A 120,210-nucleotide genomic window follows, 5' to 3' on the forward strand; every position below is an offset into this window, starting at 1 on the left:
CGTACAGCATGTAACACCTTGTAGCCTGTGCTCTTAAGACCTGGCCTCTGTGTGAATTAAGCTTCACAGCTCACTGCCTTCACCCACCACCTCCCCACCTTTCAGCCTCCACCCTCACTCCAAGAGACCCAAAGTTGCTACTTCATCTGCACAGGACCTCTGGGAGCCAGCCTGGAGGGAACGGGGAGTAGAGCAGCTCAGCCAAGGTCAGACCTGCTGGCTGCCGGGTGATGCTGATTCCTTGTCTCTGGCTTTGGCTTGGGTCCACAGCTCGGTTCGTGCAGAAAGATATTTGAGAATTGCAAAGGCCAGGAGGCAGGAGACCTCAGCTCAAGATCTGGCTTTGTTCTACAGCACTCCATCATGTGACCCTTCTCTAGGTCTCTGTCAAATGAGAAAATGAACTAGATAAGTGGTCTACAAGCAGTGTTCCCAGAACCTCCAATGTCTCAAGAATTACACTGGTTGGAGGAAGGAAGAGTCTCCCCAACTTCAGTCATTGGTAATCATCATCATCATCATCACCACCACCATCACCATCATCACCATCATCACCACCATATCATCATCATCACCATCATCATGGCAGACACTCACTGCTCCAGGGGTTATCTTAAGGCTTTAGATGCAGTAACTCATTTAGTAGTCACAATATTCCTATAAGATGGGTTTTAACTGTTACGCCCATCTTCAGATGAGGAAACTGAGGAGCTGAACAGTTAAGTGACTTGCTCCGGGTCACACAGCTAGTAAGTGACGGAGCAAGGACTTAAACCTTGTAGTCTGGCTCTACAGTACACCTACGTAACCACACCATTCCCATTTTATCTAACTACCTGCCTCTCCATTCATCCACCCATCCGAGTTCCACACAAGAGTCTATTTGATAAAGAAGGATTCTTCTGAAAAATTATTAAAAATGATAAAGAGGTGAAAACTACTAAATATTGCCATTCAAACTGGAGAAGCCCCAGGGGGTGGGGTGCTAGGATTGCTTCCCACTTCCTGGGTCATTCTCAGAGCAGCTTCTGTGGGTGGGGCGGGGGGGGGGTTGGTGAGGAAAAGTTGGCAGCAATCAGAAAAAGAGAATATTTCAAAACAATTTGTCAAATGTGACACCCACAGCTTCTGCGGAGACGATGCCATGTGAGAAAGTCAGGCAGTTTGGATGTGGCTTCCTCCCTCCTCCCTCTCTCTCATCTCTCCCTATTCCTGGAAAGGCAGAGCTGGAAGGGGTTAAAAGGGATTGGCTGGTATAATGAGACTTCAGAGGGCTGAACTTGACCCATGGGAGACAGGTCAAGGGAGGCAGATCACAGCTCAACGTAAGCAGAATCTTCCTAGCCATGCTGTCATCCTGAAATTAGACAACCATCTTGTGATGCAGGGACTTGCTTGTCCTGGGAAATCTGGGGCAGAGCCTGGTGATTACGGACGACACGGTGGGATGCTTGCGTTTGGGGGGGAGGGTGTCCTCAGGTAGGTAAGCGCCCAGGCCGTTCTTTCTCCTGGATCCAGTGATTCCACCTCCACCCCGACTCCACAGAGGGACTCCTGAGGTCTGGAGAAAAACAGACCTTGGCCCCAGCTCACGGGCTTGTCAGGGGCAAAGAGGAAGGATTCGAACCAGTAACCAGGGTTCTCAGACCTGTGGCTCCAGCTGGAAGCTTCTCAAATGTTCTCAATGACACCGCACAGCACTCCCTCAAAGAAGGACAGTTCTCTCCATGCCCTTCTCACTCCAGGGCTTTCTGGAGCATCTCTATGCATCTGCCGTGGAGGCTTATGACCTTCTCCAAATTCAAGGCAGGCCTTTTGTTGGGGCTGGAGATGGGGGGGCAATGGCGGAGGGGTGTTCCCACCTTCAGCTGGGCCCACAGGTTCTGTTTGGATCTGGACTTCCCCTAAAACAACGTATTCACCACTTTCCTGTTCACACAGGACATTCACAGATGGCAGCTCGGGGGACAGCGCTACTGACCCCTTCACAGACGGGGCCGGGGATGCGCAGGGAGAGCTACCGTGACTCCAGGGACACCTTTACCACTCCTGCTCCAGGACAGGCAGCGTTCTGTCTACAGCAGGTATCGTGTAGCCACAGCATCCGCACGAGGTCCACCGTACGGGTGAAGGAACGCAGACTCAGAGAAGGTGAGTCATTTCCCCAAGGTCTTATGGGTGGAAGGGGCAGAGTGAGGGTTCAAACCCACAACTGCCTTTTCCAGAATCCAGGTTCTTTTTCCATTCCTAAATCCAGAGGCGCCCCAAGGAAATGGTATCTTGGGAGGATGGGTGTGCGGCTCTCTTCAAGCCAGAAAGCTTGGGATGCCTTCGGAATGGCCCGGAACCTGGCAGGACTGGCCTGATCCATCGGGGGGCAATTAGGGTGACTAGGGCTTCCCCAGCTCAAACCCCGACTGCAGGATGACCTCGGAGGCTCCTTCTGAGGCCCATGCCATGAACTGCACACCCTCAACGGAACTTCACTCTGTGAGACACAGAAACGCCACCTCCTGGGCTGCATTTGAAAGAAGCCCTGTCTGAGGAGACCCAGGGCAGCCTGGCCTGAGGGAGGTCTCGGGCTCTGGCATCTACTAGCCTTGGGAAAGCCACATTATTCCCGTGTGCCCCTGCACCCTTTTCTGTAAAATCGGGTTAATACAAATACTCCATGGGCTTTTTGTGAGGACTAAATGACACTGTGTATCTGTGAAAGTACTTTGTACATGGTATAGCATTACTATATTTATTACTGTATTATATAAGCTTTATTAAAATAAAGCTGATTTTATTGGACACGTGTTCTGTGCCAGACATGGTTCTAAGTGCTTTAACGCTTCACCTCATTTAAGCACACATACAAGTATAAGGGCATTGCTGACCATCCCCTAAAGTATTCTTTCCACGTCCTATCAGGATGTCCGAATATGTGGTGCAGAGGAAAAGGAGGAGGGGCTTAGAATAGGAGACCTGCGTTCCAGTCCTGGTTCTGCCATCATTGGCTGTGTAATGTCAGGAAAGCTACTCACCCTCTCTGAGCCTCACTTGCCACATCTGAAAAATAGACTTGTCTTGCTAACCACTCGCTGAGAATCAAATAAAATGAATACGTGTGATTGTACATCTCATGCACTATTTATCCTTACAATATTCTTACAACCTATGATGGGGATTCAGTTATTATTCCCATTTTACAGTTAAGAAAACCCAGGCCCAGAGAGTGAAATACAAATTCTGGCTAGGACTATCATCACGGTTATTATATAATAAGGCAAACCCCTGTGAAAACAGACCCAAAAGGTCACTGGAAGAGGCTGTGTTTGCTTTACTTCCTTGTAGGCTGATAGCCTGATTTATTTCCAGTCCGGGCAACAAAATACATAAGAAGCATGTGTGAGCCCGAGTTCTGGTTTGTACGGAGCCCAGAGGCAGAGGGTTGGACGAAATGCTCCCAAATGCCCTCTCTAATTATCTGGCATCCATTGAATCTCGTGGGCTGGAGCAGACACCGCCACTGTTTCTTCCCCAGCCCCACCTGCCCATCTGGCGAGCTGTCCAGTCAGAGCTGTGTGTGAAATCTGTGGGTCTTCTGTGCTGAAGTGAGAGGATTCCCACCCCACTCATCCCCCACCGTGCGAGGCATCGTGTGGACAGAGGTGGCAGCACCTTCTGATCTTGTCAGGTCGTTGAGGGAGAAGAAAGGCACAAATTCACACCCTGGGCCAGAAAAACTGAATCCCTTGCTGTCCATTGGGCATCAAAGCCCTCATCAGTATTCCTTCCGCTCTTACCAAGTTACCCTAGAATTATGATTTACCAACATATATGTCATAGCTAAGAGGGAAGTCTTAAAACCTCACCTCCTTCAGGAAGTCTTCCTGAACTGATCTCAATGTTGAAACATTTTATTGTTGATTATGCATACACGTAGAAAAGTACATACACACACCACACACACACACAATTTAACCAAGTGTCCTACCATGTCATTTTAAAAGAGACATCGGAGGGACTTCCCTGGCGGTCCAGTGGTTAAGACTCTGTGCTTCCACTGCAGGGGGTGCGGGTTCGATCCCTGGTCGGGGAACTAAGATCCTACATGCTGCACGGCATGGCCAAAATATAAAATAAGTAAGAAAACAAAAGAGACATCGGAGGCTCCAGGGGGTAAAGTGCCATTTTCTGAGGCTGAATTCTTCCCTTCGACTAAGCATAACTGCTCGCTGTGTCCTCTCTCACCGCTCCCAACCACTACCTTATTCTTCCACTGAACACATATCTGGAATATTGGCCCAAGGCCCTGGGATGAGGGCAGATCAGGCGTGGGGTGGGTGCCCAGATTTATAAGGCACTAATTCTTGCCCTTGAGGAGTTTGCAGTCTAGGAGGAGAAGACAACTACATGGATAACCAGATAACAGAGAGAGTGGCTAAGGTCAGAGAGAGGGAGACGTCAAGGTGCTATGAGAATCCAAAGGAAGAAGAGGATGGAAGATGCTCACGGTGTGAGTGGTATTCATACTGAATCTTGATGGGATGGGATCTGGACGTGCAGGGATTCAGAATGAGGAAGAGCACTTTACACAAAACAGAAAATACCAGGAAGATGGACTTCCCTGGCGGTCCAGTGGTTAGGACTCCGTGCTTTCACTGCCAACTGCCCAGGTTCAATGCCTGGTCGGGGAACTAAGATCCTGCAAGCCGCGTGGTGCGGCAAAAAAAAAAAAAAAAGTGTCCTGAAAGGGGAAGAGTAATCTCTTCCTCCCTTCCCAGCCATCCTCAGAGGGTGGATTGAGGATGACATGATAATGAACATGAAGGTGTCTTGTGAACTGGAAAGGCATTCCCTTTACTGCCCTCCAGCCCAGGAGCTCTCCACCTTAAGGTGCATCAGAATCACCTGGGGTGCTCGTTAAACATGTAGTTTTTGGCTTCCAGCCATAAAAAAATTGGCCAGAAGCCAAGAACTGGGGCTGCATTTGCCCTTCTTCTATCAACGGCTAGAAAATTGTTATATTCCAGTATACACATATATTTAAAAACCAATTTTCAGACATTGGAAAACTAGCTGCACAGGGCTATGGTTCCTGAGAAAAGGAATGCAAACTAGGTGAGCCCCGATCGCCCTGCCTTGCCGCCTGGGAGGGACTTTCAAGATTGCTATGCAGGGAGGGGGACCAAAGCAGAGCATGACAATCTCTCTGAGTTGAGGTCACAGACACTGGAGCTTGGGGAGGCTGAGGTGGCCGGAATTTACAGGGCAGAGTTAGAGAAGAAGGAGTTATATGAAGAAAGAGCTCCAGGAATCCGCAGAGAGCCCCCTTGAGTCTGTTGCTAAACACTGAACTGTACACATCCAGGGTAAAACTCTACAAGACTCAGCACATAATGACGGGGTTTAAGCTGAACAATTCTCAGGGCTCACACAGGCTGGAAGAGATTAGAGCTCTGACCAGCCAGATTGAAGAGACCTTGATGGTGTCCGATCAGATGACAGAGTGATCGCACCATAGCAGTAGGGATAGATTAGCCCTAGAATGATTACTCTAGACTGGCCCTTCAAAAAAGCTTAAAAACTAGTCTTGAAAGGACCAAGTGGATCCACAGGTAACTTAACTACTTGCAAAAACAAAGCCCAACACTCTTTAAAGGAAAACAACAAAATCCAGCACTCAACAAAGTCACATTCAGAATGTCCCGCATAGCATAAAACAATTACTAGATATGTGAAGAAGCAGGAAAATGAGACCCAAACTAGGAGAAAAACATAAACATAATGAGGTGAGAAATGTAAGACATAAAAAAAGAACTAAGTGGAACTTCTAGGGGTGAAACTATCCTCACAAAGCTCAGAGGGAAAAAAAGACTGGGAAAAAAAAAAAAAAAAAGAATAGAGACTCAGTGACCTGTGGAATAATATCAATCAGTTTGGATAGTTTCTGTTGCTATATCTTTAAGTTTATTGATTTTTAAAATTCTGTAGTGTTTATCTGCTTTAATACCACCCAGTAAAACTTTCATTTTAGATACTGTATTTTCACCACTAAATGCTATCTATAAGAAAAAAGACTTTAAATTTAAAGACACAGATAAATTTAAAGGATGGGAAAAAATGTAACATGCTGTATTAGTTTTCTGTGGCTGCCATAACAAATGATCACAAATGTAGTGGTTTAAGCCATTCAAATGTATTATCTTACAGTTCTGTAAGTTAGAAATCCAACATGGGTCTCCCTGGGCTAAAATCAAGGCATCGGCAGGGCTGCATTCCTTTCTGAAAGCTCTAGGGGAAAATCAGTTACTTTGCCTTTTCTAGAGATGACCCACATTCCTTGGCTCATGGCCTCTTCCTCCATCTTCAAAGCAAATAAAGTAGGTCTAGTTCTTCTCACATCACACTACTCTGACCATTCTTTTGTTGTCATGTCTCCATGTGCCTACAGCCAGGAAAGGCTCTCTGCCTTTAAGGAATCAGGTGGTTAGATTTGGCACACCTGGATAATCCATGACAATCTTCCCATCTCAAGGTATTAATTTTAATGGCATCTGCAAAGTCCCTTTTGCCATGTAAGGTAACATATTCATAGGTTCCCAGGGGTAGGATATGAACATTTTGGGGAGCTATTAGTCTGCCTATCACACATGCAAACATTAACAATGAGAAAGCTGGAGTGGCTACCAGACACTTGCACATGAAACGTTCATCAAAACAGGCTGTAGCCTGGACCATATAAAAGGCCCAGAAGTTTCAATAAATGTAAAAGAGATTGAACTCACACAGAGTATGTTCTCTGACCACAAAGGAATTAAATTAGAAACCAGTAATGGAAACATTTGGAAGTAACGAGGGAAATTACAAAATATTTTGCACTGAGTGAAAATGAAAACAAAATTTGTGGGATTCAGCAAAAACAGTGGTGGGTGGGAACTTTAGAGCTTTAAGTGCTTATATTAAAAAAGGAGAAAGGTCCAAAGTCAATAATCAAAGCTTCTGGGACTTCCCTGGTGGTGCAGTGGTTAAGAATCCGCCCGCCAATGCAGGGGACACGGGTTGGAGCCCTGGTCCAGGAAGATCCCACATGCCGTGGAGCAACTAAGCTCGTGTGCCACAACTACTGAGCCTGTGCTCTAGAGCCTGTGAGCCACAACTACTGAGCCCGTGTGCCACAACTACTGAAGCCAGTGCGCCTAGAGCCCGTGCTCTGCAACAAGAGAAACCACTGCAATGAGAAGCCCACGCACCGCAACGAAGAGTAGCCCCCGCTCGCCGCAGCTAGAGAAAGCCCGTGTGCAGCCATGAAGACCCAACACAGCCAAAAATAAATAAATATATAAAATTTTAAAAAGATTAAAAAAAAAGGCTAATAGGAAAATATTATAAACAACTTCATGCCAATAAGTTTGACTCTTCAGATGAAATGGACACGTTCTTAAAAGACACTTATATCTACTTCCTATTGCTGCTGTTTACCACAAAGATGGTGACTTTTTTTTTTGGTCGCGCCGCACGGCTTGCAGGATCTTAGTTCCCCAGGGACTGAACCCAGGCCCACAGCAGTGAAAGTGCCAAGTCCTAACCACTAGACCACCAGGGAATTCCCCCATTTAAAACAACACAAATTTACCATCCATCTTAGAGTTCCGGAAGCCAAAAGTCCAAAATGCATCTCACCTCGCTAGAGCCAAGGTATTGGCAGGATTGCATTCCTTCTGAAGGCTCTGGAGAATTTGTTTCCCTCCCTTTTCCAGCTTCTGCATTCCTTGCCTTCTGGCTTCCAGACAGCAATTGCCTCACTGTGACCTCTGCTTCTGTTGTCACATCTCCTCTCTGACACTCTTGCCTCCCTCTTACAAAGACTCTTGTGATTACACTGGACCCATCAGATAATCCAGAATAATCTTCCCAATTCAAGATCCTTAACTTTACCGCATACTTAAAGTTGCTTTTGCCATATAAGTTAACATATTCACAGGTTTTGGCGATTAAGACAAAGGCATCATTGGGAGGTCATTCTGCCTACCAGAGACACAAATTGCCAAAATGGATACACAAAGAAAGAGAATGTTGAATAGCCCCGTATCTACTAAAGAACTTGAATTTGTGGTTTAAAATCTTCCCATAAAGAAACCTCCAGGCTGGGATGGCTTCAGTGGTGAATTATGTCAAACATTTAAGGAAGAAATGGAACTTGACTCATCATACCAAACACAAAAATTAACCTGAAATGGATCATAGGCCTAAACGTAAAAGCATAAACAATAAAACTTCTAGAAGAACACATAGAATATGTTTTTGGCCTTGGGACAGGCAAAGAATTTTTGATAGGACACAAAAAGCATGAACTATAAAAGAAAGAAAGAAATTTTTCTTCATCAAAATAAAAACCTCATCAAAAGGCAATGTTAAGAAAACAAAGGTAAGCCACAGACTGGAGAAAATATTTGCAATGCATACATCTGGCCAAGACTACTTTCCATAATAAATAAAGAACTCTTACAACTCAAAAATAAGACAAACAATTCACTAGAAACAGTGGGTAAAGAAGATAATGGCCAAATGGCCAAAAGCACATGAGAAGATACTCAACAGCATTAGTCAATAGGGAAATACTTACTAAAGCCATATTAATATACTCCTGATTGATAAAGTAAAAAAAAAAGGCTAAAAATACCAAGCGTTAGCAAGGATGTGAAACATCTGAACCTCTCACATACTGCTGGTCAGAATAAAAAATTGTACAACCACTTTGGAAAACAATCTGACAGTTTCTTTTTTTTTTTTATAAATTTATTTATTTATTTATTTATTTTTGGTTGTGTTGGGTCTTCGTTTCTGTGCGAGGACTTTCTCTAGTTGCGGCGAGCGGGGGCCACTCTTCATCGCGGTGCGCGGGCCTCTCACTATCGCGGCCTCTCTTATTGTGGAGCACAGGCTCCAGACGCGCAGGCTCAGTAGTTGTGGCTCACGGGCCCAGTTGCTCCGTGGCATGTGGGATCTTCCCAGACCAGGGCTCGAACCCGTGTCCCCTGCATTGGCAGGCGGATTCTCAACCACTGCACCACCAGGGAAGCCCTGACAGTTTCTTACTAAGTTAAATATATATATATTTAGTATATGACTTGGCAACTCCAATTCTAGATTTTTCCTTCTGATAAGACACATGTAACATAAAACATGAAACATATAAAAACATATGTCTACACAAAGACTTGTCCTTTAATGATCATAGCAGCTTTACTCAAGATAACCAAAACCTGGAAACAACTAAAATGTCCATTAATAGGTGAGTAGAAAAATTATGGTATACCCATACCATAGAAGACTACTCAGAAATAAAAAGGAACAAACTATTGATACCTATAAGAGAATAGATGAACCTCAAAAGTATTATGCTGTGGGAAAAAAAAGGAGACACAAAAGAGTATATACTCTATGATTGCCATTTACATGAAATTCTAGAACAGGCAAAACTAATCTGTCTTGACAGAAAGCCGATCAGTGGTTGACCGGGGATGAGGGTGACGGCAATTGACTGCAAAGGGGCATGAGGTAGTAACCTCATTTTTTGCAGTGATGGAAATTTTGATTAAATGGTGTATATATTTGTCAAAATTCATTGAACTGTGCACTCAAAGTGGGTACATACTATTACATGTGAGTTGTAACCCAATAAAGCTTTCTTTAAATGAAACAAAAAAAGTTAAAAATATGAAAACACTTGGGCCCCATTCCAAGTGATTCCAACACAGCAGGACTAATAAGAGGCCCAGAAATCTGCATTTTAAACAAGCTCCATAGAGAATTATGCTGCAGGCTGTTTCGCTTATAGAAATAGTATTGGTTTCTATGAACACCCAACTCTTATTTAGACAACAAATCAACTAGGCAAGCAAAGAAAATTCAGAAGAAAAGTGCTTGAGTTTTTGTGGGCCCTCATTCCACCCCTCAACCTCCATTCCTCAGCTGGAATACTGGTCACTACCAAAGCATCCTCCTGGAAGCTGGCTCAGCTGTGGCTAAGCTTCCTTCATGCATTCTTTACAAAAGGAAGTCTGCTAGGAAAATGAATGGGAGGAAAGCAAAATAAAAACACAAGTGCAGAGAAACCAATGTATTTATTTGCAGAGCACAGATCCTTTCCCATAATGTCACTCAAGTCTGGCACCAGATGGGCTTGGCTGGCCCAGCTCACGGGACACGTGGTACCAACAGATATGCCTACTCTGGGGGGGGGGGGGGAAGAGCAGGTCCATAGGGAGGCTGGTGGCCCACCTGTGTGCAAGATACAACAGTACAACAGATATGCTAAGGGTACTCATAGCCCAGAGGAAAGGGTCATTTTTTTGCCAGACTGCATTGAACGGAGGTGCTCTATTTCCATTCCTTAGTCTTTTCCTGCTGCCTGACATAGCTCCCCTACCTTCCTCTGTTCTGCTTGAAGCACTTCCCATCCTTCAAGGCCCAGCTTGACTAAGACCTCCTCCTTATCAGATCACCATAGTCAAACACAACTTCCCACTCCCCTGAACTCCTATGGCACTTGGCTTGAAGAGCTCTTACAGAAATTTTGATTGGTATTTTAGATATCCATGTGCATGCTGTATATACTCTACTAGGTTGTAATCTTGATTATAGAAACTATAACTTATGGTCCATGCTAGGGCTAGACTACATCGTTCCTAGTACGTTACTTAGCACTTAGTGTTTTATGTACATGTATTGTAGAAAGTAATGAATGATTCAGTCCATGTGGATTCCTCTCTCTGAGCTTTTGCTTATGCTGTTCCCCCTTTCTAGAAAATCCTTCCCACTCCAAGTGTTATTCCCTCCAAGGAGCCTTCCCAAATCCCCAAGCTGTTGGGCTCCTATAGCCCTCTGGGCAATCTCTATCTTATCACTTACAACTACCGCCTTATATTGAAATTAAATATTTATTACCTGTTTCTCCTACTTAATCATAAGCTTCAAGAAGCCAGAGCCCGTCCTAGTCATCCTTATCTTACCACCACCTAGCACAGTGTTCGGTGTAGTATGCATTTCATAAATATTTTTCAAACAGAATGCTCTCTTAAGAAGTTTCTGGAAGCATTAGCCCTATGACACAGAGGGCCCGGTTTTTTTAGTCTGTGTTCCCATTAGAGTGGCCAAAACTGTCCTGAGGTCCATTCCCAGAGAAAAGCCAGCGTAAACAGCCTTCCCACCCTAACTTTCTCCTTGGCTGGAGAAGTAGGACCAGACGTTCTCTGGGGTCCCTCACTGTCCTCGGATCCTCCCGATTCAGGGAATCCCCCAGCAGGACAGACTGCCGAGCGTGCGGCCTCTCCTCAGAAGGGCTTTAAGGTGGACCCCCGTCCTCTGGGATGACTGCACATAGGAAAAAGAACCCGTGACCTTTCAGACCACCTCTTTTTAATACACTTCGCTCTCCTTTCACCACCTTTCCTTTCTCCGCGTCCTCGTTCTCCCAGCCGCTCTCTCCTCCTCCTCTGTCCTCATCTGCTTCTCCTCTCCTACGGGTCCCACCGCACTTTCCCGGTGCCGCCGCTTTCTCCTGGCCGGCTTTCCCTTTCTCGCCAGATCCCCTTCATCCATCCCGGGTCCCTTCGTTTATCCTGCTCCTCTGCCAGCCCTGCAGGAAGCCGAGACTCCTCACGAAGCTTAGAGGTGGGAGGTGGGGGGGGGGGGAGGGGTGGGCCCTGGCGCCGCGGTCCCGCCCCTCGTGCGTGTGTGAATGTCCGTGTGGCGGTGACGCGGCGCCGGCGGAGAGGGAGGCGAGCGGATCGCCGGGGCTGCTCGGCTCCTGCGCGCCCTCGCGCTCCCCGCCGCCCGCCCAGGCGCAGGCAGGGCGCAGGCGGCGGCGGGCGGCATGGAGAGCTTGCTGGAGAACCCGGTGCGCGCCGTGCTCTACCTCAAGGAGCTCACGGCCATCGTGCAGAACCAGCAGAGCCTCATCCACACCCAGCGCCAGCGCATCGACGAGCTGGAGCGGCGGCTGGACGAGCTAAGCGCCGAGAACCGCAGCCTGTGGGAGCACCAGCAGCTGCTGCAAGCCCTGCCTCCGCCCGGGCTCGTCCCCCCGTCGCCAGCCCCGCTGTCGGCCACCGCGGCCACCGCCGCCGCCGCCGCCGGGGCCCAGGAACAGCCCCAAGACCACGGACAGCTCCCGCCCACCGCGCCCGAGAAGCCCCCGCTTCAGCACCACGGACAGCTCCTGGCGCAGCCCCAGCCGGGCCCCAGCCGCAGGGCTCACGCACCCCAGCCGCCCCACCAGCACCCGGCGGGGCCCGGGGCCGTCGCCGACAAGGAGAAGGAGCGTCCCCCGAGTTGTTGCGCCGCTGCTGGAACCCTCCTTCAGCACAAATCCCCCGCCGCCCTCGGCAAGGGCGTCCTGAGCAGGAGACCCGAGTGAGTGGGGAAGGCGGCACGGGGACCAACGTGCCGGGAGGAAGGGAAGCAAATGGGCGTGAGGAGGGGACAAGGGGGAAGTGGGGTGCACCTGAGACTGAAGGACTAGGGCCTTCAGTGTGCTTGCGGGGAGAAGTGTGTCAAGGAGGTTTGGGGGAAAGGAGGGAATGATATCAGTGTTTGAGAGGGCTTGGGAGGTGTTGGAACAAACGGGAGTATCCCAACCATCACTGGGGGCAAAGGAGGAAAGAAATGAGGGTTATTGGAAACTGGCAGATTTTAAAGGGGACAAGACTGGGGGGCAGATTAAACTGAAGAAAAGAGAACAGTTGAAGAATCTTTTCAAGTTAGGAAAAATCTGGATGGGAGTTTGGGTAGTAAAATTATTCGAATGGAGAGTGAGCTATGAAAAAGACGGAGGCTTGGCAAAGAGAAATGTTGAGAGCTTGAAAAAGGGCAGGGTCCAGGAACCGTAGATCTGGGGTCTGAGGGGATTCAGAAGGCAGAGCACAAGGCTGAGAGGCAGGATGATGTGAGAAGGCAGGGGGGCTGGAGACAGAGGAAGAGGAAGGGTGGGAGAAAGCGTTTCCCAGAGGAACGAGGTGGCTCTTTAACTGATGCAGTGGGAGCCCAAGCCAGGAGTGGCTCATTTGGGGAAGCTTACTCTGCTCTGACCTGAGTGGGCACCTTTCTTCTGAATGCCCACAGACCCAGAGGGGTGCAAGGTAACAACCCACCAGGCCCATAGAGGATCCCTTTACAGTGTCTGGATTCAGTCTGGTTATAGCTTTTTCCTCTGACTCAAGGAGGATTTCTGTGCAGGATGCTAGCAATCGTGGAAAGGGGATAATGATGAGAGAGACAGTTGGCTTACGGAGATGGTATTTGGATGGAATTCCTGTTTAAATCTCTGTCGTGGCTGGTGACTGCAAACCTTGCTTCCCCCTGGTTATTTGGTGATGACTGGAATCCCATGTTAGGTCCAGAGAGAAATATGCTCATTAGCCCCTGATGAGAAACTCTAGGACTTCAAGCTCTTTCTTTATGCCCAATGTCCATGAACTAGAGATATGGGAAGAAGAAATAAAAGAGGATTGGAATATTCTCTCCTCTGTATTGGAAAGGCTGTGACCACGTCAGCTTCCCTTCTCTGATTAGACAGGTGATGGAAGAACACCTCACGGGAAATCAGAACCTAGTCAGCACCTGACCCTGACGATGGGGATGCTAAGGGAGTTGGGGGCGGGGGTGGGAAGGGTGGAGAGCCAAGAATCATCTTCAGCAGCCTTGGCGTGCTTTAGTCTAGGGCTACTTGTGAAGAATTGATGTAGACTCATTTTCTCCTCACATCTACTGCAGAGTTAGACAAGTTGGGTCAGGACACAGGGTAGATTTGACCAGAACTTTTGGTCCTTAGGCAGAAGACCCAGGATGATCCCGCAGCATTTGATGCAAGTCCCAAGAAGATGTGGTTTTCCTTCCTACCTTCCTCAGTGGCCCATTTGCCCTTCCTTCAGTTTAACGGTTTTCTTTCCTTATCTGGCAGAAAAAGCAGAAAGTCAGTTTTCCCTCAGTGCCCATGGCTCAGCAAGAGGCAAAAGGCAAAAGGCAAAAAAAGAAAAAGAAAAAAAAATCCAAGATACTATGTGGCTTTTTCCCCAAATATGGGCAGCTATCCCATTCCATTTCCCGGGGGGCAGCCACAGCTTCCTGGGAATTGTGGTTCTTCACCTGATTCCGCTCCTCATGCCCCCTGGTGTCTCCCTCCTCTTCCACCACATGCCCACACTCTTTGCATCCCTTCAGGGGACTGTGTGGGCAAGACCGGTTGAGGAAAGATCATTTTTCTTGGATAAGGACTTTGCTGTGGCCCCCAAGGTGGCTTAAAGAGCCCAAACTCTCCTGCTCAGGTGCTCTTGCTGGGAATCCAGGGATTTTAGGAATCACCTGGATTCCTACCCATCCTCACATGTCAAAACTGGAGAGAAACCGTCGTGTCCTCATCTCTCCTTCTCCCTTGTCCTGCTTTTGCTTCCCAAGGGAGCAGAACAAAAATAAGTAGTTGAAATGGCGGAAGAGAGTGGAAGTTTTGGAAATCTTTCACTCGGGAAGTTGTGCCAGGGACCGAGAGGTTAAAACCAGCAGTAACTCCTTCCTTTCTCCAGATCCTCCAGCTTTTCCCCCCTGCTCCCCAAGCCTGGACACCCAGAGATTTAGAGAGCTCAGACATGCATGCCTCCTCCCTCTTCCTGCAGCTCCCTCCCCGCTCGCATGGGAAATCACGGACATCTAGGCGGACTGAATGCCCTTTGGATCACCCATTTCTTCCAACTGTTTTGCTTAACTTCAATCCAAGTTTCCCACCCCCCGCAGAATCTCAGGAAGGAATCATCTTTGCTGACTACATGTTTAGCCCCACCCTGCTCTCCACCCACGACCCCAATTTTGCATGTCTTGTCCTCCTCTGCCCAGCCTCTCAGTGGTGTAGGGCTAGATGCAGGCGGCCGGCAGGGGCACCTCTCCATGGATCCGGTGACATGGGGAGAGGGAGAGCTGAGCCAGCAGCCCTCTCCCTGGGGCCTCTCCTGGGGATCTCCCTGATGAATCAGTTCTCTACTGGGCATGCTGACGTAGGAGGAAGAGCCGGCGGAGAGGGTCCCTGGGTCATAATTTTGCTGAAATCCGTTCTCATTTCTTACTTCCTCTTCTCTGGACTCATTAGGCTGAGAATGCAGCTCTGGTGAGGTTGCTGAGGGGTGGGTGAGGGCTACCGGGGCCAGGCAGCGTGAGGTGCATTATCTCACTGCACAGCTTATCTCTTAGCCCCAGAACTCATCTTCCTCCCCAAATCCAGGAGAGGCAGGAGCCCTGGGGACCCTGGGGCTGGGAAATAATAGACTGTTGAATTGTCATCAGATCTGCATTAACATGCAACCTGGCCTCTCTCCCTCCTTCAGCTGAGGGAGCTACGAAGGTGATGGCCTTGGAGGTCGGGCCAAGGAAGCAACAACGTGGGTGTGGGTGAGCTCAAAGACATCACGGAAGAACGACACCCGAGGGGTTAAAATTCTTTTTCTGCTGCTTCCTGGCTCTTGCTAAACTCCAGCCCCCACTGCCTTTGCCTCTTAATGAGAGCAGCAATCTAGCTTCCTCCTCTTTATTTTTTTAATCAAGGCTCACAGCATCTACAGAATTGATTATCCCTTTCCTGGCTGGAGCCAGAGCCTCAGCTTGACCTGGCAAAATCCCCTCCACATCATGGAAGCACATGACCCGACCTGAAGCTCCTGGCTTCAGTGTGGCCACAACTTCTCTGTCTGAGCACATGTTGGTCCACCCACCCAGCCGTGCACTTAGAGCCAGTGGATCCTAGGGTTTGCCCAAGTCCCCAAGCCCACGGGCAGAGGATTATTGGAGGGTGGCAAAGATTCTTGCCTTATGATTCAAATTCAGCACCTACCCTGGGCTCCCTACCTCCAAGGGACCATGAAGTCCGAATAGCTCCTGTGTTCTCCTCTTCCTCCCTTGTCTTTTTTTATACCCCTCTTCCTCCCTACTTTTCCCCCTTGTCCTTTTCCTTTCTTTGCTCTTACCCTTCTTCCCTCCTCTCAAATATGTTCCGTCTCCTGTATTTTCTTCCTTCCATCCTTTGCTTCCATTTAAGCTGCGTAGGGAAGTCTCCTCCTCTCTGCTCCCATCCTAAGCATAAACTAAATCTTGAGTCATCTTCTGAGCACCACGGTCTCATGCTACCTGGAGGCCGGGGCACAGCTGGAAGACCACTGGAGGCGCTCTTTAGCCTGTTGTCTGAGATGCTGATGGGAGCCGGCATCTCTGCTCCTGCCGCGTCAGGGTTGTCTGCCTGGAGGTGGCAGACAGCCAAGACTGGCCCCTCCTGGGAGCTAGTAAGAGAGTATGACAGTCTGTCTGTCAGTCAACTCTACTGTATCAAGCATCCGGTCCGTTCAAAATCCTGCACTCTGTGCTGCGAAAAGACAGGAAAGACGCCGACAGTCCTTGCTCAACACACTCGAGACACAGATCTAGAAACATCTAAATACGTGGAAGCAGACTGCAGGTGCCCAGAGCCATCCTCTATCAGGACAGAATGGGGTTAAGAGGGTGAGCGTACAAAGCATGTTCAGAGCCCAGAGAGAAGGTTTCCTTGGTTGGCGTCAAGGGCTTATGACAGGAATAGCGAGAGCCAAGGAGAGTTGGAAGGGGGACGGAGCCAGGAGGAGTCGATCCACAGAGATGTCTGTGCTACACGTGCTTACCATCCCACCCTCTGACCTACAGCCCCTGCCCCCATCATCCCTCCCCCGAGCAGGCTAAACCCATCAACGTGGGAAGGAGATCTCGGTGCCCGGGGTCCTTTCTGCCTTGCGGCCAAAAGCCCTTCTTGCTGAGGAAGCAACGTTACCACCTTGCTCCCTGGCCCTCTGTCCTCCGTCTCTTTCCTATCTCAGCGAGGAGAGAACTTCTGGCTGCTCACCTGGAAAAGGGGGCCGAACGAAGGCTCACTGAGAAGAGGGCGTTGGGTGTCTTTTGCTCACTCAGCAGCTGGTACGGAGCAGGCACTTGTGACGATCTGCTGTCCCCTGCCTCTCCGAGGGCCTGGACCACCGTTCTTCCCTCCCTCTCATCCAAAAAGAAACCAGTCACCCCGGTCTCAGGAAAACCCAACGGCCTCCCTGCTGCTCAGCAGCCCGCGTGCCTTGCTCCACTGCCATCTCCTTCCTACCCGGACCCCTTCCTGGACCCACACAGGCAACACCAGAGGCCCTTGCACAGGCATTTGGCGCGTCTTCCTCTTGGCCTGAAACCCAGCGGGAGGAGCAGCAGTTGGTCCTGCTGATTCAGCAAATATCTATGCGGCCTGAGTTTCAAAGGTCACTTATGAAAAACGGCAGATGGGGGTCAGGTCTGGGGCGGAGAGTGAATGAAAGGGAGGGTGACATGAAAAAGTGGGGAGAGCCAGGACAAGCAGCTGGACCCTGGTCTGGAAAGAGGCTTGGATCTTAGATTGAAGTCCCACGTAAGGGGTTTCTTAGTAAGAGGTCCTGGGGATGCTTTCATTGCACCTGGCAGATCCCCAAATGCAAGGCCATCTGGCAGGACCTCCGAGGCTTGGGCCACTGCAGCGCCTTCCTCCTCTGCTTCTGGAAAAGCACAAAGCGCGGGTTCCCACACAGGCTGCAAAGGGTTTTTTGTTTTCATGCGGGCTTTGGAGGTAGGCATACCTGGGTATGAATCCTGCTCTACCACCTACCAGCTGGGATACCTTACATTCACGGTGTACCTTCTTTGAGCCTTGGTTTTTTCATTTATGATATGAAGAATAATATCTACTTTAAAGGGTGGTTGTTAAATTTTAAAATTAGATAGTTTTTTTTTTTTTACTGTTTCAGGCACAAAGTAAGTGCTCAATATATTGTAACATTTCTACGGATAAAGAAACCAGGGCCCAAGGCTCATCCAGAGTTAGACCATAGCTATCGAGGAGAATCCAGGTTCAGGATTCCTTCAGGAATTCTTCCAGGCCACCTTTCTACAGTGACCTTTCCTCAACCACTCCCCTACCTCTGGAGAGTGTGCACCCAAGCTATTCCAGATATGTGAATGGGCGCTTGCCTTAAAATGCAGCTAGGCAGGACAAATCACCATCCCTTAGTGATCTACAATGAGGTCTCACAACTGTATAGCTGGGAAATGCTTCCTTAAGCCCAACCTAAATTTCTTCGGTTGCATTTTCAGATTGTTTGCACTTGTCTTAAGGACACTGAAGGGATCTGAGCTACCACCCAACACCCCATGGGGATGAGAATGACCTCATCCATTTTCTAAATGGGGAAACTACAGTCTCATCTAGTACGCAGACGTGACAAGGACAAAAGTGGAGAGTGGGGGACTGGAGTCTGAGCCAGGAGATTGCCTCCCCTTTGCTGGAATGAAAGCTGAATCCATTGCTCCAAATTCTTCCATCCCGGGAATGGAAGGGAGAAGGCAGAACCGCACTTTGCAGGACTCTGAGGTCAGAAAGCGAGACAGAACAGCAGGGAGGGGCCGAGAAACGGGGAGGCCTGACCCGACGTGGGGTTCTGGTGGAGGCTGGGGGGGAGGGTGGCCGGAGGGGGACTCTGCTTTTTCTGGTCAAGCCCAGAGGGTAAAGGAGTTTCTTCTCGTAAGGACCCTGTTAGATGCAATACCTTCTAGAAAACACAAAACAAATGGAAAAGAAAAGGTGGCAAGGTGGTCATGGCTGTGTGTGTGTGTGTGTGTGTGTGTGTGTGTGTGTGTGTGTGTTGAGGCACGGCGTGGGGCAAAGGCTGTCGTGCTGTTGCTGTTTGGAATATCCCATCTGGAGGGTTATGTAACTCTGCGATGCTGATGCCCGGGCTGTGCTGAGCGCTCCCTTTCCTCGCCAGCTGGGGCCCAGGCTCTGTGAACAGGGGGCCTGCAGGCCTGTCCAAGTCCAGAGAAGTGCCCCGCTGCCCCACACCCTCACGCTGTATGGTGGCAGGTCATTTCCTCCGGGCCACAGCTGCAGGGGCTGGAGGGCCTTAGGAGCCGGACCAGGGTCCCCCAGCCCCTCTGGGGAGTCAGGTGAATATCAGAGCTGGAAAGGTCCTGTTAGGTCATTTGGACCGAAATTCTCATTTGGCAAATGAGAAAACTATGGCCCGAGACAGAAGTGACTAGTGCTTCCAAACTGGTTAGTGGCCGAACTAGGTTTAGAACTCAGCTTCTCTAAACTCTTCATCCAGTACTCTCATCAATATAGTTAGGGACCAAGAGGACCAGTCAGGACTGCTCCGTGGGTGTGCATGGCCAGACTTACCGCGAGTTATGGGGGCTTCAGGCATTCCACGGAGGTCTCTCTGCCTTCCAGAATATCTCGCCTATGCCAGCAATTCCACAAGTAGAGATTCCTTTGGGTACTTCAAGGTTATCCCCCTTGTTAAAATGCAAATTCTCCTAGGACAGAAGAAAAACAACACATTTGGCTCTATTAGACTGTTGCACTTCAGCATGAAAGCGTTTATCTGAGCAGTTTCTGAAGGGCGGGTTTGATAAGGGAGGAGGATGCCTAGCGGCCAGGGCAGGAGGCTCATAAGGCATTGAAGGGCTCATGGGGGACGCTGTTGAGAGTCTAAATGGTCTTCACCTCCACTGTATTTTGCAGAGAATTAGCACTGCCTTGCCTGGGCCTGGTAAGCAAAGGGCAGGGACCCAGGGCACTCACTCCCACACCGGCTTGTCTTGGAAAAGTAATTATCTGGGCTGGAGACGGAATACTTCCCCAAGGAGCTTCACGTGTAAAAGTCATAACGCAGGAATTGAAGGAGCATCCTGGTGCTTGGTAAGCACTTTTGATCCTTTCTAGGCTCTTAAAATAATTTTTTGGATGGCAAAATTTCACACAGCTCTATTGGGGTTTGTCATGGTGGGGATGAATAGTATGGGGGATGGAGGCCAGCTCAACACCTAGTAGGTGTGTGATGTGTAATGCTAGAAGGAATAAACTCTCAGTGCGCAGGGCGCAGGCGGGCCCGTCCACCCTTGAGTGGAGGGAGGGGGTGTGGAGTCAGGGCTGCAGAAGGTCTCAGCTGGAGGGAGCCCACCAGCGGGTGGGCTGTGCCCTGGCCCACGAGCACAGTTTCTGCAGCTGAACACCCGGGAGATGCTGGATCAGAGGCTTAGCTCTTAAGACCATCCGGGGAGTGAGGGGGACCTGGATGCCCCTCGCAGCTAACAGATCCCACCTCAATTCTACCCGTGAGTATGGAGAGCACTCCTCCCGCTCTGCCCCCAGCCTCTGCCCAGTCCAGTCTTCAGCCTGGGAAGCTGCATTAAGAATGAAGCATGAGGGACCTCCCTGGCGGTCCAGTGGTTAAGACTCCGCACTTCCACTGCACGAGGTGCAGGTTCGATCCCTGGCTGGGGAACGAAGATCCCGCATGCCGTGGCACAGCCAAACAAAAGAATGAAGCATGAGAAAGCCCTTGGAGTGTTTCACCTCAGACACCCACACACACAGCCCGTCAGCAGGTTGAACCAGAAATGGGAAATGGGCCTATGAGGATGGGAGGGAAAGGAAGCCGGAATCGTGGCCATGTCTCCAGGTAGAAAGAGACAAAGGAGAGCTGGATTCTGGGGTCCCACTCTGGCCTGGGAGAAGCAACAGGAAGCAGCATCCGGCTCCAGGCCTCTCCTCTTTCTCTGCCAGGCAGTGGTGTCAGCTCTGGTCAGGGAGACGTTAGGACCCTGCCGGGAGGTGAGTGGATGTGAGTCTGGCGTGGCTGCGTTTGTGGGACTGAGGGGGCGCGTCTGAGCGTGGGTGAGTATTTTCCTGACTTGGGCTGGGGGAAAGGGGTGAGGACCCCACCACACAGCACGGGCCTTCTCCCTGTCTCCCCTCCCCCAGGGCTCATCACCCTGTCAGGATTCTGGGTTCATTCTCCTTTTCTCTGCGTGCTTGTTTCTCTCTTCTGGCCAGCCAGTTCCTCCCGTCTATAAAATGGGGCGAGTCTACGGTGCCTCCACGCCCCGTTTTCTACCCCTCACTCTGCCTCGAGCGTGAAGGAGACCTGGCCTCTGGAGGCTGTGAGCTCTTGGGAAAAAGGCTGCCCGGACGGTGGGCGGCGTAGGGGCGAGACATCTGGGGGTCTAGTGACGCACTGTGTTTGGAAGCTCAGGTACCAGCAGCAGCAAGACGCATGCCAAGCTGCAGCGTGACCTTCCCTGCACCTGACTTGGCCTAGCTGTGGCCAGGGACAGGCGCCCATGACCTCTCTAGGCTGGACAAGTCAGGTCAAACCAGCTGTCCCCCTGCCTCCAATCAGGAATGCACTCCCCATCCCAGCAGAAAGGCAAGGGAATTCCACCATTTCTTCTGTGATAAATGATTCCAAACTACCACAATTTGCATTCAACACATCAATCCAACACAATGATTATTTAAAACAGCAACAGCAACAAAAACTCTGCAGAGCAGTTGGGAATCTCTTGCCTATGTCTAGTTTCAGCGTTTCCAGTGCACAGCCTGGTCTTTACAAACGGAGATGCCCTGGTGCTTCCAAACCGGCTGGTTGGGCATCTTGGACATTCCCGAAGCTACTCAACTCGTAAGAGCCCGTGGGGGTGGGCCAAAGGAAATTCCAGAGGCAGGTGAAGGCAACGCGCTGCACAGCACTGGATCGGGGTGGGGAGGGAGCCCAGAAGCCAGGACTCCCGAGTTCGATTGCTGTGCCCACCCTCACAGACCCCAAGTGTGAGTTTGCAGCAAACCGCTCCCCCTTCGCTGGGCCTTGGTGTCCCCTCTGCCCAACGGGGACAATCAGTCTTTGCCCACCTTTGGGCCCCTCTCTGCCCTCAGTTCACTGAGTCTGTGGCAAAGCAGGGCTGTTCAGAGGCTGCTGCAGCAGAAAGCACTTACCTTAGATGGGCAAAGTGACTTCCAAATGGTAAGAGCCTTAGGAAGGGAGCTCAGAATCCACTCTCCATTTCGAGAAAACAAAGGAGACAGACCCTGGGGCCGGGTGTAGGGCGGCCAGGCCCCGCAGGTCGGGGAGGGCGGGGTGAATTCTGCCGGGGCTTCCAGCTCCAGACTCCCAGGAATTTCCACGGGGCCCCCTCTGGACATTCGCGCGTCAACAGCTGGAGGGGAGCGCTAAGGATGCAGCCCCCTCCTTCCCCTCCCCCCGACTCGCCCGGAGCCTGGGGAAGCCCTTCCGCGGGCGGCGCATCCCAGGGGCTCCGCGGGGGCGGACCCGCCGAGCCGGGCTCGCGGCTGCGTGGGCGGCCTGGCGAGCGGCCGGCGGGCGGCGCAGAATCTACCCGCCCACGCGCCCCTCGGCGCTTCCCAGCGGGGGCGGCAGAGCCAGCCCCCATCCCGGCGCCCGGAAGCCGCGCGCCCGGCGCCCATCCCGGCGTGGCGGCTGCTGAGTCACGCGCCCGGGAAGCGCGGCCGCTGCCCCCCATCCCCCCACTGCGCGCCCGGGCCCCGTGGGGCTGGGGAGGGGCGCGTCTCGCGGGTCCGCTGCTCCCCTCCCCCCACCCCCGCGGCCCTCCCCCCTAGCCTGGCGAGCCGCCCGCCCACGTCGTCTGGGAGCATCCCAGCCGCGCGCCTCCCGGGGGAGGAGCTTCCGGGCTGCTACCCCGCCCCGGACCCGACAGGCCGGGCCGCTGCCCGAGGGTGCGGGCGCTCCGGGCGGGACGTGCGCTGCTGTCCCGGCCTCCGTGGGCCACTGCCCGGGCTGGGGGGGGAGGGCCATCGCCTTCCTGGGGGAAGCCGCGGGGGCGGCTCAGAGGTTCGGGATCAGGGTGGTGTCACGGAGGTCCGGTTCTACCGAGCATCCACCTCCCTAGCCTTCCTTGTACCCGAGTCACCTTGGCCAGAGAATCCCAGCTCCGGCTTAGCCTTCCATATCTATATTTGTATTTTGTACAAATACAAGTCTTCGAGTTCTGGCCCAGCCTGTGATAACCATAGCAGTTCAGAAGGTGGCCTCGGGTTTGAACCCTGACTCGGTCATGTACTAACCGTGATCCTCAGCAATGACAGCCTTGGCTTCCTTGTCCGTAAAATGGGGCTAGGATTAGTGATAACCTCCCAGGACCGCTGTGAAAATTCAGAGTTGATGCCAATAAAGCACCGAGCAACCCAGGCGCCTGGCGCAGTGGGAACTCGAAGGACAGCAGTTATTTGGGGACCCCTCTGGCAGGAACTGGGCCAGAAAGTGATTTTTGAAGGTAGAGGCTTCCCGAGGGCTCCGAACAGGGCTCCTCCTTCCCTCCCTGACAGCTTCTCGAATATTTGAAGACAGTCAGTCCCCCTCCCTGGCCTTCTGGACCGCTCCCTCCAGCCGCCTCCTTTTCTTTCTCCTTTTCTTTCCGGTGAGCACACTGCCGCCTACACTTTCTGCTCAACGTGGGTCTGGGGGTGTCTCTGCCCACCTGGTCACTGGCTTCTAGCTCCCAGAACACAGGAGCTGGAGACAGCCCTGTGGCCCAGGAGGTGTGGCCCGGCCAGCGGGGGCAAGGGGAGTCCCTCCCTCCCCCTTCCCCCCTCCCCCCTCCCCCCAACCTTGCAGGTTCTGGACCCTGCCTGGCTCTGGATGGCACCTAGGAACCCACTGGCTTTCTCGGCCCCGGGCCACACAGATGGGACCTGTCAAACGAGGTCAATGAAAGTCCCTGGGCTCTCTCTGCTGTCCTTCCACTTCTGGCCACCTGTACTTCTCTGCAAGTGGCTTTCATTTTAACACCCAAAGAGCTGAACTTTTCACATGGCTCTGTTGGTTTTCATTTTGTTAATCTGGTTGTGTTCTTTTTAAAAGTTAATTTACTCTTTTCAAACAGGTAATACTTCAACATAGTCCAAAATTTGGAAGATGCAAGTGTTTTCAGTGAAAAGTGTCTCCCCGCCCTTGTTTCCCACCCACTCGCCCCCAACCCTACCCCCATCCGCTGTCCCCAGCAACTACTGTTAGAAATTTCTTGTGCATCCTTCCAGGGATAGTCTATGTATATTCAAGCAAGTATATATATATATACACATACTTGTTTAGATATGTGTATGTTTCTTTTTACACAAATGGTAGTATACTATATGCTATTCTGCACCTTGTGTTTTTTTTCCCCCCTAATAATAATCTGTCCTGGTGATCGTTCCATATTCAGTATAAAAAGAGCTGTCTCATTCCTTTCAATAGCTGTAAAGTATTCCATTGTGTGGCTGTGAATCTAGGTCCTTTCTTCTCATCTGCTGAGCGTGTAGAAGGCAAGCTCTGGGTAGCCTGCCTCTGTGTAATCATTTGGGGTGGGCTTTTCTGAGGGTGGGGTGGGTGGTGGATAGGTAGGCAGACATTATCCAGGGGCTCCATTTGAACTTGGCCCTCCAGCTGCGGACCTGCTGCTGGAGCCTCCTACAGACATTGGTAAATTGCAGTAGAAATAAGATTAAGGGAGCGGGCTTCCCTACCTGAAAACGCTTCAGCACTCTTCCAGCTTGGAAGAGTTGTCTGCAGTCCTCAGGGCTGGGGGAGCTCCCAGGATATTATAATCTGGTTCAAAATGAGCTGAAAGTGAGTCCTACAGCCCCACCTCCTTCAGGAAGTCTTCCTTAACTGATCTAATAAACGGAGTTTCTCATCGCCTCTTCCCCTACTTCCCACCCCGGGCTGAGCACACCCCAGTCCTTGCTAACGATGAAATTAATTCTTCATTCCTGTGGCTTAAAAGTGCTTGTTTTCTTCTCACCATAAGTATATGCTCATGGCATCTGTATTCTTTCTTTCACTTAACAAATATTTATCGATTATCTGCTGTGTGACAGTTACTGTGCCAGGTACCAGGGTACAGCAGTGAGCAAAAAACCCCACATCCCTTCAGGAAGCTTATAGACAAAAAATAAAGAAGTTTAAGAATGAAAACATAGAGTACGTCTGATGGGATAAGTGCTCTGGGGAGAAATAAAACAGAGCAAGGGGGCCTGGGAATAAAGGGATTTGCAATTTCAGACAGGGTGCCCTGGGCAGGCCTCCTGGAGAGCTAAGAGAGCACCTGAGAAATGCCCTGGAGGAGGGGTTCTGTGCCATCTGGGGGAGGAGCTTTCCTGGCCGAGGCAGGCGCAGCACAGAGGTGAGTGAGGGAGCCTGTCTAGTTGTTCAGGTAAGACAGGGGCAGAGGGAGTGCAGGGAGAGTGATCGGAGGTCAGAGACTTTGGTGGGTGGAGGGAGGGTGGGAGGGTGCAGGGCTGCAGCAGATCTTGTAAGAGGTTCTCACCTGGTATTTCCAAATCCACCAGGCAGTGTTTGGAAATGCGTGGGGACATTTTAGCTGTCGCAGTGGCTGGCAGGGTTAAGGGGGGGAAAGCATTGCTCTGCTGGCATTTAGTGGGCAAAGGCTACAGCAAACACCCTTTAGTGCTCAGGACCATCCCCACAAGGAAGAATCTTCCTGCCCCAAATGCCAGCGTTTCTTGTTGAGAAACACTGATAGGACCTTGGAACCTATTGTGAAGAGTTTGGCTTCCACATTAAGAAAAACTGGGAGCCAGTGGATGGTTTTAAGCAGAGAATGCTTCAAAGGGACCTCGGCTGCTGGGTTGAGCTTGGGTTGAGAATAGACTTGAGGAAGAAGCAAGCCAGCCGGCAGCAGGGAGATAAGGTAGGAAGTGGTTGCGAAGTCCAGGTACGAGACGGAAGTAGCTTGGACTAGAGGCCATGGCAGCAAGTGGGGATAAGCAATCAAACCACAGGACTTCCTGCGGGATTAACGTGGGTATGAGAGGAAGGGGAGTTGAGGATGAGTGCAAGAGTTTGGACTGAAGTTACTGGAAGGATGAGACAGGGACATCGGAGGGGGTCGAGTTTTAGCCACGCTAAGTTGGGGATGCCTGTGAGATGTGCACTGGAGAGGATTGGCAGGCCTTTGGATGGACTGGAGATAAAAATCTGGGAGGGCTTTTAAAGCCTCAAGGCTGGATGACACCACCACCGAGTGAGAAAAGAAGACCACAGAGGGCCGGTATGGAGCCTTGGAGCGCGCCGGTGGCAAGAGGTGGGGATGGGAGCTGAGACACAGAGCCAAAGAGGAAGCGGCAGAACAGCTTGAGAAGCACGTGGTGTCCCAGCGAAGAGGGGTCTCAGTGAGGACGGCGGGAGCAGAGTCACCTCCCGGAGGGGGTGAGCAGGGAGGAGAGTCCATTGTGCAGCGCGGAGGTCATTGGTGCCCTGAAAAGCACAGCTTGGGTAGAGCAAGGGGCAGGGCGGAAGCTTGATTGGTTTGGGTTTAAAAGAGAAGGGAAAAGAGATTTAGACAAATCAACCCAGGGTAAAGTGTGGACCTTGACTAGGCCCTAATTCAGATGAAGCAACTGTAACGAGACATGTTTAAGGCCATCAGGGAAATTTGAACACAGATATTGGAAATACTGTTACTTTAGTTAGCTATAATAATGATACTGTGATATCTTTTCAAAGTTCTTACCTGTTTAGACATACATTCTGGGTGAAATGGTATTATTTCCGGGGTACGCTTTAAAATACTCCAGCAAAAAAGATGGGGGTAGAAGACTGGCAGAAATGTATGTTTGAAATTTCTCTAAAAGGAGTTTAGGGCTTCCCTGGTGGCGCAGTGGTTGAGAATCTGCCTGCCAATGCAGGGGACACGGGGTCGAGCCCTGGTCTGGGAAGATCCCACATGCCGTGGAGCAACTAGGCCCGTGAGCCACAATTACTGAGCCTGCGCGTCTGGAGCCTGTGCTCCGCAACAAGAGAGGCCGCGATAGTGAGAGGCCCGCGCACCGTGATGAAGAGTGGCCCCCGCTTGCCGCAACCAGAGAAAGCCCTCGCACAGAAACGAAGACCCAACACAGCCAAAAAAAATAAATAAATAAATTTAAAAGGAAGTTTAGAAGATGACAGAATGGGAGGGACTGCAGAAAGTGAGTATAGAAAACTCTTCGGTGAATTTTGCTAGAAAGAAGAGTAAAGAAATGGGGTGGTTCCTGGAGGGGGAAGAGGGTTCAAGACAGAAGATTGTTCTTGAAGGTGGGAGGAACGGTGGCATGTTTGTCTCAGCCAACTGCGGGGACGGGCCGTCCACAGGAGAGGCCCGACGCTGGACACGGCAGGGAGGCTAAGGAACACGGCCTCACTGCCTGGAGGAAAGGGATAATAATTTAATGAAAGCTAATTTTTTATCTTGCACTCACTGTGGGCTGGGCATTGTGTTAAGTGCCTTACAAACTTTATCTCAATATATGTCTCAATAACTTCTTTTTTTAAAAATTTTTATTGGAGTATAGTTGCTTTACAATATTGTGTTAGTTTATACTGTACAGCAAAGGGAATCAGTTCTACGTATACATAGATCCCCTCTTTTTTGGATTTCCTTCTTGTTTAGGTCACCACAGAGCACTAAGTAGAGTTCCCTGTGCTATACTGTAGGTTCTCATTAGTTATCCGTTTTATACATAGTACCAATAGATATATGTCAATCCCAATCTCCCAACTCATCCCACCCTGCCCCTTTCCCCCTTGGTATTCATGTGTTTGTTCTCTATGTCTGTGTCTCTATTTCTGCTTTGTAAATAAGATCGTCTATACCAATTTTTCAGATTCCACATACATGCGTTAATATACGATATTTGTTTTTCTCTTTCTGACTTACTTCACTCTGTACGACACTCTGTCTCAATAACGTCTACAGTTGGGGGGGAGGCACAAGAGGGTCAGGAACCGCCGCCGCCCCCCACCTCGTTCAAGCAACCACCATGAGGCAGCGTCCAGATTCAAACCCGGGGGTGTGATTCTGGGGTCATTGCTCGCAGCCTCTCTCCTCCTGCAGATGACTGCAGGAACGATTGCAGGAACATGCATCCAAATGGCCTCCGCCCTGGAGACTGTCGTTCAGGAGGAGGTTAGGGGAAGGAGGGCAGCCAAGTCTACTCTAAAGGAAGCTCTCAGGGTTCCGATGCAGCTCCCCACTCAAGAACCATCAGAATAGATCAGCCTGAATCGGCTAGCTGGGGGCTGGGAAAAAATGAAAATATCTTGAACTGATGAGCTGAGCTGTACGGGAGAAAGGAATGTGGAGAGAGGGAAGCTGAGCGTATTATTGTTATTTAGGGATGGAAATTTTATTTAGGCTCCTTAAGGGCTGGAGTCCTATCTGTACCTCCATTTAACAAGTAGTTATTGAGCACCTACTGCATGTCAGGCTCTGCTGTAGGTGCTGGGGATTCACAGCGAACAAGTCAGACAGAGACTCGGCCATCATGGAGCTCATGTTCGAGAGGAGAAGACAGATGTTAAACCAGGAAAGTAACTCATGGATATATACACTCATAAGGACTACAAGGAAAAATAAGGGGGTGACTGGGAAGAGGGAGTTTGATAGGCAAGACCTCACTTAGGTGGTGACATTTGAGCAGAGAAATAAAGTGAAGGACAGAGTCATGGGAAGACCTGAGGGGAAAACATTCTGTGCAAATGCCCTGGGGCTGGAAGAAACACATGTTCAAAGAATAGAAGGGAAAGGTGGAGAGAGAGAGAGAAAGAGAGAGAGAGATAGGGTTGGAGGGGTCCTCCAGAGGGGTTTGTGGGGTGGAAGTTGTTTGGGTGGCGGTTTTGAGCAGGGAGCAATGTGATCCACCCCTGCAGGAAAGTCAGGGGGCTCAAGGGGCAGAAAAGGGAGAGCAGCTTGCAGAGAGAGCCCCGCAGTGCAACCCGCAGCCATTTTTTTTTTTTTTAAAGGGAACGCTATTCATTTATTTATTTATTTTGGCTGTCTTGGGTCTTCGTTTCTGTGCGAGGGCTTTCTCCAGTTGCGGCGAGCGGGAGCCACTCTTCATCGCGGTGCACGGGCCTCTCACTATCGCGGCCTCTCTTGTTGCGGAGCACAGGCTCCAGACGCGCAGGCTCAGTAGGTGTGGCTCACGGCCTCTCTTGTTGCGGAGCACAGGCTCCAGACGCGCAGGCTCAGTAGGTGTGGCTCACGGGCCTAGTTGCTCCGCGGCATGTGGGATCTTCCCAGACCAGGGCTCGACCCCGTGTCCCCTGCATTGGCAGGCAGATTCTCAACCACTGCGCCACCAGGGAAGCCCAACCCGCAGCCATTTGATCTTTACTCATTTATGCAGTCTTTCTTTCAACATCCACGTACTAATTTCTGCTGTGGGCTAGGCATTTATGTACGTCTTCTAATCTCATTTTCTCCATACAATCCTAATGGGAAGGTATTATTATCCCCATTTCACAGATGTGATAACTGAGGCCCAGAAAGGTTAAGGTGACCCACCGAGGTCACACAGCTACAGTGGTGTCTTCAAGATTCACCCACAAGCTTTAGCCTCGTACACCCTGACGTAGCTATCCCCACCCTAGGGGAGTCCCCTGCGTTGGGGAAGTGCCTCCCAAGTCAAGGCCTGATTGGGAACTTGGCTCAGTGTTCAGGGACACAGAGGCTGGTGGCCCCACATGACACATCCATGTGACAGTTGTTCATGCTGCTGAGCTTGGCCTTTGGCCCACTCATCTCTGTCTTGCCGTGAGGACTGGGCTAGAGGACAGGCAGAGTGTCACCCACGTGCAGCCATGGATGGATGATTTGTAAGTCCCCACAGGACATCGTATCCCTCCATGGCCCACGTGGTCAGGAGGGTTCAAGGAGGGTTCATGTAAGGGACGAAACATCCCTGGTCTCAGTCCTCTGCGTGTGTGTGTGTGTGTGTGCGTGCACGTGTGCGTGCACCTGCAGGGTTGCATGTGAAAATATGTATATGTGCGTGTGTGTGTCTACACAGCGAAGAGTGAGTGCATGTGCACACACATGTGTGTGCAGGATTGTGCGTGCATAGGTTTGGGGTGTCCACAGCCACACCAGTGGGGAGGCAGGGATCGAATGCCGCTGTTCCCAAACCTACAGCTTGCGGGCTCTTCGGGAACCGAGCTACCCTCTGCAGTTGGAGAAGGGGCCTCGGTGGATTCTGCCCCAGAGCATCCGTGGCTTCCTGGCTGCTCCGTGGGGCGTACTCCTAGGATGAGAGGAACTTGGCTCAGTGCTGGTTCCACCCCTAACCAGCTGTGTGACCTTGGGAAAAACCAGATCACTTCTCTGTTCCTTATCTGCAAACGGGAATAACTAGATCTAACCCATGTACAAAGATTAAAAGATGTGTGAGAAGATGCTGTATAAACAGTGAGGTGGTGGACTGAAGGGAAGAGACGGCAGCCTTGTGTGTCCAGCACAGTGCCAAGCGTGATAAGGAACACACTGGCCACAAAAGCAAAAAGAAACAAGTGGGAGGCTATCAAACTAAAAAGCTTCTGCAGGGCTTCCCTGGTGACACAGTGGTTGAGAGTCTGCCTGCCAATGCAGGGGACACGGGTTCGAGCCCTGGTCTGGGAAGATCCCACATGCCGCGGAGAAACTAGGCCCGTGAGCCACAATTGCTGAGTCTGCGTGTCTAGAGCCTGTGCTCCGCAGCAGGAGAGGCCGCGATAATGAGAGGCCCGCGCACCGCGATGAAGAGTGGCCCCCACTTGCCGCAACTAGAGAGAAAGCCCTCGCACAGAAACGAAGACCCAACACAGCCATAAATAAATAAATTAATTAAATTAAATAAATATAAAAAAAAAAGCTTCTGCAGAGCATGGAAACCATCAACAAAATGAAAAGGCAACATTCCGAATGGGAGAAAATATTTGCAAATCATATACTGATAAGAGGTTAATATTCAAAATATGTAAAGAACTCATACAACCCAATAGCAAAAAATAAACAATCTGATTAAAAAATGGGCAGAAGGGGCTTCCCTGGTGGTCCAGTGCTAAAGAATTCGCCTTCCAATGCAGGGGATGCGGGTTTGACCCCTGGTCGGGGAACTAAGATCCCACATGCTGTGGGGCAACTAAGCCCACCTGACACAACTACTGAGCTCGCGCGCCTCAACTAGAGAGGCTGCGTGCCGCAAACTACAGAGCCCACGCACTCTGGAACCCGCGTGCCACAACTAGAGAGAAGCCCGCACGCCGCGATGAAGAGCCCACGCACCACAATGATAAAATGATCCTGCGTGCCTCAGCGAAGATCCCGGGTGCCGCAACTAAGACCCGATGCACCAAAAGAAAAAAAAAAAGGGCAGAAGACCTGAATAGACATTTTCCCAAAGAAGACAAACTGACCAATAGACACATGAGAAGATGCTCAACATCACTGATCATCAGGGAAATGCAAATCAAAACCACAATGAGATGCCACCTCACACCTGTTAAAATGGTCTTCATCAAAAGGACAAGAAATAAGTACTGGTGAGGGTGTGGAGAAAAGGGAACCCTTGTGCACTGTTGGTGGGTATGTAAATTGGTGCAGCCACTATGGAGAACAGTACGGAGGTTCCTCAGAAAATTAAAGATACAGCTACCATATGATCGAGTAATTCCACTTTGGAGTATTTATCCAAAGGAAGCGAAAACAGGATCTGGAAGAGATATCTGCCCTCCCATGTTCATTGCAGCACTATTTACAATAGCCAAGTTATGGAAACAACCTAAACGCCCATCAATGGATGAATGGATAAAGAAGATGTGAGATATATATATATTCCACACAGTGGAATATTATTCAGCCATGAGAAAGAAGGAAATCCTGCCTTTTGTGACAACATGGACAGACTTGAGGGCATTTTGCTAATGAAATAAGCCAGACAGAGAAAGACAAATACTGCATGGTATTACTTGTATGTGACTCTTAAAAAGAAAAAAAAGTCAAACTCATAGAAACAGAATGTAGAAAAGTGGTTGCCAGGGACTGGGGGTGGGATGGGAGAAATAGTGAGAGGCTGGTGAAAGGGTACAAACTTTCAGCTGTGAGATGAATAAGGTCTGAGGAGCTGATGTAAGGCATAGTTGATAACGCTGTGTTGCATAACTGGAAAAAAAAAAAGAAGAATGCACTAGACCCAGGCAGACTCTGCCCTCAGCCCAGCAAACATCGAACAGGTAATCAGTGGCCAGCCCGGTGCATGTGATGGGGATGCGGACACCCAAGATGTGGCGTTTGCTGTTTGATTGGGAAATAGAGCATCTCGTTCAAGAATGGAGTGACCTCTAGTTACTAGGACGGTGGGCTGTGAGCTGAACATTTTCTCGTTTAGCTAATTGTAAAGGCACTCAGGCTTCCTGTTCGGTCCACCGCATGCCCCAGCCTCTGCTGTGGCAGCAATATACCCTGGGGCTGGGCCCAGGCCTCTGCCTTACCTGTGAAATGGAGGGCAGCATCTCTGCCTCTCCAGTCCGTCGTGTTGTGTGTGTGGCCGTGGGTTCCTGGCAGGCAGTGTGGACACGATGCGTAGACAGACAGGCAGGCCGTTGTGGAGCGTCCGCTGTCTTCTGGGCTCCATGGGCGACTCTGAGTGAGGACGAGAGACGGTTTTCCTGTTGGGGATGGGATGCCTTGATGCCCTCTTCAGGAAATGTGAAAAGGAGACGGGGTCGCTGTTTGTAGTTTGAATTGGGTGGAAAATTTGGAAAACCCACACGTAAGTGAGTCCAAGCCGCTTCCTCTCTCTCCGCAGAGGCCCCTCGTCTGTGCCATGTGAGTAAGGGCCGTGAGAGTGTCCACCTGGCAGGGGTACTGGGTGTGGAAGAGCTGTAGTCATTCCACTGAAATCAGATTCAGAGACTGGTCTCTCCCTGCAGCGGCTTGCAGCCTAGTGAGGAGGGAAACGCCCACAGTCCACAGGTGAGAGCTGGTAGGAACCAAGACCTGGTGTCTGAAAAACCACCCCGGGTTGGAAAGCAGCAACAGCATCTGTCCGCGCAGAAATCGCTTGCCGGGGCGGCTCTTCTGTGCATCGCGGTGGTTGGCCGGGCCTGACTGCACCGGAAAGTTCACTTTCAGGATGCTCACAAGCACTGCCTGGCCAGCTGCTATTGGCGTTGGCCCCTTTCCTCTCCACGGATTCCTCCCCGCAGGGTTCCTCCGATCACCACGAAAACCACCGGGCAGACCACTTCCCCGGAAGCCAGCGGCTGGGGTGTTTCAAGAAGGAAGGTTGGGCTGGGAAAAGTTGAGTCAATGAGGAACTGAGAAGGTCCCGCTGGATTGGCAACCGGATCGCTGGGGGACACCCTGGGGGGCTCCCTGGGGAAAGCTCTGTTAGGGCTCCGGGGAGGAGCCGCGTCCCAGCAGGTTGGCAGGAGATCAAGGTGAAAGGAAGCACCTGCAAGCAGAAGGTGGGGGGGAGGCAGTTGTAGAGAAAAATAGTGTTTCTAGGATGAGAGATTTGATGAGCAAAAGCCTGTGCCAGTGACAGCATTGAAGACCAGCGGGGGAGGACAGGGCCGGATGATGGGGCTTGGAGAGGAGGGCGCACCCCTCTCCTGAGATGGAAGGGAGAGAGGCAAGGGTGGCAGAAGGGGGATATTAATAACAGCTGACACAGGGACTTCCCTGGCGGTCCAGTGGATAAGATTCCACGCTCCCAATGCAGGGGGCCCGGGTTCGATCCCTGGTCAGGGAACTAGATCCCACATGCATGCCGAAACTAAGAGTCCGCATGCCACAACTAAAAAGGATCCCGCATGCCACAACTAAAAAGGATCCTGCATGCCACAACTAAAAAGGATCCCGCATGCCACAACTAAAAAGGATCCCGCATGCCACAACTAAAAAGGATCCTGCACGCCGCAACTAAGACCCGGCACAACCAAAATAAATAAGTATTTTTAAAAAAGGAAAAAAAAACAGCTGACACTTATTAAGCACTTACTGTGTGCCAAGTTCTATTGTAAGTTCTTTGCATGTCTTAACTCATTTCACCCTCAAAACGCTTTAGAGAAGTTCTATTGTTAACCCCATTTATAGATGAGGAAACCAAGGCAAGGCTGTACCGAGGAGTTAGGCAGGATGACGCAAGGAGTCTGGCTCCAGGCAGTGAGAAAAGGAGGGCCGGGGTGGGCCACCGCTGGGAGGGCGGCCAGCAGCTCCTCTCCAAGACCACTGCAATCGATTGGAGAGATGGAGCAGCCTTAGTAATCAATCGCAGGAGGCGGGCTTTTGCTTAGAAGAATACTTTCCCAGTTGTTGTTTTTTTAATAAATTTATTTATTTTTGGCTGCATTAGGTCTTCGTTGCTGTGCGCGGGCTTTCTCTAGTTGCGGTGAGCGGGGGCTACTCTTTGTTGTGGTGCGCGGGCTTCTCATTGCGGTGGCTTCTCTTGTTGCAGAGCACAGGCTCTAGGCACAACTACAGGCTTCAGTGGTTGTGGCTCGTGGGCTCAGCAGTTGTGATGCATGGGCTTAGTTGCTCCGGCATGTGGGATCTTCCCGGACCAGGGCTCAAACCCGTGTCCCCTGCATTGGCAGGCGGGTTCTTAACCACTGCACCACCAGGGAAGTCCCTCCCACTTGTTTTTTAAAACAAGGAAACTTATTCCCCCAGCCCCCAAATCAAACCCAATGGGTGTCTCTAACACATAATCAGACCAAATCGGACCTGCACTGGTTGAAGTGGAAGGTCCATGCCCTGCCTTCTCCACTTGCCTCCTGACCTCAGGGTGGGCCCTGGGGCAGCTGGTGGGGCTCCTCAGGGCACAGGAGAGAAGCACAGCGTTTCCGCAAGACCAGACTCGTCCATATGAACGTTCAAAGAGCCAGCAGCGTGTTTTCAGGGGAAACCTCTCTGAAAAGGAGAGGCAGGCAGCTCTTTTCCCAGACTCTGTAACCCCTATTCCTTGGCGGTGGGGATGTGGACTTGATGACCTTTAAAGCTCCCCCAAAGGAGACTGAGCAGACAAGGAAGGAGAAGCAAAGCCTGGTGAGAGGGACGCCCATCCGAGCTTTCAGCCTTCGTCAGGCTCGGGACAGAACACTGGAGCCCGCGGGCCTACCGGACCAGGGTGACATTTCTGTAGCTTTTTGCCCCTGGCTGCTGGGACATCCATCATCACTTGCCTTATTAAGACCTTTCCAAAGCTTTCTGAGGAGGACTGTGCAGTTGCAGATGGCACCAAGGGGCAAAGGAAGCCCACCCCTTCCTCTGCGCCCTGGAGCCTACAGGAGGAGCGGGGCCGGGAGGAGGGAGGGGGGATGGCGCCTGGTAGGTCTCTGATGGCAGCAGAGCTGCGGCTGCGGAGTCCCTCGTTGGCTCAGACTGATATCAGTAATAGTCATTATAAGATTGTGCATCTGTGCAGGGCTTATTAGGTTTCTCCCAAGGCAGTTTCACATTCAAAGTCTTACCAAATCCCCATAACTCAGTGAGATAAACAGGACAGGGATAAGAGCCTTGTTTACAGCGACTTGACCTTCCCCAGGGCCAGCGGTGTGGAGAGGGGGCTGGGTCTCCATCACCAGCTCCACACTGTTGCTTCTGCCCTTCCTGGAGCCCTCAGCCCCAGGCCTGGGGCCAGCATTTCCCCAGCTCACCCACCCCACCCCCAACTTTGTCATTGTCCTGCTTTCTGGCCTCCTGGACTCCTTTGGCTCAGTTACGAGCCATCTGGTCTCTGAAAATCCAAGCTAGCAGTTGAAGGGAAGAAAAGGAAAAAGTTGGTGTTTTTTCCTGCTGCTTGGAGGGGGGTTAATAATTAGGTGATGGGGGGCAATGGGAGGAGGGAAGTTAGAAATTATTCTCAAGACTCTTGATGAAGTATGAAGAAGTGAGAAGAGGGAGAAAATATTTTGGTCTTACAAAAATCAGCCATATTAAGGTGCAATTACACACTAAAATTCTCCCATTTTAAGCGTGTAGTTTGATGATTTTTGTCAAATGTCTATAGTTGTATAGCTACTTCTCAAGCTATGGAACATTTCCATCACCCCGATGACCCCTCGTTCCCTTTTCACTTTAATCTCTCCCCTCCCGTATCACTGAAACTGATCTGCTTTCTGTCACTATCGTTTTGCCTTTTCTAGAGTCTCATACAAATGGAATCATACATTGTGTGGACTTTTGTGTCTAGTATCCTTCACTTAATATAAGGCTTTTTTGAAATTCATCCACGTTGGTACATATGTGAGTAAGCTTGTTCCTTTTCATTGCTGAACGGTATTCCATTGTATGGATATACTACAATTTGTTTATCCATGGATATTTAGGGTTGCTGGGTTGTTTTTTTTTAACATGAATCTTTAATTTTTTTGTAATAACTGTCTCTACATGTTTTTAGAACACATGGTCCATATGTGTGCATGATACATCATTTACTCAATTTACTGACAATGCTTGGTGTGCATATATATTTGTGCCCTCCTTGAATTAACTCTGGGCCAACTCCATCCCACTCCTACTCCTCTGGCCGGGCACAGACGCTCACAAAGTGGGAACCACTCTTTTTTTTTTGGCCGCACTTCATGGCATGTGGGATCCCAGTTCACTGACCAGGGATCGAACCCACGCCCCCTGCATTGGAAGCAAGTAGTCTTAACCACTGGACCACCAGGGAAGTCCTGGGAACCACTAATTTTAGTCACACAACTCAAGAAATGAATATTCAAACCCAAACACTTACATGGATGTATAACTTTTTTTTTTTTTAATTTTATTTATTATTTTTGGCTTCATTGCTGGGCACAGGCTTTCTTTAGTTGCGGCGAGCGGGGGCTACTCTTCGTTGCGGTGTGCGGGCTTCTCATTGTGGTGGCTTCTCTTGTTGCAGAGCATGGGCTCTAGGCACACAGGCTTCAGTAGTTGTGGCTCGTAGGCTCAGCAGTTGTGACACATGGGCTTAGTTGCTCCGCGACATGTGGGGTCTTCCTGGACCAGGGATTGAACCTGTGGCCCCTGCATTGGCAGGCAGATTCTTAACCACTGCGCCACCAAGGAAGTCCCGGATGTTTAACTTTTTTACTGTATTTTATTTTATCGTGGTACGAACACTTAATACAAGATCCACCCTCAACAGATTTTTGGGTGTACAATGTAACTGTAGGCACAGTGTTGTACAGCAGGTCTCTAGGACGTATTCATCTTGCGTGATTGGAACTTTATGCCTGTTGACTAGCAATTTCCCATTTCCCTCTCCCCTCCCCCATCCCTGGTAACCACCATTCTGTTCTCTGATTCTGTGGGTTTGACTGTTTTAGGTTCCTTATTTATTTATTTATTTATTTATGGCTGTGTTGGGTCTTAGTTCCTGTGTGAAGGCTTTCTCCAGTTGTGGCAAGCGGGGGCCACTCTTCATCGCGGTGCGCGGGCCTCTCACTATCGCGGCCTCTCTTGTTGTGGAGCACAGGCTCCAGACGCGCAGGCTCAGTAGTTGTGGCTCACGGGCCTAGTTTCTCCGCGGCATGTGGGATCTTCCCAGACCAGGGCTCGAACCCGTGTCCCCTGCATTGGCAGGCAGATTCTCAACCACTGCGCCACCAGGGAAGCCCTCTTTTTATTTTGATGAAGTCTAATTCATCCATTTTTTTCTTTTATGGTTTGTGCTTTTTGTGTCATATCTAGGAAATCTCTGTGTCCTCTAAGTCACAGATTTTCTCCTATGTTTTCTTTGAGAAGTTTTATACTTTCATCTGTTATTTTAGGTCTATGATCTATTTTGTATTAATTTTTATATATGGTGCAAGTTATGAATTGAAGTCCATTTTTTGCATATGGATATTCAATTGTTTCAGCACCATCTGTTAAAAAAATTAGTATCCCTCATTGAATTATCTTGGTACTTTTACCACAAATCAATTTACCAAGAATGAACTGATGTTTGAATCTATTTCTAGCCTCTCTGTTTGGTTCAATCAATCTGTATGTCTCTCCTTATGCCAACATCAGATTCTCTTAATTTGGGCAGCTTTATTTTAAGTCTTGAAAGCACACAGTGTACGTCCTGTAACTTGTTCTTGTTTCTCAGAGTTGTGACTATTCAGCCTCTCCCACCCCCCCACGAATAGGAGTGACTTCTGAGAAAATAAGGTCATCTTTTCCTCCTATTACCATGTTTAGATAGAGAAGGCTTCCTGGAGGAGGTGATAAAGTTAAGAAAAGGGGGAGGTGGGAGGAGCCCAGTCTCCAGGCTCTACCGACACTGGTGACGGTGGCACCAGGACGGGTCGGGGCGAGGACGGTGCTGGGAATGATTTTATGATTTCTCCCTTTTCCTGAAGCTCAAGACTGCTCTGTCGGAGAGGTTCCCTGGCTGTCTCCTTCCAGAGGCTGGGGGTTAGAGCTGCTGTCTTCAGCTTGGTGAAGGGGAGGGGGTCCTCCTTCAAAGCTGTCCCACTGGGATCCTGGCTTTTCCTCCTCAGTTCTCCTGCTGGGCGTCCCCTCCTCCATCCTCCGCCACTTCACCCACTGCATCACCGCATGCCTCATCAGTTCCTCTCAACTACTCAGCTGTGTTGATGGCCAAGCAGTGGAATCCTGAATCTCAAACTAAATAGAGACGTGGGAAACTGTAGGTGCACAGCCTCCCGTGGCTCGGAGCCTGGCCTGGCTACAACCTCATTAGCTCCCGGCAGCTCTCGGTGCTTCTTCTCCCTCCAGCCAGCTGGCCTCTGAGGTCTCTGCCCTTCCCCAGGCAGCACCACCCCTCTCTTCTCCGCTTCCTGGCTCTTTCAGAGTAAGAAATGGGGTCCTCTTCCAGATGAACCCCAGCTTCTCCTCTTCCTTCAGGCCCACACTGACTCCTTGGAAGATCCTTAACCCCCATCTTGCTTGGGTGATGCCCTGAAATGCCCCAATGGCCTGCTCCTCTCATCCCCTGAGAACTCCATGCTCCTTCCCAGCCCAGCCTGGCAGCAAGACCAGGGATAAGCCACACACTGAAACCCTCATTCTGGGTCCGGACTGCCCCGCTCTAGGCTCACCACATCCACCCACAATCCAGCCACCCCATCAGCACTCATCAACTTGGGGCACCTGGGATCACTAAAGCCAGGGAGGACTGAGTTCTGCCTAAAGTCAGGGGCCCTGGGATTACGAACCCGAGAAATAAGCTTTCAGCCTGGATACCATACACCTCCTCCTTTGGAATTCCAAGGGCCCAGGACTGAGAATGGGTTGTGTTCTTTTTTTCAGAGGGGCCCCCTTCCATTGCCAACTTACTGGGGCCTCTCTGTTCCAGATCTCCGAGGGCCACCGCCTTGGGCTGCGAACTGCACAGACCGCGAGGTGAATGATGCAGCGTGGCAGCTCCGGGAAGGCCCCTCCCGGGCTCCTGCTCTGGGCCGGGTTGGGGGCTGTAGGATTCCAAGGTCTGGCTCACGTTCCTGGTGCACCTTGAAGGGTCCCCCTCACCCCAAAACGCAGCGGTTGCACTCAGGCCTGTGAGCACAGGCTTTCCTCCTCTCTTTACTTCCCCAGCAGCAAGGGGACACAGGCCTGCCTCCTAGGTCCTCCACCTAAATGCCCCGCATCTTCGGGGTTTGGTCCACCTGCTGAGCCTCAGTTTCCACCACAATGAAATGGGGATGCAGGGACGTTGCAGGTTGCCATCTGCCCTGTTTGATGAATTAGGTGCCAAGGGCTGAGGTCTGAGAAGCAGGTCTGAGAGCAGCAGGTTCTCGCTACGTGGAGGGGACGTTTTCTGCCCCCTGGTGCTCACAAAATGCAGCACTGGCTGACTTCAGGCATGCAGAGAGCGCCCTCAGTGGAAGAAGAATTCTTCCTTCCTTTCTGTCATTTGAGCTGATGAAATTAAAGGCTGGGTCAGAAAAGTGAATGAATAAAACGTTCGCTCGTATGACCCTTACCTTTATGATGTGCTTGTACATTCACTGTTGTATCTGCTCCCCTAAAAACCCTGCCAAGTGAAGGATTTACTATTATCCTAGTTTTACTGGTGAGAAAACTGAGGCTTCGGGAGATAAAGGACCTGACGAACCTACACAGGGGTTGTGATCCGCTTGTGGAGAGCTGATGAACCCAGCACAGATCCCAGCACCTTATCGGGGCTGGGTTGGGGGCAAGGCCTCAGGCCAGCTGTCCTGGGTTCTGTGGACAGGCTGTGATGGGTGGTGCCGCCCCGGGGACGCTGTCTCGTCCCTTCTGTCCCCCACTTCCCTTCTCAGCCTCTGGTGCCCAGTGGTCTGGTGCCTCTGGTATGGGGGCAGTGCTCCCAGGGAAGGTGGGAAGAGAGGGAGGCAGAGAGGAGGGGCTGTGACCTGCAGGCCAGGGATTCAGGGATCAGCTCAAGCGCGGTGGCAGGACAAGCCTCGGACTTGGGCAGCGATGGACAAACCAGGCGACGATCCCCCGGCCCATGTTCTCATTACGGCTGGAAAAAGTTCCGGCTTCAACCAAGCAGGAACTCCATCGTTGGTTGACGTGTATGCCCTCTCTGCGGGTGGACTCCCTGAGGCGTGGGATGCTCCTTTGCACGCTCACGCACTGAGCACCAGCAGGGTGTACCCGGCACCGGGCTGAGCACCGGGGACTCCCGTCCAGGGCATGGGGCCTGGGCGTGAGTGTCCACTGGCCATGAACCTTACAAAGTAGAGTAATGGGCACAATCCTTGAGACCTGCCTGCCTGGGCTTTAGGCTCTCCTGCTAACTAGCTGTGTGACCTTGGGCAAGTCACTTACATCCTCTGAGCGTTGGTTTTCTCATTTGTATAAAAGAGGATGATAACACAGACCATAACGAGTTGTCATGAGAAACGAGGCATGTGTTGAACGCGTGAGAGTTCATCTGTGGTTCACAGACTCCCTGGGCCTCTGCTTCCTCATTTGGAGACTGAGGAAGAAGGTTTGTTGGATGCTGTTTTGTGAGTTTTAACAAATTAACACATGGAAAGTGCTTAGAACAGTACGTGCCACATAGTAAACACTATAAAGTGCTGAAATACGATTATTAGTATTTTGCTGCCCCGGTTTTGTCATCTATCATCTGTCTGTTTATCCGTCTATCTATCCATCCATCCATCTATCTATATCTATCCGTCCATCCATCTGTCTATATTTATCTATCTATCTATCCATCCATCCATCTATCTCTATCTATCTATCTATCTCTAGCCCTTATTTGTACTTTACTAGCTTTTCCACTAATATCCTCTTTCTGTCCCAGGATCCCACCAAGGGCACCACATGGCAGTTAGTTATCACGTCTTAGTTTTCTCTGGTCTGTGACAGTTTCTGTCTCTTTGTGGATTTCAAGACCTTGACAGTTTTGAGGAGGACTGGTCAGATATTTTGTAGAATGTCCTCGATTTGGGTTTGTCTGACGCTCTCCCACGTTTGGACTGGGTTATAGGTTTGGGGGAAGGATACCACAGAGGTGACGTGCCTTCCCATCACTTCTCCACTTTTTTCTTCCAATTTTATCTCTAACGGGAATGAATTCTTGGGGTTCCTCTGTGTGGGTTCTCCTCTGAGGTGGAGGGAAGGGAAGTCTGGGGCTGACTTAAGCTAAGACCTGCCCAGATCAGGCACTTGGATGGTGACCTTGGGCAGGGCAGGGGGCCAGGGTGGTCGGAGGTGGGTAGCATGAAATTAATCCCAGAAGGAGGCACCGAGGGGGGTGTCTATTGGGAAGCCCCTGGCCCAGGCTGAGAAGGCCCATGGGCAGGAGGTGGATAGAGAGGAAACGGGGGAGGGGCTGAAGGCAAACTCTTCCTCCCAGCTGGACTGTCCTGAGGGACCCCATCAGTAGGAACCCCAAAAGAGACTGCGACCCCCCAATACACTGCCAGCCCGAGCCTGAGGTGCGGAAGGACTTGGAGACATCCAGGCTTATGTCTCCCATTGCACGTGCCAACACAGCCACGTCTGGGGACCTGGGAGGACCACGTGGAGCCTGCCTCAATGCTGCTCAGGGGAGCGGCTCCCAGCCCTGGGAGGTTGATCAGAACAGAGCCCTTTCGGGTCTGACTTTCTCTGACTCCATGATGGTGACTGCTTGCCAAAGGGGAGAAGGCAGGAGGTCAGCATAACTTTATCCAAAAGTAATTTCAGGGGAGTTCCCTGGCGGTCCAGTGGTTAGGACTCGGTGCTCTCACTGCCAGGGCCCGGGTTCAATCCCTGGTTGGGGAACTAAGATTCCACAAGTCGCACAGCACAGCCAAAAAAACAAAAACAAAACAACAACAACAAAAATAATTTCAGTGTTAAGTCTCAAGGTGGCTCAAGACAGGTATTAGAATCCCAGCCTCGTAACAACGGAAGGACCTTGGAAATTGTGTAGTCGAATGGCTCTCAATTCTGGCTGCCCTTAGAAAATCACCTGGGAGCTTATAAAATGTCCTGCTGCCCCTGACCCAGGCCAGCCCAAGTGAATCCGTAGTTTAAAAAATCTCCTGGAGAGATTAGTAAGCAGCTGGGGCTGGGAACCACTCCTGTGGTTCATTAGTAAATAAGCTGAAACCCAGGAAAGGTGAACCAGGTATCGCAACCCGAGCCACCTGTAGCGGTGGCCCCAGAACCCGGATCTCCACCTTCCAGTCGGCTTTTTCATGCACATCAGACAAATCTCTCATCAAGCCGGCAACTCTAAAGCCTCTATGAGTGCTTTGCATCTTTGCATATGATTAGCTTAAAAATGTTCACTGCATGTAATTCTGCATCTTGGATAAATAGACCTAGTTCTGCCTCTCTGGTCTTAGTGGGGGACCTTAGTGGGGGAAAGGGTTATAGAGGGCTAACCGTGATAATGACAAAAGATACAGCCAAGTAAATGTTACGTCACATGGAGGAGCCTACTACAGGGATCGGGGCGCAGAAGCAGAAGAGGTCAGGGGGCTGCAAACAGGAGGCAGTGTTTGCACTGACTCAGTCCGCACGGCCTCCCCTGGGTAGTGTTTGGGACCTTGGTGTTACCCAGGGGCAAGGTGTTGGGGCAGGAGCGCCTTGGGGTCAGAGGGCACTGACCTTCTTCCTCTGCTCTGCCCTCAGGAATGAGACCGTGCTGCACCAGTTCTGCTGCCCAGCCGCCGACGCCGAGCAGAAGCCCGCCTGCTCCGACCTGGCCTCCCAAAGGTGGGAATAATTGCCGGACGGTCCTCCCTTCCCCACCCCCACTGTCCTTCCCCCTCCAAGCAGAGCGCACACCAGGACCCTACTCGGCCTCTTCCTCCCAAGTCGCGTGGTTTTTTTGTTTGTTTTTACCTCCTCCCTCATAGTTCCATCTCTCCGTCCTTCCTCTGGACCCCAGACGAGCAATTCCCAATTTTTAGGTCATGATACCCTGCTGTGCTAATCCCAAACCTATGCTCCTTCCCACTAAGCAGCCTGTAAAAAATTTACCTTTTTAAACGTCAGGGGAAATTAGCTTGATTATATCTATATGTCTCACGTGGTGGGTTGTCTGGCACCCGAAGGTGCCCCATCAATAATAGTACCCATCCTGCCTCTCATATCCAAGATTTGCATTTTTCTCTTTAATCTTTCTCCTTCCACAAAGGAGCCAAGGTAACTTTGATTTGAAGGTTTGTCATGCTCCGCTGGGTTTGCCTACCACCTGGGTAGGGAGGGGGCCCACTGAGAAGTCAGGTCTGGAGTCCTGCCCCAGGTTCTCCTCCCTGCCCTGTTCTGCGTCATTCGCCCACCCTCTCTTTTCCCCGCAGGCTCTCTCCATCGCTTTCGTTCTTCCCCTCCCCTCCATCATCCACCCCCTCTGACCCTCCACCTCTCCTCCTCCCCCGCATCAGCGTCCTCTCCCCCCGTCTCGACCTGGAGCTGCCCCCTCTGTACTGGTCACACTTTGTTCTCTCCTCTTTCCCTCAAGTTTTCCATCTCAGTTCAGTGCATTTCTCTTTTCTTTGCTTGTTCTTTACTTCCCTGAGGGTCAGGATACTCGGATTCCAGCCTGAAACGTACCCCCTCTGCAGTCTCCTCTTGTTGGAATGAACTTGGGCAAGTTCCTGGATTCCCCTGGACCCCACTTTCCCCATCTGTACGATGAAGGGGCTGGTCTATGTAGGGAGCAGCACGACTTCCCATCTCACCGAGGCTTCTGGGCTGCTCAGAGCCTGGACGGGCTTTAGGACCCGTCTCACGGGAGGGCAGCAGGAGGTCCAGAGCCGCGAGCACCCTGGCCCAGACCTGCTGCACTAAGGGCCACCTCCAGGTTTAAGCCTCAGTGATTCCGTGATCCCTTCATTCCTTGGGAAGTAACTGGGCAGTCGTCAGAGATGGTAGCTGGTGGGCTTGGGGATGGAAAACCTCCCCCGAAAGGTGTTACTGCTTGTTTTCCCTCAAAGGGAGTCCGAGCGGGTTGGGAGAGGCAGGACTCTGGGGAGGGAATGGTGGGAGGGATGTTGTGCCCAACATCCCTGTTCCCAGCCTTGTCCGTGACCTTCCCAGCCCCTCCCTTCCCTGTGACCAGGTGTCCCGCCCCCAGAGAGCATACCCAATCCCTCCCCCCACCACGCCCCGAGTTACTGTAAGGAGGTGCCGAGGTCAGAGGCCTTGTGTGCTGTGAGAGCACACGGTGCTGGGTCACCAGGACCTCAGGGCCACGCGCGGAGACCCTGGGCTGGGCTCTGAGACAAGCCTGGGTTCCCACCGGCTCAGCAGGGCTCCGGCCGAGATGGCCTCCTCTGGGGTTTCCAGGGATAAGCCAGGTGGTCTCTACAGGGGGCCCAGTAAGGGCTCCACACCATCAGTCAGAGCTCAGGGTCAGGGTCTTTGGTGTGTGAGCGCAGGGCTGGCCACCTCGCTCCTCTGCAGCTGGCCGACAGTGACCCAGGTCAGCAGAGCCTGAGGTGCCACGCCCTCCCTGTCCCCACCCAAGCTGTGGGGCTGAGCAAGAGTCCCCTTCCTGAGCCGCTGGCCTCATCCCCGGCGGGTGGCGGCCCATCATCCCTAGCGCCTCTGATCAGACGCACAAAGACGAGCTGCTGCAGCCTGAGGGAAACCCTCGGCCCAGGGGAGACCCGGGGGTCCAGGAGAGACCCTTGCCCCTCCCAAAGCCTCAGTCCTGGGTGTGTGTGTGGGAGGGGCTAGGACGGCCTTCCCCAGCTACCCAAAGGGCAGCCCTGGGGGATGGGGTCAGGAGAAACTCTGTCTTGGGACACGGAGCCTGGGGGGAGCGATGCTGCCAGAAGTGGGAAGACTGGGAGGCCGAGGGATGGGCACAGTGGCCAAGGGACGGGGTGCAGTGGCGTGGTTATGGGGTTGGCAAGGTCTCTGAGGCTGGACCACCCGTGCATCGCCCCGAGCACACAACCCATGCTTCCCAGGTGACAGGCCCTCGGGTGGGAGCAGCCTCCAGGGACCGTGAGTGGAGTGCATGCCTCCCACCTCCCCACCCCCCCACCCCCCCCCCGCTGCCACTAATGACAGAGCTTTATTCCGGGCGACTGAATAGGCCAGTAATCACAGCCCTGCTTTCCATCCACGGGCTCTCCTCCCTCTGGGGCTCTCAGTGACGTAGGGAACAGTGACCCTGGAGCTGGCCGCTGCGTCCTGCATCTAGAGAAATAGTGGCCCATTTGTCCCCGTGGGTGGCAGCGGGGCCCGAGCGGAGGAAGACTGGCTTCTGTTAGAGTAATGCCAGGAGGTGGCGGGGGAGGAGGGGTCAGGAGGGTGGCCACTGGGCAGGAAACAGAGCCACCCCCAGCCCTGGGGAGGGGGAGGGTCTGGGGGGCACGCTGCGTGTTGGGTCCTTCCGCTAGGATGGAAGAGGCACTAATATTACGGACCATGCCAGGGGCGTGGCACTAAGCCCTCAGTACTTGATCTCGCTTCATTCCGTGTGACAGCGCTATGGCCATTTGCAGATAAGGACTGGGGGGTGGAGAGAAGTTTGGGGTCTTGACAGAGGGACCCCTGCCAACTAGTTTTGGAGCCGGAAAGTCAGCCCAGGCCGAACTCCGACACGCAGCCGCTTTCCACGGAGCTGCCGCTAGGATTTTCTTTAGGAGCATAGGAGGAATCCTTCCAGCCGTTCCATTTGATCCTAAATAACATCTATTTTCTCTGATTATAAGTTATACTTGCTAGTTGTTGGAAATGTGGAAAATGCAGAAGTATAAAGAAGAAAATAAAAATGTAAGGCAGTCATATAGAATGAACCGCTGTTAATATATTAGTGTGCAACCTGCCAGGGTTTATTTTTCTAGGCTGGGTTTTACATTTTCCCCTCAGGAAAGAAAACACGATTTTGTAGCCTGCCCTTCCCACGCAGGGCACCGCAGCCAAGGAGAGCCTGCCGCCCTGACCACTCCCTCCTGGTGCCCCTGCCCCCATCACCTACCAACCAGCCAGGCGGGGGGCCCTGCTTGGGACCCCTGAGGAGGGGACACCCAGCCAGGAGCAGTGTTGCAGGGAGAGCCCTGCGTCAGTATCCACCCCATCTTGATTCTCCCCAGCGGCCTGAGGCCTGATCAATGGACCAGCCAGAGTTTACTCAGGGATCACAGAGCAATTAAATTCTCAAATCGATACAGTTTAGGCTTCAAACAGCTGGGCTCCGGGGCCACTGAGTCCTGTGCCGGCTGCATTAGTCGCATCCAGGCTCCAAGGCTGCTGGGAACCCTGCCCCACCCCCCGTGGAAGTGGGGAGGGTCATTCTGGGGCTGCAGAACTGCATGCTCTTCCCCAGAGAAGCAGAGAAAGGCCTCAGCTTCCCTCGTGGCCCTGGGTGGAGGCAGGGCAGGGGTGGAAGCAGGCCCACCCGGCCTGCCGGGCCCCCAATCTCTGGGGTCCTTGCATCTTCACGCCAGGAGGACCACGGGCAGCAGAAAGGCCAGGGGGGAGCTGTCCGGTCTCCGAGGAGACCGGAGATTCGTTTCCAGAGGTCTTTGCAGGGGTTGGGGTCCTGCACCCTGAGCCAGGGCTGTGAAGACCCCCAGGGTGCGCTGCCCTGGAGTGGAGCCCAGGAGAGAGCCCTGGGGGTTGAGGACCACCGTCCATGGTGGGCGCGGCAACCTGCCTTCAGTGCAGAGCAGCGGACGTGGGGAGAGGCTGCTCCTCCTTCTTTGGGCTTTGTGAGCAGATGTGCTCCCTGTCCTCTGAGGGTCCCCATGTCGTCACAGCAGAGTCCAGCTTGGCTGGCTCCATACCAGAGTGTGACCTCAACGGAGGTGGCAGAGGAATTTGGTCCTGGAGCTAGGGAAGTCTGTCCCCTGTCACTTTACCCCTCTGTGCTCTTTGCCCCACCTGTGTCTTCCCTGCCAGACCCTGGAGACACAAAAGACAAAACAGATGCTGTCTGGGTGGGGACGTCCCCCTAACTCAACGGGCAGCAGGAAAGCTCTGTCCTGAGCTGCTGTCTGCCGTTCTGCTCTGTGGGACGTGGGACTCATGTCTGGAACAATCTCCTGTGTGCTTTCCTCCCAGGCCTGGCCATCCTCTGAGATGGTCTCTCCCAGGACCTAGGTGGTCACCAGAGGTACTCAGGAAACGCACCTGCCCAGGGGGCGGTGCCTGGGCCGCCATGTGAGCCAGCCCAGGCTGGGCCTGCCTCCAGACAGCCCGCTTCCTGTCAGCAGCGTGTTTGGAGCAGGTTAGAGAATCCCTCCTCCCTCGGTGTTTCTATTATGTGTCCCTGCACCCACGAAAGGGAAGGAGAATGCTAGCTGTCATGTGCTGAGCTCTTGCTGTGTGCAATAGATACGGGTATTATTTAATTCTCACTGAAAACTCATAAAATGTTGTTACTCCATGTTACACACAAGGAAGCTGAGGCTCAGAGGTGATGAATGACGTCCACGGGCCGTAAACCTGGAAAATGGCACAGCTGGGACTTGAACCGCATCTGTTACGGCTTCTATCACTGTAGACAAAAGAAGGGAGGGGTTCGCTGGCGCAGGAAGTGAAGTGTGGCCACCACCCTGCACAGCCCCTCCCGGAGAACCTGGCTCGTGGTCCAGGGACCGAGAAGTCGGGGCCTTTCCCTGCCACCCCGCTCCCAGCAGGAGACTCAGGCAGCCTTAGGTAAACACGTTAGCACAACCAGACTGAACAGAGAAATGACCAAGAGAGCATTTTTAGAGGAGAAAAGCTCTAGGCTTTATTATTTAAAGAAATAAACATGGGAGCTCCCTGGTGGTTTAGTGGTTAGGATTCTGGGCTCTCACTGCCGTGGCCCGGGTGCAGTCCCTGGTCGGGGAACTGAGATCCCACAAGCCGCGTGGCATGGCCAAAAAAAAAAAAAAAAAAAAGAGAGAGAGAGAAATAAACATAACTAAGATAATACTTCCAGAATAACAAAGTGAAAGCTACCACAAGGATGGGCATTTATTAATGCAGAGTTTTGTCCAGTTTGGGGGGGAAACAAATTCTTGTTCCATTTGCTGAAAACTTCTTGTTTGAATCTTTTGGATATTCTTTTTTCATTCCCAGAAAGTGTGGCCTCTCTTTGCAGGCCTAGAGATTCTTCTAACCTCACTGTTTCCTGAGCTGTCTTGTTTTCTCCTCTGAAAGGTCACCTTTACCTGTTCATTTATCTTGTAACCGATAACACAACTATGAAAATGACATAATTCCAATAAGCGTTTCTGATGGATGGAAACAGAAAGAGTTTTAAATGCGTTTCCTCAGACCCCAAATGAGGAAATAATCTTAGTCTATAGCAGGAGGGATTGCATGAGATCAGGCATTCTTCAAGAATTTACTGCCTTTGAGAGGCATTGGAATGGTTTAAGAAAGGAGATTTTTAGAGATTACTTTTGTGACGATTAAAAAACAAAACAAAACAGGAAAGACAGCTGTTGGCGAAGGAAGACGTGTTTTTCTGTCTGGAGCCGGGAGAAGTGTGGCGGAGCACAGAGAAGGGGTCCGTGGACTTGGAACCACAGGCCGTCAAGGCGGCAGAGAACCAGGAAGCCTTGGCCCTTTACTGCCCAGACAGGAGACCCAGGAGAGGAAGTGCCTCACCCCAGGTCTCCCGCTGCTGATGCTGGTGTCATGCAGAACAGGGTGGGCTCAGGCCACCCGACAGCGCTGGTGCCCGCCCCCCCCCCAACTGCTCCAGGCCTCAGTGTCCTCAGCTATCACACAGGGGGTGACCGGTCTAATCCCCGAGGCCCCCCAGAGTGATCCTATAGGAAGGCAAGGAGCTGCCTTGGCCGGAGGAGGCATCCACATCCGGCCAAGGGACCAGGAGCATTTGCAAAGCAGGATAAAGCAAAGTGGTGTGACCTGAACAGGAGCGCCTGGGCGGAGGCTCGTGGGGAGGAAGCCCTGGAACCTGAGTCAGAGGAGCGCTGGGAGGATGGCTGGCCACGGGGTTTCTTTCTCCATTTCACTTACTGTGAAAACACAAAAGGCGGTTTTAAAGGAGACCAGCCTCACCTCACAAGCATGACCCCACAGCCCTCGCATGACCACCTGTCTCGTTTCTGTCCCCGTCGCCTCCCCAGGGTGCGGCCTGGGAGCTGGGCTGGGCCCCTGGGAAGGAGGGAGCGTTCGGTGGCAAGCCAGCCTCAGCCTCAGCTAACTGTGTGCAGCGTCTGCCAGGTGACAGGCTCCTTCCCACCCTCCACTCCACCGGTCCTCCCCACAAACCTTCAAAGGCACGAGGGCGAGAATCCCTGTGTCCAGTTTTCAGCCGAGGAAATGCTCAGGGAAGGGCAGCAACTTGCTCAGGTTCTGGAGGTGAAGACAGAGCCCGTACAGACAGAGGAGCGGCGGGGCGCCTCTTTCTTGTTACTGTTTGACGGGTCAGGCCTGGGCCCGCCACCCACCGCAGGCTGGCGGGAACTGGTGTGGGCACTGGGTTCTAAGTCTAGGCTGCAGTCTTGCAGGTTTGGAGAATCCATTAGGCGTCCCTGTGGTTCTTGGATTCCAGGGGGACTGACTCACCAGAAACAAATTCATGAGAGACTGATGTATCATATTAGTATGAATTTACTAATTCGTAATAAGAAATGACTCTGGTAAACAGGAGACTCTTAATTACTGACCAATGAAGAACTCTACAATACAAGGGAATACAAAGAATTCCCTTTCTTCTCTGAGGGCAGAGAGATGAGCACCAGATTCTTGTGGATTCCCTTCTAGGTCGGAAAGGAGGAGGGTGAGGAGGTGGGATAGGAGTGCCCTGGGCTGGAAGGTGAGCTCAGGAAGACTTCAAGGAAGCACGAGGATGTGGAGCAGCTGAGAGCACAGACAGAGTAACTCAAATCCAGGTTCACGTCCTGGCTTGGCCACTTACAAACTCTGTGACCTTGGTGCAATTACTGAAGCTTTCGAATCCGCGATGTTCTTTTCTGTCCAATGGGGACAACAGTAGCACTTAGCTCTTAGGGTGGTTGGGGGGATTCAACAACATGACGTGTGCAAAGGTGTCTGGTATATAGTAGGCACTCAATAAATGCTAGCTGGATTTTTCAAGAGCAGAGAGGGAGAAATCAGTTAAGATCTAGGAGTCCCAGGAGAAGGGGTCTAGAAACTCGGGTGTGACTGAGAAATACTTAGAAAGAGTGGGCCGACTCCTTCTGGGGATGGGGTCCCAGCAGGAGCCCCTAGTATGGCAAGCAGGAGGGGACCCACTACCCTGCATCTTGCTCAGGGTCGTTGAGCTGTGCCCTTCAGGGAGAGGGTCCAGTCCCTCCTTTGGACGGCAGGCGATGGGCATGGGAGAGGGGGCCGCTTTCAGATGTTTCTACTCAAGCCTAGCCCGTGACACACAGAGTTGGCTGGAGAGAGAACGAGAGAGAGAAGCAGGGCGGGGTGGGGGGGGGGTGACTCAAGAACTGAGGGCCCAATTTGGGGAAGAGATCAAAGAAGCTAAGAGCCCCGATGAATGACAATCAAGCAGGGCCAACAGGCCCGGAGAGGAGATTTTCTAGACGTCAGGGCAGGGGAGGAAATTATTTAACCCAGCACTGGGCTGTCAGTGCAGCGAGGATGCGATTAAGGGCAGAGACACTTTATCAGGAGCATCTTCTAGCCAGCCGACAGTTTGGCTTCCTCTTAAGAGGAAGAGACAGCTTAGCCCCCGCAGGGAAAGGTTTATGGCCTGGCACTGACCCCTGCCCTGCCTGGAAGGGGGTGGCTCCCCACGCTGGGAGCTCTGGAGCTTCTCCCCAAAGCCATTGTTTCCTGCATTGCTGGCCCTTCCTCCCAAACACTTTTGGAGATGACCCGTGAAACCCACAGGCATGTGTGAAATTGCCTGGCCATTCTGATACTGTGAGCTTGGAGTGGTTTCTACTGCAGCATGAAAGATTGAAGTTAGACATTAGGAAGGACTTCCAGGAGGAAAGGTGAAGATAAGGAAGGTGACCATAAAGAAACAGGCAAGGAATCTTGCTCCATAGTAACCTGACAGATGTCTAGAGCAATGTCCTACCCTGCTGGCGATTCTGCCATTTCCATCTCTAGTGTCACAAGACTCCTGGTTTTTGGCAAGCACACACCTGACTGCCACAGGCACCTGTAGGCCATCAGAGACCTTTCCCCTGATGTGGGGTGGAATGGGAGGAGGTGGGAGGATAGCCTTCCCTGAAAATGGCTCAGGACCAAGGAAACGTAGCAAACATCTCTGCTGGGTGAGGTAGGGCTGGTTTGGGTGGACCTGGAGGAGGGAAATGGAGAGACGTGGTCTCATGCCCCGCCTCTGGGATGGGCTGTCCGCACATGGTTTGTGTGGGCCACCATCACAGGGCTCTCGGAGGGATCCAAGAAGGACCAGACGAGGTCTTTGCTCTCTAGGGAGAGCACAAGAGCCCAGAAGCCAGGGAAGCACAACAGGCCCAGATTAGGGGAGGAAACCTGCATTTACCGAGCATCAAATAGGTGGCAGAGGCTTTATGGTCATTGTTTTATTAACTCTCCCAGCAACATAGGTATCCCCACCTTACATAGGACGAAACGAGCTCAGAGGAGTTAAGGAACTAGCCCAGCTCCACACAGCTAGTAAGAGGTGGGATTTTAACCACAGCCGTCTGTCTGGTTCTTTTTTTTTTTTTTTAATAAATTAATTATTAAAAATTAAATTATTATTACAAATTTATTTTATTTATTTTGGGCTGCATTGGGTCTTCGTTGCTGTGCACGGGCTTTCTCTAGTTGCATCGAGCTGGGCTACTCTTAATTGCGGCGTGCAGGCTTCTCATTGCAGTGGCTTCTCTTGTTGTGGAGCACGGGCTGTAGGCACGTGGGCTTCAGTAGTTGCAGCACGTGGGCTCAGTAGTTGTGGCTCGCAGGCTCTAGAGCGCAGGCTCAGTAGTTGTGGCACACAGGCTTAGGTGCTCCGCGGCATGTGGGATCTTCCCGGACCAGGGCTCGAACCTGTGACCCCTGCATTGGCAGGCGGATTCTTAACCACTGCGCCACCAGGGAAGCCCCGTCTGCCTGCTTCTAACTGTCGTATTCGTTATACTCTGCTGCCTCCCGCCCGCAGAACCTCCTGATAAGGTTCATCTCTCTAACTCATCACCTCTAACACAGAGCTTCAGCAATCACACCCTATGGAAAAGTCCAATACTTCTCCGTATAAAGAACTCTAGACAAGACAGTAAGATCCTGAAAGTTGATAGTTCAGGGTAAAGGGCTCTTCTTTATTCTGAAATCACATCCTTCCTGCTTTTCATGTTCTTTTATAATTTTATAGGGAAACTGAAAGGTGCTTTTGCTTTTTTTAAAAAATAAATTTATTTATTTATTTTTGGCTGCATTGGGTCTTCGTTGTGGTGCGCAAGCTTCTCATTGTCATGGCTTCTCTTGTTGCGGAGCACGGGCTCTAGGCGTGTGGGCTTCAGTAGTTGTGGCTCGCGGGCTCTAGAGCGCAGGCTCAGTAGTTGTGGCGCACAGGGTTGGTTGCTCCACGGCATGTGGGATCTTCCTAGGCCAGGGCTCGAACCCGTGTCCCCTGCATTGGCAGGCGGATTCGTAACCACTGCACCACCAGGGAAGCTGGTGCTTTTGCTTTTTATCTTCTTATTTGACAAAATAACATGTTGGAAATCCTGAAAAGGAAAATGATGGTTGCTACTTATATAGGGCTTACAGCATCTCACATACATTGGTACTGCGATCCTTTCCTAGAGAGGAAAGTAAGGCCCAAGGAGGTTAGGAGACTTGCCCAAGGCCACACGCAGGTGCATGGCACAGCCCAGCCGCCTGGCGCCGGGTCTGCGTTTGTAACTTCTACCGTGCTGTGCTGAACTATGAGTTGGCCGACACTGCCTCATGTGCTCCCTCCTCTCAGGGACCCCAAAGGCACTCACACCCTTGACCTGGCTGCCAGCGGCTGACAGGCTGATGCTTCTCCCGAGTCCACCTCTCCCAGCCTCACCTGGCATTTCCATGGGCTATTTCCAGGCACTTCTGCATCGCTCCGGACGGTCCCCATGGTGCCTTTGGAAATCGTTACCCATCCGGCCACACGGGGCCAGAAGCAGGGCTCCTTAGGGAGCAAGTCCATTTTCTCACTCGAAAGCCCTCCTTGCTGCAGTAACGGGCACAGCCCGGCTGCGTCAGAGCCCTGCCATCTTTCCAGTCCGGCCTGGAGCTGGGGGCTGGGAACCGTCCCCCGGGAGGGCCTCCTGCCCCTTCCTGGGCTCTGCTAGACCGTGAGAGCTCCCGAGCCGCACCCCCCAGCACGAGGCGCACTTGGCAGTGCCCCTGCCCAGCAGCCAATGCCGCTTATGCAACATGACAAGGAGGAGATTCGCCCCTAAGGAGAAGCTGGGGATGATAAACACAAATCCAGGACAGGCATTCCTCCGAGGAGAGAAGGAAGAATCCACGGGTATGGACGGGCTGTTTCTTGAGCTGGGTGTAAGCGAAGATTTTTCTCTGAACCTCGCATACACGTTATTCATATTTGCACATATCAGATAGTTCATAACAAAAGGAAAGCGTGGACTAAAAGCCAGAGTTCACTAGGCTGTAACTATTCAGTGCAGCTGTGAGGTGACCGTGGGGTGTGTCAGGGACAGATTACAGGCCATACTTCCGCAGCTTCATCCTCAGGGTGGGTGAGATGGGAATGTGGGCAGACACGGGAGGTAAGAAAGCCCGAGGTGTATTCAGGGGCTCAGAGGTGCGTGCGCTTGTGAGCTGTGTGCCGTGCGTCAGGCAGCGAGCGGGGAGGGCGTCCTTAGAGCCTGATTTTGCTTCTAGATCCACGTCTACTGGGAGGAAATCAAACGCTCAAAAATATTAGGCTTCCAGGGGCAATAAGATGGCGTTAGTCCGTGTGGCCCAGCTTGTGAGTCCGTGAGGGAGGCGTCCTGAGGAAGCTTCTAGGTGAGGCCCCCCTGCTGCTGGCGTCCTGCCGAGGAGTGGGCTACGCAGGGGCCGTCTCCACGTTGGACTCTGGGGCCCCACCGTGAGTGGGCCTGGGTCTGGGGAGGGCACAGGCCCGGAGGACGACTGTGATGTCTTCAACAAGAAACCCCCCCAGACAAACCCACCCAGTCAGTACCTTCTGGGGCAGCTGTGCAACCAAAGCCCGGAGTCTCCACGGAGCCGACGGGAGAGACAGTAACTCACTCTCTCGGGGCCCTTGGGATGTGTCACAGCCGATGAAGGCAGGGCGGCCTCCGCAAGCAGACAGCAGGGAAGACACAGCCGCCCTCCTCCAGGGCATTCTATCGTGAACCCTGGCTTCCAGCTTGGATGGCGCGGGGTCAGGGAGGTGAAGACACAGCCGCCCTCCTCCAGGGCATTCTATCGTGAACCCTGGCTTCCAGCTTGGATGGCGCGGGGTCAGGGAGGTGAAGACACAGCCGCCCTCCTCCAGGGCATTCTATTGTGAAACCTGGCTTCCAGCTTGGATGGCGCGGGGTCAGGGAGGTGAAGACACAGCCGCCCTCCTCCAGGGCATTCTATCGTGAACCCTGGCTTCCAGCTTGGATGGCGCGGGGTCAGGGAGGTGAGGGAGGCGGGAAGGATTCGCTGTGCCCCTGGGTGTGGTGTGAACGGGAAGGTGCAGGGCGGCCGGCACTTCCTAGCCTGTGCTTGGAATCAGCACCGAGTGAACTTTTCTTACGCTGGCCCTCTGTTCACTGCAACCTCTCCCCGGTACCATCTGGGACACCCAAGGACACTTGGCTCCCCTTGCTTGGCCTTTATTCTGACCACCTGAGATCACTTCATCGATTCAGGAGTGGGAGAGACGGGAGTGTTTTAGTAAAGGCTGAAAAATCTTGAGATGTGAGGCTTTTTGTTAGCTTTTGTCTGGAAAATGTCTAGTTTCTTTGTCCCAGAAGAGCTTTAAGAAAGGCTGGCAGAGACCGAGATAATTTAGTGCAATTGGTCAGGCCCTCTGGGGGAATCTTGTAGCCCAAGGAGTCCTCCAGCCTTCAAAACACTCCTGGTTGGGTCTCCGGTAATTGCTGCTCTGGCCTTTGCAGGGAGGGGAAAGCAGCCCTCCCTCCCCGCCCATCACCCCCACCAACAAGCCGCAGGGGCTGGGCCTCCAGGCTCCTCCTCATCCCTTTCTCTGCCTTCGTGCCAGGACCTGGGTGCCCCCTCCCCTGAAGTCTTCCCCTCCCCAGGCATAGCACCCCCCTCCCTGGCCCTCACAGGCTCTGCAGTAGCTCCTGTCCCCTCAACTCCTAGCAGCGGGCAGCGTCTGCCTGGGAGCCCGGGGAGGACACCGATGCCGGGACCGGCTCCCTGGCAGGGGCTGCACAGCTGCCCTCCCTTCTCCCTCATCCTTCTGAGGGACGTATTTTCCACGGTGGCCAGCACACCAGCCTAGGAGGTCACTTCATCTTCATCACTCTCTTGGAAAGGAGATATTCACACCCTCATTTTGCAAATGAGAAAACTGAGGTGCAGAAAAGTTGAATGTTTCGCTCGAAATCACCTGACTAGTGAGTCATAGGACAGGGGCTCCCTCCACTCAAGCTCTCTTACCCGTGAGCGAGGATCCGTCGGTATTGAGGGGAACAGTGACCGGTGTCTGAAAGCCCTGTGGTGTGCGGAACCCTCATGTTTCCTCTGTATGACCAGAGCTGCCTGCAGCGCTTGGTGCAGTCCTCAGCATATGGACAAACTCCGTGATCATCCCTCCAGAAGAGCGTTTTCAGCCCGATCCACGGAGTCTGTGAAGCCTCTGAAAGTGGAGGTAAAGCTCGGCGTGTATGAAATCACGTGCATTTTCTGGGAAGAGAGTCCAGAGTCTTCGTCAAAGGCATCCGGAGCCTAGAAAGGCTTTGCAGGTCTGGGGGCAGGGAGACCAGGTTAATCCTGGCTGACAAGGAAAAGGAAGGAAAAAGAAAAGCTGGGTCTCCATCGCTGACTGGTGCCCCAGGGAAGGAGATTCTGAGTTCAGGGTGCCGGATGCTTACTAGAGGATGCTTGGGATCAACACCATGGAAGGGAGGGCAGGAACACGGCATGGGGCAGAGAGAGAAGTCAACCCGTGTTGGAGGTCCACCAGAAGCCTCGGCTCTGGAGGGAGAGTGACCTATCCAACCCATGTTGGGTCATATGGCTGAGCCTTTATGTCCCCTCTTTGTCAGCTGTTGGATGCAGATAGCCCTGGGGAGGATGTGACTTTGGCCCAGTAGCTCACTGCAGTTCCTGAAGGAACTGGGGTGGGGGGCAGCTGACAGTTGAAGGCAATCTTCAACAGCACCTCCAGAACTGGGCAAGCAGTCCTTGAAGGAGGGTCTGGGTGGTACACCACCAAGCTCACCGCAGTATCTCTGCCCTTGGGAAAGTATAAAAGATCAAACGCCATCCATCCATTCATCCCTCCCTCCCTCACTCCATCCATCCATCCATCCATCCATCCACCCATCCATTCATCCCTCCCTCCCTCCAGCCACCCATCCATTCACCCCTCCTCCCTCCATCCATCCATCCATCCATCCATCCATCCACCCCTCCTCCCTCCATCCATCCATCCATCCATCCATCCATCCACCCATCCATTCATCCATCCACCCATCCATTCATCCCTCCCTCCCTCCATCCATCCATTCATCCACCCACCCATCCCTCCATCCATTTAACATTTATTAAACATGACTTATAAGCCAGCCCACTGTGATAAGCACCTGTGACAAAAAGGTGTACATAGCACCGTCTGGTGGAAGACAGAGACATATCAATGAATAATTAGGGCACAAAGTGGTCATTGCTAAAATAGAGGCAAGTGCCAAGAATTATTGGAGCATATTGTAGGGTGGACTCTTCCTGGGGCAATGAGTGAGTCCTGAAAGAGTTGACAAGGCAGAGAAAGGAATGGATGGAAGGGTTAGGGGCATGAGGCATTTCAGGCAGGAGGAAGTCACAGGAGAGGCATGGTGGTCTGAGGGTGTGTGGCGGATTTGGGGAGAGTTTCAGCATGGACAGAGTGGCTAGGTGACTCCCGGAGGTGAGGCTGGGAAAGGAGACGGGGGTGAGATCATGAACGCTCTCGAGTACCACACAGCTACGGACACGAGTGGAACAATGAGCTGTATCCGGCATTACTGGAAAGTCACTGCTGGGTTTTGAGCAGAGGATTGGCGTTAAAACATCGCATTTCAGGAAGTCAGCTCTGATAGCAGAGATGATAGACAGGCTGGGTGGTCACTGGAACCTCAGGGGAGTCCTATATGTGCCAGGACCAGGCTTGCTCAGTGGGTACCTGGAATTCCACTGAGCACAAGCCAGTGTCTCACATGAGTGACCCTCCCCTGAGGATGCTGAGTTTCAACACTGATCATTCTGGTCCTGTGTGCATGTAGTATTCCTCTGAGCAACTGCTTGTTCCCCCAAGTTCTCAAAGACTTTCCCATACTCACACCCTGTGTTCTCATGCGTGGCATAACCTCCGTGGATGGCCTAGGCCCCTGTACGTGTATCAGCCTAATGTCATGTGGGTGCAACCAAAGCCTTCTAAGAACCTCTCATTCTGATGCCACCCACATTCTACTTTTCCCTTCTCAAATGGGTGCCCCAACCCAGGCAAGACTCTTGTGACTAGCATCTCCCATATGTCAGCAGTGACCTTAAGTTTCCCCAGGCTAGTGGACTACCATTCAAGGAATCTGTTTCTGCAGCTGGATATGAAGCCCAGGACAGCTAAGTTCACCAGGATTCCTCTCCAGAAGCTCAGGGAAGGGGCTTAAAAGAAGCTATGCTTGTCATAGAGTGAATCCCATTCACACGACTCCTGTCCTCGCGCCAGGCTGCCTGAAATAGGACCCGCTAGGGATGCCGGCTTTATGATGTGAGGTCAGCCTGGCAAATTCTGGAAACTTAAGGGACACAGCCTGTGTCTGGGGAGGAGTGATGCTCTGGGCACTGGAACAATGGACTTCCAGTTCCGTAAGAGACTGTGGATTGAGAGAGATGGTCCTTCCAGCTATGACAGCCTAGGCTGAAGATTTGAGCTTCTTTCCCTGTGCCCAAAGCACAAATCCACACAACCAGCACTGGACAAACGTCCACCTAGGGCATGCCCCACACTGTGGTGGGTCCCACCAGGGGGTGAACACACACAGATTCCTCAGAGGCCATGGATCCCATGACTTGGTAACTCCCAAGACCAAGGCCCTTCACTGTGTTCTTTCTCCAGTGGGTGGAGAACAGGGGTGGGAGCCAGTCCAACTTCACTCCTCTCCCTAAAGACCCTGGGAGTTAGTCGGGGGTCTGGGAAAGGCCATGAGGAATGATGAAAAACCCTATTATTTCAATTTTGTGAAGGTTGACAGGAAGGCTAAATATTGAGAACCTCTTCCACTTAGGAATGCTCCATGCTATTTTTCTGGGCATTCTTGTGGGACTCCATGCTATAGGGTTTCAGCTCAGAACACAACCACCATTGCCATCAACTACTGTGTGCCAGGCACTGTACTGGGGGCTGTGCCAGCTGTATTTATTCCTCACAGCAACTTTGTAAAGGCATTACAAGGATGCCTGTTTTGCAGATGAAGAAATAGAGCCACAAGGAGATGATGTAATTTGCCCAAGGTCACATCATAAGTAGCAGAACCAGGTTTCTAACCCAGGTCTGCCTTCCATGTTCTTTGGCCTCCACTGACAAGCCTCAACCTTGCCATATTGATGACAGTAGTCTTGGGTTTCCATCACCACCTCCTACCACACAAGCCTGTGGAGTATGATAAGGAAGGAAGACAAGGATGGGGTCCCCTTTCCAACACTTTTCATCATATACCTGGGGGGGGCACAGTCTCTCAGGTCCCTGTGCACATAGGTGGGCAAAGACAGAGTTGGTTCCACCAGCCAGAGAGCCTGGAACCTTGGGGCTGGTGGGCCTTGGTGGTCTGGCCTCGGCACTGGAATCCAAGCTCCCAGAATGTCCAAGCTGGAGGGTCCCTGGAGATGAGTAAGCTCCTGTGAGGGGGCAGGTAAAGACGCTGGCTCAGGAGGACACGAGCTACCCGAAGCCACAGAGCTGGTTAGAACACTGTGTGTGAGTGTGAGTGTGTGTGTGAGTGTGCATGCTGGAGATGGCAGTGGGGGCCTCCTATCTCCCAGACCCTATGGATGAGTTCAGGTGAGAAGGCCTTGGAGCCTTCGTCCATGTCCAGAGGGGTGGCCCACGAAAAAGCTTATTTTAAAAATGTGTTTTGTTTTAACGTAAGTAGTGTCTTTGGGACCAGGTGACCCCAAGAAGTGTCAACAGGAGAGTGGGGGATGAGACACAAAAGAGAAGGAAGCCAATGCAGGTCCATTAATGATCAGGTCACTGCTTTGGGCAACTGGGGTTCAATCCCATGGGCCACTTCTGGGAGATGGTGTGAAATGTGTCTCAGAGCTGTCCTGCCCAAGAGACAAGGAAGCTGGGGTATTTGTCTACCAGCCTCCACTATCATTGGTTGAGTGCTGCTATTGAGGGGCATCAACTCCTTAGAACCTCTTGCCAAGCATCCTCCAGCAGCATAAAAAGAGCAAAGGGCTATTTTTAAAGGTGTTTGGTCTCTAAAGAGTCTTGAAAACCTTTTAGGGTTAAGAAGCCTTGGGCATCAGTACCAAGGACAGTGCAGAGAAGAGATGGGTGAGACCAAAAGCTGTCCCCAGGAGGCAAGCTGTGCTGGGAGTGGGAAAGGGCTATTTCCATGGGCCCTGCGGGAAGAATGGCCATGTCCTATCACAAGAGGAGCTGAAGTTAGATCTTAAAAAGAACTTCCTGGTGATACTAGTGAAAAAACCACATACTTAGAGCTCATCCAGCTATACAGCTTGATTGATGGCCACAGAAAAAATGACGAAGCACAGAATCATGCAGTGGCAAGGAGTTTGAGGCTCCCTGTTGCTAGGGCTGGCCAATGAGCTCTTCTTTATCTATATTTGGGGGGGGGTGCAGGGGAGTGCTGGCGGGACAGATGAAGTTGAATGAAGAGAGGATTCTTCACTCCACCCTTGGTTATTCTAGCACCAGGAGGCTCCAAAGTTTGGGTGGAAGCAAGAGCTTGAAGAGGTCCCTTCTCTGGCACGATTTGGGGCATCTTACATGGGACAAAGCCGTGGAAGAAATAAGTCCTAAGGTTGACTGGCCCTCCAACCAGAGCCAGCCCACCTCCCTGGACCCCTGTTCCTCATACGTGAAAAAGGGAGATGGGAAGGATGAACTAGATAACCTTAGGGACTCTGTCCACTGCCGAGGCCATGCCAGTGGCCTTGGGTTCTCTTCAATTCATCCTTCAACAAGTGTTTATTGAGCCTTCCTTGTTTGCTCAGCACTAACTGGGGAGAAGGGATTCACATAGAATACAAGCGCCGGGCCCTGTGGGGGGCGGGGAAGGGAGATGGGGGAAATAAGAGTTAATGTTTATGGAGCACTTACGTCTGTCTGTGCCGGGTACTGTGCTAAACACCTCACATACGCTAACTCCTATATGCCTTGCATAACCCCGTAGGGCAGGTACTAGTGCCTCCTCCATACTGATGAGGAAACCAGGGGTCAGGGAAAAAGCCACTTGACCAAAGCCACACAGTAGTGGGGCTGCACTGGAGCCCACACTGTGAGCCGAGATGCTTCTCCTCTGTGAAGTAGGCAGTGACTCTCTGGTGTTCTAGCAGGTGGAGCCTGAAAGCTGGAAACACCGGAAAGGCTTCATGCAGGAGATGGCTCAGCACTGGGCCTTGGGGACGGGCAGAATTCAGAGGCTGGCCGGGGAGGGGAGCAACCTGAGTGTAGCAGCCCCCCGGGCAGCCAGAGTGTCGTCTTAGAGGAGGCGGGTGGGCAGCAGCTATGGCCAGCCTGCTGGTGGCTCCACGGGAAGAGAGTAGGGGCTGGGGAAGAACAGACACTTCATAACCCCAGCCAGGACTATATGCATCACTCCTCCCTGCAGCCTCCTTTGGGCAGTCTGAAGATGGAGCTGGTTCAGCGAGGATCAGCTTCCTCCCAGCTACTTAAGCCACTGGCCAGAAAGCCAGACCACTGATACTTACGGTAGTTAACACACATAGAGCAAGGACCATTAGCCAGGCACGGCTTTAAGAACTTTAACTAGCTTAAGCCTTCCAGCATCCTTATGAGGCAGGTACTAGTATTATTCCTGCTTTATAGATGGGGAAACAGAGGAAAAGTGAGGTTCCATAACCTGCTCAGGGCCCCAGAGCCAACAAGAGGCAGGGCCCAGCCTGGGACCCAGGTAGTCTACCTTAAGCACCTGCTCTACCGCTTCTAAGCAGGTTCCTGAGCGGTGGCCAGTGCCAGCCACTCCCTCCCTCTGCCCCCGGGGACCCTCCGCAAGTTCAGGCTCTCCCCCAGGGCTGGGGCCCTTCCCTAATGGGGACCGCAGGAGGCCCCCACCAGCCCCTCCGCTGGTGAGGCCCATCGCTGCCAGAGGGCCCCAGCCCCTCTCCCCCGCACTCACATGCACCCCGCCCCTCCCCCCAACCGAGCACCGTTGCCTTTCGTTCACAGTGACGGCTCCTGCGCCCAGGCCGGTGCGGGCACGGAGGACTCCGTGGCGGCGGCGGCGGCGGCGGCCGGCAGACCCAGTGCCCACGCCCCGAAGGCTCAAGCCCAGGAGCTGCAGGAGGAGGAGGAGCGGCCGGGGGCGGGGGGCGCCTCCCCGCGGGCCGGCCTCCACTGCGCGGCCTCCCCCAGCAGGCAGCAGCCTGCCCTGGCAACGGCGCTCTGCTCCCGCGCCCCTGCCGCCTCCGATTACGAACTCTCCCTTGACCTAAAGAATAAACAGGTACCCAGGGCCTCCGAGGGGGGTGGGAAGGGTGGTGAAGGGCCCTGTCTCGGGCGCTGTCCAGGGTACCAGGGATGCCCCTGTCTAGGCCGCCTCTGCTGCAGGCAGACCTCTTTGCCGCTAGTTCTCCCAAACTGAACCAAGTGACTGCCCTTCCCTGCAGCCCAGTTCCTCAGGCAACCAGCCTTCACGTGGCAGGGGTCACCCTTGTAATGCCAGGCCCACGGGCAGCGTGTTCAGGGCTCTGCCCCTCTTACCACTGCAGGAAGACCAGCTGCTGACACACTTCCCACCCCCAGAAGAGATGGCCCGGCTTACCTGCCCACCCAAGGGGCCAGCCCCATGCTCAGGCACACACAGGCTCAAATGAGGTTTGAAGACAGTGGTCTCCTCCAGGAGACTGAGGAGTCCCAAGATTAGCCCAGATTCGGGGAGTCCAAAGACCCCCTTATTGGAGAACAAATTTCACCGAGGAGTTCTGAGCCTCCATCTTCCATTCTGTGAAGCAGGAGGAGAAAGTAGTCAGTCACTGGGTCCCAGCTGAACCCTCCAAAATGATAACGGCATGGTTTGTTTGGGTGGAAAATTAAGAGACCTGAAAGAAGATCTCTGTGTGTGTGTGTGTGTGTGTGAACGCATTTAGAGAAAGAACATATGACTTAATATCGCTAAGAAAGAGCATTGAGCTTGGAGCACAGATGTGGGATCCGATCCTTGTTCTAGCTCCTCTGTGACTTGGGAAAATGCCAGTTAAGCACTCTGGGCCTTGGTTTCCTCATCAGCAAAACTGGGAATTAGACCTTGAACCATCTCTGAGGTCCCTTCTAGCTCTAAAATGTGTAGGTTCTAAAGAACCATTCTTTAACCCAACAGAATGTGAGGTTTCGAAGCGAAGCTAATAGAAAAGTCACTAAGGCTGAGTCAAGCCCAACCAAAGTCTTTTCTTCCTTTCAGCATAGATGTCGAGCTATTATCCAAGGTCAGGGGCTGCAGGTGGTGCACCAGGCTTCAGTAAAGTATTTGACAAAATCTCCCGTGACATCTATGTGGACAGGATAGGAAAGTGGGTTAGTTGACAATATAGTCAGGTGGGCTGTTCTCAAACGGAATTGTCAAAAAACACTGATTTTTCTATCGGTGCCAATGCCAGGGTCATTGAGTGGGGCACTGTCCTTGGTCCTGCCCAGTTCAACCATTTCGAAAAAGGACTGATGCAAAGCTGAAAGGGAAAAGCTAATACCTTGATGACAGAATCTCAGATTTGAAAAGAAGAAAAAAACTCATTAGGAAATATTGTTTAAGTGGAAAAAGTCAAATGAAAGAGGGAGAAATCTAAAGTTCTGTTCTCAGCTTTGAAAATCCCACAGCACTACTATAAGATGAGCAGGCTTGGTCGTGGGTGAGAGGCCTCAGGGCTTCAGTTGACTATACGCTCAAGATGCATCAATAGCCAATGAAGCAGCTGCCAACGATATGGGTCCAGCAGCCTTCAGAGATGGGTAGATAAAACCCCCAGTGTAAGGGGGCAGCTGCCTGGAGCCCCACTAGTTACTGGTCAGGCTGTCTGGTCTAGGGGTTTCATTTAAGAGGGAAAAAGAGAATCCTGAGGTTCTAAGGTTCTTCTAAGAAAGAAAACAACTGGCTGGGGTCATACAGGGAAACTGTAGACATGAAAACCAGTTTTAAACATGGAAGAGCTGAATGTGAATTGGCTGGATTAGATTATTTTCTATCATTCCAGGTAAAAATAGTGGTACTAGTGCATGAAACTTGTAGGAGAGGAAGGGGTTTGTTTTTAGCTCGGTTAACAATTAGAGCTGTTAAAAATGTAGACAGTCGCGCTTCTGAGGTAGAGAAAGCCCATGCAGGGGCTCGGAGGCAGTCCATCTGGAACCGCATGCTGTGATGTGGGCGGTCAGCTGGCACAGATGAGAACGTCCTCTCAGTTCCACTTGGCTCTGCCCCTTGAGGACAGAGACCCTGTCCTATTCATCCCATCCCCTGGCGTCCAGCAGAGTGCCTCGGGCAGAGTAAGAGCTTATCGAGTGAATATTTTTTGAATAACTGCGATGCGTAAAGCAATGAGGGAGTGGGGTACCAAAAAGAAAAAAAACATGGTCCCTACCTGCTCCCCAAAGAGATTACAGTTCAATTTAAGGAGTATCCTGCTAGTAACACCAAAGGAAACTGGTGCTTCTGCTTGGGCAGGGAATTAGTTTAATTCTAACTGATTAGTGGGGTAGGGAGGGTTGTGCAGGGTTCTGACGGGCACTGTGGACCTTTTTCATGGTGGGCATAATTCTAGTAGATGGGTTTGCACGTCAGGCCAGCAGCAGTGGGGCAGGAAAGATGAGGGCTGGTAGGGGTGTGGTGGAGCCCTCGTGCCCTGGGGAATAGCCCGCCTCCCCTGGCCCGTGTAGCTCTCCAGGCCAAGACAGGCTAGGGGTGGGAAGAGGAGGGGAGAAAGGGACTGAGGGGAGCAGGGTGGCTAAAAACACAGCACACGTTTACAAAAGATGGAGCTCCACAGCTCTCTCTTCTGCAGATGAACTGTGTGACCTTAGGCAAGTTGCTTAACTTCTCTGGGCCTCAGTTGCCTCATACAGCCCTTTGCCTCTACCGCTAACATTCCTACTCCTGCACTGGCCTCATTCACTCCTTCTCTTGCTTTAAGACTTGCTCTCCTGCACCTTCCTCCTCGCTGGCAGCTCTCCCCGCCCACCCAAGGCTGTGTTGGATGCCCCTTCTCAGTGGTCCCACAGCACCCAGCCGTTCCCTGACATAGCCCTTCAGCCCAGGATCACCATTCCTGTTTACTTGATGTCTCCTCTAAGGCAGGGCAAAGACATTCATCATGACACCCCTGGTGCCCGACACAGCGCCTGACATGAGAAGATGCTCAAAGGATGAAGAGGGGAAAGTAACAGTTCAGTGGCCTGAAGGGGATGCGGATGGGCATGAAGCCTGGGCCAGGCCCTGACTCTATCTCAGGTTTCTTTGAGATCCAGGATTTAGTATTCTGCTCCTGTGGTCCTCACGAGTCACCCACATCCTGTGGTCCTTGGGCTGGAAGGGATCTGGGACAATCACTATCTCCCCAGTTCACCAACCTGCCAGGCCCGCTCCATCAGCCAGTCCAAAATCCCAGGTGTTTTCCGTGGCTCCTCTTTCCGCCCCGCGTCTGATCCAGCTCCCCACCCCCCCATGCTACTGTTAACCACTTCCCAAGTCCCACCCTCCCCTGCCATCCCCCCCGCCCCTGCCCTAGGCCTGTGTGCCCCTGGGGAAGCCTCCTATGGACCCTCTGCTTGGACCCAGTCCCCACACCGCAGCTGCATCCTCCTTGTGAGCAGCACGTCGGTCACGGTACCCCATATGGAGGCGCCCACGGCCCCTCGTTTTGTAGGGGACAAGGACTTCAGGCTCTTCCGCCCCCAGATCCAACCCCACATCCTGCCTTGCTCCCACTCGGGGCTCCAGCTGTGCCTCTTTGCTATCCTTTGCGCCCTCGTGTACTTCGCTTCCTCTGCTGGGAACACGCCCCACCCGTCCCCCGGTCACACTCACCTGGGTGGTCTCTACTCACACTTCAGTCTCGGCTCAGAGTCCCGAGCCGGGGTGTGTGCTGTTCCTCAGTGCCCACGGCGGACTCTGCCGTCTGGCCGCACCCCCTCGTGAGGGCAGGGGCTCTGTCGTGCCCAGGCTGTCGCAGAGTGGGCAGATGGTGCTCTGAGCGCCTCTGGGGTGCCGTTCCCTCCGCGGTCGGGCGAGGAGCGAGCACTCCCTGGGGGTGAGCACCGGGCGCTGCCGGCCGTGCCCACCGTCGTTCCTGCACCCAGCACAGCCTGGCGCCTGGGCACTGCTGGGTACTGGAGGAACACACGAATGAGCAAACCAGTGAATGAAGAGGCCCCCAGGCCTCCCTGTTCTCCCGGTCCCCGTGCACCGACGGGCCCCTCCCCGAGGCCCCACAGGGAGGAGACTGCCTTCCTCGCTTGCTCTGCCCCCAACTCTCCCATTGCACCTCAGGGTGATCCTTGGGGCCGCACCCTAGAGGGAGGGCGCATGCGGATCCTTGCGGGGAGGTTCCTTTAGGAAGTGGCCATGTCAGAGATACAGAGGGCGCGGATGTGATTTCCAAATTCAAATTCTCTAGGGAGTTTGTGTCCTGTTCTCCGCTCCTGTGGGTGAGCACCCCCTGGAGCCCATCTGGGATGTCCAAACTGCATAGGTCTCTGTGTTGTCCAAGCCCGGCGGCCGTGCAGCTGTGGTCACAGCATCCAGGCCCTGCTCCTGAGTCAGGGTCCTGGGTGGCAGCGCTCTCTGTCTGGAGAGCAGATCTCCTGGACCCCAAGCCTCAGGGTCCAGCCTCACCACGGGGTGCCTCTCAAGGGGAGAAGTGGTGGCCATGTTTCCAGGTCACTGTCCCTCTCTGGGCCTCAGTTTGCTCACTTGTGTCTGAGGCTCTGTCCCGCTCTGAAGGTGAGAGCGCTACCGCGGGCGTGAGGGCCCCAGTGGACCAGCCTGCCGAGGGTGGCGGTGAAGGCAAGATGTGCCAGGGTGTCGCTCTGCTCCGTGGTCTCGGTGCGGGGAACGGCAGTGCACAGCTGCTGTGCTGGGCCCCATGCGAGGCCTGGGGGCACCGCAATGCGGGAGACGCAGTCCTGGGTCTCAGGGAGCTCCGGTGCCAGTGGTGGGCGCTGACACAGAACGGTACAGGCGACACTAACAGCACTGCATCTCGGGACAGCGCTGAGTGCGCCGAGCACTTTCTGTGCGTCATCTCCCCCGATCTGCACAATGTCCCTGCGGGCTAGAGACTGTCACTATCCCCATCTTAGGAATGAGAAGACTGAGGCTTAGTGATGTTAAGTGACTTGCCCAAGGACACATTCCTAGGTGTGCACCCCGGTGCAACCAAAACAGACCCCACAGTCCACGATTTTAACCCAGAGCCCTCCCCATCTGCTGCCCCCGCGGTGAAGGGGTAGGTTCTGCGGAAGCGGCGTGCAGGGCACTGCGGGATCCTGGCACAGGGCAAGTAGCCCGACCAGGGTTCAGAGCAGGCTTCCTGGAGCAGCCCCACCCGAGGGAGCATCTGGCTCAGGGAGCAGCTGAGCCGTGGTTCTCCCCCAGCGCCCTTACCTGGCTGCATCGGGAGAGGGTCCCAGGGCAGCCCTGCTCCCCAGCAGGCCTCTGTGCCCCTTGCCATGCTGAACACTTTCTGTGTTTTGGACGGTGGGCAGGGAGGTGGGCACAGAGAGAAGAACAACCCTGCTCAGTGCAGGCCACCCGTCCTGCGGGCCGCCCCGCGCTCCTCCAAAGCTCCTCTCCCCTCCCCAGACTCTGACCCGGAGCCTCAGGTGAGGTGTGAGGTTCGCCTCGCCAAGGTCTGCAGACTCACACCACGGACTGCTTTAATCTTCTCCACTGAGAAATCCTGGCGCACGTGGGACCCGCCCCCGCCCCCTCGCCCGGGCCTGGTGCCCCAGCGTCCCTCAGAGGCCCTGTCGGGCTCAGCCAGGCAGCAGCTTGGAAGAGGGAGCGTGCTCTGATGAACACGGAAGGCTCGTTAGCGAGACAGCCCCCAGCCCCGCCCCTTGCCTCCCCAGCAGGAGCCGAGGGATGGCTCTCCTGGGGGGAGGGAGGCCACAGTTACCCAGGACTCACGGGGCTTCGAGAGAAGTGGGCGGAGCTGCTCCCTGGCCGGTGGGCCCAGGGACCCCTCCCTCCCACGAGCTGGTCCCTCAGCTCTCTGGCCTGGCCCTGGTAAGAACAGGGTCAGCGAGGTGAGAGGGGCCTGGCTGGGGCGGATGGAGCTGACCCGGGGAACCACCGATTCCCCAAGGCCTGTGATAATGGGGGGAGGGGAATGCACATGGGGGGCGGGGCCGGTGGTACAGCCTTTGGCTCCAAGCCCAGATCCAGAAGACAGCCTGGACTGCATTTCCCCTGGCGCAGAGGAGAGAGTTCAGTTTAGTTCATGACCGCAAACACTGATTAAGCCCCAAACACGGGTCTGGCTCAGCGCTGGGCACGGGGGATGCAGAGGCGGATTACGCTGTCCCGCCTGTGACGCACCGTCTGGGGTGCTGAGGCGGCACCGAGCGGGCTGCGCAGGATGCGAAGGAAGCGGTGGGGGACACTGTGGGCAGCAGGCATGAGGCCAGGATGAGTGGGAGCCGGCTGTGTTAGACGATGGGAACAAACGGTGACGATCCCTCAACTGAATTCAGAGACCTTCGTGAGCAGTGGCTTCGGGCCAGGCTCTGGGCTGAGGCCGTCCGTGCACCAGACGATGAGAAGGCCACATCCGGGGCCTCCAATAACTTATGCTTAGTGGAGTCCTGGGGAGGGGAGAGGGGAGGGAAGCCTAAGTTAGATGAATACCACCAAGATTAGTAGGGGAAACTGAGTGTCAAAGAGAAGCACCAACAACCTTCTCGGGGGTGCGGCGTGGTTCAGGGCAGGGAGACCCCGTTCCGGTTGGGGGAACTGGGAGGCTTCGTGGAGGAGGCACATTTGAAGAAAGGGGAAACGTTTTGCCTGGAAGAGAGGGCATGAGAGTGGGAGGTGAGGCTGAGCAAGAGACCAGAGCAGGAAAGCCTAGTTGTGGGGGGGGGGGGAGCAGGAGGCGGGGCTGGCGCGTGAGCGTGGACTCCGCGTAGTAGGAGGGGCTGGGGGGGTAGGCGGGGCCAGGCTGCTCAGCGCCAGACCCCCAGGAGATGGTGTTTACACTTATTTAGGGCAATGGTCTCAAGTGCTGGAAGTCCTGTGTTTACACCCGCTCTCTGAGGATACTGCTCAGGGGATGGTGCTGGAGCAGGAAGCAGGGAAGCAGTTGGGGGGTTGTTAGAGTGGTCCAAATGGGGGGTCCAGGAGAACCCCACGTGGTGACAGTCTGGTGGAAAGTTCAGGATGATTGCAAAAGGCATGGGGGGGGGCGCTATAGGACTTTCAGCCTGACAAATGCGGAGGATAAGGCAAAGGCGGACCCAGGGACAAAAGCGAGGTCCCCAGACTGGATGACCTTGTAGCCGCGGTGCTGTTAGGTGAATAAGGACGTCATCCAGAGCTGGTTTGGGTGAGCCGGGGGAGACGATGGGCTCTTGGAAATGTAGGTCTACGATGGAGTCAAGGAATGGAGAGTTGAGAGTCACAGAATCATCACTGTCAAGATCAAACTGCTACCACTTATTGAGCACCTACTGTGTGCCAGGTGCTACGGGAAATAATTTAATTCTCACAACAAGCTACAGAGTCAGCAGGATTAGCTTCATTTAACAGATAAGAAAACTGAGATTCAGAGACGTTAAGAAACTTGCCCAAGGTCAACCAGCAGGGAAGAGGCAGATCTGGGACTGGGTATTTCCCCTATGGGCTTGCTCATCCACCTATCAGAGTGAAGTTACAATGGAAGACGAGGTTCTCAGACAAGAAGTGAGAAGATATTAGCCCGCGGGACACCTTTAGAGTTGCCACGAAGGCTCTGCATGAGATAGTTCTCATTTCATCAGCTGTTAGTTATCAGCTACCAGGGGGCTGCTCTAAAGACTTCCAACATAGAAGTCAAGGAAGACGTCCAGAAATGCACAGGAAAATCATTAAAATGTGTCTGGAGAATGGAAGAGAGCACACATATGACTCGTAACTAGCACGGTTAGGGACCTTGTGGTCAGAATATAGGATCAAGGAGCTGTATGGAGACAGGAAAACCAAGATAGACTGGGTCATGAGAGCGGAGGACAAAGTTTCAGGGTGATAAAGTATGAAAGCTGCAGAAAGGATGGGGAAGAAGGTTGAGGATGGGATTTAGTGATTGAAGGTCATCAGTACCTTTCTGAGAGTCGTTTCAGAAGTCTGGTGGGAGCAGGAGGCAGCTGCAAGGAGTCAGGGCATACGGGGCTGACCAGTGGTTCGGCATTTGCTCACGGACTGAGGCAGAGCGGGCAGACTAGTCCTCCTATAGGTTTGGTGGAAAAATACAAAGAGATTGGGCTAGTGCCCCAGAGCAGGGGAGTCAAGCAGGGTCATGTTTCAGCCTGGGACATTAAGGAGGGTCTGTAGGCTGGTGGAAAGGAGTCAATACCAGGGTAGAGGCTGGAAATGCAAGTAGGAGAGACTAGGGGATGAAGTAAATTTACAAAGGAGGCCAGAGAGGGTGAAATCATCAGCCAGGGAGAGAAAAGTTACAGTCAGATTAGGAAGGTTTTAATTTATTCAATAAATATTCATTGAAGATCTACTATGTACTCTAAGCATTGGGGATAGAGCAGTGAGCATGGCAGGCAAAGTCTGCCTTCATAGGGCTTACAGTCTAGTGGAGGACTTGATGGAACAGATTCAAGAATTTAAAATCTGGTTTTCTTCTCTCCTTGGGTGAAGCATGGACACTGGCTGGTAGAAGAAGTCTCCTCAGTTATCTCAGCCAGCCTGTGCCTCCAGGTGGGATGACACCATGCCAGGGGGTGGACCTTTCACCATTTTGGAAACACTTCAGGCAATGGGATTTCATACCTTCCCTCTATTGCCAGTAGCATCTCATAATCTGAAGAGAAGCTCTTGGGCCAGGGGTTTCCCTAGACCTATGAGCAGGCCAGGGAGGGAGGAGATGTGAATTCCTGTCTGGGGTCAGTTGCTCATGGTGCTTGGGAAGGGGTAAATGGGAGGTGGAACTTGCGAGAAGGAGGCAGGTGAGCGGTCAGTTCCCCTCCCTCTCTACTCTTCCCCTTGGAGGACTTTCCTGCCTAAGCCAAGGCCGATTCTGGGCCTCAGGAGCTACAATGCTCTCTTCCTTCTGGTGTGATTTCTGCAGAAGCAGGAGGAGAATGCATCAGAGGCAGATATCTGTGTTTCTCTGGGGCTCCTGGGCGCATGAGGTCATACCTAGATAAAGGCCCACAGGCAACTGTCCAATTGGTATGGTAGGCAGCGTTCTAAGAGGGCCCCAGAGATTCCTGCTCCCGGTGGACACGCCTATATAATCCCCTCCCCCGGAGTGTGGGCGGGACTAGTGTATATGATGGGTGTCACTACTATGATTAAGTTACCAATCAGTTGACATTGAGTTAGTCAAAAGGGAGGTCATCCCGGGTGGCCTGAATGAATCAGGTGAACCCTTTAAAGGCAGTGAGGTCTCAGACAGAGGCTCTCTTCTTGGCCTTGAAGGAGCAAACGACCACGTTGTGAAGGGGACCAGGTGGCAGAGAACAGCCGGCAGCTTCTGGTAATTGAGGCCTCAGTCTTAAATCTCCAGGAGCTGAAATCTGCCAACAGGAGTGAGCTTGAAAGAGGACTCCGACCCGTAGATGAAACTGCAGTCCCAGCTGATACCTTGATTTCAGCCTGGTGAGATCCCGAGCAGAGAACCCAGCTGAGCTGTGCCCAGGCTGCTGGCCTCCAGAGCTGTGAGGAAATAAACGGTGTTGTTTTAAGCGGCCACCTTTGTGGCAATTTGTTCTGCAGCAGGAGATAACTAATACACTTGGCATGCTTTATAAGAGCGCCTTGGATGTCCCTACAACCAGGGTCATGAGTCCCAGGAGAGCTTCCTGCCTTCTGCTTAAGGCCTTGCACCTTGTGAACTGCAAATGCTTCTGGGAGGAGTCCTATAGGAAGACTTAGTGGCCTTCTAAACCTTAATATGAATATGTTTTCCAAGTCTCTTCAGAGAGAAGCATTGGATGTGGGGAGAGAGGCAGCATAATGCCACTAGGCTTGGGGATGGGAAAGGGCATTGGATGGTGAGACAGGAAGAGCCCGAGACACACATTGAGGAGGTCCCGTTTACCTGGGCTTGTCCCTGGGCTTTGGGATTGTATCTATGAGGTCTCCTGGGCTAGGAGGGTGTCTCTGCTGGTCCAGCTGTGGGGCACCCACAGGGAAGGAACAGAGGGGGCTGCCAGGGGGGTTGGGAAGTAGTCAATCCAGCTGCAGTCCCTGGGGGAGCGGGAAGCGCGGTGAAGTGTTCCTTGTATTGGGGGATGAAATTTGGCCTTTGTATCTGTACCCCTCCCCCCATGATCCTGGGGGAGGATGGAGGACTGATGTTGTTCTTTCCTTGAGTTTTTTTTTTTTTTAATTTTATTTATTTATTTTTGGCTGTGTTGGGTCTTCGTTTCTGTGCAAGGGCTTTCTCCAGTTGCGGCAAGCGGGGGCCACTCTTCATCGCAGTGCGCGGGCCTCTCACGATCACGGCTTCTCTTGTTGCGGAGCACAGGCTCCAGACGCGCAGGCTAAGTAGTTGTGGCTCACGGGCCCAGTTGCTCCACGGCATGTGGGATCTTCCCAGACCAGGGCTCGAACCCGTGTCCCCTGCATTAGCAGGCATATTCTCAACCACTGCGCCACCAGGGAAGCCCTTGCCTTGAGTTATTAATTTCAGCCACCTGTCCCGATTCTTAGTTCAGGAAGGCTACTCTGTGTAAGTGGAGTGTACGGCTGGGAGTAGGACATAGTTTCAGGGCCCAGGAATACTTTCTCACTTCCCAAGCTTCCCTAAGGACTGATGGAACCCACCACAGTGCTACCATTTTGCCCGTCCCCTTCACACAGGCTTTGTCTGTTATTTAAGTGCAAAAATCTCTAGGAAGGAGCACTGCTAACTGTTACTGGTCATTCACACCTCAGGGGGAATGTCTTTCTAGTCCTTTCCTGAGAGGTTTTTGATAAGAGAGAAAAAGTGAGAGCTTAGCAACCCAAGGAGGAGAAAAGACCGCAGATGGGGGACAGAGCTGAGAGGGGAGGAAGGGCCTTGAAGACAGACTGGCCAGTGCCAGAAGTTTTCCTGGGTTCACATCTGCCCAGATGAGGCAGTGCCATCCCCACCCCGGCCCCCGCCAGCCAGCCCCATCAAGCCCTGCCCTGGTTGTAACAGCTCCCATTGTTGGAAACAGAGGTGACTGGAATTGTGGAGCAGGGTAGCCTGGAGGGACTCCGCCTGTTGAAACATCCATGCATCATCCATCTGTCTTTTTATGAAATTCACGTTTATTGAGCTCTATCCTGTGCCAGCCCTTGGGCTGGGTGCTGCAAACACAGAGATGATCCAACCCCAATCCCAGCCCTTATGAGGCTCCCAGGAACAGGAAACTACCCCAATGCATGACATGAATGCTGAGAAAGAAAGCAGGTGAACAGGAATAGCAGCAATGTTTTTTAGCCTATTTAATTTTCAATTTTCTATTATTTAAAAATATACACAAAAGTAGAAAGAATAGTGTAATAAACTCCCATTTAACCATCACCCAGCTCCAACAAGTTTTATTAATATTGTTTCATCTAACCCTTCCACTTTTTTTGATGGAGTATTTTAATACAAATTCAAGATGTCATGCATTTCAGCCATAAACACTACCGTATGCATCTCTGATATGAACATTTGGAAATAACCACCTCCTACCATCCGCAACTCCTCCGTCCCCTGCTCCTGGCATCACCAATCCCGGAATCCAGTCCTACATCCCACACCTCTAGGAGCCTTGGCATCTCAGGCCATGGCCTGCTAGGGTTTTCAGACATGTGCCCCTCAGTCCCCCGAAGCTGTGCCTTCCTGCGCCCCCGCCAAAGTTTAGCCAGCTCACGCCCTGCCCCAGTCGACAGCCGCCGCCACCGTCTTTCTCAAGGACTGTCACACCACTTCCCTAACTGCGCTCCCGCGCCTCTCTGTCTTCGCTGCAGATTGAAATGCTAGAACACAAGTACGGGGGCCACCTGGTGTCCCGGCGCGCCGCTTGCACCATCCAAACCGCCTTCCGCCAGTACCAGCTCAGCAAGAACTTCGAGAAGATCCGCAACTCGCTCCTGGAGAGCCGCCTGCCGCGGCGCATCTCCCTGCGCAAGGCGCGCGCGCCCACGGCCGAGAGCCTGGCGGCCGAGAGGGCGCTCCTGGAGGGCTGCGGCCTCTCGGTGCTGCCGCTGGCGCGCTCGCCCTCCCTGCCGCCCGCCATCGCGGGCACGCTCACCGAACTGGAGGACTCCTTCACCGAGCAGGTGCAGTCCCTGGCCAAGTCCATCGACGACGCCCTCAGCACCTGGAGCCTCAAGACCGTGTGCTCCCTGCAGGAGAGCGGCGCTTACCAGGTCCACAGGGCCCTGCGCGCGGGCACGGGGCCGCCGGGCCTGGAGACCGAGGCGCGGGAGCCCGAGGGCGCCCACCCGGCGGACTGGGCCGAGCCCGCCGAGCCCGCCGGCCCGCCCCAGGGCCACGGCAGCACCCTCATGATGGCCTTCCGGGACGTCACCGTGCAGATCGCCAGCCGGAACATCTCCGTGTCCTCCTCCACGGCTCTGTCCGTGGCCAACTGCCTGGGCGCGCCGACGGCCTCAGTCCCCGCAGAGTCCGCGGCGGGCGAGGCCGAGCAGGACGAGGCCGGCGGGCAGGAGGCCCCGGAGGCCCGCAGCGCCGGCCAGGGGGACGTGCCCGCCGAGGACGCGAGCGCAGAGGCGGGAGCCGAAGACGGGGCCCTGCGCGCCAGCCCCCCTGGGGCCGCGGTACCGGCGGCGGAGGAGGAGGAAGACGAAGAGGAGGAGGCCGAGGAGGCGGTGAAGGGGACGGAGGCCGAGGCCGGCGACAGCTCGGAGCAGCTGAGTAGCAGCAGCACGTCCACCAAGTCGGCCGCGTCGGCCTCGGCCTCCAAGGAGGCCCTGCAGGCCATGATCCTGAGCCTGCCGCGCTCCCACTGCGAGAACCCGGCCAGCTGCAGGTCTCCCACGCTCTCCACCGACACCCTGCGCAAGCGGCTCTACCGCATCGGCCTCAACCTCTTCAACATGTAAGTTCCAGGAGGTGCGGGGCAGGGGCTGCGCTTACGGGTGGGCAGCGGGCCCGGGAATGGCCCGAGTCGTCCCAGGGTCCTCCCGGGTGGCCTCTGGGCCACGCCTGATCCTTGAGCTAGTGTGGGAAGACTCATTTTCTTTTTAATGGATATGAGTTTATGTTAAAGATTAGGGTTAAAACACCTGAAACCTATGCTTTAACCACCAGTACTGCCAGATGAAGCTAGGCTTTGAAAAGTGAGAAAATTTCAGAGAAAATGCAGTACTAAGTAAATAATAGTACGAGGAGTATAAGGCTTGAGCAGAAGGCATTCGGGTAGGACATGAAGTTAAGGAAACAGGGAATATCAGCCTCATGGGGTTGATGGCGCGGAGACAAGAGGCGGTGATCAAAGGAGGAAAGGGTCGGGGGAGCAGAGACCTCGTGCGAGGAACGGGGGTGCGGGGGGCGGATAGGAGGGGAGTGTCAAGCAAGCAGAGGTGAAGCAGAAGAGAACAGGGGCGTGGGAGCAGAGAAATGAACGACCACCATAGCTCAGAGCCCCCAGCCAGAACTTCCTTGCAACCAAGAGGTATACAGCTGGTGGCAAGCAGAGGAAACACACATGCCCATCCTGTGGAGATTTCAAGTACATGAGGCGCTCGTCTCCACCCTCCACTCACCCCTTCCTTCAGAGCCGTGAGCCGGGAAGCACGGCCTCCCTCCTGCCTAATCAGTGAGGACTGAGCAGAGACCATTCACCTGTGTGTTCATTTACGCATTCAGAAGTTATTTTTGGAGTGCTTGGCATGGAAACCCCAAAGATGAGCAAGACACATCCCCTGGTCTCAAGCAGCTTATATTCTAGGGGGAATAGCTACTGCTCATAGCTCACCTGACATAAAACATTTGCAGACTTCCTAACAATCTCTAGAGGGAGCATCATTACGCCATTTTACAGAACAGGAAACAGGCTCCCACAAGCGAGGTGAGCTGAGCCCTGAGAAACAGCTAGTAAGCGGCAGGGTTGGGTGACGTCAGACCTGTGTGACTCCCAATGCTGCTTCTTGCACCTCAGGCTGCCACCCTGCTGAGCACAGCCCTACCCTCGCTTCTGCACACACACAGGTACTCGGATCCCACAAGACGGTGGTTCTCAGATTATCTATAGTGAAGGACCAGTTTGGGTTTTTACCCAATATGTTGTGGGCTGATACTTCTGTAAAATACAATTAAAACGAGTTGCTAGAAAAACAGTCACATGCTTGGTTGTCCTGAAAATGTCAACGTGCTATAAAAGGGTCTAAAGGCTTAGCCTCTATTTCTGTACTTATCTTCTCCCGGACCGGTAAGCTCCCGCTCAGGGAGCAGCATGGATTTGCAGACCAAGCTGGGAGCACATGTGCCTTAAGACACAGCACTCACACCCACACCCACACACAGACTCAAGCCTGCGAAAGTCAACCCTGAAGAGCAGGGTCTTTCTTGTGTCTGCCACACACAGGGAAGAGGGGTGTGGTACGAGATCCCACCTCCATTTCCCAGTCTCCTCTGCCCTCCCGGTTCGAGCGTGGGTCCTGAGTAGAGACAGCAGGATACAGGCGGGAGGAAGGGCTTGGGGACCTCAGGGTCAGATCCAGTGGGACTGAGGCAGCAAGACGGAAGGGACGCCTCTCCACCTGCTCTGGAATCTACTTGGCCAGACCTCCCCAGTCCTGCACCATCTTCACTCCTGTGCAGGGAGGTTCAGGAGAACGTAGCGAGAGGGGCTTTTTAAGGGGAGCCACTCTGCAGTGGAAGGAATGCTGACATTTCCTGGGAATTCTGCCCAAGGACCTCCAGGCACTTTTGTGGGTCCCCTAGGCAGGAAGAAAGGGAGGAAAGGCGTCATGGGGAGACTTGCCTCACTCTCTACCCCTCCTCCCCTCCCCACCCCAACCCCAGAAACCCGGACAAGGGCATCCAGTTCCTGATCTCTCGAGGCTTCATCCCCGACACCCCCATTGGAGTGGCCCATTTCCTGCTCCAGCGTAAGGGCCTGAGCCGCCAGATGATCGGAGAGTTCCTGGGCAACAGCAAGAAGCAGTTCAACCGCGACGTGCTCGAGTGAGTGCCCCGCCTCGGGCTCCTCCCCGCCCTCCTGGCCCACCCTCCCGGATCTCCTGGGCGGCCTGGGACCTCAGCTGGGGAAGGCCACGGGGAGGACAGGACCTGTAACATCTGGGTGGATTCCCAGAAGTCCTGGCTCCAGTCCTGGTGGCTTCCTGATTGGTCCAGGAGCCAGAATCCCCATGGTCCTTAGCCAATCACCTTCCTCCCCTCCAGTCATTCTGCCGCTTACTGAGCCAAGGTGCTCCTCCGCATCGGCACTGTGGATGGAGATGGGGATGGGGACACAGGGACGGAGATGGGGACAGGGATGGGGACGGAGATGGGGACAGGGATGGGGACGGGACGCGGATGGGGATGGGGGCGGGGCTGGGGCTGGGGACGGGGCTGGGGCTGGCGCAGAAATGGTCAAGGGAGACCAAAAGGCAAGAGAGTGAGCCTGAAAAAAGAAGAAGGCCGTGTCAGCTCTGGGGCCATCTCCGCCTGGGGGACCAGCCCTTCAGCACCCTCTCCTGCCACCTGTCCAGCCCCCCAGCCCCTGAGTGTCCGCTTTATATCGTGGGGGAAACATGAGGCAGAAAAAGAAGGGGTTAGACTGAGGGGTTTTAGAGCCAGAAAGTACTATGATTCCATAAAGGTAGACTGACCACCAGGTTAAAGTCCAGTAGATGGGGGATTTGGGGCTGTGTGTGCGAGGTCACACAATCAAAACAATTGTTTTAAAGTCCAGGAGATGGGGGACTTGGCGGGGGTGAGGGGGCCGCTTTTGCTAGGGCTCTGCTTCGTGGGTGTGGTGCCATGGATAGGTAGGCGAGCCCCGGGGCAGGGGAGCACTCCCTGGGGCTGAGGAGCAGGGCCTTGGAGCCATCTCTCCTCTGGCAGAGAGGGGGCGAGGCCTCGTGAAGTCTGCTCCGGACCCCTGTCTCTCCCCGTGCCTCTCCCGATGCTCCTCCTCTCTTCTGCTGGGCCCCCCTAAGCTCACTTCCTTCTCGAAGGTCACCATTCTGTAAGGAGCCCTCCCCACTTCTCTCCCCACCCCCTTCTCCTTGGGTACAGTGGGCCGAAGTGTTTCCCCAGGAGTCCTGGGGGAACTTCTTCCTTTTGTACTTGCTCTTGAAGCAGCAAGGACCTGCTACAGAGGGCTGGGGGCGCCTGCTACAGAGGGCTGGGGGCGCCTGCTACAGAGGGCTGGGGGCTCCTGCTCCGGGGCTTAGAAGCATGGAGTCACTGGCAGTGTCCCCAGGGTGGGACTCAGACACCTGGCTTCTCTTTATGGAGCAGTCTTGCTGCTGTGTCTTCGGACAGTCACTGCTCTCTGGGCCTGCATTTCCATGCCTGGAGGGTGGAGGGGTTGGGTTAGGAGGGGAGATCGGTTGCGCTTGGGAATCCCTGTCACATTCCTAAATTCCTGATGGGATAGTTGTTACCTGAGTGCAGTCAGAAGAGAGGGGGCTTGGACCCATTCAAGGGACCTTGAAATCCCTGATGGCCCTTAGTTGACAGAAGCCAGCTCCTGCCTCTGACTCTTGGTGGCTTTGGACAATCAACTGTTCCTCCCAGAACTGGTGTTGTGAGTGCCTAAACCCATAAATGGACGGCATTTCTTTATCTTCCTCCTCTCCCTCGGGCTCCCCTTCCCCATCCCACCACCCCTGCTGTGTGGGTGCCCTTAGGGGATGCCTCGAGGAAATGACAGGAGAGGAGAAAGGTCAAGTTTTCCGTCTCCTTCCTTTCCTGCTTTCCTCTGTCTGGTTCATCTGTCCGGCATGAACTTTTCATTTGCCTTTGTCCCCTTTCCACTGGAGAGTGAGTAGAGGCGCTGCGCCCGACGGCTTCATTCCTTCCCACTGCCCCACACCCCCCGGGTGACCCCGCTTTGCCCCTCTGCTCTGGGGCAGGGGTGACTGCTCCACTCCCAGGCCCTGACTGCCTTGTCTGTTCTCTTCTGCCTTTCCAGACCCCATGTGGCCTGGCGCCGGAACTCTGACCTGCTAGGCCCCTGTTGATCTGCAGCTCTGGGAACACACGGTTTTTCTGCAGCCCAGGTTGTGCTGAGCAGCACAGTGGAAACGAATTGCCATCCTCCCTGGGAGATCATGTGGGCTGCAGATTCAGACCAGCCGCTGCCGCCTGTGCCGAGAGGGGAGGTGGGCTGGGGTCTAGGGCTGGCGGCTGAGCGGGCTCAGGCTTGGATGAGAAGGCAGTGTGGTGGGCAGGAGAGAGGTGGCTGGACCTGCGAGTCTGGCTCTGGCCCCTGCTCTGCTCCTAACACGCTCTAGAGCTTTTGCAAGTCACTTCTGCTCCAGGCTTCCTCATCTGTAAAGAGAGAGGGTTGAGCTGCGTGATCTCAGCGGTCCCTCCAGCGCCGGTGAATCTATCGGCTTTCCTAATCCTTAGTGCGTTTGTAGCACCCTGGCGTCATGCACAATCATTTGCCCTGAACAAGCTTTGTCATCCTGCCAGAGCTGCCCAGAGCAGCCCTCAGGCTCCAGGGCGGGGCTGGGGTGCCAGCGTTCACGGGGGAACAAGATGGCCATTCACCACTCATTCAGCAAATATTGAGTGCCTACTGTATGCTGGGAATAGGGCTGCACTGGGCATCCCACGTGTGTACGTGTCGGGGCGGCGGGGGGAGGAACAGGCCTGGCTCGTGGCCTCAGGGAAGTTATAGACCCAGGTCTCAACGGGGAGAGATGCGAGGAGGAACGTGGAAAGAGAGGTGAGGGGCCCACGAGCCTCCAGTGGGCACTGTGGGCTTAGGGGGGGTCGAGTACAGAGCTGAGCCCCAATTCTGCCACAGTGAACGCCTCAGTCCCTCGTGCTTTGTTCTGGCAGGCCCTGGGCTCTGAGGCCCTGGCAGACTCGGCCTGCACATGGCAGCTCCGCGGAAAGGAGCCCTCCTCCCCCAGGTCTGCAGCGTGCCGACTGCGTGGTTTGTCTGCGGCGAGGTGCCTGGAGAGGATGAAGAAGCAGGAAGGGATGGGCACTGGCAGGGCAGCAAGACGCTGGGGGTTTTGGTATCTCCCTGCCACTCAAGCCAGCTCTCCCGGAACCTTTCAGGATCCACTGCCTCTTCCTTACTCCCACTAGAGAAAACACACAATGACAGTCACCCAGTGCCATGTGTCCAGGCCGGGAAGGCTTCACTGGGATTCTGCACGTGCCCCCGCCCCCGCCGGTGACATTCAGCCTGTCGTATCCATTCTGTACAAAGCTGTTTGCTGAATAAAAGACATAAATCACCCATCCCCTTGGAGACTGAGACAGCCCAAGCCACCGCTCTCTCCAAGATGCAGCCAGACTGGGAGGGGAAGGGATGGGGCTCTCCCCCCACTCCTGGGCCTGGGGGAACAGGAAGAGAGGAGGAGCCGGGCCAAGCAGAATCTGTCCCAGCCACTGATCCACGTCTGAGCGTCACAGATGCGGTGACATTTGCCTCCGGGGTCAGGCCCTCGGTGCTCTGGCAAGCTGACCTCTCCATCCCTTTTGTGTCCTAGTTCCATGGATGCCCCATTCCAAGAAAGAATGTATCCAACCAGGCTTTATCAAATAATAATAGGAGGCATTCTGAGCTCAAAGGGCCATGTCCATTCCAGTGTTGACCTGGGAAGGTGTTGTGTTTTGGTTGTTGGCTTTTGTTTTTTGTTTATTTGTTTTTTTAGGAGAAACCAGCCTCAATTTCCTCATTTGTCAAATGGGGATAATAGAACCAGTCATATGAATTAAATTTTTTTAAGTGCATATAAAGTGCTTAACTCAGTGCCTGATGCTTAGTACATTCTTTTAAAATGTCAGCTATTTCTATTATTATTTTTCCCACTTAAAAGCACAGGGCATTAGACCCCCCTCGCCTCCCCTTCCCCTCGGCTCCCTCCCCCAACACAGGGAAACCTCAGACTCCTCCGGGCTGGTCTGAGACAGAGTTCCGTGCTGGGGAAGGGAGGAGACCACCGCCTGCTTGGAGGAAGTCCTCCGCTGGTGCTGAGGGGGAAGGGCCGTGGGAGCCAAAGGGCAGTGGGCATCAGGATTCTCTGGGGCTGGAAGCGTCTCGCTCTCAGTTTTCACATGGCTGGGAAATTTGACTCTGCTCTATTTCCTTTCTAAAGTGTGCGCTTCAGCAGGTTTGAAGGCCAGCGGATGGGGAAATGTGTGCTGGCTGTGAGCAGTCTCTTTCCTGGCCTGGGTGATCTTCACACCCGTGGAGGGCATCTGTCATTTCCAAGGAAACGCACGAAGGGCAGCTTTGGGGTTGAGTAGCCAGAAGAAAGTTTCCCGGGTGTTCCTTCTCTCACTGTGTCTGCTCCATTCTTTGTTAGATATTAGAGTGTGACGTTTTAGTCAGATTTCATTATTTCATTTCCATGGAAATGTTTTGGCCAGAGTGCAACAGATTTGTTCTTCTTAGGGGACATTCAGAAATGAAGACAGATTGTCTGTCAAACTCAATAGGCTGGAAGGCTCTGGCCTCTCATCGCTAGGAAGGAATGATTTGAGAAGGTCCTGCGTGTTGTCAGTGTGTAGCTTCGGAAGGGTTGCCTTCCTCCTGAGGAGATCCACGGGGCAGGGGAGAGCAGGCTGGGGCCCAGGCCCACTCTGACGGGTCTGGCGGAGGGTGCAGAGAGGCTGGGGCAGGAAGGGATACAAGATTTTGGGGGCTATTTCCACTGTTATGAAAACTTGATGCTGCCCCCCACCCAGAGGAATGGAAGGAGGGGGTCTCTTCTAAATGTGGTGTCTTTGGGTTTTATGACCTTGACCCCTCACCTCTCCAGTGCCCTTTCCCCCATCCCCGCCACTGCACACATACACACAGATACACACACACACACATGCTCACACACACACAGATGAGAGATTCTAGTTAACAGGAAAGAGTCATTGGCACTTAAAAGAATCATTTGCTCCTGTATGTGGAGATCTTGGAACCCCAGAGTGGGGTGAAAAAGTCCAGAGTTGAGACTCTCTTTGGCTTCGTCACAGATGCACAGAAATTGGACTTTTACACAAAAATGAACATACCCACCACCCATTCCCTTCCTGAGTACTCAGGGCCCAGCTCTGGAGAGGTCTCTCTCGATCCTGTGTGATGTTCAGGTGTGGCTGAAACTGGCCGCTCTTTGCAGTGGGACTTCCAGGGAGTCACACTCCCCGCGGGTTTCTCAGGAGGGCCGTCTGTGAGTGAGCAGGCAGCTCACACATATCCAGCGTGTATCGTGTGCCAGCAGGAACGGTTCTAAGAACCTTACATGCAAAGCCTCATACCATCTTGCCAGCAGCGCTGTGAGGCCAGTGCTGGGAGTCTGCACCAAATGAAGGAACCGAGGAACAGAGAGGGTGGGTCGCTTGCCCCAGTCCCAGAGCCGACCAGCAGCTGAGATCTGAAGCCTGGCAGAGTGGTCCATAACCTGAGCCCTAAACTCTACACCATCCTGCCTTGTGCTTCATCCTAACAGATGTGTGGTCCGAATGCCTTTACAGTGCTTGTCAGAGCCCAGCTGTGAATCATGGTGCTGAGAAACGCTTTGGACGGTCAGCTAGTCCAGCACTCTCATTTTACCCGGCCAGGGACTGAGGCCCAGAGAGAAGAAATGGCTAGTGCCCAGGCCAGGGGCAGAGTAATTGAACTGAATCAGATGCTATCCCATCCCTGACTCACCTTTATTTGCTGGGCCCCAACCCTCTCATCTGGGAAGAAAACAGAGCTGAGAAACTGATCCACAAATCTCCATTGATCTGAGCTAACTCAGTTTCCTCTCTCTGATAGATGTATGTTTTAAACAGTTGATGGGTCTAATGATGAAATTTCAGGCAGAGTTCATTGGCGATGAAGGAAAGGGTCTTCATACCTACGCTAGGGGGAACTGCGGATCTACTTACTCACGGAGCACGTCAGCTCCGATTCGGTCCCTAACGAGAACTCTCATTTTTTTTTTTTTAAATATATACTTTTTAATTGAAGTATGGTTGATTTACAATATTGTGCCAATCTCTGCTGTACAGCACAGTGACTCAGTTATACACGTGCAGACATTCTTTTTTTTAATATTCTTTTCCATTATGGTTTGTTGCAGGATATTGAGTATAGTTCCCTGTGCAAGGTGCATTAGGACCTTGTTGTTTATCCATTCTAAATGTAATAATTTGCATCTACCAACCTCAAACTCCCAAACCATCCCTCTCCCTCCCCCCCTCCCCCGTGGCAACCACAAGTCTGGAGAACCTCATTTCTTAAGCTCTGTTATAAACTGGGAGCTTTACATACATTGTCTCTTCTAAAACCCATACCACCCCGCCCCACCTGCCTACTGGATGTTTCAGGTGTTAGCTCCATTCTAGAGATGGGGAAAATGAGGCACAGAGAGGCTAAGTGACTGGAACTGAAGACCTATATGGTGGAGACAAGATTCAAACCCAAGGGTGCCTGACACCAAAGGCCTGACTTCTTCCCGTCCTACCCCTGTCATTGGCATAGAGCGTGGGTCTCAAAGTGTGGCCCCCCAAACAGAAGCAGCACCCCGGAACTCGTTAGCAACGTCGATTCTCAGACTCCAGCCCAGACGCCTGGATTCAGAAACCCTGGGGTGGTGCCTAGCTACATGCAGTTGATCAGCCTGCTGGGTGATTCTGGTGCGCCCTCAAGTTTGAGAACCACGGGCGAACAGGGGGCTGCCAGGCCCAGCAAAAGGGAAGTGGCCTCGGCATCCACACGGACTCCCGATTTGTGGGAGCAGTTTCAAGGTGCACCAGCCGCCATCCCTTCTGAGGACTTCAAACAAGATTTTCTTTGTCCCCGTGTTGTCACCAGGGACTCTGGCAGGTCCTCCTGCGTCAGTTCCCTCCTGCTCTATTTTCTTGGCCATGTTGCACTTTTCCAGAAAGCCTTGACCTTTGTTAGGCACGTTATGAGTTCCGACTAACAAAAATAACTCCCTAGTGGACGGGGATATTTTTAATTGAATTGTATGAGACAAGAACTGCAGAAATAACAGCCGGGTTCCTCCAGCTCATGGTGGTGGGCGGTTTCGTTTTCCATCCTAATCCTGAAACCCGGCCCCGGCTCCGCCTGGAGCAGAGACCCACATGGGCACCGCACACACCTCTTTCCGGCCTTGGCCTGTACCTCACCTTCCAGGTCTTTGCTGTCTCTTCCAGCCAATTAAAAATCCCTGCTGCTATCATTACCTATTTTCAGCTCCCAGCCAGTTCCTTTGTCTGCCAGACACTGTCTTGCTATCATTAAAAAAAAATAGTTGAGATGACGAAATTCATTTTGATCACTGTTGTGTAGCCGCTTCATCTCCCCGCCACACAGACTGACGCCGCACACGGATGTGCTAACGAGCAATTTCCTGCAAGGTTGTACCTGTTTATACAGATGCGGGGAACATCTGTGCTTACGCTTCCCCAGCCCTTGGGAGGGACTTGCTACAGAATCCCACAGAAAGGAGAAGCCCCCACCGCAGCCAGAGCACCTCCGCAGTCACCCCAGCCGGACCACCTCCGCGGTCACCCCCAGCAGGAGCACCTCCGCGGTCACCCCAGCAAGAGCACCTCCGCGGTCACCCCCAGCCGGACCACCTCCGCGGTCACCCCCAGCAGGAGCACCTCCGCGGTCACCCCAGCCGGACCACCTCCGCGGTCACCCCCAGCAGGAGCACCTCCGCGGTCACCCCAGCCGGACCACCTCCGCGGTCACCCCCAGCAAGAGCACCTCCGCGGTCACCCCAGCAAGAGCACCTCCGCGGTCACCCCCAGCCGGACCACCTCCGCGGTCACCCCAGCCGGACCACCTCCGCGGTCACCCCAGCAAGAGCACCTCCGCGGTCACCCCAGCCAGACCACCTCCGCGGTCACCCCAGCCAGAGCACCTCCGCGGTCACCCCAGCCAGACCACCTCCGCGGTCACCCCAGCCAGACCACCTCCGCGGTCACCCCAGCCAGACCACCTCCGCGGTCACCCCAGCCAGAGCACCTCCGCGGTCACCCCAGCCAGACCACCTCCGCGGTCACCCCAGCCAGACCACCTCCGCGGTCACCCCAGCCAGACCACCTCCGCGGTCACCCCCAGCCAGACCACCTCCGCGGTCACCCCAGCCAGCGGCCCCTCCGAGGCGGGTGCAGACAGCGTCTCGGGAGCAGCCTCATCAGGGCCAGTTCGCCGGGTTCTTGTCACTCCCTGGCCCACGTGGTTGGCTGAAGGAAGTGGGAAGCACGTGCACTCCAGGCCGCCTTGCCGCCCGTGGTCTGGAATCCACGGGGCCCTTCCCTCGGCGGCCGTGTCCAGGGGTCAGGTCCAGCGGATCGGGGCCACCGGGCAGAGCTTCCAAAGGCGCCGGCCGCAGGGCTCCTTCCCCAGCTGACCGTGTGCTCACAGTACCGTTCGTTCTTGAGCTTGGTCTGTCACTCACTCCTTCATCCACCCCAGGAATGTTTACTGAGTTCATACATATGCCAGGGATGCAGAGACCGACTCTGGGCGTCGGGGAGCGCGTGGCCTGGTGGGAGGACAGGCAGATGCTTGGGTGACACGGGAGACACAGCAGAGGCACCGCGGAGGTCGAGGAAGATTCCGGAGAGATGGAAGGCAGACCTGGAGGTTGGGGGTGGGCGGCAGGAAGGAGGAGCAGCGTGTGCAAACCTGGGGCTGTGGGAGAGTCAGGATGCGGAAGGGGCGGGAGAGTCAGGATGCGGAAGGGGCCGGAGAATCAGGATGCGGGAGGGGCAGGAGAGTCTGGGAGCGACCAGGGCCGTGCTTTGCTGGGGAACTCAGGCTTCATATGAGGGGTGTGGGAAACCTTGAAAAAATATAAGCAGAGGAGTGAGTGACAGGGCCAAATGGCCGTCCTAGAAGTGTTGTTCCGGAAGATGCTTTGGAGGCAGGGAGGCTGGTTCGGAGGCTATTGAAGTCCCAGTTGTGGCCAGATGATGAGGCCGTTACCCTCAGCAGAGGCTGCAGGGAGGGTAGAGGCGGGTGGAGCCCAGAGGCAGAGAGAGGCAGCAGGGTCTGGTGACTGGGGTGGGCGGAGAACAGAGGTGGCCAATCACAGCCAACAGCCTCCTAGGCTGCTGAGAATTCGGAACACTAGGTCTTTGTGTGTGAATATGTCTTTGCTGCAGGCCCACTGGAGTAATCTGTGCAGATTATACCAAATAAACACGTATATATTTTTAGCTTTGAGGGGAGAGCGATGCTGGGTGTGGTTACATTTCATCTGAAGAATTCCTCAAACTAGACATTATCAAATATTTACTCAGAGCAAGTTAAAATATTAAATACTTGGTAAAACATAAAATACGTACACCCTGACTTTCCTGCAAGAGATGCTAGCACAACTTGTGGCCTTGTGAAGATTGCCCACGGACTGACCTTTACACTCAGCAGCCCTCATCCACGCTTAGTAGCACCATTACTTAAGGTGGTCTCTTATGAACACTGTAGATTAACAACAACAAAAATTAACTAGTTAGTGACTGATGGTAAAATAATAAGGGTGACTCACTGCTACACTTAAGAGTTGTAGTGTGCGGTGGCATTCAGAGCCATAGGAATGGGTGAGGCCCCTAGGAAGAGGTTGTAAAGTGGGGAAGGGACCTGGTGGCCAGCCCTGAGTTAGAGGCCAGGTGGAAGAGGACAAGGAAGAGGGCCTGCGATGGAGGAGGGGTGCCTCCAGAGAGGGAAGAGTCAACCTAGGGGAGGGCAATGGGATGGAAACAAGAGAGAGGAGTGTTCCAAGGAGGGAGTCTTTAACCGCATTGATGCTGCCAGGAGGCTGGTGTGATGAGGACAGACGTTGGCGCCACTGGACTTGGCAACATGGCGGCCATTGGTGGCCTTAACAAGAGTTTTAATGGAATGCTGGGGTAAATGCTTGGTTGGAGCAGGTTGAAAAGTGAATGGGATTGAGCAAGTGGAAATAGCATGAGTAGGGATGACTTCTAGAAGTCTGGCTCCAAAGAGGAGTAGAGGGACTTCCCTGGTGGTGCAGTGGCTAAGAATCCGCCTGCCAATGCAGGGGACACAGGTTCAAGCCCTGGTCCAGGAAGATCCCACATGCCGCGGAGCAACTAATCCCGCGAGCCACAATTACTGAGCCCGTGAGCCGCAACTACTGAAGTCCACGCACCTAGAGCCCGTGCTCTGCAACAAGAGAAGCCACTGCAATGAGAAGCCCGTGCACCGCAACAAAGAGCAGCCCCCACTCGCCTCAACTAGAGAAAGCCCGTGCGCAGCAACGAAGACCCAACGCAGCCAAAAATAAATAAATTAATTAATTTTTAAAAAAGAGGAGTAGAGAAAAGAATTAGTGACTACAGAGCAAAGAAGGGTTGAGCCTGGGTTTTAATTTGTAAAATAGAAAAGGCAAGACTTTGGGTGCTAATGACGATGATTGAGTAGATAACTAAACTGATATGAAAGAACATCTCCAACTTCATGTGTCCAAAACTGAAGTCTCGATCTCTCCTCCAGCATGTGTGTCCACCCATCTCAAAAACTAGTACCACCAGGCCCCCAGGTGTTCAAGCCCGAGCTCTGAGACTCACCACCGACTCCTTTTCTCCACCGCCCACATTCCTTCCATCACCTTGTCCCATCAGTTCTCCCTCCTGGATGTCTCTCAGATTCTGAGCTGGCCTGGTCCGTTCAGGTCTGTTCAGATCCATTCAATTTGTTCCACCTTAGCCAAGGCTCGTCATCTCTAGCTTGAACCTCTGTGGGTGCATCCTGATGGCCCCCTGCTTCTCTCTTGCTCCTGCCCTTCCTTTTTCATTCATTCTCGCCCAACACCAGAGAAATCATCTTAAAACAAACTAGATCTTATCACTTCTCTGACCGTACCCTTCTATTATTTCCCACTGTCTCACTGACCCTTCCCGGATCTTGAAAGTTCTTTCCTACCACAGGGCCTTGGTGTGTGCTGTCTCCCCCACCCCTCCCCCTCCCTTAATCAGATCCTACTCATCTTTTAGGTCTCTGCTCAAATGTCACATCCCCAAAGAGGCATTTCTGGACACACCAATAAAAAGTACATCTCCTTTGTCCCCTCACAAAACCCTGTCCTTTCCCTACACAGAACTTATCACGATTATAATGAAATAATTATTTTTGACTCTGCATTTAATGCCTGTCTCTCTCACTGGGACAGGATCTGTGTTTGTGTTGTTTGCCACTTATTCCAGGTCCCTAGCACAGTGCTGCATATGCAGAGGCGCTCAATGCATGCGGGGAGGGGGGGAAGGGGGGAGGGAGGGGGAGGGCAAGTAAGCTACTGGGGGTCAGAGAAAGCCCCAGGAAGCAGAAGGTAGGGGGTCAGGGGTTTGGTCCGCTGCTGTGGGCTCCGTGTGCCAGGCCAGCTCAGAAACTGCAGGGCGGCCACATGGCCTCATGTGACTGCTGACAGTGAAGTGGCCTTCACCCATGACTCTGTGATGTGTCCATCTGCCCCTCCTTGGCCCCTCACAGGTCCCACCAGGCATCTGGGTGAGAGAGCAGCCCCCAGCGAGAGATGCATTAGCAACAGCCCCCGAGAGGGAACATGCCAGGAATGCGATGTGTGCAGTCCCCCTGCAAGGTCAGCTCTCTTGTGAGCTTTGGTTTCCTCATATAATAAAAAATAACACGATGATGCTTAATATCCCACAGGACTGAGGAGATGAAGTCATTGCCCATTTAGTGAAGCACTGAAAAAAATACTCAGTGAAGGAGGTGCAGAGGGAGCTGCCCACTGGAGTAGATTGGGGAGGGTCTCCCTAGCAGAGGGAACACCAAGCAAGCCCCTTTGCAGTCTCAGTTTTACCTTCTGTAAAATGGGGAGATTATACACCAGAAACGACCACCCAGAAACGTGTGATTTTTTTCACCTTAAAGGTGATCAGAGAGGAGAGGGCTGTTGGCTGTGCTGGTGGAGGTGGCAGAAGGATCTGGAGAACTGTCAGCCCAGCAGGATTTCAGGGTGATGAAGAAGAAGGAGGACAGGAGGGGAGATTTTAGGTGCAAGTGATCTGCAGAACACAGGAAGAATGGGAGACGGGGAGAGGAGAAGAGAGAGAGCCAAGGTCAGGTGCAGGCTGGCACACTTAGGGAGGGAAAGGAGAGCCACGCTGTGGGGAGGGGCGAGGACCGTGGGTAGTGATTCCTGGATGACGGAGCCCCCCCTACAAGGTGAGGGTCCACCAGAGCATGGTCTCGGCCCGGCCACCTGCCCCGGGAGGGCACTGGTTCCCTGGGAGGTGGGGAGAAGTAGCCAGTCATGTGAGCTGTATTCCAAAGCCAGCCAGAAACGACGCTGCCCTCCCCTGCTACCTGCAAGCATCCACGGAGCCTCCAGAGGCTGACTGTGGGCCGGCTCTGGGTCTGGGTCCTCATCAGAGAATGTCACGGCGGGGGCAAGGGGTCACCTGGCCCAACCCCCAGCTCTACAGACAGGAAGCGATTTGGGGGCAGTAGTGTCTTTCCGCCTCTCAAGACAGCTTCTGGGGGTTTTGCAGAAAACGTCTAGATTTTTTTCTCAAAGATCTTACAACCCCAGACCACCTGCCCACCAAACAGTGATGCCTGTGGTGGCAACTTCAGGGAGCAAGGCAGGAAATCAGTGTGCGTGCGTGCACGCGTGTGTGCGTGCGCGCGTGTGTGTGCGTGCGTGCGCGCGTGTGTGCGTGCGTGCGCCTGCGTGCGTGTGTGCGCGCCTGCGTGCGTGTGTGCGCGCCTGTGTGTGCGCGCGCGCGTGCCGTGGAGAAGGGGTGGGGCTGTGTCTGTCTCTCCCTCCCGCGCTCCCTCCCTCACCACCCCAACCACAAAAGCAGCCCCTGAGAGCCCAGAGGACACGCGTGCTCCCGTGAGCTCCCGGGCTCTCATTTTAAAAGCATCCCCCCACCTTGCGCTCGGCTCAACCATTCGTTTTCAGTTTCTAAGAATCGGCTGGCGACTTTGAGGGATGCTGATTCCCAGGCCCTGCTCTCAATCGTCTAGTTGGTAGATCTGGGGTAGGGCCGGGGCCGTGCATTTTAACCGGCCGCCTGAAGGCTCTGCCATGGGGTCCTGCAAGAGGTGGGCTGTATGCAGCCTCCCCAGCCCCTGGCACAGGTGTCCGCCCGCAGAGGCCTGCCCACCCCACGCCGTGGTGGTGTAGCCTGCTCCCCGCTCTGCGGGCTGGCGTTTCCACCGGCTGAGTCTCCTGCCCTGGTCCTGGACTCCCCGGCTTGTTACCGGAGCTTTCAGCTGCCGCCCCGAGCGGCCAACAGCGGTCACCTGAGTGAAGGGCTGGAAAGCAGGCTGCCGTGCTTGGCTGGGCACGTCCGCCAGCTCCCGGCTGCTCTGCGGCCACCTCCTGCTGCTTCCCTCGGTGCCCGTCATGGGGTCAGCCCCGGTCCAGAGCACAGGGGACAGTCCATGGACAGAGGTTCTGGGAGGGACACCGCTGAGGGACACAGGGTGCCGGGACCGTGGGGTTCAGAGTCGTGCAGGGGGGCCAGGTCGGGGGTGGGATGGATGGACTGACAGGGGCAAGTCCTGGACACCAGACCGGGGGGACCAGGGTCGTTCTGGGGTCCTCCGGGCAGCCGGCCTGTGTGTCAGGGTTGGCCAGGCTGGGGCCCGTTGCCTGCGCCTGGGCCTTGCAAGAGTCGGCGGGGCCCAAGGACGAGAGGCTGCAGTGTGGCTGCCCCCTGCTCCACACCCAGGCCTACCCAGCCCAGCCTGCCGAGCCTCCTCCCTCTTGTCTGCTCTGCCTTCTTCTGTCTGTCTGTCTTTCCCTCTTTCTCCTCTTGTCTCTGTTTTTCTCTTGCTCTCTGTCTCTGTCTCTCCCTCCCTCTGTGTCTCTCTCACTTGACTCTCTACCCCCGTGTCTCTCACTGTCTCTGTGTCTCTGTCTCCCTCCCCGGCTCCCGCTCGTGGCCCTCCTGCCCGCACCGGTTCGCCCCCTCCGCCTGGCATCCTGTCTGGCTCAGTCGTGCTCGATTCGTCCCTCCTGGCTGGGCTGGGCTGGGCTGGGGGACACGCAGCTGTGGGCCCTGTGATGCTGCCCTGAGTTCACCTTCCCTCACCTGGGGACGGCCCAGGGAAGAGGCGACAAGAGCTGCCCTGTCGCCTGCTGGACCTGCTGTCCGTCTCAGGTGCCGAGACGCAGCCCATTCCCATCCTTGGGCCAAGTCCTTGCCTCCCACCTCCCAGTCCCTGCCCCACCCTCTACTGAGGCCGCCAAGCCTGAGAGAAGCCCGGGCTTCACCAAGCTGAGCGTGGCTCCCAGCCTGCAGACGGCCATCTGCCCTGTCCTGGGGGAAAGAGCCCCCGGCCCTGCCCTTTCTGGGTGGCCTTGGGACGCCCCCTCCTCCTTGTTCCCCCCAAGAGGAGTGGGGGGAGGCGGGGCCGCCGACCACCAGGCCCCTGACTGCCGCCACGGGGGCTCCTTGCTTTCTCCTAAAAACCAACAGCAGAGCCAGGGTCAAGCGGGAACCCCCAAGTCTCCCAGGCCGCGGGCAGCCCCAGAGCTGATCACGGAGGAGTTGGGGCCTGGTCAGGGTGGGACAGGTGGGCAGTGGTGTCCAGGGCTGTGATGCTGGTGGCGTCCACCACGGGCTGTGGGAACGGAGAGAGGGCAGGGTGGGGCAGGTGTAAGATGACCAGGACAGAGGAGAGCGGAGCAGCGCGTGGGTGCTGAAGGTGACACGTCCGCTCCACGTGGGAGCCTGCGGCCCTCAGGGGCGCGGGGCCTGCTGCTCAAGGCCCTGGAAGCGGGGCACCCCGAGGAGGGTAAGGGTGGATACGCCGGGGGCTGGGAGGTCCTGGGCAGGGAGGCCCAGGAGCAGGCCAAGCCAGGGGAGAGAGACTGACTGATGGGGGTGCCTGGCACCCGTCCCCACCACGCACCGAAGGGGGACATCCAGAGGCGAACTCTCCAGGGCCAGAGGTGGCATTTCGGAGGTGGAAGGACCCTTGGGGAGCAGGACTCTGACCCTCCCTTCTCAGAACAAGAAACTGAGGCTCCAAGAGGTGAGCCTGTGGCCCCAAGCCACAAAAATTCAGTGGTTGGCCCGGGCCCAGAATCTGGCTGCACCTGTCACCCTGTCCCCTCAAGCTGACTTGTCACTTACCTGGGGGGGAGGGGTGGGGCTCCTTGTCTGCAGACGCTCCGACCTGGGAGGGGCGGTGTAAGAGGAGGTTCCCAAACGGGACGGAAACCAGGGAGAAAGGCCCCGAGAGGCCTCGGGGAGGACAGAAGAGAAAACGCTGTTCACCGTTTAAGCCTCTGACTCTGGACACTCCGGGGCTGAGAGGAAAGGACCTGCGTTCGGAGGCAGCAGGCTTGGCCTCCTCCTGGCCCTGGGACCTCGGACAGCTGGCCGCAGCCCTGGGCCCCAGGGTCCGGAGGTGGGAGGGAGGCCCTCAGCCAGTGCCTCGCAGGGCTGTCAGGTGGGGGGAGGTGTGAGGAGGGTCCTTGCGGGCGGTGGAAGGAGACCCTGGGGGTGGGTAGGGTAAGTCCCCCCTTGTTGGTCACAGACACCAAGCCCCCCCTCCCCACCAGGGTGGGGCTTCCAGCCAGCGGGTGGGCCGCGCCCTCCTCCCAGCTCTGGTGGGTGCAGGGAGGGTTGGGGCCCACCGCCCTCACGACCCCCTCCCCGCCCGGCTTCAGCTGCGTGGTGGACGAGATGGACTTCTCCGCCATGGAGCTGGACGAGGCCCTGCGCAAGTTCCAGGCGCACATCCGCGTGCAGGGCGAGGCCCAGAAGGTGGAGCGGCTCATAGAGACCTTCAGGTGGGACCCTTCCCCAGCCCCACTCCCCTCGCACACGCCCGGGACTTGGGGGGGTGGGTGGGTGGGGAAGCAGAGTGGCCGTGAGCCTGGGGGCCAGGAGTCCCTGGCGGGCCGCGAGGGAAGCAAAGATGTGGGACAGACCCCTCGGGCTCTCCCTGCAGGCACCTCACCATCCCCATCGACCAGCACATCTTTCCTGAGTGTCTGTGTGAGGCTGGTACGGGACCGGGAGTGGGGTCCGGGGGTCCCTGGGTGTGTGACAGCCGCCCCGTCCCCTCGGAGGGGATGGGGACCGAGGTACGGGGCAGACGGCAGTCGGCGGCGGGAGGGGGAGCCTCCCTGGGCTTAAGCCCTCGGAGGACTGGGCACGTTCCCAGGTCCCCCCATCGCTGGAGCCCAGGGAGGGTGTGGGCCCTCAGCACCCTCACGTGTCTCCCCGCACAGCCAGCGCTACTGCATGTGCAACCCTGAGGTGGTGCGGCAGTTCCACAACCCGGACACCGTCTTCATCCTGGCCTTCGCCGTCATCCTCCTCAACACCGACATGTACAGCCCCAACATTAAGCCGGACCGGAAGATGATGCTGGAGGACTTCATCCGAAACCTGCGAGGTAGGGGAGGGGCGGTGGGAGGAGCGGGGACGCTGCTCAGGGTCATTCCGGGAGTCCCAGCCCCGATGCTAGGTTGCCACCCCGGTGGCCAAGGGCACTGCGTGCCGCTCTCCGGGCCCGGTCTCGCAGAGCGGCCCTGGGGAAGTTGCTAGCATGCCAGGCATCGGGGGAGTTTCCAGGAGCTGCTGCCACTGTCCTGCAGCAAGCGTCAAGGGCCCCTGGGCGATGCCCCTTGCCCTCTGTGGAATGTCCTCTGTTGGGCGACCTCCAGGCCCCAGGCACCACGGCTGGTGCCTGGGTGGTACCGGCCCTTCCTGCTCCACGACTTAGGAGAGAAGAGCCACGAGCAGGGCCTTGAGATAAACTTTATGGCGTTTACCAGCCAAGTCGTCTCCTAACTGATGTTGTTGGATTCAGGTTTCCTGGGTTCCATCGCTTCCTCGTTTTTAGTTTACTTCCAGAGAAAAGGGACACTGGAGACAAACTTTTTAAGAGTTTGCATGTCTGGATATTTCTTTTTCTATCCTCAGTCTTGATTGAGAATTTGGCTGGGAGCAGAATTCCCGGTTGGAAACATTGAACTCAGAATTTGGAAGGCGTTGCTCCGTTGATTTTTAGGTGTCAGTGCTGCTACTGTTACAATTCCTGACCTCTTGCCTATGTTTTTTCACTCTCCCTGAACATTTTTAGGTTCCTCTGTTTGTCTTTTGTGTTCTGAATTTTCACCATGATGTGCCTTGTTATGGTCCTTTTTTCATCCATTGTGCTGGGTACTACGTTCTTCCTTTTAGTCTAGAAACACATGCCTCTGATTGTGGGAACTCTTTTTTTTTTTTTGGATAGAAAGGAAAGATGCTTTATTCAGAAAAGCCGGCAATCTGGGGAGAAGGTGGACTTGTGTCCAGAGACCAACTCTGAAGATTCTGCTCAACCATGACAATTTTAAAGGGAAAAAGGGGAAACAATCTCAGTTAATCATTAAAGCAGGAGGTCAGATTCTTTGCCATTTTTCCATTGCATGCAGACCTGCTGACTTCTCCTGATATTCCTTGGGACGCTGTCTTGCTCAAGCGGTCTGTCTGCAATTGGATTCTTTTACCCATGTGGTCCGCCTGTGCCCTCGGGGTCCACCTGCAAATTTACTAAGGGGGACCTAGGGGTAGATAGTTAGTCATTCTTTAACTACTTAATTCTTCATTCTTACTCCTTCTAATCCAGAAAAGGAATCAACAGGTTAAGAGTAAAGCATTTTGTATATTTAGTAAAGCAGAAATCAGGAGCTAGGTTGAATGTTGCTTAGTGATCTCATCTTTATGATGAAGGTCTGAGGAAAACAGGGATGAACAAACAGAAAAGGGGCAAAGGAGATGCTTACAATTTCATCATCTACGTAAGTCAAATCATTAAGCTGTATACCTTAAACTTATACAGTACTGTATATCAATTATATAGCAGTAAAACTGGAAGAAAAAAAAAGAAAATCACTTGGTACTTTCAGCTGTATCCAGTTGTTGGTTAACTCACAGATAGACCTGATAATTTAATATTCACAAAATATTTAACCTCAAATAGTAATTTCAGATCAAATTATTTGTACAGACTCCTTTGTGTCCCTACTGGTAAAGTTTTAAAAATTCTGTAAAGTGTAAAAGTTCTGCCCCATCTGGCAACTGCCTAGACATCTTTGCATAAGCTTATATTATTTTGGAAAACTGCATACATATACTCCAATATACAATATCTCTAATTAGAATTTATTTTCAGGTGGGAACTCTTCTTAAATATTGTATCTGATCATTTTCTCTCTCCATTTTCCATACTCTCCTCTGGAACTCCTATTATTCAGGTGTTAGAACTCCCAGTTTGAGCCTCTGATCTTCAGAGCTCTCTATCTGCCATCTTTGTCTTCTCGTTTGACTTTCTTGAAGATGTCCCTCGGCTTTATCTTTCAAATCTCCTACTAAGTTTTTCGTTTCTGCTGTCTTATTTTTCATTTTCAATAACTCTTTTTTGCTCTCGAAGTGTTCCTCTTCTATAGCGTTTTGTTCCTGTTTTGTAGATGCAGTATCTTCTTATTTATCTCTGAAGATACGATGTTTTTTCTGATGAAACTTGGTTGTCCATCCATATTTAACAGTGAGCCACTAAAAGGCTGATTAAAACTCTGAGCATGTATGGGGTTGCTGACTGATGGACATTCTCATAGCGAGATTTAGTTGAGCTGTTTCATTGGGAGACCTGACTGCAGAATCTTTAGATATTTTCTCTTGTGCTGGTTGCTTCCTCAAAAGAGAAATGTCCAGTCCGTTGCCCAGAGGGTATGAGTCTGTCTGCCAGTATTCCGAGATCTTTGTGGGAAATGGGTTGAGGGGGTCTCCTAATACGTAGACATCATCTCCATCCCCCAGTTTTCAACACAGACTCCCACCCTTGGCTGGGCTTGGGGTCCCCCAGCCCAGAGTTCCTGGTTCATCCCTTCCAGAGGATGAAGGCTCCATCAGAAGACTGGGGTGGAGGAAGGGGCGGGGATGTCTAATTGCCTTTTAAACTGATTTTCAACTGACTTTCCTGTTTCGAGCCCACCTTCACCTCCACCTCCAGGGGCTGCAGCAACTCCAGAGCCCTTGGTGGTTCTGACCCTCCTAACCTCTCTGCTGGCTTCTGTTTCTTCTTTCCCAGGTTTGCGGATCCATGTCCTCATTCACCCACTTCCAGGTCCCCTGGTGCCACTGCCTCTTCCCCCGTCTCTGCCTTTTAAAAAAAAAATTCCTTTTTCTAGGGCATTCAGAAGCAGCAGAGGGGGTGCAAGCTGCCGTCTTTACCTGGAGCCCCGTGTGCTCAGTCCCTGGCCTGCTCTTTCTTGCCCCCAGCCTGGCTTCTTCCAGGCCCCTGGGTGCCCGACTTCCAGAACCGAACTCAGATGTGGGAGAAACAGGGTCAATACAGAGGGTCGCTCACAGAAGGTGTAACGTCCTCTCAGCACTTAGGAAAACTCCTTGGAGAGCACTTGCCCAAGATGTTTTATTTTTAATTTTTCCCTCTTAAAAAAAAGGAGTATATAATCATTAAAGGAAGATTTAGAAAAAGTAGAAAGAAGACTTATTTTTTTTATTGCCTCTGTTTCTACCTCCCGGGGAAAGTTGTTTTCGTGTTGGTATATTTCCTGCTGGTATTTTTTGCTGCCAGAGTCTGAACGTCACTGTGAAGTGGAAGATGGGTGGCGGTCTCCTCACAGCACCACCACGGGGGCTGCCTTCCTCGCCTTCACTTAATATCTCACTACCCACCCCCCACCGCCACCCCGTGCTCCCAGCGAGGGGAGAATCTTGTCACCACTCAACAACTAATCGCTGAGCTCCACGCTCCCTACCGGAGGGGAGGGGAGGGCCTGAAGACCGACACAGCGATGCTCAGCGATGCTTCTGGCGGGGCTGGGGTGGAGGTTGTCAAGACGGGAGAACGGGGGGAGCAAAGGCAGGACCACGGAGGCCGCGTTCAGAGATGGGGAAGGAGGCCTGGGAGGGGGGAGCGGAGGCCCTGGCTGTGGAGCAGCAGGAGGGGGCGCTGGGGGCACGTGCTGGGCCCTAGGGTAGTAGCTCCGGTGCCTGGCAAAGGAGCTCATCCCTACTTTAGTGGGTATGGGGAGCCAGCCATTGAAGGACAAAATCAAGGCCATTCTTCGGGAGCGGCAGTCAGGTAGGGGGCGCCCCCTCTCTGGCTCCAGGCCCCTGACACCCCCTCCCCGTCCCCGTTCCGCGGCCGTAGGTGTGGATGACGGGGCCGACATCCCCAGGGAGCTGGTGGTCGGCATCTACGAAAGGATTCAGCAGAAGGAGCTCAAGTCGAACGAGGACCACGTCACGTACGTCACCAAGGTGGAGAAGTCCATCGTGGGCACGAAGACAGTAAGTGCCCGCCACAGAGCCGCGCGCACTGCGGGGATCATTTCCCCTCCCGGGGCTGCAGAGGCCCTGCCTCCATCTCCTTCCCTTTCCCTCTTCCTGCCATCTCCTCCTCATCTTTCAGAAATGTGTTCCCCTTCTTCGCTCACTTGTAGTTACTGTATCCAGTGCCTCCGTGTGCTGTGCAGGGCACCCTCTTCCTTCCACCTGCCCGATTTCCTCATTGCTCCCTGCGACCAGCTCCTGCGGCAGGAGAGATTGAAGTGAAATATTGAGAAAGACTGCCCGGTGCTCTAGGGTCGAAGCATCTGGATGGCCAGATAGGGAGGTGTGGGGTGGTATGGGTCCTGGGCATCCTGGATGGTCCTACTGAATAGAAGGCAGGAAATGGGCTAAAGCAGGCTCTAGACGTGGGTTCTCAAATCCTTGGGGTGGCCCCTGAGTTGTAGCCCGTGTCACAGTTTGCAGCGTTTTCCAAGTTTGCAATGATTTTTAAGGGAGCATCCTCTATAGACGTCAGCAGAGGCTCTGTATACCGTAGACATAAAGGTCCTGGCCTCCATCTCCCTAACCATCTCCCTAACCCTAACCTCCCCAAATTCTTGGCTCAGGGAGCAGTTTGGGGACCTCGTCTGAGGCTCTGCGCTGGACCCTTCTGCCCAGTCGTGCGGGGCCGGCCTTTTCTGGCCGGAGCCTGCTGTGCTGAGGTCATAGCCTCTGTCAGGCTTGCGGACGCCCCCTGAGGAGGCTTTCACACACTGGAGCAGATTCGCGGTGTCCCCGGGACCCCTCCCTCTTGCACACTGGTGTTTGGGTGTGCAGCCGAGAGAGGCACAGCCCGGGATGTGGGGCTGCCCTCACGAAGGCCTCGGAGGGAAAGGGGTGCACGATCCGAAGGCTCTTTCCAATTTCCTTTCCCCACCTTTTATCTGCTCGCTGCGTCCAGCACTGTGAAGCCCTCTGGCCCAGCCCTGCTGCTCCGTAAGGAGCCTGAGGAAGTGGGCCCTGCTCCCTAAGGAGCCTGAGGAAGGGGGGAGAGCCCGGGGGAGGAAAGAGGGAGGGTCAGGGCCAACCTGGGCCTGCATCTGCTCTTCTGGAAAGTGGGCGCCGGGGGCAGGAGGGCTGCGACCTCGGCTGCTTCTCTGGCTGAGCGCTGTGCCCCGGCCCAGGTGCTGTCAGAGCCCCATCGCCGCCTGGTCTGCTGCAGCCGGCTCTTCGAGGTGACGGATGTGAACAAGCTGCAGAAGCAGGCCGCACACCAGAGGGAGGTGTTCCTCTTCAACGACCTGCTGGTGGTGAGTGGGGACCCCCCGAGGGCTCCGAGGGCACCCCGCCCCCCAGGATGCCATGATGCTGCATACCCAGTGGCTGACTTTCCAGTGTGGGGTGTGAGGTAGCCCGGGCAGATACGATCCTTCCTACTTTGTTAGTTATGAAGCCGAGGCACAGAGAGGTTATGTGCTCATGGTTCCCGGGTCCTGCTGCGAATGGACTAGACCCCAGAGCCTCTGCATCCCCCTCATCATGGGGAGGCTGGGGCTGGAGGGTGCAGGGCTGCACGTCCGTCCCACAGCCTGGGAAGTGCAGGAGGCCTGAGGGGGGCCCACACTGTCCCTGGGCCCAGGGGGGGATGCTGGCGTGCGTGTGGGCGTGTGTGTGTGTGTGTGTGTGTTTGTGCACATCTGTGGGGTGCTCGGCCTTTGCTCTTTGAACACAGGTATCCATACAACAAATATTTAATGAGGACCAGCTATGTCCCAGGCAGTGTTCTAAGTGCTGGGAAGCAGAGTGAACAGGGTCTGGCTTCTGTCTTTTCCTCAAACCCCACACCTTCTTCAGCCACGAGTCATACTGGCACTACCTCTAACGTTGTCCCAAATCCAACGCTCCCCGCCTGAGGTCCAGCTCCACGGAGTAGCGGAGTCAGCATCGCCAGCTCCTGGACCTCACCTCCCTCCCCGCCTCTCCTCTGCCGCCCGCCCCCTGCCCCACCAGCTGCCTCCCCAGGCCGACTCCAGGCTCCGTCCGTCTCAGGCCTTAATCTTGCGGCTCCATCGTCTGCTTGAAAAGCTCCCCAGACCTTGCACGACCCCCTGCCTCTCCTCATTCAGTGCAGACGCTCTCCCCCCACCTCACAGGTGGCCTGTCCACCCACCGTCTAGTCCCGACCCTACTTCGTCTTCAAAACACCTACCAGTTTCTGAAGTTACCCTATGTATCCGTTTCTTCACATTGCTTTTTGGCTTACTATGCGATGATGGATTGATCCACTGATTGACCCCGAGGGTCCTCCTCTACCAGCACTGGCACCCCGAGGGCCGGGCTCCCCCGTCCTCTCCTGTGTCCCAGAGCCCAGCTCAGAAGGTGCCGAAGAAACATTTGTACACCGAGCAACTGCTACCTCAGCTTGCGTTTCAGGAGACAAGGGAGGTAGAAAATAATTAAGAAGACAAACAAGATAATATCAAACTAGGGGAAGTGCTATGAAGACAACAAAGCAGGGTGATAGGTTGGAGTAGCTGGCATTAAGGTGGATTTTTTTTTTTCTCTTATTTTGTTTTTGTTTGTTGTAAAGGCTGGGCAGGGAAGGACTCTCTAAGGAGGCGGCATTTGAGTTAAGATCTAAGTAATGAGAGTAACCCAACCACGCAAGAAGCTGCAGGGCGAGTTGTGGAAGGAAATAGCAGGTGCAAAGGCCCTGTGGTAGGACTGAGCCTGCCCCGTTCAAGCTATAGAAAGGGCAGCATGGACTGAACATAAAGCCAGAGTAAGGCAGGGACCAGACCAGGTGGGGCTTACAAACCAGGGCAGGAAATGTGGACTGGCCTCTAAGTGCTGTGGGAATGGCCACTGGAGCATTTTGTGCAGTGAAGACCGTATTTTGATATTGTGTCTGTACATATGTATGTGTGTGTACATGTGTGTGAATGTATCCTAAGTGTGTAAGTGGGCATGTGTGTGCATGTCTCTTTCTGGGTGTTTACTTGTGTTCACAAGAGCCCTGGGTGTTCACTCATCCAGGTGTGTAAGGCACGTTTATACACACGCACACCTGTCAGTGCATGGCTGTCCCCCTGTCTCGGACAGATTCTCAAACTCTGCCCCAAGAAGAAGAGCTCCTCCACGTACACCTTCTGCAAGTCCGTGGGCCTCCTGGGCATGCAGTTCCACCTCTTTGAGAACGAGTGTAAGTCTCGGTCACCCGTGGATGTGGCAGAGGGGGGAGGGTGCAGGGGAGGGGGAGGGGCAGGTGCTCCGGAGGCCCCCTCCTCACCTGCGGCTGCTCACGGCCTGTGGGGCCTGGGGTCTGGTTTCCAGATTACTCTCATGGCATCACACTGGTGACCCCGCTCTCGGGCTCCGAGAAGAAGCAGGTGCTGCACTTCTGCGCCCTGGGCTTGGACGAGATGCGGAAGTTTGTGGAGGACCTGAAGGAGTCCATCGCGGAGGTGACGGAGCTGGAGCAGATCCGGATAGAGTGTAAGGACACGGTGACCCCAGACCCTCCGGGCGGCCGGGCTCCGGTCAGCGGGAGCAGGGTCGCTTGCAGACAGACACTCCCTGCACCCCTGCGGAGGGAGTGTGGGCGAGCAAGGCCCCTCCTGCCCTCCCGAGCCCTCCCTGCCCCAGCCCCATGGCACCATCATGGCTGATGGATGCCTCACAGTTAAGGCGAGGTACCTGAGGGTGTACACATGTGTGTGCACATGTAGCCAGGCCGTGGGGCGGTGTGTGGGCCCCTCAGAACAGAGAACTCTGCTGGGTTTGACCAGGACCAGCGAGCGAGCTGGCCCTAAAGGTGGGCTTGCAAACCGAGGCGGTCCGGGCCTGGAGCACTTCTTCCCACCGAACCTCCCTGGCAGCGTCCTCCCCTGACCCAGTCCAGATTCACACATCACACCTGATGGTTTCATGGTTTTCATCTCTTCTCACCTGGAATAGCCCCCCACTTAATTTTTTCATAACGTCATCTCCTTGAAGAGTCCAGTCTGGCTTTCTGACTGTCCCTCGTCTTGGAGTTGTCTTTCTGTCCTCCAAGGAGTGCCTTGGTTCCCGACTGCTCCCGTTCAGGTATTGTAGACAATCTCTGCGCCTCTTCATTTGTCCGGGTGGTTTACCGGTCACCTCTTGGTTCAAGAAAAGAGCAGTGACGCCCTGTGGTCTCTGCCCACCTGCAAGCTTTCCTGGTGAAGCACTGCAGCGGCTTCAAAGAGCCTTTAAAGGAAGATTAAGTAAGAATGGATTCAGAAACTAAAAAATAAAAACAGACTCCAGGTCTGCCTTACATGGCCACTTAGTTGAAAAGTATTTCTAAATTGGTATAAATCCCTTGGGCAGGAGGAAAGGCGGTGGGAGTTTCTGAGCAGGGGCTGATGCGCCAGGGCGGTGCTATTTCATCAGCATCTCTGGAGCACCTACTGTGTGCCAGGTGGTTTGTTTAGGTGTTCACGGGGAGGCCGCAAGGCAGGTGTTGGCCCCCACTTCACGGATGGAACTCAGAGCAGTTAAGGGACGCGTCTAAGGTGCAGATTAGAAGCGGAGGGTCTGGCAGCTGCAGTGAAGTCTGATTCTAAGGTTCATGTACTTTCCACCCTGAAAATGAGGGGATAGCTTCTGTTTATAATTTCGTAAGGAAACAACGAAATCAGGTTAAAACAAAAACTCACCAGAGACTTCCCTGGTGGCGCAGTGGTTAAGAATCCGCCTGCCAATGCAGGGGACATGGGTTTGAACCTTGGTCTGGAAAGAGCCCACATGCCGCGGAGCAACTAAGCCCGTGCGCCACAACTACTGAGCCTGCGCTCTAGAGCCCGCGAGCCACAACTACTGAGCCCACGTGCCACAACTACTGAGCCCGCGTGCCACAACTACTGAAGCCCGCACGCCTAGAGCCGGTGCTCCGCAACAAGAGAAGCCACCGCAATGAGAAACCCGTGCACCACAATGAAGAGTAGCCCCCGCTCGCTGCAACTAGAGGAAGCCTGCGCACAGCAACGAAGACCCAACGCAGCCAAAAATAAGTAAATTAAATAAATAAATTTTAAAAACCCCAAAAAACCTCACCAGACCAGACTGTGAAACTAACTCAGTATCGCCTGGTACAGGGAGGGTGTAAATTCCCTTTCTCCTCTCCGTTGACGACGTGAGTTCAGGGGTGTAACAGACAGACTCTTTTCAATGCCACCTTGGCTGTTGATCTAGAACATTCTCAGAGACACACGCTCTTGTCAGTATGTCCTAGATGGGTCCGCACAGCCGCGGAGCACAGCGCCCACGGGTGGGCACCAGCATGGCTGCCAGAAGTCCCTTTCCCCATCAGCCTGGGAGCAGCACGTCCTGCCCCTCCCAGTACTAAGGAGGAGATATCGCCAAGATCCGTGTGCTGAGGGCAGGAGAGCAGGGACCAGGCTCATGTCTGCTCCTGTTCTTCAGATGGAGAGAAAGGGAAGAAAGCTGAGGAAAGAGGAAGGGCTGCTCAGAGAGGCAGGGAAAAAGGAAGTAGAAAACAGGAGAAAGTAGCCACAGCTCCCGTTTCTCGAACACTTACTACATGCCCGCACTGGGCTGAAAGCCGAGCCTATTGTATGAATTGTTGCTACATCTTTCCAGGAGGTGAGAAGTATTATCTTCATGTTGCAAATGAGGAAACTGAGTCTAACAGAACTTAAGGAAGTTGTCCAAATTCACGCAGTCAGTGACAGAACAAGACTGGCACCCAGGTTCCTCGGATGCCTTGCTTGTAATTACAACGCTAACTTCTCCAAAGCCAAGACGGCCCCTCTGGGGAGAGAGAGCCACTCTCACTTCAGTAAAAATATTCAGTATTGCTTGATGGTGTGACTCAGGCAATCGGCACAAATGGTTCTGGTTTGGGGTTTGCAGGCCGGTGCCCCCAGATTATAGACGACTAGACAGGCAGAAAATGGGACCCAAGAGAGTAGCTTTAATACAAGGAACTTGAGTGATGTCTCCTGGAAAAGAGGAACGGAGGAGAGATTTAATAACGGCTGTCAAATCTCCAAGGAGGGTAACTGGCCGTTCTCCAGCACCACCGAGAACAGGCAGGAAGGAACAGGTTTACAGTCTAGAGAGAGGAATTAAAGCCGAGTAGCCAGACAGACCTCTGCCGGGGCCTCGGGCGGCTGGGACCTCCTCGTCGGGGGAGCTCAGCCAGCTGGCTGGACGGCACCAGCGGTGCTGAGGCTGCTACACCAAGTGAGCCTTTGATGTCATCACAGGAGCTGATATTTACTGAGCCCTTGCAACATCCAGACCTTGTTCTAAGTGCCTTAATGTCTTTCCTCCTGTGATCCTCTTTTTTTTTTTTTAAATAAATTTATTTATCTTTTTATTTTTGTCTGCGTTGGGTCTTCGTTGCTACGCACAGGCTTTCTCTAGCTGCGGCGAGTGGGGGCTACTCTTAGTTGTGGTGCACGGGCTTCTCATTGCGGAGCACAGGCTCTCAGCACACAGGTTTCAGTAGTTGCAGCATACAGGCTCAGTAGTTGTGGCGCACGGGCTTAGCTGCTCCGCAGCATGCGGGATCTTCCCGGACCAGGGCTCGAACCCGTGTCCCCTGCATTGACAGGCGGATTCTTCACTGCACCACCAGGGAAGTCCCCTCCTGCGACGCTCTTAATGACACTCTGAAGTGGACACTGCAGTCCCCTTAAGGGAGGCACAGAGAGGATAAGTAACCTGCCTGAAGCCACACAGCCAGGCAGCATCAGAGCCAGGATGCAGACCCAGGCTGTTGCCTCCCTCTTATCAACCTCTTCCACCTGCTCTCTGGCTGCCAGAACGGGCTGCCACCCCCAGCATTGAAGCTGACATGAAGCGGGTGCCGTGTGTTTGGGAGCCCCTCTTCCTCCTCCTCCTCCTCCTGCTCTCCTCTCACTTCTCCTCTCCCCTCTGTGTGCTAGAGGTCAGGGTTTCTCTCCATTCACGAGCCTCTCCATTCCCCAGGGGAGCTGGAGAAGCAGCAAGGAGCGAAGACTCTCTCCTTCAAGGCCGGGGGAGCCCAGGTGGACCCACAGTCGAAGCAGGGATCGCCCACAGGTGAGTTCCAGACCTGCGGCCCTGGCCCACGTGGAGGCCACTCAGCGCCCCTGGCCTTGGGGTCCTGGGGATTCGGTTGAGGGAAAGGCTTGTTTCCATGGCCTCATCTGCTGGGGCTTTAGCAGTGAGACTGAGGGGGAAGGTGAGAGAGAAACGTGCCCACTTACAAAGGTCACTGTTCCCCCTGGAAGCATCAGGCTCAGGGCTCCGACATCCTGCCCCAGTGCCCGCTTGTTCCCTCCGCACACCGGGGGTTAGGGGTGTGGGAAAGGGAAACCACGTGAGAAGAAAATGCCGTGTCTGTGGCTGGGAGCAGGTGAGAAGGCAGGTGGCCAGAAGGGTCTGGAAATCTTGATCTGCCCCATCAAGACCTTTCCCTAATGAGCCAGCATCACTCTCTAATCCCAGGCCCGAGTCAGCACCCTGAAACCCAGATGAACCCTCAAACCCAATTTCTCAAATGATTTCTTCAAGTTGAATTTTCACTGCAGACAAGTCAAGCCAGCTTCAGATTTTGTATCACCTTTGGCCACGTTCTCTAGACCCACTCCCTGCCTCCCACTGCCCCTCCTACCTTTCCCCCTCCCCTTCCCCCCTCCCCCCAACCTGCAGGGAGACAGGAAGAGTTGCCTCCACCCCTCACCCCCCCACCCCTGCTCCATCTGCCCCAAATAGAAAAGAATTAGGAGAGGTGGCATGAGAATTAAATCCCATCCCAGCAAGCCCCAGAGAACCATCCAGAACTGTTCACTAATTAATTCACTAATTAATTCCTACATTTAATGAACACTTACTGAGTGCCTGCCGTGTGCCTTGTGCTAAGCCCTGGAAAGCCAGGGTCCCAGCAAGACGTCAGCTTGAGCTGAGACACTCCAGTGGGCTCCATGCTGGTTCCAAACCCCCGGTTACGGCCGTGGCGCCGAGATGCTGTATCAGCATCACAGGACTGGTCACACCAGCTGGGAGAGGAGATTTGTTTTCCACGCAAGACTCGGGGCTCTTTTAGCTCATGGAGACCCTCACTGTGGTGTCTCCTCTGTGTATGCGTCTGACCTGCCACCACGCGTTCATAATTCTCCACCCGCCCTGGTTTTCAGCTGGCCCTTCATTTCTTTCTTTCTTTTTTTTTTTATAAATTTATATTATTTATTTATTTTTGGCTGCATTGGGTCTTCATTGCTGCGTGCGGGCTTTCTCTAGTTGCAGCAAGCGGGGGCTACTCTTCGTTGCGGTGCGCGGGCTTCTCATTGCGGTGGCGTCTCTTGTTGCTGAGCACAGGCTCTAGGTGCACAGGCTTCAGTAGTTGTAGCACGCAGGCTCAGTAGTTGTGGCTCACGGGCTCTAGGTGCGCAGGCTTCAGTAGTTGTGGCTCACGGGCTTAGTTGCTCCGTGGCATGTGGGATCTTCCTGGACCAGGGCTCGAACCCGTGTCCCCTGCATTGGCAGGCGGATTCTTAACCACTGCGCCACCAAGGAAGTCCTGGCCCTTTATTTCTACAAGGTCAGAGTACACGCTTGTTTTCACAGCTGTGTAATAGAGTCAAACCTCAGCCGTGATTGATTCCCGGACACCCTGCCCCACTCCACTCTCTGCAGCCCAGCCTGCCTCTTTGGGAAGCTGCAGCCCCTGGCCAGGCCCTGATGTGTATCTCCGGGGCCTTGTCCATCAGTTCCCTCCCCAGCTTCCCCTTGTGCTACAGAAAGCAGAGGGATGTGCACAGCAAGGGAACTAGCACCCTCCCCGGGGGTGTGAGAAATCAGAGGGGCCCCGGCCGAGGGCTCTGGGGTGCCTGCTGGGGGTAGGGGTGGGAGTCAGGGGCGACTGAGCCAGAAAAAATCATCAAGCTGTCCCCGGGTGTCTGCAGGGTCCCTGGTGCTGTGCCAGGCCCATCAGGAAGCCCTGGTAGCAGTCAGAGCCATTCTCAGCTACTTGTGCCAGGCCCTGCCCTGTGGCTCGTGCAGCTCGTTGAATCCTCACCACTCAGCTAAGCAGCAGGAACAGGAAAGGAACGTGGCCCCTCCCTCTCGGAGCCTGCGCCACAGACACAGAGGAGCCCCTTTTGCTCTGGGAACCAAGAACCAAGGCCTCCTCACAACCGACCTGCACAGTCCGCATGGGGCGCTCTGACTGTGGGTAAAGGAGACCCCACAATACCCAGCAAGGAAAAACGTCAGAGACCTTCTAGTCCACGAGGGCCCAGAGAGGTGTAGCGTCTTGCCCAAGGTCACACGGCTAGTATGTGGCAGAGCTGGGCTCAGACGCCCAGTCCACTGCCCCCGGAGTGGTGGGGGCCCTGGAGTCTCCGGCCGCCGCACTGAATTGCAGGGAGGCTTGGTTGGGGGCTGCGGGGCGGCGCAGACAGGGCTTTGTGCGGGACCAGGGCTTTGTGCGGAGACAGGGCTTTGTGCGGGGCCAGGGCTTTGTGCGGGGGGCCAGGGCCAGGTGGAGAGTGAGCCCTGTGCTCTTTGCATTCAAAGCCAAAAGGGAAGCGGCACCGGCGGAGAAGGCGGCGGAGAGCACGGCGGAGGTGAGTGGAGGCCTGGTTGCCCAGGTGAGTGAGTCTGTGCCCCCTGCCCTCTTCTCACTGTCTCTGTTGTTTCTCTTCTCAGGTTTTAATCAATGCCTCCCCAGCCCGACTCACCATTTTACCAATTTCAAGAGATACAATTAAAAGTTACTGCTAGCATGGGTAATACCACTCTTCCAGCACCTCATCAAGCCACAGTGCCCCCTCCCGTTCCCCAGCCCGCCCTCCCCGCCGAGCCCCCCAGGCCGAGCTCCCAGACTAATGCGTGCAGATAAAGCCCCCAACACCCCCATCGCATCCCTCCCGCAGTCCCCTGAATCCACCGCCCCGCACACTGCCGTGGTCCTGATGCTCCCGTATCAGAGACCAAGGTTCCCTCCTCCACATCTTGCCAGCCTCTGTAGCAGGGAGCCTGGCCCCTTCGAGAATCACCCCTTAGGTCTGTTGCCCGAGTGAGCACGGCGGGGCAGACCCTGCCCTCCTGGATGCCTCTGGGGAAAGTGGAGGCGGCTGGGAGGGTACAGTTTCCGCCCAGAACAGCTGGTGCATCTGGAAAGCCGGCCACGGGGTGGGATGTGGAGGAGGAAGTGAGGCGAGGTGGGGAGGGGGCTGTCTTAGGGCTTCTCCGGGAGTGGGGGCGGGCGGCTGCTGCATCTGAAGACGGTCCACATCGGAGGGAGGGGGCTGGAGAAGTAGCAGCAGCTGGTGCCTGCCAGGCCCCCGGCGGCCACCTGGGACGGGGCACGCAGTCGCCCTGCAAGCCTGCTGGGCCCCAGCCCTCCCCACTGGCTCCCCTCGGACCCTGGTGAGCCCCTCACTCCTTTCTGCCAGGCCTCCAGGGACCCTCACTGCTCACACAGACCCTCACTCCAAGCTGGAGGAGCCCCAACTTCGGGCTCTGAGGGAGGAGCCCTGCCCCCAGCCTGACTAAGCTTGGGGAAGCCCCAGGACACCCCAGAAAACCCCAGCTTCTCCTCTCTCCCCCCCCCACACACCTGTGTCTGGAGGAGGCACCTTCTCACAGAGGAGCTTCCCGCCCCAGCAGCTGACAAGCCCCCACTGCCCCTCCTCCACCCATCATCCTGCAGCTGCCTGTTCTCCAGCCTTGCAGATAAACGCACGAAGTTACCAGCCCTTCGGTTTGTTCTACCAGCCCCGCCTGCGGCTTAGCCCCGCCTGCCCAGGGAGGACCGCGATCTGGGGGCCATCATCCCCTGCTCCCCGGCCCAGAGGGCCACGTGGCTATCTGCAAGGCTGCCACCCCGGCTAGTCCCAGGGCTCTGCCAGCCTCTGCTCCCCTGCACAGAGGCAGCCTCCCCGCCGGCCTCTCAGCTGGACCCTGAGCTCCCGCGTCCTCCACCCGCTCTGTCCTTGCCTGGCCACCCCGCTGGCAGGCGCTTCTCCAGCTTGTCTGAGCTGTCAGCCCTGCTATCATGTTCCATCTTCTCTCTCTGTCTATCTCTCTCCCTCTCTCTCTCTCTTCTTTCTTTCATCAGCAGGGAGGTGAGAAGGGGGTCAGAATGAGGGAATGTTTTGCTGTCACTTCCTGCTTTTCACTTACTGACCAGAGGGAGGTGCAGACAGTGGAGGGGGAGACGGGAAGGGGAGGCGAAGAGGAGGTACAGGGTGAGGCCGGGGCTGCGGCCACAGGGGGCTCGGAGGGTCTGGACTGGGGCGGCCAGGCGTTTGCCTGGGGAAGGGCAGCTGTAAAGTCTGGGGGCGGAGAGCAGAAGCCCTGCCCCGCTGTCTCAGGCCACTTTCTCCCAGGGAATAACTCAGAAGACAAGCAGGTGGGGAAAGGAGCCGCACCCACCCCTCCCCAGCAGCAGTGGACAGAAGCCTTCTGTCCCAGCGAGGACCACAGAGGGCTCCCCGAGAGGGTGGTGGATGCAGCCCTGCTCTCGGCCCACCCCAGGGCTTGGCAGGGCACTGAGGGGCTCCGGGGCTCCTTTGATTAATTGGGAGGCGGGGGAAGCTCAGGCTTAGAACACACTGCTGAGGCTGGCGGTTGAGAATGGAGAGTAGAGCATGCAGCCTGCGGAGCTTGGCGGTGGGGGCCTGTGAAAACCCAAGGGCAGAGGAACGGGGCTGGAGAGCCGAGCAGCCCACCAGGGCAGTGCCCGGACCCAGGAGGGGGCGTCCCTGAAATTGCACCTTTTGCCAGTAAATAGGGTCAGGATCTGCTGGCTTAGGGCTCTGAGATAGTTTAGGGCAGGGCCCTCCTGGTCTAGACCTGGCCATAGGATCCCCTCCCCTGCAGCCTCGGTTTCCGCCCCCCGTGCACTGAGCAGCGGGCCTGGGTGGTGGTACCCAAGGACATCCTCAGAGAGAAGGCTCTCAGCCACTCCCTGAAGGGCCCAGGTGTCGGAAGGGGATCGTGTGTCATATCTACAGGCTGGTGAGCTGGAGGGATGAGGAATTAAACCCCTCTCCTTCCAGAATCCTCCTATTTCTTCCACCTCCCCTGCTAGCAAGAGGAGGCCAGGCTAGTTCCCAGTGCCCTCCATGGGCCACCCCTTCATGCCCCACCCAAGGGGGAAAGATTAGAGCCCTTTCTGGGTTCCCCCTCCTGCAGCGGGACAGATTTCTCCAGGGCCCAGGTTGGGCCAGAAGGGCAGCTGGGGACCTGGCTCTGGCCTTGGCCGCTCTCGAATGTGTGGGCACGGCCCTGGGGAGTCTGGGAGGATGGGGCAGGTCCAGATCACCCCTCGGGGTCCCTGGCATTCCAGGGTTTGGACACCTTTGTGATTCACAGTGATGAGAAGGCCTCCCTTTAAAAAGCTGGTGGGAGGGTTAGGGGCTTGCAAAGCTCCAAGCCACCTGACTCCTCTGTCCCTGTGTCCGCCACACACCCCTGGGAGGCAGGGCGCAGGCAGATACCCCTGCTTTTCCAGCTCGAGGTTGGTGGGAAGGCGGGTGGGCGCCCACCCGGGGCCCAGGGCCACCCAGCAGGACCTGAGTCCATCGGTCCAGCCGCCCATCCCACAGGAGGAGCCAGGCCGCTCAGGCCGGGGTACAGCACAGCGTCTCTGGACTCCGCCCAGGCTCAGCGCCTCTGCCTGGCAGCTGGGTGCCCTCTGGGTGGCGGAGAGATGGGGAGTGGGCCGAGGTGAGGGCTGCGAGCCCCTGGTGGGCACAGGGGCTGGGGAAAGGGGGGGAAGGGAGGCCCAGGGTGGCCAGTCCTAGCAGCTGGGACTTAGTCTTGTAACATTTCACGCTTCTCTGGCTGTTTCTAAACTAGGTGTCAATTCACAACAGGCTTCAAACGTCCCAGCACAACTCCGGGCTGGGGGCCGAGAGGGGAGCACCAGCGCCAGACCTGCAGCCTAGCCCCTTGAGGGCGCAGCCCCCTCTGCTGCCACCACCGCCGCCCACGGCCCCCGGGACCCTGGTGCAGTGCCAGCAGATTGTCAAGGTCATCGTCCTGGACCAGCCCTGCTTGGCCCGCATGGAGCCCCTGCTGAGCCAGGCCCTCTCCTGCTACGCCTCGTCCTCCTCCGACTCCTGCAGCTCCGTGCCCCTGGGCGGCCCGGGCTCCCCCGTCAAGGCGGCCCACCAGCCGCCCCTGCCCCCCGCCCCACCCCCCTACAACCACCCCCACCAGTTCTGCCCTCCTGGCTCCCTGCTGCACCGGCGCTGCTCCAGCGGCGCCAGGAGCCTGGTGTAGACTCGGCAACGCCCGCTACGCTGCTGTCCGGGGGGCTGCGTCGGGGTCCCCGCTGCTCCCCACGCCCGGCGCGCTGCCTTCCTGGCCACTCACCACTGTTGTTTCAGAGAGAGAATCCCAGTCCCTGGCACCTGGTTTGCTTGGCCCAAGCTTCCCTTGCTCAGTTGAGCGACCCTCCCCCCAAATCTGCAGACACCCCTCACTCTCCTGGGGCCCAACACAGCCAGGCACGGCCAGGCCTCCTCTCCCCCCACCATTACTCTGGCCACTTGGAACAGGGACTGAGGGCCTATCCGGCTTCCAGGCCAAGTCTGCCAGGCGTGAGGGCTGGGTGGCCAGCACCCAAGCCTTAGACAGAAGGTGGTCTGGCTCACTGCCCCAGCACTGGGTGCCACGCTGGGTGGGGGACAGTCAGCCCTGGATCCCTGGAGCGGTCAGGTCAGGGGGAGGCATGAGGAGGGGGCTTTCTCTGCTGCCCCCCGCCAAGCCCGGCAGTCTCAGGAGGAGACTCCTCTGCGCCCAGGGATGTTGGCTGTCCTGGCCACAGACTCCCCTCCTCCCAGGGCCTCTCCTGCTTTCTCAGGGGCTGGGGCGCTGCCTGCCCAGGGCTGCCGAGACTTCAGGAGAGCTTTGGGAAAGGGGGGGAGGGGAGGGGGCACCTGTCTCAGCTCTCTCTTGGTCAGTTCAACAGAACCAGGGAATCAGGAGGTCACGTATCTACAAAACGCACCTTTTAAACGGTTTCTTGTTCTCTAGCCCCAAGTCATACCCAGCCAGTGCAAAGTGCGCCCAGGGCATAAACACATACATAGGAGATCCAGGTCCTCCCAGTATCGGAGCAGAAATGGGGAGGGGTAGGGGTGGGCCCAGGGGCGAATGTAGCCAGCAGAGGCAGGATTCCGGCCCAGGGCCAGGCCCCCTCCTGAATGACTTCCATGGCCTCCACGAGGGACGTGGACGCAGAAGTGGGCGGGAGCGGCAGGTGCTCCAGAGGCCTGGCGTGTCCCCCGCTGCCGTCCCAAACGAGCCCTTTAAGCCCCGCCCCCCGTACCCCAGAAGGCAGCAGGCCCGCCTGCAGCAGGGGGGAAGAGTCCCTACACCTTCAAAATCGCCAAGGAGAGCCAAGAGGGCTTGCTGACCAACCCAGAGCCCAGCAGAATCAGAGCCAACCTCTGTGCAGCCCCACAGGGCTCACGCAGCCCTGCCTCAAAGACCCTGGGGGGTACCCTTCCAGGGACTGTCGGTCCCGAGCCAGGCTGGACCCTCCTCTGGTCCTGAGCCGACAGCTCACTGCTGTCCTTCGTTAAGGTCCCCTCCCTCTCGGAGCCCAGGTCCAAGACATCCCAAGAGGTGGAGATGAATACTGATCTAGAGTGCATTTGCTTCTCCCCAACCCCTACCCCACAGCCCTGCTGCAGGCCCCCGGGCCGCTAGGAGGCACGGACTCCCCCTGCTCTCAGAGATCCCAGGTGACCTAGTTGCGTGTGTATGTGTGCGATCGCCAGGCGTCATTATGCTGTCCCCTAGCGAGTGTATTCTGGCCCTGTCTCCATCAGCCGGGTGTCCGTAACGTGTGACCACTTGCTGTCTCCTCCCCCCGGCCCCGCCCCCATCCTTGTTGTCCCGGCCCCTCTCCTGTGTCTCTTCTGTCACACGGTCGCTCCGATCAGAGCCTTTCAGGGCAGAGCGGCTGACCGATGGGGCGCACGGTTCACACACCCAGTGCCCGAGGCCTGGGTGGCAGGGGTGTGGGTTCAGAAGCAAGAGGAGGGACGAGTGGCTAGATATGTTTATGGGGTGGGAGCCATGGGGGCACAGTCCCAGCCACTGGGCCCCTGTCACCTGCTCACACGGTGCCCCCCTCCCACTCTGCTGACGCCCAGACTTTCCAGGTTGGGACCAGCAGGCGCCTCAGGGCTGGCACGTACGTGGAGCGTCTCTCTGCGGGCCCGGAAGCTCCGGTGTCTCCGTGCCCTCCCCTGGGCAGGGCTCCCCGCCGGCCCCGGTCACTGCGGTGGCTGCCTTGGGCCCCGCCGGCGGCACTGGAGTCCTGGCCGAGGAAGCACACCAGCCTGGGGTCAGCAGCATGTGGGGCGAATTCTGAGCTCTGAGGGGTTTGAATCCCCGAAGGCCTGGGGCAGGGTGCGGCGGGGCCTCCTCGCAGTCGGGGAAGCAAGGGTTCCCGGCCTCGGTAACTTCCCTCCCCGGGCCAGCCAGCAGGCTGAGGCTGGGACCCCTCTCCGTGCCCGTCCCCAGAGCCAAGCCCCCAGACAGCTGTGACAAGCCTCGTGTCCTCCCCGTGGCTGCGGCCACGTCAGGGCCTCCATCCCCCCGGAGTGCCCAGCTGGAAATGCTCTCGGGCCTCCCGCTCACCCCCAGGCCAGGGGGGCGGTGGGGTGCTGACTGGGCTCCCAGACACAGCCTCCTGGGCACACGCGCAAGGACCCCAAGGTGGCCCCGCGATATCGACACTCGAGGCCTTACTTTGGGGACCGGGCCCCCTCCCGGTTTTATCCATTTGGCCCCAACTCCAGAATCAGGAGCGGGAGGTGAAACCAGCTCTCCCACCCACTTTGGGGCCAGCCCACCTCCAGAGCTGGAGCTTGTCCTGGAAGCCTGGCTGCCTATGTGCAAAGGCACCCACGTGATCAGCCCCAGGCCCCTGGCCGCCGCCCCACCTGTCCCCCCCACCCGCCTGCCAGACGTCTCTTTGTGCCAATAGGTTTCCCCGATAACCGTCGGTCCGTCTGTCCCCATGTCCTGCTGTACATACATCCTTGCTGCACCCCTCCCCCTGCATACACCCTTCCCCCGTCAGAGAGCAGCCTCTCTAGGGAAAGAAAGGCAGGGTGGCTGCACCCAGCAACTAATCCAAATGGCAAATATTTTGTAACAAAATAGCCCAGAGGTATTTTATCTGTTCAATTCATAGAGTTTTAGAGATTATATTGAAATATGTCACTTGAGCAAACTGTGTCGGTTCTGTTTCTTTCATTCTCCAAGAGGGGGCTCCACCTCAGATCAAATCTTGGCGAGATCGCAAGGGCCCAGGGCAGCAGCTGGGCCTCCTCTGGCCACAGGGGTGTCACCCCTTCCATGCTACCCTGTGACACGGTTAGGGAGCCCCTTCCTAAACAAACGGGGCTAGGTGCCGGGAGCCATCTGATGGGCGGGAGCTGGGTCAGAGCTGGGGGTGCAGGGCCAGAGAGTGACCCCCATCAACACACACACACACACACACACTCACACACACACACACCCCTTCTAGCCTGGTAAGAGAGAAGGTTTCAGTGGCGACCAGGGCAGCTTTGGAGGGAGGAAGCACCACGACGGCCAACGTGCACCCCAGCAGAGTGGGGGTCCAGGGAGCTAGGACTCCATCTGCCCCGCTCGGCTTTCCATGATGGAGGCTGAGGGTATGCTGGGGTGTCAGGGTCCTACTGACCACATTTGGTCATCAGCCTCGGGTGATTTTCACCAGATGTCAGCTCTGAAGCCCGACCTTCTAATCACAGGGTCTGGGTTGAGAAGCCCAGGGTATATCCTTCCTAAAGTGGAGGGGAACAGGCCCAGGTGAAAGGATTGGGGGAACATTGTTGGGAAAAGTCACAGAGCCACAGAGTGGAGTGGAGCAAACACTTACGGAGCCCGAGGTGTGCCGGCTCCCCTGCTGGAGCTGGAAGGGATGCCAAGATCCTGCAGAGGCGTGGGTGACTGTGATGCCCGAAAGAAGACTGAAATCCGGGCTGGAGAGAGGCGCAGGGTGCTCGGCCGGCACCCACACCACGTGCGAGGCGCAGATCAGGCTCCACAGCAGGGGCTTGCCCCAGAGTCATGTCTCCTGGCAGCGGGGAGAGGAGAAGCCTTACAGCAAAGCTGAGGCACCGAGGGAGAGAATCGACTGGGCGGGATGGCTGGTCTGGGGACACCTGCAAAAAGGGTATCCAGCTCTCCTGGTGACCAGACCTCTGAACACCCAGAAATCCAGACAGCACCCCAGGCTGGGCCCCATTATCCCGTTAAAGTGAAAAGGAACATGACCTCACCCTCCTTCCAGGAAACGGGAAATTCCAGGAGAAGCCTGGAGCCGGCTTTGACCTGTCCCATCCTGAGAACTTTCTGACCCAGGAAGCTGAGGCCTGGTCCCTCGAGAGCACCCCTGAGGGGACCCGGCTCAGCCCAAGCCTGGGAGAGGGCCTAGGGCCAAATGGGACTGCTGCTGTCTGTGTGGGGACATGGGGCGTGGACATGGGAAGGGGCACCGTTCTCCAAGTCTTCTGGCCTCGAGGCCTAGGAGGAGGGGCCAGCCCTCTGGTAGAAAGGCAGACAGCCCCTGGTGCCCCAGGCCCTCTGGGTCCACCCGCCATACGGATGGAGAGCTATGGTCAGTGCCTCTTTCTTGTAGTGACCCTTTAGACGGGGCAACCTCAGACTCATCAGCCACTGACTTAGAATGCTTCCAACAAGGGGGCCCAGGCTTCACAGGTTTCTGGCTGAGAGCAATGGGCTAGAAGATGCCAGTGCTAGAACAGGGAAAATCCAACAAGCTTAGGAACATCTGGTGCTTGGCGTGTGCCCAGCACTGGTCCAGGGGTGGGGGATGTGCGGTGATGGGCTGAGCAAAGTGCCTGCTCTCCAGGGGTTCATGTTGGGCGGTACCGTCCAAAATACACAAATGGACCAATCTTTTCACACAGTGGATGGTGGTGCGATAGAGGTGATGGGAGGGGCTGGTTAGAGCAAACAGTCTAGGAAAACCTCTGTGAGGCAGCAAATTCAACAAGGTCAAGGTTGGGTCTGGGGGCAGGTGAGCAGCTCAGAGACCACCTCTAGGTGTGGAATGAGGCAGAAACCAGGACAGTCTGCCATATATTTCCTGATATATAAATGTACTTAGCTGAAAATTCTTACTAAATCTTAAATGCATTTTAAAACCACCTGGACTTCCCTGGTGGTCCAGTGGTTGAGACTCTGCCTTCCAGCGCAGGGGGTGTGGGTTCGATCCCTCCCTGGTCTCCCTGGTCGGGGAGCTAAGATCCCACATGCCTCCCGACCAAAAAACCAAAAAACATAAAACAGAAGCAATATTGTAACAAATTCAATAGACTTTAAAAATGGTCCACATCAAAAAAAAAAAAAAAAAAAAAAGAGTCTTAAAAAAATAAATAAATAAAACCACCTTAACTGAGGAAATGATAAAATGGGCCTCTCCTAGGAAACCCAGGACAGATGGTCACCATGCTCTGGGGAAAGGAAGGGAGGGGGAGCGGACAGTCGGGCGGCTCCAGCAGGCTGCGTGGTGGGAGCAGCGCGAAGGGCCGGCGGCAGTAGGAGGGCCCGGGAGACCAGCCCAGCAGCAAGGAAAGCCGCCCCGGCACCCGGCAGCTGCTGTCCAGAGCGGCTCCTGCCGGGAGGAGCCCAGCCCCGGCCTGGTCGGCCTGCAGGCCGCGTTGTCCACCTATTCCCGGTCACCTCAGTCCAAGCGGACTCAAGGACTCACGGACTCCCGCTGGCCATTCAGAATAATAACAGGATGGACCCCATGGCTTATTAGCACCTGGTCCTGGGGTTGACGACCTTTCTCATCTCAGCGTGAACTAGGTGAAGCTTTCGTAGGTGAAGCTTTTGATTCTCCTACAGCAGGGCTGGCAGACACACCCCTTTCCCCGCCTTCACAGACGTGGCTGACTGATCACTGCTTTCCGGGAGTCACCACCAATCACCGTATGGGGGCACCCAGGATGGAATTAACGCTGAGCCACCTCGAGGGAAGGCATTTGGATGGGGGTGGTTTAGAGCAGGAGGTGCAGGCTAGGCCTGGGCTGAGACACCGGGGAGAAAGGCCCTTGGAGGAATCACCCAGGGCCGCTCACGCAGGCCCATCATTCTCTGACCGCTCGTGGACGCGGCTCTGCAGGGACGTCTGCTCTGTCCCTGGCTCCCCGCCGCCCTGACCCTCGGGCTGCTTCCTTTTAGGGCTCCACATGGCCCTGGCAACCTGGCAGCTGCCTGACAGCGGGTCCCCTCACTTGCTCCACTCACCTCCCGCCAGCTCCATCTCCTTGGACCCCAGAACGAGCCACTGAGGAGGACATGGCCACTGGGCCAGATGCCGATCGGGGCGCCAGCGGGAGCCCCCTATCCCAGGGCAAAGCCTGGCCTGCAGAGGCCACAGCCAGCACTGCTGGCCTTGGGAGAGACCCTTCCCGAGGCAAGTGGCCTGGAATTGCAGGCTGCGTTCTTATCTGCAGCCCTCCCCTTCCCAGGAAGGCATCCGGGCCCAGGATCAGCCCCAGGCCCCAGCTTGGAGTCAGAATTGGTCCTGCCAGGAAAATTCCATTCTGGAGGAGGCCAGAGACTGAGGGAACTGGGCTCAGGAGATGGGGAGGAGGGATGGGAACTCTCTCCTCACCCCCTCCTCCCCTCCCCCCTGCAGGTCTGGTGGCTTCTTTCCCTAGAGAACCAGGCGCCCTCACCCCACTAGCCAGCCCCTAGCACCTCAGTGCTTCCTGCTCCCATGACCCTAAAACCTCAAGGCAAACTCTGGAAAAACTGTGGGAACTGGCCACAGGGAAGGAGAGAACCAGGGGAGCTGGCTCATATTCCCACATTCCCAAACCCCCTGGACAGACCTGCTGCCCTCCCAGGAACCCCCAGTCCTTCTTCCTCCCAAGACAGCTGGGTAGCAAGCAGCCTCCCTCCCCCACAGGGAGTCACAGAGTCCCCGAATGTCAGAGCTGGAAGCAAACAGGTTATGAGACAGGCTGGGATGTGGGACGTGGGACCCTTCACTGCAGTGCTTGCACCTGGACAAATGTCTGCTCTCTTCGAGCAACAGAATACAAAGAAACTATAAGGAACTAAAAATAACTGCGTGCCTGCACAGTTGGGGCAAATCATGAACAGTAAGATACAAAAAGGCCAAAACCCACCTGCCACGATCCCTGCACACAGCACCGCCAGGGGGGTGGGCAGACCCCCTAAGCCACCCCCTCCAGCCCGATCCACCCATCCATCCATACCCTCACCCCATTTAAGGGGCCAGCTCCCCCTACTCCCCCCTACCCCGCCGAGGGAATCTGTTCCTTGATTTCAGCTCATGCTGCTGCAGCATGGGCCCCAATAAAGCCTTGCCTGAATTTGTTGTCTGGCCTCTTAACAATGTCTATTGATTAAAGAATCCAAGAACCCAGGTCGGCGGTAACAGTCAGCCTAGCTGCTTCCTTTTACGGATAAGGGGACTGTTTAAGAACCATAATTCAAAAAGACACATGCAGGGCTTCCCTGGTGGCGCAGTGGTTAAGAATCCGCCTCCCAATGCAGGGGACACGGGTTCGAGCCATGGTCCGGGAAGATCCCACATGCCGCAGAGCAACTAAGCCCGTGCGCCACAACTACTGAGACTGCGCTCTAGAGCCCGTGAGCCACAACTACTGAGCCCATGTGCCACAACTACTGAGCCCATGTGCCACAACTACTGAAGCCTGCGCGCCTAGAGCCCCTGCTCCACAACAAGAGAAGCCACCGCAATGAGAAGCCCGTGCACCGCAACAAAGAGTAGCCCCCGCTGGCCACAACTAGAGAAAGCCCGCGCGCAGCAATGAAGACCCAACGCAGCCAAAAATAAATAAATTAAATAAATAAATTTTAAAAAACCCCACAGTACTAAAAAAAAAAAAACTACACACACAAAAAGACACATGCGCCCCAATGCTCATTGCAGCACTATTTACAATAGCCAGGTCATGGAAACAAAATAAATGTCCATCGACAGATGAATGGATAAAGAAGATGTGGTCCATATATACAATGGAGTATTACTCAGCCATAAAAAAGAACTAAATTGGGTCATTTATAGAGATGTGGATGGATCAAGAGACTGTCATACAGAGTGAAGTAAGTCAGAAAGAGAAAAATACGGTATATTAACGCATATATACGGAATCTAGAAAAATGGTACAGATGAACCGATTTGTAGAGCAGGAATAGACACGTAGATGTAGAGAACGGACATATGGACACAGTGGGGGAAGGGGTGGGTGGGACGAATTGGGAGATTAGGTTTGACATAAATACACTACCATGTGTAAAACAGTGGGAACCTGCTGTACAGCACCGGGAGCTCAGCTCAGTGCTCTGTGGTGACCTAGACGGGTGGGATGGGGGGGTAGGTGGGAGGGAGGTCCAAGAGGGAGGGGATATATGTATACGTATATAGTTGATTCACCTCACTGTACAGCAGAAACTAACACACCATTGTAAAGCAATTATACTCCAATAAAAAAATAAATTAAAAAAATAAGTTACAAAAGGACAACAGGATAATCGCAAAGTAAGCAAAAGGAAGGAAATAATAAAGACAAGAGCAGAAATAATGAAACAGAAAATACATATAAGATAAAAAGGTTTAACAAAGCCAAAATTTAGTTCTAGGGCATGACTAATAAAATTGACAAACCTCTGGTAAGACGATCATGAGAGAGTCGGCCCAGAGAAAAGACCTGAGGGTGAAGAAGTGGGACTGTTGTCCCGCAGAGATTTTCTTATGAATAGAGACAATACTACAAATAAACTATAAACCTATGACAGTAAGTTTGAAAACCTTCACAGAATGAACATTATTCTAGAAAATATCTTACCAAAACTCGTTCAGGAACAAGTAGAACATCTGAGATGAATAACTCTTAAAGAAATTTGAATATGTAGTTTAAAATCTATTTACCATCCTCCCTAAAAAGCAGCACCAGGCCAGATGATTTTTTTAAATAAATTTATTTATTTATTTACTTTTGGCTGTGTTGCATCTTTGTTGCTGTAAGCGGGCTTTCTCTAGTTGTGGCGAGTGGGGGGCTTCTCTTCGTTGCAGTGCGTGGGCTTCTCATTGTGGTGGCTTCTCTTTTTGCAGAGCGCTGGCTCTAGGCACGCGGGCTCAGTAGTTGTGGCTCGTGGGCTCTAGAGCGCTGGCTCAGTAGTCATGGCGCATGGGCTTAGTTGCTCCGCGGCATGTGGGATCTTCACGGACCAGGGCTCGAACCCGTGTCCCCTGCATTGGCAGGTGGATTCTTAACCACTGCACCATCAGGGAAGCCCCAGGACAGATGATTTTATAAAATTCTACTATACATTCAAGGAAGAGACAGTTCTGATCTCTTGTTAACTCTTTCAGAGAAGAGAAAAAGAAAATTCCCAAATGCCTTTTTATGAGTCTAGTATAAACTTAAAAACAAAAACTAAACCAGACAAGGACAATATGAGAAAGGAAAACTCTAGACCACTCTTGCTTGTGAGCATAAATGCAAAATTCTAAACAAAATATTAACAAACTGAATCTAGCATTGAATTACAAAAATACCATACACAATGACCAAATTAAGGTTTGTCCCAGGAATTAAAAGATGGTTAAATGTTTTAAAAATCCATCAGTATCATTCACCACATTAAAGACTAAAGGAGAAAAACAATATGATCCTCTCAATAGATGCAGAAAAAGCAATCGCTAAAAATCAACACTTATTCTTGATTTTTTAAAAAAACAGCAACCTTGGAAGAGAAGAAAACTTCATAGCCTAATAAATCGTATCTATCAAAAATCTACAACGATCCTACTTAGTGGTGAAACGTTAGAATTCCTTTCAAACTGGGAAAGAGGCGAGGACGCCTGCTACCACCACTTGTAGTTACCAAGTGAAGGAAGACAAGAAAAAAAATGAAAGCAGTGAGGATCGGAGAAATAAAATATCAGTATTTCCTGACAGTCTGATTATCTATGTAAAAAACCCAGAATCAAGAGGGGGAAAAGCATTAGAATTAATTCAGAGGAAAAGCCTGCAGCTGGTGAAGGGCCCTTCCTCCTCTGTCCCACTGGCCTGCTCTGGCCACCCTCTGTCCCTGTCCCCACCCGCCTCCTGGACCCTCCTCAGGATGACAGACCCAGACCCAAATGCACTGCTGAGGCTG

The 120,210-nt window shown here is 54.2% G+C and overlaps 1 protein-coding gene and 1 long non-coding RNA gene across 3 annotated transcripts; one reads left to right on the plus strand and one right to left on the minus strand.

Moving 5' to 3' along the window:
* Positions 1-11,866: 11,866 nt before the first annotated feature.
* IQSEC3 (IQ motif and Sec7 domain ArfGEF 3) lies at positions 11,867-110,253 on the plus strand. Of its 2 annotated transcripts, XM_061204937.1 has the most exons (14): positions 11,867-12,405; positions 42,751-42,834; positions 61,595-61,871; positions 73,551-74,644; positions 76,573-76,734; positions 92,364-92,486; positions 92,931-93,097; positions 96,863-97,002; positions 98,169-98,294; positions 100,087-100,186; positions 100,318-100,479; positions 103,966-104,058; positions 106,537-106,586; positions 109,828-110,253. In XM_061204937.1, the coding sequence occupies exons 1-14, from the start codon at positions 11,867-11,869 to the stop codon at positions 110,251-110,253; spliced, it is 3,543 nt and encodes a 1,180-aa protein (XP_061060920.1). The 2 variants fall into 2 exon arrangements, with proteins under 2 accessions (XP_061060920.1, XP_061060921.1); XM_061204938.1 differs by lacking the exons at positions 11,867-12,405; positions 42,751-42,834; positions 61,595-61,871; positions 109,828-110,253 and adding an exon at positions 106,669-106,743 and having other exon boundaries at positions 73,557-74,644.
* On the minus strand, positions 13,910-22,017 carry LOC133100628 (uncharacterized). The gene is made up of 3 exons (XR_009702505.1): positions 21,845-22,017; positions 19,247-19,383; positions 13,910-13,944 (listed from the first exon to the last, which is right to left on the minus strand). It is a non-coding gene; the product is annotated as an uncharacterized LOC133100628 (long non-coding RNA).
* Positions 110,254-120,210: the final 9,957 nt, after the last annotated feature.

The sequence above is a fragment of the Eubalaena glacialis genome, chromosome 11, assembly GCF_028564815.1.
Source record: "Eubalaena glacialis isolate mEubGla1 chromosome 11, mEubGla1.1.hap2.+ XY, whole genome shotgun sequence".
Classification (NCBI taxonomy): domain Eukaryota; kingdom Metazoa; phylum Chordata; class Mammalia; order Artiodactyla; family Balaenidae; genus Eubalaena; species Eubalaena glacialis.

What these genes read in the sequence shown, in the direction of transcription:
- IQSEC3 (XM_061204937.1), top strand. Translation starts at nt 11,867, where the DNA reads ATGGAGAGCTTGCTGGAGAACCCGGTGCGCGCCGTGCTCTACCTCAAG. An exon ending in GGCCTCAACCTCTTCAACAT is followed by an intron (nt 74,645 to 76,572) that starts GTAAGTTCCAGG and finishes CCCCAACCCCAG; the next exon opens with AAACCCGGACAAGGGCATCC. An exon ending in CTTCATCCGAAACCTGCGAG is followed by an intron (nt 93,098 to 96,862) that starts GTAGGGGAGGGG and finishes CCGCGGCCGTAG; the next exon opens with GTGTGGATGACGGGGCCGAC.